The sequence below is a fragment of the Haemaphysalis longicornis genome, unplaced genomic scaffold (assembly GCF_048455015.1).
Source record: "Haemaphysalis longicornis isolate Haplotype H1 unplaced genomic scaffold, Haemaphysalis longicornis Haplotype H1 scaffold_5, whole genome shotgun sequence".
NCBI lineage: Eukaryota > Metazoa > Arthropoda > Arachnida > Ixodida > Ixodidae > Haemaphysalis > Haemaphysalis longicornis.
In genome coordinates, this window is record NW_027526385.1 from 91,001,004 (window position 1) to 91,132,917 (window position 131,914).

At 44.9% G+C, this 131,914-nt stretch overlaps 3 protein-coding genes across 3 annotated transcripts; all 3 read right to left on the reverse strand.

Annotated features, from left to right (window-relative positions):
- Positions 1–2,856: 2,856 nt before the first annotated feature.
- Positions 2,857–48,286, reverse strand: LOC144139819 (multidrug resistance protein mrp-7-like). The gene is made up of 15 exons (XM_077672072.1): positions 48,045–48,286; positions 40,104–40,262; positions 34,479–34,580; positions 32,376–32,516; positions 21,261–21,395; positions 18,245–18,312; positions 17,578–17,697; positions 15,995–16,123; positions 11,715–11,877; positions 8,139–8,396; positions 6,614–6,817; positions 5,397–5,543; positions 4,673–4,766; positions 3,889–4,136; positions 2,857–3,051 (listed from the first exon to the last, which is right to left on the reverse strand). Exons 1-15 carry the CDS (start codon positions 48,060–48,062, stop codon positions 2,857–2,859), a joined length of 2,181 nt encoding a protein of 726 aa, XP_077528198.1. The 5' UTR covers positions 48,063–48,286.
- A 5,204-nt stretch (positions 48,287–53,490) lies between these two features.
- Positions 53,491–78,636, reverse strand: LOC144139325 (ATP-binding cassette sub-family C member 5-like). Its single transcript, XM_077671707.1, has 10 exons — positions 78,566–78,636; positions 75,232–75,439; positions 69,937–70,247; positions 69,232–69,558; positions 65,383–65,484; positions 64,476–64,667; positions 59,035–59,193; positions 57,566–57,732; positions 56,055–56,249; positions 53,491–53,943 (listed from the first exon to the last, which is right to left on the reverse strand). The coding sequence occupies exons 2-10, from the start codon at positions 75,404–75,406 to the stop codon at positions 53,790–53,792; spliced, it is 1,782 nt and encodes a 593-aa protein (XP_077527833.1). The 5' UTR covers positions 75,407–75,439; positions 78,566–78,636; the 3' UTR covers positions 53,491–53,789.
- Positions 75,992–93,912, reverse strand: LOC144139820 (multidrug resistance protein mrp-7-like). Its single transcript, XM_077672073.1, has 7 exons — positions 93,715–93,912; positions 90,238–90,384; positions 89,871–89,964; positions 89,316–89,536; positions 83,963–84,139; positions 82,359–82,526; positions 75,992–76,210 (listed from the first exon to the last, which is right to left on the reverse strand). The coding sequence occupies exons 1-7, from the start codon at positions 93,907–93,909 to the stop codon at positions 75,992–75,994; spliced, it is 1,221 nt and encodes a 406-aa protein (XP_077528199.1). The 5' UTR covers positions 93,910–93,912.
- Positions 93,913–131,914: the final 38,002 nt, after the last annotated feature.

The following is a 131,914-nucleotide window of genomic DNA, read 5'->3' on the forward strand; positions in this document are numbered from 1 at the left end:
AACTGGATAAACCTAGCTCGTTAAATCTAACTTAACTAAAGTGAACCTAATGATTGGGTTAAGGCTTCTGACTTAAAAGCACCTATTGAACACATGCACTCGGGACTACACGAGAAGAATAGACCCGATACTTGCACAAGTAGATAAAAAAGGACTAGAAAACAAGTTCTCGCAATACCGTGTACTTAGCGAGAACAAGGGCACCTGGAAAAGGCCAGTGAACAGGGGCACCTGGAAAAGCTTCGAAGTCGTAATACCCACAAGAAATAAAAATGCCACAGCTAAAAAGCGTAATGATAATAATTAGGGGACGCATGCGCACCACGTAACACGTGCCACTGTAGGCACCACGTCATTGCCATGCCTGTAATGAACGTGCGCCACTGAAATGATCGGCTTCATGTATACGGCGACGGACTCTAAACCATCTACATCAGCAGCACCTGAGAAGCATTGCGGCGTGCGCAATACCGGCGTATCCGCTCTAAAAATAAACACTAATGCTTTCACGTTCACTGCGTCCTAGTGCGCCTAAGTGTCCTACAATTTTTACACTCGCTTCTAACTAAGCACCCTATCAAGAAGACCTTGCAGATGGCCCTCTTTCCGCGCAACAGTTCCGCACGGGAATTATCGCTTCGTCGATATAATCATGCTGTTGGCCCTTGGTAACTAAAGGCCTACTCTAACTGCTCAAGGAAAAAGAAACCTACTACCGTAGGTATAAACAAGATAAGACAAAAAATTATTATTGCTGACGATATAAATACTATAGAAATCTGTTTGTTGCAATGATGAGGAAATCAAAAACGCATTATCACGCGTAACTCTACCGAGAAGAAGGGCAGCTCTAACCTCCTGTTGAAAACGATAAACCACATAACAGGCCCAGGTAACGTAAAATGTATTTTCCCTGATGCTGTTTTGGTAGAAGTAGCAAATAACTTCAACAGTTGTTTCACTACTATTGGTAATTGCCTGACTACGTTCTTCCCTCCCCTACTTGTTAATTCAAATTTACCATGATGGCTAAATAAAGACTTTTATTGGTTAGTATATTATTCATTAACAAAATTAGCCATAATTACATGCACGCAAAGGTTTTATAATACAACGTTGATGCACTCTGAAACCTACCGTGTTACATTTTTAACCATGCCTTGGAATCCAACTATTACCGATATATACTAAAACTTGCAAAGGTCGTACCGGTGTTGAAATGAATGAGGGATCCAAATGACATTTTCAGTAACCGACTGATATCCATACTAAGCGTAATTACGCTCTTTATGAAAACCTTATCTCACCTCAGGCAAATCTATATGTTCATGCGATCCAAATAACCTGTCCTCAACAGCATGGTTTCGTTGCGCGTAGGTCTACAGCCACAGCTATTCTCTCCCTATCCCAGTTCCTTATCTCCACCCTGAATAAAATAAAAAGCTCAATAGGAATATTTTTAGGTATCAACAAAGCATTTCATACATTCCGCCATACAGTGTTGTTGAAGAAGTTAGAAACATATGGATCCGTGACTGGCTGAGCCAAGATCATTAAAGATATTTACTATCCATACAACAGGAAGAAGTAATAGGTAATTGTCATTTTGGGTACGAAGCAATAGTGTGCGGAGTACTTAGAGGATCGGCGCTGCGGCCAATTTTATTCTCTGTTTTCATAAATGACCTTTCGAGTCTTGCTTTTTCAAAAGTTTAATTTATCCAAATTACACTGTTTAAGTTGCAATTGGTGATGCTTTGCCAACCATTCAAATAATATCATGGCGGATTTATCAGCCTTTTCAAAGTGGTTTTTATAATAAATTGCCCATCAACCCTGATAAATCAAAACGTATTTTTCCTTCAAGATCAAAACAGCTCGATTTTGACAGATTTAGTTTCGGCATAGGAAATCTTAGGACTTCTAATATATACTAGGGAGTTATTTTTGGTCCACACCTGCACGGGAGGGAACGAGTTGATAACATACCAATGAAAGTTGCTTTTGAATGCTACACATTAATGAAGGCCCGTCAACAATTTCCGCTTAACATTCCTCGTGGTCTATAATTCTCATTATCACACTGCCACATAATTTACTTGAATGAAACGTTAGGGGTAACATCAGCGAGTTGTTCAGCTATTCAGCAACTGCAAGAACGAGCGTTAAGAATAATTTCTACTCTTTCTTTGGCCACCCAAGTGGCACATTGTTTGACGATCTTCAAGTGATCTCCTTTACATCTCTCTGTGGCTGCAAAATTACCCTGTCGGTCACTAGCATAGTAACCTCTAATTCTGTCTTGCCCTTCACGTTGATTTCTTTGTCGACTCGGGCGACGAAAAAGGCTACAAATGGACATTTCAACCTTTCGCTTTGTAGAAATGCCTTCAGTAAACGGCTGGTTGGTTGAGTTTTTTGGTGCAAAAGTATGGAATGTATTGTCAATCGAAACTGCACTTTGAAGAACTTTTCATTTGTCCTGTAACATGTATAATCAACACGCTTAGTTTTCTGTAGTTACATAATTGTGAGACTTCCTTTTTCAACGTTTTTCCTTGTTTTGCAATCCAAATACACATTTCTGTAAGTGGACCGGACACTAGCCTAAGGCTATTGTTCGAAATACTTGTGGTACTGATTCCCAGAACCATTCAATAATCCTCCCTTATGAATCTTATATATAGTGTATGTAATTGGAGACCACCAGTCTGAAACGTATGAAAATATAATAAGTAGGATAAAAATTTTGCTACCAGCCATTGCACTGCTGCGTGAGCATTATCAAAGAGATACAATTTAACAAGAACTAGTTTAAGAAAGGTTTACGTCATAACTGCTGAGGAATTAGGCTAGTCAGTAAAATATAGTTGCCTTTTCTCCAACTTCCGTGAGGTCGCCGGCCGGAAGCTTGGCGAGGTCGCTCGTCAGCTCGCAGGCCTCGAGAACTTGGGTGTAGCGCAGAGGTTCCATTGCTTTCCCAAAGAGCACATTGTCTCGTATGGACATGCTGAAAATGCACGCAGCCTGGGGAACATACGCCACTCGTCCCTGGAACGTACAATTCCAAAGTTACGAAAGCATGCGAAGTCCGAATAATCACAACTACTACTTCTGAAATGTCCAGGGACATGGCCAACATGCTGAATGTTTAATTCGTACTTTAAATCAAGACATCTAGGGGTGTATATGTTCTGTTTGTTTTGCATTATTTCCTTTTATGCTTAATGAAACATGGTAAAACGTTTCCGTAAAACATGTTCTATAACTTCGTTTTTTTAAGGTAGGAATGCTACTGTTTTATACTTTCCGCGTTTGTATTAACTTGCGAAGTCATAAGGAAAACTCTCATCATATGAAAAATGGTTCCGTTGGAACCGTTTGTACAATTCTCTCAAGGAGTCAGCATTTCTGTGGCTTTCTTTTTTAAACACACAGTATGGAAACACGAGAATGTGGTGCCTGGCTCTCGGTGAGAAATTGTGGGAACCAGGCAAGTTGGTATGAACTAGTACTCAGTAAACGATGCAAGTGCACGACTGAGCACAAGAACGACCGAGCACCGAGTCGGACATAACATTAATTGTGAAAAATATTGCCTGATTTGTAAACGAGTAGAGTTTAAAAATTGGCATTATATTAGCGTATTTTCGAGAGAACTCAAGCATATTTTTCAACTGCCCGTAAATTTTACGAAATACTTTGTAACGCGCCAAAAAAAGCAGGAACTACGGCTTCAAATAAGCAAAAAGTGCTTGCCTTGCGTGCAATCTTCAAAGACGTCTAAGCCACCCACGCCAACTTTTCTAACATTTTACACTAAGAAAGTGGTGACCGGCCGCTGAGCCACAAAAGTATCGTTTTTTTTTAGCTCCTTAGAGTACTTACGCAAACATGCATAGTTCCTCGGTGGCGCGGAAGTTCACCCAGTATTGCCTCGAGTAAAGCTGATTTTCCACTTCCAACCAGACCGACCACGCCAACCAATGAACCCGGAGTGAGGCCCAGGTTGACATCATTGATCGCGATCTCCCCTTCAGCAGGATTTTCATGTCTTAGTCCGCTCCACGAAAATTTACATTTGATCAGAAGCACAGTCCCTTTGTTGAGAAAATATTCGTTCCTGTTGTCTTGATCTGGCGAAAGCATGTTGCAATGATTACGCTGGTTGTATATTCAGTGCCACATTTTCTTGTTTATCAGATGTACGTAAACAAGAAAGATCTATGCTTATATATTTCTTTTTTACAGAACAATTGTATCTTATAAACGAACGAAAATTCCAACGTCCGGGAAGTATCCACAAGAACAAAAAAAAATATTCCCGTAATCCATGAAACGGTAGTAATAGCAATATCTTAGCGTTCCATGTAGAGCTCCAACGAAGCTAAATATTCATATGTCTGCCTCAGCGTTTATACCGCACGGAAATGCATTACTACGCGCTCAGTCACACATGGGGTGGGGTAAATATTTTGAGAACCACACAAGAAAAATATATTATTATCCCAAAATCGTATGTTTTCTGTTAAAACCTATACAGCTATAGGAAGCATACTGGCAGGTTTTGTTGGCATGAGGGCAGAGTGTACGGCTGAATGTAGGTGGGTTGAAAGTATTAAAAACAAGCAGGCAGATTTTTTTTTATTTTAAACTGTTCTGCTGTACTTACCGGCTTTAAAATTTGAGTCATCTTTGGTGCTCCCGTCCTGATTTCTTTCTTCAGCAGTAAGAGTTTTTGCGATCTTCTTCAACCCCTGCCATGCCTAAAGAAATTAGGAAAAGCATTTGCGAACGCAAAAACTTCTCAATACTGTCTTCATGAAAGCAACCTTCACATTACAATTAGCACGAGCTGCAATGTTTCATCATAACTGCATGTAAGCCAATTCGATTCGATTCCTTAAAAAGCACACGGTGCGAAAACCTTGGTGGCAAGGCCCCAAGAGTGAACAGGGACTGTCCTCTTAAGGGCGAGTTCTAGCCAACACAGAAGTGAGCCATTAAGTAGCAGCGTGAGATTTAACGGCAGCAAAGATCAATAATCAGAAGTGATAGAATAAATATTGCAAATAATAAGCAAAATATTACAGAACTGTGACATGATAACTTTGTAAAGTTTGGGTTCGAATAAAATAGGCATATTCAATACAGTTATGTAGCCACATTGGATTTCGGCAGCCTCCATGCGCAATGAGGGTGGCCGTGTGCATTTCGAAGGCATTCCCCCCTATCTTATACGTACAACAATTGGACTCCGGGTACTTTCCTGCGAGTACTGCTACGCAAGACGAATCGGAGATCAACAAACAAAATTCTCCATAGGTTTCAACCTTTCCGGCAAAACGTTAGCATTAACGTTTTCCAGTTATTGCAATCACGTCATGTGCACGTACCATGCTTCTGCAGTGTAGATTAGCAGCCATGTTTATAAGGGGGATCTCCACAATAGATAGCACGTAGAGGAAAGAAAATGTATGTTCTGGGGTAAGCTTCGCTGATTCACCCATAGCCACAAGCGTTCCGAAAACTATGACAGTCATCTGCAAAAAAGGAGTTTACAGAAATGTTCGGTCTGAACTAGTTTATTTATACCTAGCCATAGGAAAATCACAGGGGGATGCAACTATATCCTGAGGCAGCATGAAGTCGGCACGTATTCAGGACTTCTTTAGGACCCGTCTTGTTCATGCTCTATTTTTACGGAAATACGACAAGGTACTCTGAATGTTCTTTTAATCGTCACCGAAAGCAGACCGAGATCAGAATTCGCACTCCAGCGAAAGTTTGAAAGCTAAAAAAGTTTCTTATTCTTTACGTTTTCTCACAACTGTATTGAGTGTTTTGCGTCAGTAAAACTTCGACACTAGTTGAAGTCAGAGTACGGAAGTAACTTTCTGTGAATTATGCGTGCGAGCTCCTCACACCACAGTGACCGGAGCAGTCACCATTTTCTGCTGTTTTGGTGTGGTCAAGACGTATAGAGATGGAACGGCGTGTTGCTCTACATTCAAGAGTTTATTTTGTATTAGCAAAGCCTCAAAGTAAAAACTTTATTGCTTTATTACAGTCATTGTAGTTAACTATTTGAGAATGCACGCGTTCAAAGCAGATACGTTAACGACGCATCCGCAATATACCGGGGATGTCCACGTATCCGTCGCAGTTATAATCCACCCACACGGCTGTCAGCACGGTTGTGTTTCAAAATGGTTCTTGCGAAAAAGAAAAAAAAACAATTGATTCGAGGCTTCTTTACCATACGCAAGGACTTATCCACATACGCTAAACAACGCCCAAATTTTGCTGACTTGTCCATAATTTACGTGTCCTACCTTTGGCGTCGAGCCGTTGTTCAGGATAAATTAGAGCCATTCACTAGCTATCGCAAATCATGTGCTTGGCGGTAACGATACAAAAAATGGTTTGTTTTGGAACGGCGTTTGGTAAAGCACCAGGCTAGTATTCGTGTCGCCTGCTTTATTCTGAACTTGTTATGGCTAAGGCTGGGGAAATGGAGGGGTTTCTGTACTCTGACTATGAGTGAATAAACCAGGCCGCATGAAACAGAGCGAACACAATTGAGCGGACGTGAAAGCAATTTTATGCTTACCATAGAGCAGGATGAGTTCTGTACCGAGTCGAGAAAGCCTCCGAACATGTTGGTACCAAACAAGAAAGAACCCTCTTTCTGGCGATATCTCCTCATGACATCGGCCACGTCGTCTTCCCACGCGTAGAATTTGACTAGCCGCACACAGGACAGAGTGTCGGCCATTTTTCTCAGGCGCTCATCACGCCACTTCTTCACAATTTTCTGTAGATCGCACCGTAAGGAAAAAAATGCCAAAGATTCTTTTTGTGGTGGACATGAAATGCGAGCCCTATAATTATTCAACCACTCCAGACAAATTCCGCATGTGGTCATTGCTATGGTATTCTCATTAGAGTCTGTATGATACAGGTCGGTTACCTGTACGTTCGCGATCTCTAACATTTGTACAGACATGCTTAATCTAAACGAATGAGGAGGGTTGTCCATATAGGTAAACAGAATACTCACAAAATTGGACGCAACATACTGTTAACCTTGATGTCATATTCACCACTCGCGGTCGTGTATGTCGTCAGTATGATTGGTATCATTTAAAAGAGCGGAATGCCACTTCCACAATCAAGCTCCATCTCCAAGATGGAATATACAAATACACTGTATCAGGCTGGCATCGTTAACACACAACTTCGGAAATAATATACACACCATCCTAAATCTTACACATGAAGAGCGGTATTGCAGGTGGTAAGCTGCAATACACCAAAACTCGCAAAGCCTTTGACTAGAGTTTTCTGATTGCTGGGTGATGAATGTAGTAAATGTACTAAAAACCTCCTAGACAAATATAACCACTCAGTATTCTACCTACGAGACGAACGTCACAGTGTACCGTTATTATCAACATGTTGCGCATTTTTTTCCTCTCTCTCCGAGCTACTGCCCATATTATTGTGTGTTACTCTAGTCTAAAAGCATCAGGAAATGTTTTACATGAGTTTCGAATGGGGCTGCAGCCTACACAGAGAAAGTAAAAGAAACTAAAGAAAAGTAATCTCACCGAGGTAGAATATAAACATTTGTTTGTACCAAGCGCTGATATTGAAAAAAAAATAAGCAAGAATAAAATTCTAACATTTTAGGTAAGCAACACTGTACGCCCAACGTATTAAATCGGTATATTCGGATTCTTAAAGCCTGCAAATCAGACCAAGAGGAAGTGTAGGGGGCGTGGAAATGACCCGCTTGCTCAACTACCGCAAAAGCACGGACCTGCTATACACTTCCGTATATAAAATTTTTTTTATTTTTTTAGTACAAAATTGATGCTGCTCTTCGGTGCTGCTCGTATTGTTGGATGCGCTGGCTAAATGGCGCTGATCAAATAATAATTGATTCTTTCGGATGGGTGTACAACTCGTTAAATTATTCCATTTTTGCTACGCAGACAAATCTGATAATTCGCAGTTGCAATATCACCCTTCCTCATTTCAGCTGTAATAAACACCTTGATTGCGCAAGCCACCACCACAGTCTCTGCTTTATGATGATACCGATGAATGCAGCCCACCCAAGGCCAACTCACAAAGAGAGATGACTGATGTTTCGATGCCACAAGATACAAGACCATGGTGAACAGCATCCAACCAACGCAGCCAGCGACCGGAAGAACTCCAACTCTGGTGGCCAGCATCCACATAAGAACAGGAAGGCATAGGACGCCAGTGATGTCTCGCGAGAAGAGGATGACGGCGATGTTCAACTTTTCAGCATCTGCAGCTACCATGGAGACAAGGTGTCCCGCTGGAGCCTCGGACAGTGCGCTGGCACTCATTCGTGTCATCTTCAGAAAAAAAATAAAAGTTAAAACATCCGCCAGTAACATTCATGTTACAGCTATAGTTGCGGCTACTTTGAAAGTTTCTGAGATGTTAGACGTAAGAGAAACAGCAACATTTCCGTCAACTTCAAACTTAGGGGACCCACATGCTTGCATATAACGTGAGTTAGAGCGAGAGGTTCGTAATTAGAGTTAAAATGGGCCACGCTATGCATTTTGCGTTTTCGTAAGCACGTCTGGTCTTCGTTTATCCAGAGATATTAGTATAGCGCTGCCCATATGATAGTGCACGATTACTGAAATTTCGTTTCTTGTGATGCACTGCTTTTATTGAGCCCAGAAAATGGCTAAATAGGTCATTCTCGAATGTAACATCCCGCACAAAAGCGAACTTTTCACGGGGAAGAGTGATAACAATGCACCATTGCACATAGTCCCGGTATGCCTTTACCGATGAAGCCGCTAGGTTACAGCCACCACCGACATTTACATCACCCTGTAGGACCCAAAAGTTAGGTTCTTTGACACTCGGTGTATAGGCGTGTAAGCACAAAGAGCACTTAAACCGACGAGAGGGTCAGCAAAACATGGTTACGGTAGCCACAATGAGTACTGTATGAGGTGAGTATTGCTGTAAACATTCTAGGCATTTTAGCTTTTCGGGAGCTCGAATTTACGAAGTTAATAGACCTAAAAAAAGAAGCGCCAGGTTTAAAATACCATGTTAAAAAGGCTGCTGAATAAGGCGCCTCAGTTGCTGGCACTTTTCTTTCAGACACGTTACTTCTTAACACATAAGCAATGCTAAACCCGGACTAGTTATCTTAAGTGAGTTTCTCACGTAGAATACAATAGAGTGTAATAATTAAAAGCTCAGTAAAATGCAACATCGTTTTATTACATAATGATGTTAAAATGCACCCAGAGTAATGAAACCCGCTATAGTACCCATTCCCGTCTGTAATTCATTTTGCCTGTAGCGCGGGCGCACCTCAAAATGTACTCCCCTAAGTTTAGATCAACTACAAAACCAGGCTGCGCAATTGGTTAATAATTTTTTTTTGCCTTTGCTCTGCCAGCTTGTAAAATAAGGCTACCTTAAGATGGGAACCACTCAACTGCAGACGTAAAATAGTACAGTCAAAATTTCCCAGAACGTTTCCTCAATAATGCTGGGATCGACCGAAAATACCGCATTTTTGAGCCAAGTGGCTTATAGCTGTAATAAATTAGGATGAACTACACAGCAATGTGCCCTGATAATTCCTAAAAGCGACAGAAAGACTGCTCCAGAATGAAGTTTACTAAATATTTGTTTCGAATTTCAACATTGAAACTCATTGCCAGAGGAATAGTCTATTCAGCTTAACAATAACGTTTTTTTTTCTCATTCATCGCCAAGGCAGTCCCTGCTTTTCAACCTACCGTGGATGAGTACTCTAGAAAACAGCACAACTGTTTGTATTACAGTATTTATTCAGCCGTTCTGGTAATGTTGCATTTACCCTATACAAAAAGGGCAAATGCATTCTGCGTAAACACTGTTCCACCAAAGGCGAAATCTGCGTAACAGCGGAGCTCTGGTTTGTCTTTACGAAGATTCAGCTTAGCTTATGCTTCTCGTGCCCAATGTTGGAGTTATCTAATTGTCATATAATTGTCATATAATTTGCTTCATGATACGCTCGATAACGCGATAGTAAATCCACCTTCTATAATAATATTCCCTTAGTAGACGGCCATGATTCACTGCTGAACTAGCAATGTAGGAAAGCCGGCTGAAAATGACAAAGCATGCAGCGATTTGTTTAAAGTCGGCTTCACTTCTATACAGTAATGCATTGTTGAGAAGATATTTTGTCAGGGGCAATATATGCTGTCATATCAAAATATGAAGTGACTAGTCCTTTCTTTATTTCCCTATGTTTTCTTTAATACCGGAAGCCGGTAAGTTAGGGCCCGTAGAAAACACTCCCGGGGGGAGCCTGACAGCATGCCAGCAGAGAAACGCGTGAAGACGAGAGCCAGAACAGATCAGTTGTAAATATACAAACCCACACTGCTACTTCTTCCAACGTTATTAGTATGATTGTGGGCGGCAGTCAGGAAAGGGTGCATGCTGCGATAAGCGAATCTTATATGTCTGGTGTTTCATGTATTTCTGTCGTCTAACTACAACTCCAGAATGGCCACGTGTATTCAAGACTGAGGAGTTCTATAGCGGGAGGCGTTGGAAAGCAAACTATCAGTGTAGTGCCTTCTCATGTTTCAAACAACCTATTGAAGCCCAAGGCATCCTATGCGTAAAGTGCTGGAAAACGCACATCCCAGTGTTTCGAAACAACCTATGATATTATTGGTGACCGCGCACTGATACATCGCACGGGGGTTTTCAGTTTCCTCACGAAAGAAGCTCAGAACCTCGTCTAGGGCACGGCACACGCCCCAACCACATCAAGAAATTATTTTTTTCACGGACCCGGTTCAACTTACAGGAATATTGGACCAAGCGTGGGCTGTTGTTCCTTGCATTTTGCTGTGCGTGTGCACAGACGTATTGCGGCTAAACCGGCTTTAAGGTAAATGCTCTGGAGACTACAAATGGAACTGTTTGTGCCTTTCGTAGCGAAAGCTACACTATGCCATCTCCGGCAGTCTTCGCGGGGTGACCATTTTTGCCCTTGAGCGGTAGAGGTTAAACCAAACCCCCTTCCGCATGCGCCCGGCACGGATGAAGGGGCCCGATATCTTGGAGAGATAGGCGGCAGGGGAGAGATAGGCGTGTGAGGGACATGGGACAGGAAGGCAGGAAGGCTGCCTCTGCAGCGATGAGCGCGCCGGGAACCGTGTGCGATAAAGGAAGGCGAACATCCAGCACGGGTCCCTCGTACAGCGACGAGGCTTAAACAACGCCGTGAGGCAAAAAAAAAAAGAAAAACGCTACTGTTACGTACAGCTTTGCTACCTTCAAGTCTCACGCACTAGTTTGAGCTCCCTTCATTTCTTTAGGGGATGGTCGCCTTCAAGGCAAAAAAAATTGATTATACCTTTAGAAGTAAGTTCTGCGTTACTTCTCGGTTGTTAGCTAAAAAGTTTCATTTTTTTACTTTAACAACGTGGCATGTCTCATAATTTATGCTTCTGCAGTACCCCACAAAAATATTTCGGTTCTCAACTGTCCTAATAATATTGATGTAATAGCTTACAAGGCCTAGACTACGCAACAAAACAAAAATTAGGCTGTGACAAACTTCCTTAATCGTCTTTTTGAATAATGGGTATGAGTTTCGCGCTTTGAGAAGAGTGAATCGAAATACTCGCCTTCGAGAACAACGCCGCCTGCGTTAGGAACTTCAGTTGTACTCCTAGTCGACGTGCTAGGTATTCTACAAAACCCGCAAGACAGACTTCTGCAGCGCAGGCCGCTATGAAGAGCATCATAACAGTACTGATCCTCTTGTTGGCGATGTCGTCAATCATAGCTCTGAATGAAAAGTACCAGTGTAAAATCTCGTCAACTACATTCCCTAGTCTTAACACTTTAAATTCTCCTCAACAACGTTAAACTTGTAGTAACATGTGCAATGCTAAAATTGTAAACGCCATGATCAAGACAAAATCAAAGTTTACCAAAAAAGATAGCGATGTCGGATTAGCAACACGCATCTTTTAAGAACAACTTCGAAAAATTTAGGGAGACAATATTAAAAATACTTGTCATACTTGTGACCCAACCGCCGCTTTCTTTCATTTTTTATAGACATCGAAGAAGCCCGTTTCGGCAATCGGAGGCCGTGAACAAATGAACAGGATAAAAATTATGATATTGCAAATGTGGCCCTGCCGCCTCCTTATTTCGATCAAGCGGTTTAGGGGCTCTCAGGAAGTCGACACACTGATTATTCTGGGTTAAAATAGTTACGTTTTAGCAATGGCGGACATTGTCCAGTGGGAAATTGAAAAATTCGTGATCTATTATATTAAAGACACCGTTTTCGGGGCCGCATCGTCTTGATGGGGCGAATTCTGAAAGCGTACTTCCTTCAAAATATTATCAGGACGCTTATTGTCCCCGTTGCATCTTCAGCGTACCGGTGAAGCTGTACCGCGGGGTAGCTGAGGTTTAAATGAAACGCAGTATTATATGCTTAATAAAGCCACACAAGAAAAGACCCAGGGGTAAAGTACGGTATACAGATTGTCATGCGCGTTTGAAAACTCCTTCAACAATAAAGATAGCCGAATCGTCATGATGCATCCCATTAACCATTATTATTGTTTATGCGGATATCCTCCTGTTTTATTCGGAAGTTTTTTTTTAAACCTCAGTGAAGAAAAATGTGTAACCCTGAGCAACGAAGAGTCGCTTCCAGTATGACATCCCACTTGCCACGGGTTGAATGCACCATAACAAACTAATAACATTATTTCACAAAAACACACACGCCTTCATGCTCGCAGAATCACATCATAAAAACAAATGTGAGTAAATAAAGAGACCTGTTTTTTTCAGACGGGCAGTATGGACACTGAAAGAAAGAAAGTGGCAGAAAATTTTAAAGTATATTTTTATAAGAATGTAAAAATTAATCACTTCTTTCGTCTAGGCGCTCATAGGGAGATCACCTCCCCTACGCCGCGCCTGCGCCTAGATACAGTGGTGACGCCTCCTGGATGCGCGGTTTCGCCGACCTTGCGAAAGGAATCTAGGGGTGAACCAAGCAATGATCTGCCAATCAGAGGGAACCACTCCGTGACCAGGTGTCGTTTACCCGAGTTACTCATCTGGAGCTCCGGAGAGAATTCCGCTCTACTCATGCGATGCATTTCTATACGTCAGGTTGACACCATACTCTTTAGTTAGCGTTCCCCAGTTAGGAATTTTGCCACGCTTACGGCGCCATTTTTTATTGTTTTATTATGATCATCATCACCATCCTCTCTACGTCCACTGCAGGGCAAAGGCCTCTCCCATTATTCTCCAATTACCCCGGTCCTGTGCCAACTATGACCAATTTATCCCCGCAAACTTCTTGATCTCATCTGCCCATCTAACTCTCTGCCGCCCTCTGCAACACTTGCCTTCTCCAGGGATCTACCCTTAATGACCAATGATTATCTTGCCTTCGCATTATATGCCCTGCCCAAGTCCATTTCTTCTTCTTAATTTCTACTAATATGTCCTGAACACGCGTTTGTTACCTGACCCACTTTGCTCTCTTCTTGTCCCTTAATGTTACACATATCATCTTCCGCTCTATTGCCTGCTGAGTCGTTCTCAATTTAAGTTGAACCCTCTTAGTGAGCCTTAAAGTTTCCTCCCGTAGGTGAGTCCCGGTAACCAAAAACCAAGGCGCAATGCTACTTTCTGTGCCAGCTTGAAGTAGCGGTTTTTACTTGCCTGTTCATGAAGATCTCTAAGTATGAATGACATCCCGAATCTTTTTTTCTCAACCGAAACTCTAGTTGTGTGACGTGCGCAGTCGGTGCTGTTGCCGTACGCCAATACCCTCCGCCTCCTCAGATATCTGTGGTCTTTCCTCGCCCGCAGCTACAGGCCCGTCCCACAAGTGGCGCGTCAGATCACGCCATACACCCAGCCAATTACGGGCGCTTCCTTCCTCCGGATAAAGAAAGGGAGGTTCCCTCTCTCCGGGTGCGTTTATCGGCAGCCAGTTCCAAGACGGTTGCGCCATGGGTAGGCAGTGCTTGGTCGGCTCAGTTTGTGGAACTGAATCTTATTTTGGGTGATGCATTAGTCTGACATTCTCAAATCACTCGTGGGGGTTTACTATGGCGAAACCTCTCAGAGTGGAACCTAGTGACCACCGATTAAAGTATTATCATTATTTGATAAATTTACTGCCACCAATCACAAACACTTCCCATTTCTTACAGTATACTCTTCCAGAAGAATCATAGTCTCCTCAACCAAACCATTTGTCTTTATCATCATCATAAACAACAGACTACTCTGCTCGACGGCAGCACGACGGCCTCTCCCATTGATCCCCGCCCGCTCCTTTTCTGCGGTGCTCAAATTCATTCCTTGACACCGAATTTTCCCATTTCAACCTTCCAGTAGGTTATTAGGCTTCCTTTTCTCTTCACCAGTCTCTTGGTACCCATTCTGTGATTCTGGAGGTCCATAGGTTGTCGTTTTTTCTGACCCCGTGATGAGGACAAGTCTATTTCTTTTTCTACATTTGAAGTTAAACATCATCTACTAGAGTAAGTTCCCTGATTTAGGAAGCTCGTTTCCAGTCCCTAGGTGTCACTTTTATTATTCTTCGTTAAATGGCCCGTTAGGCCAGCCTATGGTTGCTTTCCAATTATTTAGGAAGGCGCAACATTTCCGCTCCGTATGTCATCACCGACCTTCGGAATTGGTTGCATAATCTTCATTTCAGTGATAGAGGTAGCTTACTTTTCATTATTTAGGACGTCTTGCATATTGTATCCCAGTCCATACTTACTCCGTGCAGAATTTCTCTGACGTGTTCGGGGTCAGGACTGATAGCCTGTCCGAGGTAGTTATATTTTTTAACATGTTTTGGTGCTTCGTTAGATGTTCTAAAGAGGGCGGTTTCGGAAAGTTTTCCATCATTACTTTAGGTTTATTCGTATTCATTTTCAGCCCTGTAGCCGTGCTTTCTCATTGTAGTTCCTCAAGCATTTGTGCAAGGTTTCTGCAGCATCAGTTAAGAAGACTATACCGCCTGCATACCTCAAAGATCCTGTTTTTCTCACAGTCACGTTTTCTCAATAGCAACTCAAGAAGATCTGTGAACAGTTGTGGCATGATGGTATGTTCCTGCCTTACTCTTTTTTGGGTCGGCAATTACTCACTTTGCTTCTAAAGGATTATCCTTCCCGTACATCCATTATATAAGTCGTCTTGAAGTCTTGTGAAGTTCGCTTCTATTCGCTGATCTTGTAATGCATTGAGCACTTTTGCGATGTGTACGGAATGAAACACTTTTTTCAATGTCTCTAAAGGCCATGTAAAATAAAAATAATACTCTGCGGATTTTTCTGTAATTTAATTAAAGACATCGATGTGATCTACTGTTGAGTATCCTCTCCTCTACTTATCCCGCACTTTTGGGTTTCAGGAATCAGGACTGTCACTTTTACATTTACCTATAACTTTGCTGAACTGCTTCTATACTACTGAGAGTACACTGATGGGCCTGACATTCTGCAGCTTTTTGGTATCTCCCTTGCAATGGATCAGAATTATGTATACCTCCTTTCCCGATTCAGAAGGGGCCGATTAATAAACAACACGTTTGTCAAAAACAACCATGTCTTTTTTGTGCCATAACACTACAAGTGTCGTATGCACCCCTGTTGCAACAGAAGAGGAGTTGGCAAATTTTTGTAGTTAGGTAACGTAACTTATGCCAGCAGGTACTAGCGCTGGTGTCAGTTCCGGTGAAACAAATGACGTGTTGTCTGGGCATCCCATTTACTTCCGTATTTTGCCGACGCATATAAGGGCGCGCTATTTAGTCAACCTTGCAATAAAGCGCCTTCTCTTCACAATAACGTTAACTAGAAGGATCATGCATAAAAACTGTAGTTTCTGACTGACTCACTCGAATAGCGGGACACGGATTATTAGAGAGGCGAAGTAAGCGAATCCTGTGAGCATCATCCAGAGGGCTTCGCACCACAGCACACGCAAGAAGGCTATCGTAATACGTGTTCCTGCATTTGCACCACTCCTGAAATAAAATTAATTGTCACTGTCAGGCTCTTTTCTACTAATTTCGCTACTCCTTTGCGAATAATCTGTAGCCAAAACTTTTCCACGGTGAATAGGCAAAAACCGAAAATACGACAACAGAAAAAACAATCAAAGGCAGCTGGCGAAGCACTCAAGAACATTGCCAGCTTACCATAACTATTGCAACACCCGCAGTCACGCAATCTTTTGGGGCTTTTGGGAGAAACAATCATACTATCCATCCACATACATAGTCAATCAATTATTATACGATGAAAGAAACCTTAAATTATTCCCAGGAATGTATCTCAATGGGAACTTGCGCCTAAATGTTTTAGCGGATACCTTGATAGCGCGGGTATTACCTCTGATGGGCCCAAATGACTATGACCTACGGGTGAAGATAGCAGTGTACCTAAAATGAGGACAAGCACACGAGCGCAAATTTTAATTCACATATGAGGTTACATTCGCCTCCCCATTTTTTGTCAGGCCCAATGCTCTACTTGCGCGTCATCGTCCTTTCGATACGAACTATTTCTAAGGTGTGTCGTGATTGTGTTGCCGGTTCCAGTCTACCGATCCGTAGACATTTGCAAGAAATGTCCTAAAGAGAGTTAACAAATGCCGGTTAAACCATCCACTAAACGTTTCTTCTTCCAACTGCACAGAGGGACACTGCCGCTGAAACTATGGCTGCAAGAAAAGGGAATTTTTGTGCCCTGGGTCGTCAACTGTGCCTTTTGTCATAAGCCGGAAACAGTCGAACACATTTTCTTGAATCACTCCGATGGTTTGTTCTATTGGGACATTCTCCACCGAACACTTAAGAAGGCATTAGCGGTCACACAGTATGCTATACGTTCCTTGCCTACTGACAGTGAAGAGGGCTTTCCTTTGGACATGTTCATGCTCCTCAGCCCGCATAGCCTGTGAAAACCCCGTTTAGATGTCAGGCATGCATCAAAATGGACGGCCTTCTAAGGAATATTTCACTGAGAGTGTTGCCTACTTCAGAAGATGTATTCAATCTAGAGGAAGAGCAACCCAGCTATGTGCACGTACTAGACACCCTGGTAACCATGAGACGCTTTTAAGATAGCCGCACCGGCCAAAGTGTATTTGTTGATGTTGGGTTTTTACCTTGAAGTGTTTTATGCATGTCTCTGTTTTGTGTTGTATCAAGCTGGTAATAAAGGAAAAAATAATAAAAATAAAGCCCTTTTCGCTGCTATCGTATTGGTCCCTGTCCTAAAAATCAATAATCTCTACCTCAACCTTTTTTGTATTTATTTCTCGACAGCACAATAATAAGTTTGCAGCGACACAAATTTTCCTGTCTCGCTAAAAAAAGCATGCAAACCACACGTGTATTTTTATATTGAATTGAAAATCTTTGAAACATTCACACACGATATTCCCTATAAGAAAAAACAGAAATGTAGGTCTTACCAATCGGGTTTCAGAGAGGAATACAGACGATTCACAAGGAGTCGGCACTTCAACCTTGTTACGTTTGGACGGATATCCTCTTGAACAATTTCTGCTCGACGCACAAAGTTTACGATGTGCCTTGACAAAAGTAATATAAATGGCTCATTACGACAAAATTAAGCCTCTACATATACAAAGCTACATTATAGGTTAGAGTCGGCTACAATAGCGTCACTCAAAGGAAACATTCAAGCTACTAGAATGGCCGAAATGCGACTGTATTGAGGGTACATGCGTATCTTCCGCTTTTAATAAAACTGCTTTAGATTTGTTATGTAGACGTTTTCTGCATCCTTGTATAAATGTTGTCTTTAAAACACCCCAAAGCCCTTCATATTCGTGTTGCCTAACCACTAGAGATATAATGCACAGAACTAGCCCTCTTCGAAATTGCGCAAAATGAACAAAATAATTATTCTTCAATTCATTTTTGCCCTCAAAGTACAAATTTGGCAACATGCTGTTTGGTCATTTTCCTTTTCTTGATACTTATTTCTCCCACATTTTAATTAGATGCTCTCTGTGAAGGGAAAACGTTCGAAAAAGTCATCAGTAAAAAAAATATTTTGATATGTCCCCACTGCAAAAGAAATAAAATCGAAAAGTGATGTACAAGCGCACTTACGTTATTGCAGCCAATCCCACCAGTCTTGCCAACGGACTCAAAGTTTCCTCATCCGCAGCCTTGTTTACCTTCACAAAGAAAAGAACAGCTCACAAGTCACCTTTACAGCTGTACTTCAAAGCCGCTGCACAGAAAGAAATATTTCCTTAGAGAGCTGCTAATGGTATACCTAACCACTATCTGTTACAGCAGTGCATTTCAAAATACCAGAGGGGGACATGGGGCCAACAGGGTATTTCAGTGCATCCAGACCATTGTGTACAGAAGTTCCATATAAATTGAATTATACGGAGGAGGTATTTTGCTAAGCAAACTTTAAAAAATGTTTTCAAACTCCTCGACGCTTCAATAAAACCACCAGCGAGAAAACTAATTCACTCTCACTGCATTCTTCAAGAAGGGTCATCTGATGGACGTTAAATAGTACAAACCCATCACAATACGGTCTGCTGTGGGATGCCTACTAACAATAGCTCGGACATAATGTGTGATACTAGATTTCGAGAAATGTAGAAGACACCATGAATGTAATAAACGTTATTGACGAACGAATGCGGAAAACGCTAGGCGAGAATCTGCTGACTTCGCTGCAAATGTAGACGAAAGATGATAGTCACCTGCAAATCCCACCACCCCACCACGTAAACGCCTCTCTTCGCTCCCAGCTCACCTGTAAAGCTCCTCCGCCTCCCTTTAGAGTCCCCCACTATAAACAGGGAAGATGTTTGGTAAAGCCCATTCTATTTTCCCGAGTTCCGCGGTTCGCGCCCCATCTCTTGGAGCATTTCGTTACTGTTGAACTTGGAACGCCGCACGTGATCTGGGGTCGCCACCTGCTGTCTGTAATCTTCGGATTAAATATATTTCTTGAGGCATATTGCTTTTATTGGCTATCGCAAAAATTAGGAATTCATGCATATTTATTAAACCAACACTGCAGATACCACATATGTATGAATGGCTTGCCTCAAATATGCCTAACGTTTTCTTTTTCCAGAACAATGTTTGCAAGCATGAAATGTGTTTTGAGAGTCAGGTGTTGAGAAAAGCTTTACCTATATAAACCTTTCTTTCAAACATTCTAGCTTTTGACCGACAAGCTGAATCTACGGATAGACAGCCAGACATACATACATACATACATACATACATACATACATACATACATACATACATACATACATACATACATACATACATACATACATACATACATACATACATACATACATACATACATACATACATACATACATACATACATACGGACAGACTCACCAATAATTTTGGGTACAAGTAGCACAAGAATGACTATCGTGTTTAAAATATGGAAGACCGCCTGAATATAAAAGACGTTACTGATGAATTTATTAACATTCCCGCCACGAAAACAGCTCATTGCTCATATGTGTAGTACTGATCAATTAATAACACTCCGGCCACGAAAGCAAGCTTAGTGCCCTCATGGGTAGTGTAACGCCCTGCAAGGGCGCATACATGCATACATACATGATAAAGTTGAGTGTACTTGGACATGAGGGCACTAAGCACAGGATGCGTTCACGGAACGAAGTTGGCGGTGGGAGCGCGCAGCCTTCAGCGGTGAATTTGGAACCGAAAGCCTGGCGACTACAAACAAGCCCACAGAACCTCACCACTTATTATTTATTTTAGGTAATGTGTTGGTGTTACACTTTGGTATTTTTTATTATTTAGCTATTTTACTGACTTTTGACTATTAAAAATGACCCAATTTTGCTTGGCAATATTTATAATGACTGCATGCTTAAACCACTCCAGGACACTTTGTAAAATCCCGCCGTCATCCCCCTTACTATAGAATATGTGGCCACAGCATCACAAACATATATGCCAAAGGTCTGCAGTAGTTACTCTCTTCTTATCTACAAGCCTGGTCTTTGTAAGCTCTCATGAGAGCCAAAACCGATGTAGTCCTATGATTTTTAGGTGTGATGCATTATTCCAAGCCGACATTCTGCTTCAAAAAGCCCCTTTTGCATTTTAAAGCTTTACTGATATCGTCCTCCTTTCAACTTCCAGTTGGGTTGACTGAGTTTTTTCTTCAACTCGGTTAACGCAGCGCCACAGCTTTCCCATAAGTTATGACAGGAAGTAGGCATTGCTTCTATAGCATTGTTTCCTTGTAAGTACTTAACGGCTTTTCATTACTTCATAGCGCTTACCGAATTCCCCTCAGCTCACACTGATTTTACGTCCAATTTTACTCTCGTGGTTGGGATGAGCACAGAAAACTTGAACAATATAGTAACATGTATCCACCCTTTTAAAAAAGTCCCTACTTAGAACGTGTTGGACTGCTCGGAAGCGTATTCACGCGCCTTAACCTTGTTGAACCTATAGCGTCTTATATGACAGACTCCGGTGATGCAACAGATGTCGTAGAGAATTAGCTTTATAATACCGCGCAAAGTGGATTTGCTGCACACTTACTAACCTTGCTTCTGCTTACTTCTCACTTTTTCCACGTTCTTACTAAACTTGCTTGATCGTTGCACTGAGTCACTCTTCCTTAACCTTAGCACTTTTTTGGTAAGGCGACTACCATGTGACCAGTACCGTCAGCAGCAGCACCACCACCAAATTATGAGCTAGTAGCATGATAACGGTTCACGTTAACAAATGCAGTGAATTTTACAAACGTTTTGCGGATCTGAAAGTCTTGTCACAGGTTTGGTGCTGTACTCTGCAACCTTCCCTGGCTTTCGTCACAATGAGGTAACTAGTTTTTGAACTTCAGAATCGTTTAAACACCCGCCGTATTGGGAGTCGGACACTCCTTCTAGCAGGTACGCTGCTAAGAAACACCATTCGGTAAGCTCAAGCGGGTACGCTCGTCAAACCGGGAACGCATTGCATTACAATTGTCGCAATAACAACTCTCGAACACCCCATAAACAGCTTTCTTAATTACTTGGAAGAGATGTGCATCTCCACCGGCATGATTTCAATTATTCTGGAGCCCAAAAATACTCACCTGGGCGGTAGATTTGTCGAGCACGGGGCTAGTACGAAAGCAGGCGCATAGAAAGCTTCCGAGAGCTGTAAAAGCTATCATTGAGCACAGCGCAGTCTCCAAGTACACTTCATCGTGGGGTTCGCGAGGAATTATCTGAGGGAAAATGCGAGGAACATGCATCGGCAAGAGTTTCAGATGCAGTTAAAGTGTGTCAGGTTACGTGTACCCTAAGTACGTTCGGTGCGCGTATTAAAATCGAACGACAAATGTGGACACATTCCATGCTCTTTAAAACTTCAACAATACTGCAGAATTCTGCAAGTTATGGTGTGAGAGCACTGGCATATTTCCTTTTATCTAGCCGAAGTCTAACTGAAAATTTTCAAACGCATCCCTGGATGAGGGGCGAATATTTTAATCTCCTTCTTCAACCAGAGTAACTGTAGTCACAATGTTTGTTCGTTCACGAAAATCATGCCTGCTGACAAGCAATACGCATTTCTTTAGTGGCCTTATTAGTGAACAAGAAGTGCGACTAGGGTACTTTGGAAATAGAGATTGAGAAGGTAAAATTTTGTGAATAGAGATGTTGTGGAACAAATACACCAAAATGGGGAATTAGGTTTTGAAAAACTTCTATAAAAGGTATCTACGGAACCTTCTTCCCGCACTCACGAGACTATATTGTAATCATAGATGGCGTTCCTGCATACGCGTATTCTGTCCTGCTAACAACAGGTAGCAGCGCTCAAGGTCGCATATTATTCTAGAGTTAGGAAGTCAGAGTTATTGTAGCGACATTTTTTTGCGCGAACATCTCATGGATGCTTTCTACATTCAAACGATTAGCGGGTGCCACTCGTTAACTCCTTTTTAAACCTTCGTGTAAGCGAGTTGGTACATTAACCTGCCTCTAAAGAAGAAACCCAATCAACGTTGTTTATTCTTGGCCGTAATTTAGTTTTCCACGAAATTATTCTTGATATGAAACCACCTCAGGACCTGTTGCTGTGACAGCTGTTTATTCAGAATTTTCGAAACGGCGCGCACCGGAGCATTCACTTCGAAGTGTCCTACGGAATTTATGAATTGAGAAAAGCTTATTCGACATAACCCATGGTAGAAAATTTCAATTTAGGTGTGTATGTATGTAAGTATGTATGTATGTGTATGTATGTATGTATGTATGTACGTACGTACGTACGTATGTATGTATGTATGTGTGTATGTATGTAGGTATGTATGTATGTATGTATGTATGTATGTATGTATGTATGTATGTATGTGTGTATGTATGTATGTATGTATGTATGTATGTATGTATGTATGTATGTATGTATGTATTATATTACGCCTGTTCTATGGCGGTCACACTTTGGTGGAACACGGGAGCGCGTGGCCTGAGCTACTTCTAGAACATGCTAACGGCGCCTCGCGAAAACAGCCCGCATGCGCGTTGCAGAGACATGGAGAGTACAGACATCGTCGCCCCCATCAGGACATCAGGCAGCAGAGCGTCGTCTGCTGCCTGCGACCGGCCGGCGCTCAAGAAGCAATCGACGTTGCCAGTGGCCCTCCGGGGCAAAAATAATTATTGCGATGCATAAAAAATCCGACATATATTTTACGGGCATAAGAAACGTTTGACGCAGGGAAGCAAGAGCGAAGTGCGGTCTTTTCCTATGATGCGAATAGTCATTTTGCGGCTGTGACGATCGCTAACATGAGCTGTCCCGCTAACTGTGGAACGGTTTCAATGCTCGACCGGCCAGACGAAGCTCGACCACCTCGTGCATTTTCTGCAGGGGGCGCCGCAATCTACAGAACATTCATCGCTGTGGGTGTAAATAAGCACGAATCTCTGCTGATCCTGAATCCGTTTCAAAACAAAAAAGCGAGCCTCGGCCTCGGGATGTTTCGGTTCCTTATGATTTTTATTTTTCTTTATATTCGTGCCTTTTGTGCGATGTCAATAACAGTAGCTCCTAGTTTCCTTCTTTATTTGTGTATTTTCTGTCATGTGCTAGCTATGTATGGCTGGATAACAAGCTTTAGTGCAGGTCGATGAGGGGCTTTGTGAAACAGGAGAAGCTAGCTAAGTTTCAATAATAACTTGTGTAGTGAAGCTCACCAGTCCAGGCACATTGCAGGGAAGGTGGCTTCTCAATTTCAAAGAAAATGTATTTCATGTCCTAGGGCAGTTTTAACAGGAACCAACCCCGCTTATGTCATGCGACAGCCCCGAGGGTATGGCAGTGTACCATTTTTGTTCTGAAAAAGCATACTCACCTTCCTCGTCTAGCGTCGAAGTATACAGGGCGGCTGTGAAAGCATTATAAGTTGCGGAGTGAAATCAACCAGAACGCTTTCCGCTGTCATCAGCGAAATTTGTTGGGAAGGGTAGCATGGCAGCTAAGAATAAATCTAACGTTTTTCACATGGCTTCAAGTATAAATATTTTTACACTCCTTGTGTGCTCCCGGAGTCAGCAGCGCTTTATAATCACACCACAGAACTATGGTAGCACGCCGTAGCCCTCAAGGGATGTTGTACCAAGATCCAGCCCACGCGCAGAGCGTCTCCTTTAACGGGGAGAATACTACGAATCTTGTTGAGCAATTTCAGATCTGCGGTTAGGAGAACTGCACCAGTCTAAGCTAGCAGCAATTCGCGGGTCCGGTCGTCTTTGTGTACGGGAGTTTACAGAAATTCTTACGACAAATCATAATGCGCCTGAGCCAGCGAGGACTGTTTTAGTGATGCTTTTTTATCTAAAATGAACCTATGTAAACTGCGCTGTAGTAAGCCGATGTAACTCCAAACAACGTTGGTTGAAGTTATTTCTAGGGCTGCCACATGTCTCGCGGCTCACAGTGACGGTTCCTGCTAGCGATCTTCACGGCTACAAAATGACGGTGCGCCTCGTAGGAAAACACCGCCATATGTTCTTGATTTCCTGCATCAATCGTTTTGTCTGCGCCAGAAAAAAACTGAATTTTTTTTCGGCGCCTCAGTATTTAATAATACCGTTCATGGCAACTGCAACGTCGGCTGCTTCTTGAGCGCCCGCAACTTGCAAGTACCCGACGACATGCTTCCGCCTGATGACACGTTGTGCGCGACATCTGTACTCTCCTGGCCCCCACAACGCGCAAGCGAGCTGTTTACGCGAGGAGCTGTTAGGGTGCTTTAGTAGTAGCTCGCACCGTGTGCTCCCGTGTTCTCCTTTAGCGTGGCCATTGTACTACAATCATGGACAAAAGAAAGGCATTCACTAAATTATGAACCGGAACACACAAATGGCACGATTTTTTTTTTCATAAAACTGAAATTGGCCTCGGGCCTAATTACAGCAACAAAGTTGAGAAATATGGCGATTCAATTATACCAATAGCGGCAACTATTTTATTTCAACGAATAGCGTCAGCTATTTGTTCTGCTTTTTTGCGAGTTTTCGCGCATGTTTTTGCGTTCGTATTTCATTTTTCTATGACTGTATGTTTGCCTATATGTACACTGCACGTAGGTGATGCCAATCGGGCTATACCACGGCTATTAACCGCCTTCCTTTTAGTTCCAGAAATAACCGCACTCAATAGCCACTTTAAGTTGATGCTAAAATCCTTTATTAGCAGCGCTTCAGATTATGTAACTAGTACCACCTTTGCCAATAGGGTGAGAGCACAGTCACCCTTCCACGCAGAGCGTGTGTGCCTCACTGGTATCGCCGCAAAAATTCTGTTACAAGTGCTGAGTGAGCACGCGTTCAATGCCTCCTCCGAAAAGGTTAAGAGTTGTTACGAATCGGCCAACGCCGCCGTATTTTCCCGCATCACCCCTCGGCTGGGCGGCGAAGCCATCACGTGCGCCTTTCTGCCGTCAGGCGCCAGCGTGTCGGTGAATCATACTTTCATGTCTCGACACGCCGGGCCAGACGCCTCGCTTTACAACGCGCCTCCGGCGGTTGCCAGTGGCACGTCGAAACATGTTTCAAGGACGTGCGCCCCACAGCCGTCAGGCGCCAGCATGTCGTGAGTCATACATTCACGCCTCGACACGCCCGGCTCAGACGTTTCGCTATCGGTACGATCATCAGCGCGCCGACTTAATGCGCCCAGGCATGTTTCAATGACACAGAGGCCCCGTCGATCGCAGCGGAATCCTCCTTTCTCCCCTCTCTCGGACTCAATGTGCGCCGAGGCTACCCACGACACACGAACTGTGGAAAGAGCGTTGTGTGCGTATGTGACGTTCGTGGCGTGTTGCTACTTGTTGGCGTTTTGACCGTTGCGGCTTTTGGGTATACAAAAAAAGCCGCCCAAGCGCTGTATTTCTTTCCTGTTTGAGCAGCGAATCCATGCTGTTACTCTGTAGCCCCGTTTACATTGACCCGACGAGGGCGCGTTGAGTCGAAATAAACAGGTTTTTTGGACTCGACCCCCCCATGTATAAGCGGACGGGGTGGGTCAGAGAGCCGTCGCGGCGAGTCCAGTCAACTCGGAGGCAGGGGGTGGGTTAGCTCGCTCGTCAGGCTGAGTCGGCGGGCCGCGGGGAGCAGAATACCGTATTTGCGCGGTTCTAACGCGCCGCCAATCGTAACGCGCGGGTAACTTCAAGCAGGAAAATTCGAAAAAAAAGTCTGACACTGACGGTACTGCGCAGATGGAAAAGACATGTCACCACGTACCTGGAAAAGGGAGATTTTATTTGGCGTATGCACCTCTGGAAGCCAAAAACGAATTGTGCTTCACAAGGTTGCTTATCCAGCTGCTGCTGGAAATACAGTTATTACGGGGAACACTGAAGCTGCTTGCGATTTCAAGTGCCTTGATCTTCATAATTATAAGTGTTTGGGGCTAAGCAGAAGCACAAAAAAATGTGCAACAGCTCACCAGGGTATGCGGCACGCCATTGAGGGATCAGTGCGCCGAAATTCAGTCACGTTGTGTTGACGGATTGTTTTTATTGGATTGAGTTGGATTTTGCAGGTGCTTCGTGTCCGTTGCGCATGGCAATGCTGTTGGTCGCTTTAAAGCCTATTTCGGTTTTCAGCCCGATTGTAACGTGCACACAAATATTAAGCTACCTTTTAGCAAAAGAGGGTGCGCGTTAGAATCGTGAAAATACGGTAGCCCCTTTTCCGTGACCCCCGCCGCTCCCCTCACCTCGATTCTTTGGACGGGGTTCATATAAACTCGGACGCGTCGAGGTAAGCTGAACCCGCCACTCAACTCACCCCGCCCCTGTCGCGTCCATGTACACGGGGCTTGTTTGAGTCCTGTATCGTAACCTCGCCCGTCGGGGCATTGTTCTTTGGCTTCGGCTCCCCTCTCGCTATGAAGTAAAGAGTTACGTTAGCCTACGGCTTTCGGACTTCTTCACGGCTGCAACAGCGGCTGGCCGCTCGCATCATACACGCTACCACTCGTATGTCGGAGGCCACGGAGCTGCGATCGGGTGGCCCCGCCCGGTCGCAACAACTGGTGTCAGCGCTGGGATGACACGGTTGAAACAACTGGTTGGCGGAGGACTACCAGAAGTTCCGTGAAGCCGAGAAAGCTAGGGGCGAGTCGTACTTAGAGTTCGCCTACAAGCTGAGGGCTAATATAGAAGAGTGGCTCAAAGAGGCAAAGGCTTTCGGAGAGCGCGACAAGGTAGTTGAGTGCTTCGATCTTGAGCCGTTTTACCGCCGACTACCGGAGAACCTGAGACTCTGGATGCAAGATAGGCCAGCGGTAAATACTGTGGATCAGGCAGCTCAGCTAGCCGACGAGTTCGTCGCACGTCGAGATGCGCAGGGGCCGAAAGACGGCCAAAAGCAGTTCAGGCCGAGGCCTGATAAGTCAGGGCCGAAAGGCAGAGCTCCACAGGAAGACGGTGGAGCAAGGGAAGTCGTTGTCGTGGATAGAGAAACTGGCCACGATAACGAAAAGAGAGCAGCAGACGCTAAGGAGCAGCGCAGAAAGAAAGCTTTTGAAGCGCGCGGACAGGCTGCGTGTTACAACTACGGCGAGACGGGACATTTCGCTGCCAGTTGTAAGAAAGGAAAACTCGTCTTTCACGTGCTATATCAGAGTGAGGACAGCAGGCAGTTTCTGGAGCCGTACGTACGTGAGCTTGTCGTCAACGGTAAACCGTGCCGAGTTCTTCGCGACTCCGCGGTGACGGTAGACATGGTCCACCCTTCGTACGCTGAACCGGATCAGCTAACAGGGCAGAGTCTTTGGGTAAAGCCAGCCGTAGGATCACGAAATGTGCGCTTGCCAATTGCTAAGGTAAGCATCGGAGGCCCGTTTGGTGAACTTGTGATGCAGGCAGCAGTATCCCCACAACTTCTTCCGGAGTACAGGTACCTATTCTCGAACAGGTCGGATCAGCTGTTAAGCGAAAAGGGGTACAATTTTGAGAAACCGCCGAGGAAAGAACCAGCTGGGCTCGCTGCAAAGAGCTCGAGTAACGATAGGGTCGCCACCTCTGTGAGGAATGGCGAAACTCAGACAGAAAGCGACGATTGGGAATTTGCGGAGGCTCACGACAGAGGGCAGCGTAAGTACACTTTGTATAGTTCCTCTATACGCCTCGAGCTTCGCGATCGCTGCGCCGCCTGCCGCCGCTTCTCCGCGGCGTTGACGGGATTTGCGCTGCGTGACTGATAGGGGCTCGTGCAGTGTTTTGGTTCTATTTCGCTTCTTTTCGCCTTTCCGCGCCGTAAAAAAACTTGTTATGGTGAAGACTATAGGCAAAGAGTACGTTTAGGTCACTTAAAAAGCAGCTGCGTCTACGTAGCGTACGCGATCGCCTGCAAGAGCTACCCGGGGACGCGGTTCTGCGCGCTTCGTCGCCGCTCTTCCGGGCGTCGGCGACGGCAGCAACATATCACCCATGTCACCTCTAAAACATCAGGCACAAATGAATTCTACTGACGCCTCGTTTAGAACTGATACTGGCACAATGAGAGGTTGGCTTCATTGTGCAGCGTGGACAACAAATGCGGCTTTGTTTCGCATATATACGCCGCAGAAAAATATGTTTCGGGGATGTGATTACCCAATCCCGGACAATAACTTATGCCTTTTATAAGAATATAAACCATGCGAAAATGTAAAGTATATTCCAAGCCTGTGCGTCGTTAAATATGTGCCCACACACGCCATATAGCAAGAACGAAGGAAATGAAACCACAGGAAAATAAATGCTGTGCCAATGCGGAATTTAGAAACATAATTGCTCTAACGGAAATGAAAAAAAAAAAAACAGTGCAGCTTCTGGCATGCTAAAGACGTTCGTCTAAACTTAAGCCAGGTAGGTTTTACTAGACCAACTATACGCGAAATGCACTGCTATTTCGCGAGAAATCGGGGGGGGGGCGGGGAGGGGGACGCCGTGTACAAATGGGGAGCGGAATCAAGCAATGACCGTTTTAGTAATCCCACACATAAATCTCGCGTTCACTTTCCTTTTGTTTTTCTACTTCAGCGAAGAGCTGATCGTACGGCGGACACATTTTTGGAAGTATACAGGGTAGGCTGTTCAACAAGCGATGAAATGTGTCGTTGGAAGAGTGTGGTATGTGATAACGCCCTCTAATTTCAGTTTCTGGTTTACTCTGCTGGCTCCCTGTGCCATATGACGATATTTCGAAGAAGCATTTAGTCTCGGACGCGGATTATATTGTAAGCCCGTCTCCGCGCTGCTCGCAGAGGATATATGTAGCAAAGGAAGGTCTGCGGGCTGCGGGCGCGCACCTCACGACAAGACGACTCTATCGTGTGCTGATCCCCGAGTATAATTATGCATTGTCCATCGTACTTTTGTTGAATATTACCCAAATTAACACAGACTGGCTTGTAAATGGTGGTGATCAATATCTGAGGTATAATATTGGCAAACATAACTGGTGTGCTGTCACGTATGAGTGCTCCGCTGATTATGTAAGCGCACAAAACCGACTTAAATCGTAGTGTATAGCCGTAGCATGAACATCTGAGGAACCGGTGGTTACGGAGACACGGCTAGTAAATTCAGGTCACTATAGCTACAATCGGCTCCGTCATACGCCGGTTCCGCGACGCTGGCCTGTGACACACACCTGGCGCTTATACAGACCGAAAATACCACACTAAGATCGCGTCGGAAACATTTACACTCTCGTAAACACACCCCATTTGCAAACAGAGTGACTGCTCCACACAAACATGAATTTCAAACGCCCACAAACGGTAAATCTCAGTCGTGAACGTGCCGCAAAAGCAGCGGCGGCACTGGGGAGCGGGGCGCGGACTCCCGCGCCTGCTTTCAAAACGGGCCGCTAGGGGGATTTCAGTGGCGCCCCTACAGGCCGCGCTCGAGGCGTATATAGCTCCGGCAGGAAGCTAGCTCCCCGCGGGAGCTATATAAATGACATCTAACTGTGTGTAAGGCCCCTACGGTGAGCGAAGATGTTTCGTCGCCATGTTCGAAGTGCGCTAGATCACGGGAGGCCTTGAAAACGGCTGTCGACCCGAACGCGCGCAGTTCGCGCGCTAACAGCATTCCGCGGGACTGCGGAAACCATGAGGCTACCGAAAGGCAACACGAGTCCACTGAAACGGAGGTTGTTCCTTCGGACGGTAGTGCAGAAACAAGCGACGTGGTTGGAAAGCCTGCAGTCGAGGCAGCAAACGGTTTGCAGGTTTCAGCTGCGAGTCATGACGATCTCGCCACTGGGCAAGCCGATTCCGTCCTGCCACCAGCTCAGGTAGCTGACCTCGAGCAACGGCCACCCGAGCTCGTAGAGATTCAGGTGTCTGGGTCGGCTGAGCCATCTTTTGAGACAGGGCAGCCTGGTGGTAGTGTAGTTCTAGCAGTGAGGAAGGAGAACGGGAACACGCTTCGGGCTTCGCGTGCGGAGGCTGTCGCCGAAAGCGCGAGGGACGACGAGGTAGTGACTGTTGGGAACTGCAAGGTGTCTAATGAGCTCGTCGTGCCCTTGTCACTCCCAGCTGATGCTCCCGACGATAGCCCAACATCGGCTGAGCTAGTTGAGGTTACAGTGTCGCCTGTGGCTGAGCCGAAGTCGGGAACCGACCAGCCTAGAGAAGTGAACGTAAACGCGTTCCGATGTTCGCTCGTCGAACGCGTTCGTGAAAAGGGGAGTGACGAGGAGAGCGGGAAAACTCCGCGTACTTGCGGCCCGTGTTTCAATGCGGGCACACCGAGAGGCAAAGCCGTGAGCTCGCTTCGCGCCAAGGGAACGCCGCCTCCAAGAAGGAGTGCGCGCCTCTCGTTTGAACGATCCAAAATCCCTCTCGCTCCTTCGCGCGCTCGAACTGCGTCGAACAAGACGACCGGTGTCATTTCACGCGGTCGCAGCAGCTTTCAGAGAGCAGCCACACCTGAAGTGCGGTACAAAAAGGGAAAAGCTCGGGGCAATGACTAGAGCTCAAATCGCAGCTCTCTGAGCGAGAAGTGGCCTGAAGACGCCTGACTTTCTCTCTTGCATTGTTTTTCCTGCAGCAGGTTTCGCCCTTTACGTTACGTTTTTTTGTGTGGGACATTTCCAATCACGCGAAATGTCACCTTTCAAGTTTGTTCACATGTCTAAAGTACTGCTGGGCTAACATATAACTAGAACAGTTAGTTTTTTGCGTATTTTATCGCAACTAAAACCCTGGTAGATCTTCAGTGTGAATTTGTCTTCGCACTTGCCGGGGATGCGGTTGTGTCTTCCTGTGTTGTTCTGTTGCTTGCCTGACCAAGCCAGAGAAGTTCTTGGGGAGCCACTACTCGTCCAGTGATCGGCCCTGTGAAGCTCCAGCACGGTGCCGTACAGCCCAGGCCTGGAGTCGAGCGTCTGCCGAGCACTTCACTTCGAAAGCATCCCTCCGGACAATGGTTGAAGACCCTTATCCATCGGGATCTCGGACCCCCGTGGAGAAGCTGTTACCAATCGGCCAACGCCGCCGTATTTTCCAACATCACTCCTTGGCTGGGCGGCGAAGCCACCACGTGCGCCTTTCTGCCGTCAGGCGCCAGCGTGTCGGTGAATCATACATTCATGTCTCGACATGCCGGGCCAGACGCCTCGCTTTGCAACGCGCCTCCGGCGGTTGCCAGCGGCACGTCGAGACTTGTTTCAAGGACGTGCGCCCCACAGCCCTCAGGCGCCAGCATGTCTCGTGAGTCATACATTCACGCCTCGACATGCCCGGCTCAGACGTTTCGCTATCGGCGCGATCATCAGCGCGCCGACTTAATACGCCCAGGCATGTTTCAAGGACACAGAGGCCCCGTCGATCGCAGCGGAATCCTCCTCTCTCCCCTCTCTCGGACTCAACGTGCGCCGAGACTACCGACGACTCACGAACTGTGGAAAGAGCGTTGTGTGTGTCTGTCACGTTCGTGGCGTGTTGCTACTTGTTGGCGTTTTGACCGTTGCGGCTTTTGGGTATAAAATAGAAGCCGCCCAAGCGCTGTATTTCATTCCTGTTTGAGAAGCGAATCCATGCTGCTACTCTGTTTGAGTCTTGTATTGTAACCTCGCCCGTCGGGGCATTGTTCTTTGGCTTCGGCTCCCCTCTCGCTATGAAGTAAAGAGCTACGTTAGCCTACGGCTTTTGGACTTCTTCACGGCTGCAACAGCGGCTGGCCGCTCGCATCATACACGCTACCACTCGTATGTCGGAGGCCACGGAGCTCGGATTGAGTGCCCCCGCCCGGTCGCAGCAACTGGTCTCAGCGCTGGGATGACACGGTTGCAACAGAGTGTAAAAGAGTGCGAAGGGACGTTCTCCAAGGAAGCGCGATGGCAGCTCCACTTTTCGCAGCAAACCTATCATATCGCACACCATAAGGACCATGAACGTAAATTTAGATGTAGCACGTAGAAAATTACCACTATTTTTCCGCACTGTATAGTTGCATTGCTTATGGCTGCTTATAAGGAAGCTCCACTACTACTCAGAGGTTTTTAAGTCAGGAAGATGGGACTGAAAATTTTCAACTATAAGCAGCCAGCTTGTGATGAAAGAGGACCAAAAGATGTATACCAGAACTCAAGTTAACGTTTTAAATTTCAAAGAGCTGCTAAGGGTAGAGTTACATACGGGGAATTGATCAAGGTTGGATTGGACTTGGCAAAACTTGTGTTCTCACCCGGTACGCTGCAAGTCCTTCATGTCGCAGCAGGAGGTCAGTGAAAACTGCAACGAAGAAGCAGGCGTGTAGTAGTGGATGCAAATTTGAGGCGCAGAATCCTCTCCAACGCTGACAGACCGCACTGATGATGATCCAGACCTGGATAAATATGAGTTGCTTGAAGCGGTGCTCGCTACAAACTCTCTGCTAAATCGCAACGCCCAAATGTGCACTAGTCATCAAATGACAATTTTTCTCGAAAAACCTTTTCTCGAATCAACTGCAAATGTTACGCTGTGAGAAATACTAAGAAAGATAGAACTATCGGAGCTTAACCCCTGCAGCACGTGTAACTTTCGTAGTTATCTTCTAGAACTCCGGGTAACGAAGCATGACTTCGCTAAGATTTCTTCTTTCACAAAAATTCGACGAACGAAAGCGAAACAGCTGGCGCGAAATAGAGCCAACAATCTGTTACCTTAATAGGAATAATCGGTATTTTATATAAGACACACATTATAGATGCGATGAGACACGTGACGACCACGAGCAGAAATCTTTATCGTATCGCGGTCCAGAAAGAATAAATAACCTTCTACCGATTGGTTGCGTGAGTACGCTACCCAAGAGATTTTATATTTCCTTTTCCGAATTGCGCTTTTGAAATAAGAGCCAATAAGGTTAAAGTACTGTACAGATATCTAATTTACTGTACAGATCTCTATAGAACTCCTCCGCTACTATATGTATTTAAACATATTTGTAATGAGATTGCCTTGCTTGTCATCAAGTGCATTCATCTGATTTTTTGTCATATCATGCCTAGACGCCTCTTCACGGCTTTCAGGCTGCCGTCATTCTTTGCAGCATGCCCGATCCCCTCTATATTATGCTGCCGTATATCAGCTGTCTTACGCTTAGTGAATAACTTCGAAAGCTCCGCTAATTGTATTCTGTCAGCTGGGGTTGATATTGTCTTGCTCTGCCGTTTCCTAATTAGATCTTTTGTCTTCTGGGAACGTTTACCGGTATCCTGTACAGCGATCGTACCTCCAACTTCTACTGCACCCTCCGTCATAATCTCTGTAAGATTTTCGCTGGTTTCCTGTGTCGTAAACTTTACTTCCTCGGTTAAAGCTGAATGTCGATTCTGCAGCGCGATCGTGAATTCTTCCATTTTCTGTCTTACTGTTTTCTTATTGATCGTATTCTTTCGTACGAGCTTGTTACGGTTACTCAGCAAATCTAGCATAATTCGAGATCTTACCATACGGTGGTCACAACAGCTCACCCGTCCAAGTACTTTAACATCCTCCACGACGTCAAAGTTATCGCATAGTATGAAGTCGATTTCATTTTTATGCTCCCCATTCGGGCTCCTCCACGTCCGATTCCAGCTCTTTAGTTTGCAGAAAAATGTATTCATGATACGTAGATTATTCCTTTCGGTGAACTCGACAAGTAATTCCCTTCTGTTATTTTTAGAACACAGAGAATAGCTCCCAACTGCCTTATCTCCAGAGCGGTTCTTGCATACTTTAGCATTGAAGTGTCCTATAACTTGGGTGTACTGTGTTATTACTTTCGCCATTGCTGATTCCCCATCTTCATAGAAGGGTTCTACTATCTGGTCGTCGTGACTGGATGTAGGTGCGTATGTATACGTATGTAGTAGTATGTAAGCGTTTTTGTACACATAAACACTTCTACAAATCATCCTTGTAACACGTAGGTGTTAGCTTCCCCCCTTGTTGAGAATTTACCTACGATGTGCAGCCTATTTTGTGGGCATTGTTAAATGTTGCCACGGAGCACCCAAGAAGTTCGGACACAATAATGATTTTCAGGCATTTTCAGCTTTTTTATAAAGCGCAAGAACGAACGCTTGATGTTTGAAAGCGCAATGGCCAAGATTTTTTTTCTCTTCCGCCTAGCTCACCTGCGTTGGTTCATTGTTTGTTTTGGCCTAAATAAAAAACGCGCAGATGCACTCTTCCGGTATCCTTTCAAGGTGAAAAACGATGCCACGTCACGGGAGGGCAAAAAACAACACGCCTGTGGGCGGGCACCTTGACGGCACGTGCTGACGAAGCCGTGGGTTGCAGAGGATATTATACTCACAATGGATACACCAACAGCAAAATCTGTGTTCAGAATGGCGCCAGGTACAAGCAGCAAAGCGTTGTAGGATATGTACAACGCCGCCGTAAAGAGGCTGAAAAGCTGGAAAAAAGGCAAACAAACAGAACAGTGTGCGTGAACTACATACTCTGAAACTGGAAAAGGCAAAAGCACCATGCCCCTCCCCCTGCTAGTTTGATTTAAGAAAATAAATTTCGGCGGTAGCTGTTCGGCGCAGCAGCACGAAAACAGGTCAAGGTCACAGCTGAGGTGTTAAGGACGACACACGCACACACACTCAGTCTTTTGCTCTCATATACATACGTATGCTGGTATTCGCATGCATGCTTATTAAGGTGCGTTAATATATATATATATATATATATATATATATATATATATATATATATATATATATATATATATATATATACATATCTATTTATATAGATACGGGGCGAGGGACTCGGTAAGGACACATATCAAGGTTACAGTCGTCATTGCCAGTGCTATTCGGCGGTTTTCCGAAATATTTAATAGTGCCGAATGACCTGTGTATGTCATGTTTCTTTGATACAGTGATAAATAGGCGAAAATATAAGTCGAGCAGATATCTCCGCATAACGCGTGTGATGCACTGACCAATTCTGCTATCCCGCAGCGGCTTCTCTCTCGACTTTACAGCGGGGGTTTATATTTACAAGTGCTCTGAGGACGGTCCACTAACGCCGCCCCTGCCCCTTGACCACCGCGGGAGACCTAGAACGTCTTTTTTCCCAGCGGCTGCCACGTAAGACGTGGTCGGATGTCGGGGTTAGGTATTGGCATATCCGAACTGCTGGAGCCAGAGTCCTCGTAATGCATGTAGCAGAACAGAAAGATACGGGACGAGGAACTTGGTAAGGACACATATAAAGTTTTCAGCCGTCATTGCCAGTTGTATTCGGCTGTTTTCTGAAATATTTTATAGTGCCGAATAACTTGTGTTTGTCATGTTTCTTTGATACAGAGATAAATGAGCGAAAGTTTAAGTCGAGAAAAAATCCGCCGTTTTTTCCGGGAGCGGGAATCGAACCCACATCTCCGCATAACGCGTGTGGTGCACAGACCAATTATGCTATCCCGCAGCGCATTCTGTCTTGACTTTAGAGCAGGGTTTATATTTACAAGTGCTCTGAGGACGGTCAACTAGCCTCCCTTGACCACTGCGGGAGACGTAGAACGTCTTTTTTCCCAGCGGCCGCCACGTAAGACGTGGTCGAACGTCGGGGTTAGCAATTGGCATATCCGAACTGCTGGAGCCAGAGCCCTAGTAATGCATGCAGCAGAACAGAAAGATACGGGACAAGGGACTTGATAACGACACATATCAAGGTTGCATCCGTCATTGCCAGTGCTATTCGGCTGTTTTCCGAAACATTTAATATGGCCGAATGACGTGTGTTTGTCATGTTTCTTTGATACAGTGATAAATAGGCGAAAATATAAGTTGAGAGAGAGAGAGAGAGAAACCATCTTCATTTGTCCTGCAAACGTGACGCGGCCTCACGTCGTGTCAGCCGGTCACCCACTCAAAAATCCACCGTTTTTTTTTCCTGGAGCGTGAGTCGAACCCACAGCTCCGCATAACGCGTGCGGTGCAGTGACAAAATATGCTATCCCGCCGCGGCTTCTCTCTGGACTTTACAGCGAGGGTTTATATTTACAAGTGCTCTGAGGACGGTCAACTAGCGCCGCTCCTTGACCACCGCGGGAGACGTAGAACGTCTTTTTTCCCAGCGGTCGCCACGTAAGACGTGGTCGGAGGTCGGGGTTAGCAATTGGCATCTCCGAACTGCTGTAGCGAGAGCCCTCGTAATGCATGTATCAGAACAGAAAAATACGGGACGAGGGACTTGATAACAACACATATCAAGGTTGCAGTCGTCATTACCAGTGCTATTCGGCTGTTTTCCGAAATATTTAATAGTGCCGAATGATTTGTGTTTGTCATGTTTCTTTGATACAGTGATAAATTAGCGAAAATTTAAGTCGAGAAAAAATCCGCCATTTTTTCCTGGAGCGGGAGACGAACCCACATCTCCGCATAACGGGTGTGGTGCACAGACCAATTATGCTATCCCGCAGCCGGTTCTGTCTCGACTTTAGAGCGGGGTTGATATTTACAAGTGCTCTGGGGACGGTCAACTAGCCGCCCTTGACCACCGCGGGAGACGTAGAACGTCTTTTTTCCCAGCGGCCGCAACGTAAGACATGGTGGAAGGTCGGGGTTAGCAATTGGCATATCCGAACGGCTAGAGCCAGAGCCCTCGTAATGCATGTAGCAGAACAGGAAGATACGGGACAAGGGACTCGGTAAGGACACATATCAAGGTTGCAGTCGTCGGATGTAGTTGAGGTTGTTAAATTCGACAGATTGAATTGAATGTCTAACGATCTGGCCGGCACAATTACAGCTCCCGCAGAACTGGAGTTCGTTACCGAACTCACACCTATTCGCGAGGCTCTCCTGTACCTAAAGCAAGAATTACCACAAAAATGGGCTCTGCTTTGCGACTCCAGGCCAGCTCTCCAGAGTGTGCACTCTGCTCTTCGCTGCGGCCCGTACGAACAGCTTGTGGCCGAGATTCGTCAAGCGTATGACTTCTTAACAAGGCATGGGCACAATATTATATTTCAATGGTTCCCTAGCCACTGCGGCATTTATAGGAATGAATGGGCAGATAAAGCGGCTCATCATGCCCATGAAAGTGCCCAATTGGCCGACATCCCATTGTCGCGCCATGATGCAGCAAGGTCACTGCGCTCCAGCGCCCGCGAAATCACGCTGACCGTTTGGAATACGCTGCAGTTTTTAAACCCCCGCCTGTACTTGCTCGACCCTCACCTGCAGCGCCACTTACCCACTAACATGCCCCGTTCAGATGCAACCCTACTGTGCCGACTGTGGATTGGAGTTGCTTTCACTAAAGCTTACTCATTCACTATCGGCATGACTGACCGCGCTGCATGTGACGTGTGTGCCACGGACGAGAAAATAGAATACCTCTTGTGTCACTGTGTCCCGTTTGCAACGCAGAGACTGCACCTGTCAACCGCTTGCCCGAAACTCAAACACCAGCCAATAACTGCGCAAACTGTTCTGTGTCACAGACGTAGCCCATCACAGTCCGAAAAGGCCACAAAAGCGCTACTTCGGTTCTGAAAGGACACAGGCCTCTCTGAACGATTGTAGAGACACTGTGCACCATTGTTCACTTGTTATTTGGTTATTTTACCGTTTCAGTTTGGGCTATATTAGCGCCTATTGTTTTCTTTTTGTAGTTATCTTTAATGTTTCTTTTCTTGCTTCTCAAGCTCTATTCCTGTCTTTTCAATACTCTTTCTTTCTCTTTAAATCCCTCCTTCCCCACGTCCCATGTTTAGGGTAGCCAACCGGACTTTAACCTGGTTAACCTCCCTGTCTTTTATGCACTGTATTATCCTTCCTTCCTTGCAGTCGTCATTGCCAGTGCTTTTCGGCTGTTTTCCGAAATATTTAATAGGGCCGAATGACGCGTGTTTGTCATGTTTCTTTGATACAGTGATAAATAGGCGAAAATATAGGTGGAGAGAGAGAGAGAGAGAAAACATCTTTTTTTGTCCTGCAAACGCGACGCCGCCTCACGTCGTGTCAGCCGGCCACTCGGCTTCCGTCACCTACTAAAAAATCCGCCGTTTTTTCCTAGAGCGTGAGCCGAACCCACATCTCCGCATAACGCGTGCGGTGCAGTGACCAAATATGCTATCCCGCCGCGGCTTCTCTCTCGAATTTACATTTGGGATTTGGGGGTGCTTTTTAACATAGAATTCGAGGTATCCAAACCAAGCGCTAAGCAGAAAAGAGACTTTTCGTACAGATGCCGGGATTTATTTTTGAGTCGGCAACGCAAGTACAGCTTAGGCTTCCTCATAAGATTCAGCTTTGGAATTTTATTTTCGCCTGTATACAAACTGAGTCAAACAAAACCGCCGCTTCAAGATGTAACTTTCGTCAAACTGTTCAAGGGAGATATAGGTCTTCTGGACACCCAATATTTGCAGCTGTGCTTCCTTGCCTCGAAAAAATGGACTAAATATGACATCGCTTCTTTTTAGGTGAAAGTCTCCCATTTCACAGATGCGAGCAGTAAAAGCTGCTTAAAGATATTAGCAGAGTTCGCACTGTCGTTGTTGCCTATGCCCCTGAGCAACTGCGATATTGAGCGCGTATTCTGACACATGAACTTTGTGAAATCGCGCCCCCGAAATAGGAGGAGAAATGATATGCACAGCGCCATCCTGCACAGAGGTCAAAACTGTTAACAACAACGCGCGAACGCGTGGCCTTCGATACGTGCAGCGCAGCCCGTTGATAGCCACCGGCGTAACCAGCGAGATTAGGCGACGGCGCTGCGGCGGCTTGGCATGTGAAACTATGGCCGATGGTTCCGTGTTTAGGGGAGCAAGGTTCGATGCCGAAGATCCCTCACTATGACCGCCCCTAAAGTCTATATTAAACGCTATCTTACGCTGATAACCAGTGCAGCCTTGTTTTCGCCTTTGGTATGGTTCCGATAAAAAAAAGTGGAATGTGGGGTCGGGCACAGCCATTCTAAGGTAGGTTGTGTAGACTGCACTGGCTATGAGCGTCAGATAATGTTTGATATAGGCGTTGGTGGTGGTTGTGGGGAGGGCCTTTCGGAGTCGAACCCCTCCCCTCATTACAAGGAAGCATCGACTATAGCTTTCGCTTGCCTAGCTGCCGCACCGCCGTCCCCTATTCTCGCTGATCCCGCCGGTGGCTATCAGCAGACTCAAAAGCCACGCGTATCAAAAGCCACGCGTTCACGCGTTGTTGTTAACAGTTTTGACCTCAGTACGTTCGCTATGGCCTTAGGGTTGAGGAGTTTGCTGATGAGACTTCCAACCGATACCGAAGAAAATGCACCTCTTAAAAACAATGAATGTGTACGGCTCCGCTGAACTGGATGGTAACACGAATCTTCCCGATCTCTCGGGGACCAGTGACGATGACTGTGTGTAGTGCGAGAACACATACCGTTCAATCATTCACGCCTCAATTTTTATTATGCAAAATTCCATTTTCATTTCTTCCATTTGTATTCGTAGTATTTTTTGATACTAGAAAGCAATTTTAAAAAAAGAAAATATTTCTTGAACTTCCGCTTATTTTGGGCTTATTCGCAAGAGCGCCGCCTCCTTTGTGAGCTTCTTTAATGTGGGTATTTGCTTGTTGGCTCAGCGGCATCTGGCAGCTTTGATGTCGGGAACAGCTAATGACATATCCGGGCTGCTCTATAAAGAACCCTCGCAATGCGTTGTGCTGAACAGAAATGTACGGTACGAATGATCCCCCCAAAAAATTCCTATCAAAGTTACAGTCCTTATTGCCAGTGTTGTTTGGTGGTTTTGAAAGTGTATTTTGAGAGTATCAAAGGAGGTAAGATTGTTGTTTTTGGGATACAAGGATAAAGGTTCGATTCCCGCTTCCAAAACACTGCCGATTTTTTCTGGACTTCTTCGTTTTCTTTCGTATCCCACTGCCTTTACCTTTATTGCTCCTTTACCATGAGGGCTACTTACGACGTAGAAGATGTCGCAGATGGTTATGCAGACAGGCCACCGTCGCACAGAGCTCTGCTTTTGGACTGTTTGAGTGAGTTCGATTGCCGGCAGCAATGACATCCCGATGAGAGTCCATTTCAGCAGGCAAGAAACTGTGTCTTCGAGTCCAGAAGACAACTGCATGCATTGACATGCGGCGTTAAAAAAAGTTAGGTCATATTTTTTTGTCAATATTCTTGCCTTTTGCGTGATATAAACCATCTCGTAAAGTATGTTTTTAATCGGCGTATCAAAGTTGCTATTAGTTAAAAATAGATGTTTTGTGATCACCTAGGGAGATTGTTCGGGCTAGGCGACTTCCATTTACTCAATAGCAGTAGACGCTGTCATTGAGTGGTTTCTTGATTTGTTTCGTAAAGCCTATGTATGTGGCCTGTGCAACATGGCAGAACTCATTACTCCTGGTAGAAATGCAGAAGACGCCTGGTTGTTCGTACCGTCAATATGACCTTCAAACTCAGCAAAAATCATGCGCGAGCCTCACCGGTGCCGCTGTGAAAGCGTCTATTCGCTCGTTTGTTCCATAGACTTTTATAGAATATTAACTAGAACGTAAACTGGCGCTAGTATAAACGCGAACCCCGAGAGGGCGCTTAAGCTTCGATGGGAATGACGGGTAGTTCTGGAACCGGATTGCAGAGGAATAAAACCGTCCTAAGGCTGCGCAAATTGTTTTTGTTATAAACAAAACTATTATTTCATGGTTTGTTGTATACAAATTACACGGCAATCAAAAACGTTTGTGACCAATTCTGGTTTTGTGCGAAATAAAACGGCGCGTTTAAATAAAAAGCAGACGCGGAGTCAGGAGGTTTGTGGAGTAGGTTTGCCATTTGCCGCCAACTGCAGCGGGACGCGGACTTCTCCAAACACCCTTTGTAAAAGTTTGGACGCTTCCAGTTTTTGATTTTAGGAAAAGTTTTGTGTTCTTAAAAAAAGAAGCCAAATACGCTTTGGAAAAGTTATTCTACCCTGAATTAGTAAAATTGATCAAGTGGAGTTCCTATCAGACGCCGGTACTGCTTGTCTACGCCGTAGGTGCCCGCGTTCGCACGAGAAGTTCGGCTGTTCCAAGCGATTCGCCACCGTCATCAGCTTCGAAAATACCATGGCTCTGCCGAATGAGCCGTGCCTCAACTCTTAATCGGCAGACAACTTCGCTGCACACAGCGCCGTCATTTGAGTTTTCGTGTTCACTGTGCCGGCAACAAATTGATAACCCACCCAATTCGCAAATCTAGTTTTAGAACATTCCACTCAAAGCGGCGTCACTGCGTGCGCGCATTACAATTCGAAGAAAAACGTATTTTGCACGAAAGTGTTTTATTCACGGAGGCACGACGATTTCGCTGACGTCGTATTCGTCACGGAAGTGACGCCTGTACAACGACGCAAGCGGTCTGTAAAGGGTGCACCCCTGCAGATCGGGTCTTCTCGCGGAGAAGTAACCTTTAGTACTAAAGAGTAGAGCAGAGAGAAGGGGATTGAACAGCAAAAAAAAGTATTTTTTGCCTAATAAGTTTTTTTTTGCCTGCCCTAAGCAGCGCTAGTATTCAACCAAGAGTAGAAAACACAGGTATATTAGTCCTTTTTGGTAAGATGACATCTCATATCTCCTCTACAAAAGGGAAACCAATAGAAATCATCATCATCATTAGTTTTACTTAGGTTGTTCGTTTTCGGTTTTATATTTTAACACGAAAGTGTTTTATGTCGCAATACCCCAAGATTTAAATGACGTCATATCTGTCGCGGAAATGACACCAGTACACCTTTGCCAAAGCGACCCGCCAGCAGGACGTCGCTCCCCAAGCGCACCCACAAAACAGCCGCCGACCAGCAAATCATGCTCAGCTGCATATTTCGCGGCGTATCACTTTCGTGTTTGACTGATTCCTATCACAGAGGAACCAACCACAGTTTTCGAAAGCTTCTTCCAACACCCGCGTACGAAAGGGAATGCGTTCACATAAGTCCAAAACGAAAACGAAATTGCCTGCACAATTCAATCCATAGTCACTTCATTAGGAACTGCTCGAAAGCCAACCCTCAGCGGGCGAACTTTTTTCGTGATCCCCAGACGTTAGGGGTGCCCCATGGTACATCGGACATTATTTTTCCTAGGAATCACTGGAGTGTGCGAAGAGAGGTTTCTCATCTCCTACGCGGATTATTGCAGTCCTCAGGAGTAAGTGAGGTGTGGTGACAATACGGGTCTGTTATTTAAGGACTATGTGAGGTGTGATGACTTTGAGAGTTTCTGATATTGTATTGGGGATGATTAGGCGGAGCAATTGCCGGCAGCTATGCAATGTTAAGCCCGGCTCCTTCAGCAATACTTACTACTACTACTACTATCTATAGTAACTTCGAAAGCCATCGAGCATCAACCCGAATCCAGGAATACCCATCACGCCCATTGCGGCAGACTATGACTGCGCCAGATTTCTTTCTACTTGTTATTAGATGCGACGCATCTCTTTCACCCGCCTTGTCCCTCCGGCGTAGTCGGGCGGCGTCCGCATCCCTCCCCCATTCTCCTCGCCGCTCCAGCTGCGTGCTAGCGCGCTCTCACCGCAGCGCCATTTGCGTGTTAGCGCTCGGCTGCGCTCGCTCCGCCGCCGTGCCAGCTCTGCGTGAGTGCCGGTTAACACATGCGCATGCGCTGCTCTCCGCTGCTCTCTCTCATTCCCCTCACCGTAAATATAAACGCGGTAACTGCGCCGCTCCGCTCAGTCGTTCCGCCGGCGCTGCTCCGATGACATCCTCCGGTGACCGCCGATGATTTGAAATGGAGACTAACAGGCCTGATATCGCGATGGTCGGCGCAACCGTAACAAGCACCGACCACACCGATAAAAAAACTTTACACCATCTCCCCATGAGGGGAACCATGGGGTAGATGCGACGCATCGGGGGTGAACATGCTGCGTATATAGGACACACAACAACCGCAATCCACACTCTAACATAACGGAAACACAACGGCAACCTCCGATGCGTCTCATCTACCCCATGGTTCCCCTCGCGTTAAGATGGTGTAAATTTTTGTATGAAACTCTATGGTTTGTTTCAAGGAAATGGTGCTGCAAGGGGAACACAGGAAAAAACTAAGTACCGTAATTACCCGATTCTAACGCGCACCCTTTTTCCGGAAAAATAGGCCGAAAATTCGCATGCGCGTTAGAATCGGATACGAAACCGAAACTGCCGAAACAGCGGAAATTTCGTCCCACCCATCGCCATCTCATGATGGCGCCAAAGCCTATAGCAACAATTTTTCGAAGGCAGAAAGCATAGGCGCCTAGGCTTTTCTATCAGCGTCCACACAAATCGTCAAATCGTTCCACTTGCGCACTTGATAACAGCAATGGCAGCAGCGGATCTCACGTCTTCAAAACAAGCGGTCGGCTTAAGCGTGCGCCTCTGGAGAAGCTCGTGGGATGGGCGTGCGAGGCGTGGGCCACGATCGTTCAGAAGTTTGTTCTTTCAGAAGTGTCGCATCGCGAACGCTCTTGACGGCACGGAGGACGAGATGTTGTGGTCAGCGGAAAGCGACGAGGAGTGAGATGAGTGAGATTACTTCGGGAAATAAATCGCCCATTTTCTCGCCTTCGTTGTGTGGGTCACAAAGTTCCGTGCGCGTTACAATCGGGGGTGCAAGTTTTTTCGGTTTTTTTTTTTGCCAGGAAAATCGGGTGCGCGTTAGAATCGGGGGCGCGTTAGAATCAGGGTAAGTACGGTACTCAAAAAATGAAACCAGAACGCAGTGTCTGCCTCCAAGTTCCCTTGCCCTTTGTGTCTACCGCACTAACTGCGCCGAACAGCGCCTGCAATTTGCCTTTCCATGTAATTATCTGGCGTTCCCTGCACACTACCGGGACAAAACCCACACAATTGCGTGACAACTAGGGTGTAAATGGTTCAACCGCGGCATATTTTGTTGCTACGCTTCGAGCGATGTCTCGTGTCCACAACACAAAACCCTTTTTTAAGAAAGACAACCATAAACGCTCTACAGAAATAAACCTCTGCGAGACGACGTGTACAATTGTGCAGGCAACTTTTACGGGCATTTGTGTGAGTTACAACCGTCGTCATACTCGCTTTAACCGCTATTCCAGCATTTCTATTTTCCGCTCTACGGAACGGTGCTGCCATCTCGTGAATGCCGCGCATTCACCGTCTACAAATGCTGTTCCAAAACATGCGAGCAAGATGGACGCTTCTGAATTCTACGGTGCATCAAGTAGGTGTTACCTTTTCTGTTCAGTTAAACGTTTATTAATGCAAAACGGAAGCTGTTACCTTAATGTATAAGGGCTGCAGATCGCAATAATGTGTATACGTTTTCTATTGTAGCAATTATTAGGAAACAGCGGTCCTGTTTACGATGGCGTGTTTACGATTAGGACACGACCTAAAATATTACCTTTTTATGAGATCGAGTTGTTTGTGGTTTTGAAGTTAAATTTAGGTTATCAAAAGCTTCCACAGGCAGTTACAATTTTTTCTCACAGCTACATCCTGATGCGCGTCGCAAAAAGATGAAGTTGCGTCATACCTTACTCTAAAGCACGTGTCGCCTCTGTGCCGTGTGCAGAAAGGCTTCACTGGTTGTCTACGGTCCCAGAGTAGAACGGCTTATGATTTTTTTGATGCGAAGCATCTTATGCTTGGGGCTGTGTCCCTCCCTCCCTTGTTGTCGTTGTCGTTGTCCGCTGTCCGCACTCTACTGCGCATGAGCGTTTCTTAAGCCCCTCCAGCGTTTGGGCTGACGTCACCGCAGTCAACCATAAAAAGAAATAGGCGGTGCACGGCTTCGATCCCACGATAATCTGGCCGCAAGGGGAGGTACGTGGCACTCTTCCCACTGCGCTACAAACCCAGACGGGAGCCAGTGCTACGAACGCGCCTTATGTCCTTCACTCATTCAAATTACGTCAACAAGCTACTTATACAACGAAGGCACGCGAAGGCACAGAAACGGCGAACTTAAAACTAATTGGAACTTCAGTCGACCCCATGGCTGTTTCGCATACAACTCAGGGTTCCCCTAGGGGAAGATGGCGTAATTTTTTGACGAGCCTCCAGTTGCATCAAAGCATTTTATATACACGATGAAGATGCTGACATATTGACCGACTTTAAGGAAACCACGTTTTCGACGCGGACGACTGGAGAGGATATTGTAGTCGCTGTAGAGCGCCCCTCGTGACTTTCGATCCAATAGCGTGGTTCACACAGACCGAACGGGGCACTTCCATCGCTTTTTGAGCGAAACTTGTGTTGGCTGACTTGCGCAGGCAGTGGTCTCTGGGCAGTGGTGACGTACGCCCGAAAGCCTTCCCCGAAGGCAACCTGATACCTGTGCCAAATGGCAACAATGATGATGGGTCCCTTGAAGTGACTGGCACGTACCCAATCTGGGGATTGGCCAGCCATCAAATGTTGCCTGTGCCCGTGCCCTTTTGGAGCTTATACATACATTGTTGGATCTCGCCTTTCTGAGCCAGCAAGGGCGCGCGAACAAGTGTAGCGCCGTTACACGCCACAATTGGTGGCAATTAGCATCGTTACCTGCATCGCGTCGCACCGCAGTGGGCTGTGGTGGTGGTAATAAGCATTTTTATTTCCAAAGGGTACAAATACTCCTTGTTACGCTTTGGCAAATTTTGGTGGCTTGGGGAAGTGGGTAAGGTCGCTTTCTCTCATAGTGAAGTTAACGTCCTAGCGCGGCATGGGTAGGTCACGAGTGGTTTCTCTGCGGAAGACTGGGAAAAAATTTGAAAACGTAAACGTAGCCAATAATCACCGAAGAATGACCTACAATATTGTATACCGGACGTTTGGGTTTGGGTAATTTGCGGCGAAATTAAAGGGTTTCGTATTGGTCGACAGATGGTTTTGAGTCTGCATTTGTCACATTGCGGATTAATTTAGGCAGAAGTGTTTTCGTTTTCAATTTGCGGTCGTTGCGTTTAGATTTTGGTCGTGTTTGTTTTCCCTAAGGTGAAGATTCTCGTGCTCTTCGGTTTCTGGAGAGAAGTGATGCATTAAATATTTTAATGTTCATCCTTTCGAACAAGCAACTTGACAAAATCAACAGGTTCTAGGCAACCAAATCCGCCAAACGCAGTGACGGGGAGTGACGCAATGCACATTGATACCAGGTAGCTGGCGTCAAGGGTTCGGTACAGCGTCTTGTAGGTGACCGCATCTTTTTCATGATTATCTTGCGTAACTCGTACGCCCTTTTCAGGGCTGTAGCTGACAAAAGTTTTAACGAGGTGCCTTTTCTTATGGTGCGTCTGTCACACTGTGCCGGTAGAGACGCTCAAGCTCTGCCAAACACAGGTTTCAATCGCAACAGTCTTTTGAAGGTACAGAAGTTTCGGTAATCTAGCTCAGTACATTCTGCTACGCAGGAAGAAATCTAAGCACGACTTTTGGCTGATACAAATTTGTGCTTCTGGCTTTGCAGTTGAACGGTTGGATTGACTGCTTATGAGACAGAAAAAATCGCCAGAGTTGAGATAGGTAGGCTAAACTGAACGTGGTAACGCAAGAAATATATCTACTTAATCCCCATGCTCTTGACCGCGCACACTGATAGATGGGGCATCTGCAGCATGGTATTGACCACTAAGGCCAATGTCCGTACAACCGCTGCATCCAAAAATCCCCGTGTGCTGCTCAAATACGCGTATAGGCAGAAATACAGCGTGTGCAAGGTCGTTTGTTTTTTTGTTTTCGAGGCAAAGCTTTGGGGCACGGTCAGTGGACATCTCTGAGGATAAAACTAATCACTGGAACCACTGGCATTTTCTTAGAGAGTATTGCTTCGGCACTTTTTAATCTTTTCGTAGTCTATGAAACGTGCGTCTATTCGGCGCAAAGTATTGCCGGCTGCCCTGATGTAGATGCTCAAGTTATACCTTCACGTGGATTACAGGGAACACAAAAACTCTTGGTCTTAATACCAAAATAACACATACTTCGGCATTATGGGCAACAGCCAGCTATGGTATGAACCGGTTTTTGTAGTGCGTGCTATCGCAGTTGCGAAAGAGATTATTTTTACGTTTCACAATTAATTCAAAGCGGAGTTTAAAACGTTTGAATAGTGTTGCGGACATACAATTCGTCGCCCCGCTTGATTCAGAAGTTAACTGGTGCCTGCAGCATTGGTGCCTGCAGGCACCAGTTGCCTGCAGGCACCAATAAACTGGTGTCAATAAACTGGCACCAATAAACTGGTGCCTGCAGCATTGCTTCTGCGTTTCACGTTTGCAAGCAATACAAAGCGGAGTTTAATACATTGCAATAGTATTGCGGTCAAGCAATAAATTCGTGTCGCAGAGTTTTTAAGCAGTGAAATTAGCGTAAAACCGATGCTTCCAGACTTGGTTACTCTTTTCCTCTTTTTTTTTCAAACCTTTTCAAAAGTGTGAAAATTCAAATCTGAGTTTAAGAGATTTCAATGGTTTTGCAGCAAAACAAAGAATTATTATCGCCGAGCATATCAGCACTAAAAGCGACAATAAAGTTTTTGCCGCCTCGGCACGGCGCTAATGTTTTCACTGTTTTTAACCTGTTTATTGATTTTAACGCTCGAACCTTAATTCAAATGGGAGGTAATGCCTTTTAAATGCTGTTACGGCCAAGTAAAGCATGAATGTGCGTGAGTGTTTGAGCAGTGAAAGCGATATAAATCCGGTGTTTGCAGATTTAATGACACTGCTAACGTCTGCATACCTTCCGCACCGTCACTACCAGGACAAGTTAGCTTGCCTCAATTTCATGCACCTGTCTAAACAAATATTGTATCCAGAAAAAATAATTTGTACCGCACAATAAGTTGGCCTCATAGCATTTTGTGCCACAAACATGTCTTACCTCTAGTGCGTCATGCATGACTTCTCTGTATCAGAGCGTCCTTTTTTTCACCGTTGGTATGAAGCACAGGACCAACGAAGGCACGACACAACGGGTGCCTCAGCGTGACATAAACCAATTAAAAAAGAAGAACCCTCATAACATAAGAAAAAGGCTAGGCAGTGCTGCCGCATTTCAGCATGCTGTACACAATACTAAAGCAGCAGCGAACCACTTCACAAAACTACGATGTCTGGATTGGGAAAACCAGAAGAATCTGCCCTGCGCTAAGCCTGCATGTGGTGTTGATAGCGTTTTTTTATTGTACCATCAGTTCTGTTACGTGCCCAAGAGAAGGCCAGGCCGGAAATGCGTGCCAATGCAAAGCAGAGCGTGTCGCTGTAAAGCACTGTGCAGCAACAGCTGTCGCTTGAATTCTTCGTAAACAGAAAAACCGCTCCGTCATAAAGTACAGCTATGGCCCTCAAACACCAACGTATATAAACCGATAAGAAGTGCGCACACATTCACATTAAATGCAATTCTGGGATGGAAAAAGTCAGCCGCAAAAACAGCGAGGCTCAGAAGGCCAGCTGTCATGGCTTCATGTTTGTTCCCCTTACATCAGCATCAGCATGTATAAAAAAATGTGAACATATTCGCATTGAAGGCATTCTTTGAAAGGAAAAATAACTTACAAAAGCACTAACAGCCAAGTTAGGCCACCTCGTCAGTAATTGAGACCAGTGGATATGCGCATATAAAGTCGTTGTGAAAATTTTGTAGGGTACGGCGACCACGGCCGCGCGAGGACAGCGGCCTGGCCGGGGCGCTGCGTTACCGCTTTCGGCTGGTTGCGTGGCTAAAGGGAGTGAAAGGGAACCATCGCTCTTGCTCTTGTGGGCTGGCTGGAGCGATAATTGCGGCCCGAAGTACCCACCCGTGGAAACCGGCGGCGCGTTGCCCATATCGCGTCTGCCGCAATATGAACGCAAAAGCGAAATTTCACCTCGCTCTCTTGGGTTGCGCAACCAGCCGAAAGCGCAAGCCAGCGACACCGGCCAGTGACCCTGCTAGGACGCGCTCCTGCTCCGGCCACGGTCACTGCGAAAGTTTTGACAAAGACTATAAAATGCCTTTCATGTTCCATATTACTGGCATAAGGTCCAGCTGTTAAATAAAATAGGACTACTAAACAAAAGTAAATACGGGCCAGATGTACATACAGGGAAAAAAATGCTTTCAAAGTTGGTACATGTTGGAACTGCGTCTTCATGAATCAAAAGTGCCATAACAGGGAGGTGTACTAAACCGACGATTGATTATGAGGTCTAACGCGCCGACGCTACACAGGCGATGAGGTGCGCTGTATTCACCGGGTTGTCTCGTGAATAAATTTGGCCCCCTTGGGATGTTTAACCTGCACAGATATCTCGAACATATGGGCGTTTTCTCCTTTTAGCCTTCATCAGTAAAGCGGCTGCCGCGGTCGGGAATCGAACCCGTGTCCTTAGGCTCAGCAGCAAAATACGGCCGAAATGTCTGTTTCGCTTGCTTCTACAAGAACTATGCACACAGGGAAAGTAATGCCACAGCTGCCACACTTGCGCTGCGTTCGTGGCGTGCCAGATATCTGTCCAAGACTTAGCGACCCAACGCCAGCGAAGCTGCTTTTATCTTCGGCTACTCGCGTAATACGACAACACCGAGGCTCCAAGCGAGCGCAAGTGCTCGGTTTGTCCGCACCGGTTCACGTGACGGGACGTCACCCCTGCTACACTCATGCTTCGGCTGCTCACGTCCATTACGAATTCATAATTAACCCTCCCGTACGTGGCGTAGTAGAGCTGCCGCTCTCAAATACCGACGGGTTTCTACGAACTCGGCTGCTAATTCCTTTTGTTACGCCCTGAAAGAGTTAAGTCCTTGGGGAGCAGTCAAGCTACATTGGATTGCACGCCACTTCTGTAAGGGCAGCATCAAAAAGACAACGAAATTTTGCCTCCGTACACGCTCTTTATGCTCGTTGCTCCTGCCGTTTACATAACCGGTATCCCTTCTTCATACGCGCAAAGCGCTTGCGGTGTTCTAGGGGCGAAGATCCTCTTGCTCGGGGCCTGTCCCGTCCCTCGTTGCTGCTGTACACGGCACGGCACAACGATGATGATTGCGGCAGGATCCCTCTAGGGATTGGCCAGCCAAAGATTGGCCGAAGAGGTCCACATGTTCAACGCGTTCGTTGCTACCCAACAAGGAGGAGAGGAAGAAGAAGAGGTTGTCGTTCATCGCCTGCGAGCTCAAGACACGTATCGGGGGTGTGCAATACGCTCTGCCGAAGGCGGCGGCCAAGGTGGCTGAAATGCCACACACCGAATTCTCCAACTTACCCGTGGAGATTCTCATCGTCCCAAACAAGCCCTACATAATCACCACAAACATCGACGTCGTTGACGGGCTTGTCAAGGGAGCGGTGGGAAGTATCAAGCTTTGCGAGCGCGGAGTGGTGGTCTTGACGCGATGGCGCCCGGTTGCGATCCCACGACTCTCTGGCCGCGACGGGAGGTACGTGGCGCAATTCCCACTGCGCTACAAACCGAGACACGAACATGGCTACGAACGTGCCTTATGTCCTTCACTCATTCAGATGGTGCTCGCCGTCAAGAAGACCTATGACAATGTTTTACTGTTTCACCGATAAGCATTTTAGATTCACCCCTCTCATCATCATTCACCTCGTGGAGATGGCGGGATGTTTTTTTTTGTTTTGGTATCATTGAAAGGCACTGCGACAGTTATTCCACAGAAGATGTAAAAAAAATTGAGTTATGATCTAACGATATTCACAAGTTAACGGCGTTGTTTCCTGTGCACGCTTCATTCCCGTATAAGAAAGGCCGCTTAATTCGCAGAAAAGGCATCTTTGGCACTGGTGGAACTTCCTATGCCATACTTTTGCCCGACTGGCGGGACCTGCCTAATGTACTAGAGCAGGCGTTGTGTACTGGTCACCCCTTGAAACTTGTTGTGTGTGTAGACGAACCTAAGGAGCGTAATCATTGGAGAGTTCCTTGACAAAAGTACAGTTGAATGTGTGGGAACCTAAAAACATTCATGGCTGAGAGCAATCACGCATTCAATTCGTTCAGAATGTCTGTGCAGTCACCAAGAATAGAAGAGGCCTCGACTATTCGAAAGCCGCGTATGTTGTCTGCAACTAGGTTCCGCATGCCCACAGCAGCGCCTCCATTCTCTTCGAAAGCAAGCGCACAGACATTCAGTTGATTGATAGTAGGCAGTACCCAGTGGCCCAACTGCTTGCATATTATGCCCTTGGTTGCCAAGAAATGTTCTTTGAGCACACCTGCACTGAAATAAAACGAAAGCACTCTTCTCCCTGTTTCTGCGCTGTGTACCACATTCTATATCAAATATATTTACGGCAAGATCTGCCCTCTTATGTTGGAACAGATAGCGATGTCAATCTCCGGAAGCGGCGTTCAGGCGGGGTTAGACTTTACTTTGAGCCTTCTACTATATTTTGTTAAACTATGTCTTACTGTACACCATCCATAAATTGCCTGAAGCGTCTATCGTTGGCCAGATATCTTCTTTGAAATGAGTGTTACTGACACATTGGTTGAAAAAAAGAACAAGTGGTGCAGAAATTATATCGAGGTATTAGCCAAAAGAACCGCTGTTATAATAAGGGGCAAGAGTAATGTAAGCATAACAGCTTCATTGGACAACTCAAGGAGGAACAAAGGCAGATGTTGAGAAGATCTGTGTGGCTGGGTAGAGTTTTGTTACAGAACCGAGAAACCATAAATACAAGTTGTTTTTTCTCTAAGATGCTGTTAGGGAAGTTGATTGATTGACTGACTGATTGTAGGGTTCAATACAACGACGCAACGCAGGCGATAAGGCGCACCGTAGTGGAGGGCTCCGGGTTAATTTTGACCACCTGTAGATCTTTATATGCGCCGATAGCTCGTACACAACGGCGTTTTTGCTTTTGTCCTCCATCAGAAAAGCGGCCGGCGCGGCCGGGAATCCAAACCGCGCCCTCGTGCTCAGCAGCACAACGCCTTAGCCACTAAGCCACGGCGGAGGGTTGCTAAGGGAAGTTGAGTGGGCGAAAAATGAAGCATAGCGCTCATGTGACGCAGAAGTAGGTCGCGCCGCACCAGCATAACAGCTGCACCAACACCTGCGCCAGCAACCGGAAGTGAGATCGGCACGTGAGAGTCTCTGCTTTCTGCTGATGTAAAAAGGTATTCTCGGTGGTGGATGGCTTTCGCAGGATTCACATGTCAAGTTCGTTTAAGGAATCTGAGTGAAATCAAGACCGCCAAGCATAGCAAGAGCAGGCACGTTGTTTAACCCGGCCGTGAGCCGTCTAACGCGAACAGAAAACCGCCAGTTTGAAAGGAAAAACGGCTTCACCGTGGTAGGTACTGAACCTGGGCCCCTAGCGTTATAAAACCGCCGTCTATCCGATTGAGCTATCACACATTCCGGGTGCGCCGCATTAGTTCATTTCAATTATTCGCAGCGTTCGCTTTGAACATCCGGGTCTCCGACGAAAAGAGATCGGCCGCCAGCTCTGCTGTTTTTCAAGCCTTTCACGACGAGTGCAAGCTGTGCCTTTTTTTTTTTTTTTGCAAGGTGGGAGCAGTGTGGAGTCTCATTCCAACAACTGCGCACCCAATACGCAAATGGGAAAGGACAGCTGCACGCTCATAGATAGGAGTTCCGCAACCACCTGTTCTACTGGAAACTGCTAAGCACTCGTAAGCGGTTTAAATAGTAGTACATTGAGAAAATTTGCGAACCCTCAAGTGCCAGCAGCGAGGAGCTGCAACATGGTCCCGATGGGAAACTGGAAAGATTTGCAGACGCCCGATCCAACTCGACGGACCGTGACGGAAGGGTAGTCCCTTGAAATTAACACGCCACTAGGTAACGACGCGCGGTGCATACAGGCTTGCTACCAAAGATATAACGCTGAGCCAGAAAATTTCATTCCTGTTTGTATTGGGGTTTATAATGCTAGTAAATTAAAAGGTTCTGAACTGTTTTACACAATTGTGTGTCGCTTTGCGCCCCCGTTAATCGCAAGTAATGAAGACAATGACACATTAGGCCTGGGTTTAACACAATGTTTATTCGAATGCCATCCAGGCGGCTTCCCAACACCACCACCATTAACTGACGGGCTGGAGGATCGGCTCAACCTTTACGCTGGTGCCCGGCATCACGGGCTCGAATTTCGTCAGTCTTGGCAGCAAGGTGGTGGCGGGGCGACTCGGGGTCCTGTTCGCGGGGCCGTACTTCGTATGCGACATTCCCTTTCCCCTTTCTCCCTCAGGATTAGCGTGTGTGCACTCCACACCGAAGCTACTAAAGGGTAGGTAATTACAGTGACTGACGCCAAGATGGAACAATTAGGCGTTAAAGCAGTGTTAAAGGAAATGACTAAAAAGGATGGCAAGCAGACCTAGTTTTCGCATGCAGGCAAGCAAACGCAGGTAGCGAGAAACACGCACTGGAGCGGCGGGAGGGCAGGAAGGCCTGTATAAACGCCGCTGTGTTGTTGAGTTATCTTTTGCATACTTACAAGTGCTGGCGCCCAGTCATTATCGTAATAATGTAAGCCAGGTATTTATCCTCGCGGCGTTTTAGATTTACCTTGAGCCAAATTACGTATAGATAAAGTACACAAAATCACTTTTGTGCAATGTTTCCTACAAAATTCACATCACACTGTCACAAACGCGGTGAAAGTTGATGGTCTGTTGTGATTGTAGCGAGGTCGATCCCTGCTGCTCGTGCCATCGCTCGAAAAGCAGAGTTTGGGTTGACGGCGAGGTCCGCGACGGATCCATGCTCTACGACAGAGCCTTCACTCATAACCAGGATCCTGGGAAGGACATGAAACAATCACCATAGCATAACATCACTTATAGGGCTGTGTAGTTCTCCCTCGGCTTGTAATTACAATGTATATTTTACTCGTCTTCTAGACACCACAGAAGATTACTGGATTGTCTACAGAAAATATTTAAAGCAAAGCTTTATGTGCCCTATTCAAGGCATTTTATGCCGCTTCATGACGCATGGCGGCAATGCCAAATTTTGACAACGGGTTTCACAAAATGGTGATGATCATAAGCGGAGCCACATGAAGGGCCTAAAGAAAAGAAAACGCTTCCCGTAGACGCAATCGAACCGGGGCCCTTCACGTGATGAAGCCGGCGTCTTTCCGATGGCGCCCTTCCGGCACAGTCGAATCAGTTTCGCGTTTTTACCATATTTTTCTGAAGAAAGGGAATCGGAATAATGGAAAGGGGATTTGAACATTCGAGAACTGCAACAAAACCTGATGAGTTGGCTGTAAAAACGTTTCTTGTTATCCTTGTGTTGTGAACAAGCGCACTTTGAGATTGCACTTCAGTAGTAAAATGATCAAATCTCACTGTCAGAATGTACGCTCACCTTGTGTTGAACCACTGCCTCTGACATTTTTGTGTAGCCGGAGATAATAAATAAATGTATAGCGTCATTGTAAGCTCACAAATTGTACCCCCAGTGGCACATTTGTGCGCTCCAATAAATATGCTCTCTGTTTTTTTGCGAGTGCACGGGCGAAATTTCTCGAAGGGTATCCTCATGTTAGTTTGGAGCCTTTCAGAGAAACAAGGTGTATATGGCACTCCGCCTCTATTTCTTGAATGACAAAGTGGCGCCATCGTTGTAATCTGCATTGTTTTTGTCCCTAACGAACAGAGAAAAATACCCCTTTGTAGCAGTGAACTTGCAATCAGAAGGCCACGACGAAACATTTTGTTCAGGTTTACCTTTTGCCTACAGCAAATTGCGACTACAAACGTACTGCTCCCGTATACGCAAGTTTCGGCGACTGTGGTCAGCTTCCGCAAACCATCAAAATGTATCCTACAAGCCGGCTTCATTTTAGGCAACAAATTGTGTTCACGGAAATTACACGTTCTACTTATTGTTAGTGACGAACAAAATGTGATTCCAATTTGCAACAAAAGCAAAACTAGAAGCATCCACCTGCTGTAATCGGGAGCTCCAATTCAATTGCAACGTTGCCAAACGCTAGCTTGTAATAAAGCAGCATAATTTGCATCTGATTATGAAATTCAAAGCAGTCTCGAGAGCCCACGGATGAGAATTTTCGGCAGGGCTATGCTTTTACACAATGCTTACTTTCTGCCATAAAATGTACATCGGAATCATGGCAAGGAATGTACCTGTGGACATGATCAATATATTACTATTACACAGTGTAGTGTGTTTATTATTACAAAAACGTAAAACCTCCTACGTCTAACAATGCCCCTGGTTTATACGCGAAGCTTCCTTTCTTGCGAAAATCAAATGACGAAGTGTCAAAGTCAAATCCACTGCCACCAAAGTTAGAGCGCTCACGAACAAAGTGCAAACCGCTTGAGAGTCGAAGTTGAAACTCAGACGACAGCGAACGAATTCCTCACGTGAAAGCGTAGCACCCTCCTCCAACCCATCTTCGACGTCAGGCCATGGGCACCTACATCCTCTTGTTCCCTTCAGCTCAGCCAAGTCCAAAGTCAGCGCCCATTCAACGGATCTAAAGTTAATGCTAAGCATCTTCAATAACCATTGTTCCCTTCAACTCAGCTGAAGTCGAAAGCCGACGCCAACGCGACAATCCAAAGGAAATGCTGGGCGACCGAAATGCGATGATAGCTCAATCGGGGAGACGTCGAATTTGTAACGTGAGGCCCCGATGTTTAATTCCGATCACGAGAACCTTTTTTCGTGCTTCCTTATCCTCATCGTCATTACCGTGTGCACTCCCATTACGTAAAGCTGGCTTTTCTGCTGTGTGTTTTGGTTACAACACCGACATCAAGGCGACTAAGAAAGGTTCGCTTTAAAAACAAGGTGACCGCTGGTGTTTACCCAAAGTGCGGAAGTCAAACGCGTCTCTTTGATGTTCCACGAACGTGTCGTACTCGCACCCACCTATCGCAGTGTAGAATCGTGTGGAGGCGATGGGCGATTGTGACAACAGTGCACGCGGAGAAGCCGTCTCTGAGGGTCTGCTGAATCATCCGGTCTGTGTCACCGTCCATGCGGGATGTCGCCTCATCTAGCAAGAGCACGCGTGGAGACCGGAGAAGGGCTCGGGCCAAGCACAGTAGTTGACGCTGTCCCGCACTGAGAGAGGCCGGATAAGAAACAATACAGTGAACCTCTCTATTCATAGTTGGTCTACGAAAAAAACGAAAACGATTTCGAAAGATTAGCCGCTCACTAGAATATACATTATTTAGCGCAGTCATAACACGCACTGTTAACTGTGAGAATTTGGACACAAATGCTGCCAGTTTTTTTCACGTTTTGCTCCTCACGTAGTCAGCACCGTATTTACGGAAATGTGACTTTGAGTTCGCAAGAAAACATCCCCACTGGGAAGCCAGCGTAAGTGTACGTTGATGTTGAACAAAGAAACCAGAATGGATAGGAAAAAGAAGAGCAAAAAAATGTAATGCCCTACTCCTTTCTGAAAGAATAAGGGTTGAAACACGAAACTCGATACAAATGTAAGGCCAACAATTCAGTCGGTTGATGACTAAATCTACGGCAACGCTGAGCTGACCGAACGAGATGTTATGATTTTTTATCTATTACTTGGGTATTAGGGCATCTTATTGTGCTAATTCGGTCAGCTGAGCGTTGTCGTTTATTGGGTTCCCATTGGTGAAACCCGTAGCCGAACCAACGCGCCACCTGTGCGCTCGCTAGAGAATTCTTTCATCATCACCATCATCATCGTCGTCGTCGTCATCATCATAATCGCTGACTCTATGACTCTAAACTGCACTCGTCAACCACTATGGGACCCGTTATGCACGTGAAGGAATCCCATCGTTTACATGTTGTGTGATTCATGTGCGGTTTTTAGAAGCTCACTGTGTAAAGTTAGCTGTTCTGTATTGCGTTTTTACTGTGGAGCAGTATCCCTCTTCCGGCCAAGAAATGTTTGTGTCCGCGTACGCAGAAAACTATCCGGGTAAATAAAAGAAACTTTTGTCTAAGTGAAAGAGGGTTACAACGAGAAGTTTTCTCACATGACCCTGAGCCAAAGTCAAGCCTAAAATCCAAACTGATTCGACCGCGTCTAGATCGCGTCATCGGAGAGACATGAGCTTCATAACGCGAAAAAACCACGTTTGATTCAGACCACGTAAACCGTTCTTTCTCTCAGGCGCTAGATTTGCTTTTGTAGAAACTAAGTGAGCAAGTTGGCTCTCCCTCAGTGTGTGTTCTTGGGCGTAACGGTTTTAATTATTTACTTTGACTTTGGACTTTGACGACATTGGCTTTCTACCAAAGACAGCTTTGAGTTTCAGCCATATTTAGGTTCACCCACAATCATCATCATCATCTGATAAAGTTGGCTTTCCTGCAGCGCATTTCGGGTCAACGCCGCCTTCAGCACGGTTGGCTTGAAAAACAGTATACATCATTACCTGAGGTTTTCAGCACCTTCAGATATATCGAACAGGAGGCCTTGGGGAAGTTTTGCAACAAAGTCCTCCATGTGCGCTCTACGCAGTGCCTCCCAGACCTGTTGGTCAGAGTGGCACTTCGTGGCATCCAGGTTGTCCCGTAGAGTGCCCTTCATCAAGTATGGCTCCTGGGGTTGAACAGTTAATGGAGTTTGGTTAAATAATAGCACCGAATTTAAAAAAAACTCAATATCACTAGATAAATTACGTATTTAAGGAAACATTTTACTAGTGTCGCCCAAGCGTTTTCAGCTGACCGAGCTCCAGCGCTTGTCTTTTTCACAGTAATTGGCACGGGCAAAACTTTCGTAAAATATGCTGTTGGGCTAGTTGGTGCATGTTGCGTCCAGAAAAAGAGCGCCACAAACCTCGACATAAAAAAGGAAGAATGACGACCCAGATGCGCTACTAACGACTGTTGCTAGTAGCGTATCTGTCTCGTCGTTCTCCGTTTTTTTCTGCCGTGGTTTGTAGCGCTTTTACTTGGGGGCAAAACTAGCCTGATGAATCAGGCGTGAGAATTTTTTGTAGTTGGTGTAATCAAGCCACACTTTTTTTTTTGGTGTAGCTGCGGAAACAATGTTGGCAAAAGCTTAAAGGTCTGTCTTTGCGAATAATAGCATGTCTAATTCGTATTCACGCACAGCTTCTTTTTTGTAACGATTCTGTTCCAAGTCACTTTGAAGTGGCTTTTGCATAGGCCGTAGCAGCTTTCTAGTCGCACAGGTTCCTTACCCGTGATTTGTGCTCTACTGTTTCCAAAGGCCCTATTATGACTTCGCAAAAAGACTAGAATCTTCGGAAGCAGTTGCGTTGTAAAAAATATGAGCTGAATATGAAATTCAGCTTCCGCTTGCGTATGTAGTTGCTTTTTATCAAATCTCCCTATGCCTTCATATCAACATTTGCAGCTAAAATGCCTCAGATAAATTTGATTAGCCGAAATTAGACCTAGAATCCCGAAATAAAAATACACGCCCCCACGAACTCCTCCAAAGCAGCGCTTTAATTGAATATTTTTGAGTGAGCGAAGCATTCCAGTAAAACGCATAGCCTTGTCTGCAAGAACCAAATGTACGTCTTAGTTACCATAACTCTCGATTCTACTCTTTACGCCTTCATTGCTGTTTTTTTCCTGCCCACGCCTACGTATGTGGAGGCGTTACATCAACATATTTTAAACCCACCGTTAGATCAAAAAATCTCATCAGAACAATGCCCGACTATATCCAGTTTTTTAAAAGCCTACCGAATTTGTGCTGATTGCAAAGACAAATTTATATACTTTTGCCGCTATTACAAGTTACCCCTTCAGCCAAATTACATGTTCCCCTTATCGCCTTTGTGCGCAAATTTTTGTTCTGTTGTGTGGATTCAAAAGTGAATTGTCAATGGAAGGGTTTCGAGACCCTCGCCCTTTTTATACTTACTTGTGGAATAACAGTGACTACGGACCGGAGCTGGCGAAGTGAGACGCAAGCCACGTCGACGCCGTCGATGATGATGCGTCCTTTGGAGGGCTTCAACACCCGGAGTAGCGCAAGTATCAACGAAGACTTCCCGGCACCTGTGCGACCGACAACACCCACCTGAAAATAATATTACTTTTGATCATTGCAGCTGGGAAACTGCCAGCCTAACTGTGTGCTGTATTTTCGGGCATTTACTCGACATATGCGAATGTACCGTCATTGACAAATAAAATGAGAACACTAAAGTATTAATCAGAACCCGCAAAATGTAATAATACTGTTCGAAGAGGTGCAATAATTGCGCGCTATTGCTTTTTTGAAAGCAACATTTCCACTTCTGTTATTGGAGTTCAGTTACGCGCCAATTTCACTTGGCTAAAAAAAGCGTGTTATTTGTGTGTTCAGATTCATATTTTCGTGAAGTCGTTTAATTATTCGTAACTGTTCTTTAATGCCGCGTAAACGATATTAAATCTTCCGCTTCCTATGTTCTCAAGATTTAAAGCTAGCAAACAGCCACACCAGCATACAGGGTACAGGGCAGATATACTTTATATATCTCTCTGTGGTGCTTGTAGCATTTCCCGAAAGCATGCACGGTATGACGTTGCAGCAATTCAACCATCGCGACAGCTGCACGCGAACTTTGGCACGGTATAGCTGCTTTCTTCGTACTCTGGTGGAAACTCGTCGCATTTTGAGCCCTATCGCTTGCCTGCGTAGCCCGTGTCGTTTACCTTGCGTTGACAAAGGTATCTCACGCGTTGTCTTCGAGCGTCCCGTGTACAGAGTGCACAAAGAAGCGCACTGCACTTGTATGGGAGACCGCTTAATTGCACTGTTTGCTAAGCCACGAATTCTGAAGCCTATAGGAAAACTGGGATTCCTGAAGACGCATGACCAGCGCTCGTCGCGCTGGCAGGGAAGAGGTGCTTGAAGATTGTGTCGAAAAATTGAGAAAGGAAAAAGAGTTGGCCTTTAACAGCTGCCTGCTGATAGTGCTATCATCGTCATTGTTCAGTTCCATCCGCCAATAAAGATTCACCCTCGTCCCGCGGCCTTTGACTGGGTTCTTCTACAAAATGGTGCCGTGACCATGATCAAAGGATAACAGAGTTGAAGAACTGAGTGAGGACCCCCTCAAAACGATGACGTGAGTGGCCGCAAAGATGGGACTAGACAGTGCTCCTGACCATTGACCGAAAGCACACGCGGAGAAAACCCAAGGACTTGAGGACGCGCCAAACCCGTAGCGGGCCCCACGCTCTCAACGAGTTACCGATTCTCCGCTGACGTCTCGCGGAGATACCTGAAAGACAAGGACAACGGCTTCGACATTCCACCGAGCGTGATCCTTCTCGACGACCACGTAGACATTATTAACGTCGAGAATGGACCTGCAAGGCCTTTGCCAAAGAGAAGCTTAATCCGAAAGAACGTCGAAGCACTAATTGACGACACAAAATCACGCATGGCTGACGAGACATCATCAATTTATGTGCTAATTTTCCTGAAAAAACGTTTATTAGAAAATTATGAAATCCTGAAGAAACTGGACAGTGAAATTGAAGAGCTTGCCAAAATGGATGATTTAGAGAAAGAATGTGAAGCATCATCTTTATTCAAACTTTCGATCCTGGTGACAAACTTTAGAATGGAGCGATTGTTCACGGAGTTACAAAAATATCCTAGCAATGACACTGTAGCAATAGCCTCCGAACAACAAGAGAGCGCGATAAAGAAAAAACAGTCAGCACTAAAGAACAGTGGCCGTACTAACAGAAACAGCGATTTGGCGGCACCTTCGAAGGACGGTCGTCAGGAGCCCCATGTCACCGAACGAGCTGGTACTTTTGAAAAACAATATATAATGCCTCAATTGATAAAGTGCAGGCAGTCGCTCCTGAGGCTCACTCAAACGAACTGACAAGAGCTTTTTCCACAATCGACGCTGCAAACTACGAACCGGCGTAATTACCTCCAATGAATATAACGAGGGATAGAAGTGACGACACTGCATGGGAGGTACCAAAAAAGAAGTCTTCGGGCAAGATTACGAAGAGATTAAGAAGTGTTCAGCGCACAACTAACGACTTCATGGAACCCTGAAAGTGAACCGCAGAACACTGCAGAAGCATTGACACAATGACAAAGTTACAGGCGCAACCATTCATCGTTTAAGTATATTTTGCCATCACGGAAACACGACTTCGGAGGGGATTTTATTGACTACGGCAAAACGTGAAGATTTGATAACCCCGATGTCAATACAACGATGGCGAAAACGGCGAAGCCGGGCAGCCCTACGACAAGCATATACAAAAAGCACAAATAGGGCTCAACCGGAACGCATGATCAAGTAAAGTGTGAGAATAAAAACAAGGAATCAAAGGAAAGCTCCACGTCGGAGAACCTGTATACACCTGAAGAGACGCATCCGGTACTTGAATTTCCTTAGGAGCTGACAGTCAACCCGACACGCATGCCACATAAAGTTTGTGCGAAGTCTGCAAGGTCTTTATCCAGGGCAGACGACGATCAAATCGAGTCAATTACCCTGTTCAGATTCAGCAAGACGCAGGTATCACTAACCCACCAAGCATCGATGGAAACGAAAATTTGGACTAACACAGGGCGGCTACGATGTTCATACCAAGGATTGTGACCACATTGAACTGATCACGGGACCGTAGACGAAAGTGTCAAAGACTAGTGCTTGATGACCGTTGAAAACTGCAATCCTTCGCGTCATGCCCATTTTCCTCTGCCATTTGTCGCATGGCCGGGAGGATGCTGGAAAAATCAGAAACGAAGAAGAGTTGGCCCTTAGCAGCTGCCTGCTGATAGTGCTATCATTGTCATTGTGCAGTTACATCCGCCATTAACGATTCACCCCCGTCCCCAATTTTCGCCTCGGTTCTTCAACATTTTGGCTTGTCGACGGCAGGCTGGAAATTATATAACTTATTCCGCAGCCTACCCCTGCAGAACCTGGCCGTAGCCTGGTACCGGCATAAGCCGTAGACCATAGGCTGGGCACATAATCAGGCAGCACAGAATGCACAGAACCTGCAGCCCGCGGCCGTAGGCTGGTCAGCCCGAAAAGAATATGTTCGTTCGAATTTACTGCATACATGGGGCGCTTGATAAAAGATGCAGTAGTATCGCCACCATCTACCCTTTATGCTAGGTAAAAGGTAACCCGCCATCAGTAAAGTGTCTTTGCTAGGACAAACACGTCTTATCTGTTAGTGGTTTAAAAAAATAGTGCCCTTCCACTGCATGAAGAAGATGACCTGTGAAGCTGGACGCAGTTCACGGAGTGCAAGAAACAAAACACGTTTGTTTGTACTTTGCGATCGAGCACTTATCCTATCCAATGTGCTGAATGTTTTTGAGAAGACTATGGGTTCCTTTACACAGCTTCGTTGCCGTCTTCCTATCAGAGGTTAACATGGCGGGCAGTCCGCAAAGGCGCCAATGAAGCCATATAAAGGGAAAATTGAGAACGCGCCCTATAGCTTTACGCTAGTGCACTAACATCAGGCTGTCCGTTTTCCTCCCGCGTCGTAAACATCTTACTGTCCGTGTAAAACACTAACGTAAACCACTCGACCATGGAGGACACCGGACATGTCACGTTGGGCCATTTGACGTCCACGTTTAAACTTCCCGTCGGCACAACGGACATGTCATCGGTGAGGGCATGAAACCTTTAGCTGCGCATCCACAACCCCCCCACCCCCTCCCGCCAAGCACTTCCACTCGGAAAACGGCTGTGGGCGCGTGCTTAAACCTGAAAGACATCGGAAAACAACAGTTGCGAAGGAGTGGTCGGGAGTGGCGAATAGGAACGGCGGAGCGCGTCGAGTAATGCGCCTTCACCGGAAGGACAACTGGGAAGGATAGACATCCCTGCTTCGCAGTAATAAAGCAGACTTGCGACGTTTAGATTTTCACTGCGCCTTCAAATGCATGCAAGAGCAACCCACAGGCACAGAAGGCGTGGCTTTGCGCTGACGCTTCGGTCAGTGCTGCGTTAATTACAAGGCTTATTTCGTCGCTTCGATCGTTCGTGGGCACGAAAAATTAACGTTAGGATCTAGTTTATTGAATGCTTGCCCGCAACGTTCCTGTTTAGCTTTCAAGTTTTACCCCAAGCTATTTACCGACAAAGCGTAAAGACAGCGACGAAAATGCCGCTGTGAAAGCCATTTAAGCTAATCAAGAGATATTGGCTCACGTCGGTGTTTCAAGATGGAAAGTTACTGTTTATCCGGTAAGGATTTGCAACTGGGCGACGAGGGGGAATATGAGGCGGCAACGGCGGCGGCTACACGTTCGGCCGCAGCGGCGTTTCATTGTTTTTGTGCCCATTCATGCTCCTGTTGGTTCTCCGAACCTCCCAACAACGGCGCTACCGTCGTTATCAGCCGATCACGAAACTTCTGAAAGAGGCATCGGTGGTGGAAGGGGGAATAACAGGTGTCTAAGGGGGTCGGCGGTAGCGCAAAGGAGCTCCGGAGTAGGTAAGAGTAAGGCAGCTTCAGCGGAATAAACACTGGAGGAGGGGAGGGGTGAGGGATAGGGAAGAGGGTAACGCATATACTGCTTTGCAGTAAAAATCTAATGTAGTTACGTAAATGTATTCTGGTAATTTCAGAGAGATACGATGATTTCCCAGCCCTTTGCAACGTAGTGAAACCACAAGAGTTTATTGCAGTGACCTTTTGCGAACTTAGATACTCCCTTCAGGCCTAGCCCCAGCAGCCGACCTAGTTGTTGCACTAGTTTTCAAACAGGCACGTAGTATACCAGGCACCCTTTTAAGAGAACTGGTTTGTGTGGTTACAATTGGGTGGCGTGCTCGAGAAAGCAAAAAAAAAAACATCAGTATTTATGGTTGTCACCTTTTAAAAAGAAGCCTTGCTGCTTTCCAGTAGGAAACAATTCGGAGCCATTGTACTACATGAATGTACTACGTGGATAACCACAGAACCTATGCAAAATGCCCATGTCACTGCTCATGATTACGAAGAAACATTTTGAATAGGCGGGAGTAAAGCCGTCTTTTGCTTAACTTTAGCGATAAATTTAGCTCTGCCGCAAGGCGTTATTGGTCTCGCAGGACAAAAATGTACAGAAATCCAACCACAAAAAAAGGTTCGCTTTCGAAAGCTAAGGCAAGAGGCCTAAACAGGGCGTCGGGGGGTTTCTTTTTTATGAAGATCCCACAATGTTATCAGGGTCGCTTGTCTGTGGGCACTATTTGCAATTAGGCGACAGATTATATTACTCTTGAATTCCATCGCAACAGAAGGCACGCATACACTGGTATCTATAACGCCGTTATTTGCTAATGTGAGCTCACTAGGCCAGGCACGGCTGCATTGGTTTACCTTCTCTCGGGCTTGTATGACAAAAGAGACGTCCTTTAGGGCGGGTGATAGGCCATCTTCATTGTAGCAAGCCGTGACGCTGTCGAACACAACTTTTCCTTCAGTGGGCCAAGACTTCAAAGGCCCTTGACGACACACCCCGTTTGCACCAGTAGTGTTCTTGTACGTCTGCGAAATTCCGGTGCAGTCATCCTGCGAAGGCAGAAGCGCGCACACAGGCCTTTAAAATTTACGGGGGATGCTTAGAACTTTTTGTTGATCAGGAGGCGAAAGCATTTGGACCCTCTGTCGCTGTGCTGTTAAAATTTCTGCTTAACTTCGCTGTCGCACACGCCATCACTTAACTGGTATCCTTGGACAGCACCCACCGAAGTGCGTTCCGCTCGCGCGACACGGCCATTTACCTCCCTCGGTACCTTCCCCTCTCGATGCAGCTTGTATTGCAAGTGAGGTATCGGCCTACCTTCCTCTAGCATTAGTGTGTGCTTTACCGGAGCTTGCTCTCTCTCCATTCCTCAAAACCCTCGGCCGACCCTCCTCCGGCTTGCTATTTTCCTTTCTTGGCAACCGCTTTTATTCTCTATACGTACCTCGCTATTTTCTGTAGCTCACACATACGCTATGGAATTTTTAGATATCATATTTTGCCTCTAAAAAGCAAAATGCTAAATCAGAGTTCGCCAAGAGCATTTGTTATTGGCTAGCGACACATAACAAACAAGCGTTTTGCACTACGAAGAAGTCATGAAAGCCAGCACTTAGTTTCAGCGGTATTCTGCCATATTGAGATATTGCATTTTAGGAAGAAACATTTAGATACTGTTAAGCAATTAGTAATAAAACATTTTTAATATATGACATAGTTCAGACTGGGGAGCGTTGTCTTGAGGTACGAGCGCTGTCTCACCTCCGCAGGGAGTCTGGTGTACTCCACTGCCCTCTCGAAGCTAATTGCCGCCACGAAGGCAAAGAAGAGAGCTGCGTTGACATTGGACAGAAACATCGGAATCTATAGGAAAAAAATTGAAAGAGCGAATAAATCAGCAACAATTTCGCGCAGAGCCACTATTAAACCAATGCTTTCTATACCTCACTGATTGCGTTAGATCTCGAGCCAAAACGCCTTGCAGGGAAGCCAGCCTACACAATGGGCTTCACAATGGGCTGTATTGATTCATACAGACCACTCAAAGCAACGTCAGTGGTGTACAGATTTGTAATGCAGGCGATAAAATCAGAAATTCAAGCATGGATGGAAGAAAATGAAATACTTGGGGAACTGCAGAATGGATTTAGACAAGACAGGTGACTGGATGACAATTTGTTCGTGATAACGCGATCCATTGAAATTGCGAAAGCACAGAATAGACCACTATGGATTACGTTCTTGGACATTAAAGGGGCATATGACAACGTAAACAGAGAACGGCTGTGCAGAATGCTGAAACTCCAGGGATTCGATGACGAGTTAGTACAGTTCCTTATAGCAATCTACAAAGACAATAGACTGCACCTTACTTGGGAAGGACCGAAATGCGCCCAGCAGGTCAGCATCCATTGGGGACTGAAACAGGGATGCCCTTTGAGCCCAATACTATTCCTGCTTTACATGGCAGGGTTAGAAAAGAAACTGGAAGAAAGTCAAGCAGGGTTTAGCCTAACCCATATGCTACAACGCGAAGTGGTACAACAGCTTATTCCGGGAATGTTATACGCAGACGACATTGTTCTTTTAGCTGATAACCAAACCGATATGCAACGGCTAATATATATTAGCGGCCCGGAAGTCACCGACCTCGGGTTAAATTTCAGTGCAGAAAAATCAGGAATAATGGTTTTCAATGACGCCACCACTGACTTAGTGTCCATCCAGCAAGGCGAATTACCTATACTGAAGAAATAAATATTTGAGTGTGGATAAACGAAGGGGATAACGAATTAAGAACTAACGAGGAGCAACTTTAGGGTGAGGGAAAGCAAAATACAGCTATAATAAAGCATAGAGCTGTGTGGGGATATAACAAATATGAAGTAGTAAGAGGAATGTGGAAAAGAGTAATGGTTCCGAGTCTCACGTTTGCGAATGCTGTACTCTGCTTAAAATCAGACGTTCTATCAGGTCTTAAACTGAACCAGGGAATGGTAGCACGTTGGGCTTAGGCGCGCATGCAAAAACAACTAACGAAGCAGTTCAGGGATATATGGGCTGGGCGTCGGTTGAAGTTAGAGAAGCACACAGTAAAATATGCCTTGAGATGAGGTTGACGGCAATGGATCAACGAAGGTGGGCAGCTAAGGTTTTCAGGTACCTATACTTGAAATGCGTGGACACGCAGTGGTTAAGAAAGACTAGAAGGCTAACGATGAAATGCGGAAAGAACAGTGGAGAATCCAAAACAGCCAAGGTAACCAAAAAAGAGGCAAGGCAGACTGAAACGAATAAATTGAGGGAAAAAATGCAAAACTAAAACGTCGTTACAGATGTACAAGGCTGAGAAATTGAACATCAGAAAGGAACATTTCTACGATAATTCCCAGGGCAGTGCTTTGCTTTTTGAGGCTAGAGCAGGTTGCCTGCGAACTAAGAGTTTTGTGGGCAAGTATGCACAAAATGATAGGGTATGCATGGTCTGCGGAAAACAAACAGAAACTATGCGGCACATACTGTTACAATGTGAGGGTATCCATCAAAATCTACATGAAGGGAATATTGGGCTTCCAGAAGCCCTAGGATTTAAGGGTATCACAGAGGAAGTTAGCTTCAAGGCTGTCGAGGGGACGAAAAGAAGATTAGAATGCTGGTGGACGAAAACCAGAGAGGGGAGTATTGCCTAGGACACTTACCACCTGTAACAGGGAAAAAAAAGTATTTCGTGCTTAATAAGCTTTATTGCCTGCCATAAGCAGCGCTAGTATTAAACCAAGTGTGTAAAACCTGGTTATATTAGTCCTTTTTGGTAAGATGACATGTCATCACGCCGCTTCAAAGGGGAAACAATAGCAATCATCATAATCATCATCATTCACAAAACGAGGGCGATGCTACGCGAGGGCACATCATGCGCCTCAAGAAAAAAAAATGCTTCGCCTGGGCGGAATCGAAGCTGGATCCCTCGCGTTATGAAGCCGCCTTCTATCCCGTTGCGCCATTTTGACATGGTTCATGCGCATTGAATTCTGGGCTTTGACTTTTACTCAGGTTTCGAGGGAGAAAGCTTCTCGTTTCAACCACTCCTTCCTTTTAAGGAAGAGGCTTTGCGTTTTTCTCAGACAGTGCTCAAAGTGCTCCCTACAAAATCTGGAGAATGTTTTTTAGATACTCCTGTTTCTGATCTGTCCTTGCGGTAATCTTTCAGCGTATCGGTCGCCCTCATGCTTTAACCCCGCCAGAAAAACTCAGTCTCACTATAGTTCTTTTTTACCGTAAGCCACCTTGGTTACACAGTGAATTCATAAAGCGGCACATTATTAAGCTCTTTTGAACAGGTGGGGCGTTTTATCTAACCATGACAAGTGTTTGTCGTTATGGCATTCGCAGTTCCCTTTATGGCGCGACGGCGTTGCCGTCGCGCGACGTTACAAGTCTAAGAAAAAAAGACGAGGTGGCGTGTTCAAACAAAACACAATTTTTTCTACTCAGAAAATATTATTGGGTTTGGGTTCACTCGCATAGAACATTAAAAGTATAGTTCAAAATAAACGAAACGCACGTACGTTATAATTTCAGGATTTTCCATGAGTTTTTTTGGTAGCTGGGGCTCTCTTTAAAACAAACAGGCTGAAATGGTACTTTTCGGTGAGATTGCCGTATAACCATCATTACTGAATACTGAAATTTTATGCCCGAAAAAGCACAAAATTAGCACACCAAGGCAATCTACGCTAGCATGTATATACAAAGAAGAACGTTAATGTGAGTCAAGTGGTCTAACTCGCGTGTATCACTCCGAAACGTGGTATTCTAAACATAAAATATAAAAGAAACCCGCAACAGCGTGAAATCTTTTCTGCCCCCTAATGTCACCCTATGCATTTTCACATGCTTCTTGGATTGACCGCCGAGCATCCCAAAATTATCTATAGTAAAGCATGCATTTCAAACAATTTCCAAGAAGATTTTCCGTTTGGAGTCGAAGTCGCAATAAGAGCATTTGCATGCGCATAAACAAACCACAACATCTGAACAATTGCGCTAAGGAGGTGAAATTTCCCACCCCCTTGGTTAAGTGACGAAGTCATCCGTCATCGTCAGCAGTTGCGTCACCACTATTAAAGAGAAGGTTTCTTTTCCTCACCTACGGCGACCTTCCACATCAATACGCACTGAAGGAAAGCCAACTTTCTGACGAGGATGATGATAGTGGGCGAATAGGAAGGTGGTTGAAACGCAAAGTTTTTTCTTGTCGAAAGCCAGTGTCTTCAAATCTCAAAATCAAATTCCAAAATCTAAATCGCTACGCCAAAAACGCACTGCAGTAAAGCCTACTTAAACAATGTATCTTCACAAAGACACATCAAATGCCTCTTGAAAAAAAAAACGCTTACGTGACTGGAATCGAGCCTTGGTCCCTCTCGTTATGAACCCAATGTCTATCTGATTACGCCATTGGGTCACGGTTGAAGCCGTTGGAATTTTCTACTTTGACTTTGGCTCAGTTTCGATGGGACAAAGCTTCGCGTTTTAACCGTCTTTACCCAAGAACAGGGCTTTGATTTTTTTTATCACCCCCGTCATCAGCCTTTCGGTGTTACTTGCCGATATGGCGGCACTCAGTGCAAGGCCAACCCCGCTCTGGGACGGTGGCGAAGCCGAGAGTCCGACTGTAAGCACCAGAGCAAGGACAGCGAAGAGTCCAGCAGCGCCCCCGGAAACCCGCGCGAAGCGCACGCAGGCCGTCGTTGCCCAGAAGGGGCGCGTTGCACCGTCCACAAGTCGGTAGAAGTGGCGACAGACCAGCTTCACGGCGCCGTAGCAACGGACACTGCTCATTGAGTCTCGTGTCTCCGTCAAGTGCTGTAGCACGCGTGACGTCCAGGCGTTCTCGAGGAAGCGAAGGTCGTTGGATGCGCGCACGGTGATAGCCTGCATGGTGCAATCACGGGGTTACGGGGAACACCCAGATTTCCGACATTTACATTCAAACTTAGTCGAAAACGCGAGTTTCAAAAGCCAGCAGTTCGTCTCTGCTCAATAAATTCAGCGCGAAATTCACATGAATGTTTCGCGCACGCGCACTGCAGCAGCCTCTTCGCGCACTTCGGGTAAAGATTACCAGCAGAAGACGACACACGGAGAATGAATAGGGAAGGTGGGGAGTATTAACGCCAGCCGCAGAGTCAATAAAAACTCAAAACAAAAATAGCGGCTGTAGCTTCACATCTTCCTACTGCGGAGGAAAAGGGTAAACTTTGATGTTTCAGCCACGAATTCAAAAAACGTAAACGGGCCAAAGTCACTTACCACGACGACGATGTAGACACAGGTGGCGACAACGCCGAAGCCGCAAGCTAGGGCTGCCTGCGTTCCTATGACGGCAAGCCTAGCCATCGTAACGCTGATGGTCTGAAACACTTCTTTGGAAGTCATGAACAACTGGCAGTCGACCGAGTCTATGTCAGCCGAGAATCTGTTGAGCACTCTTCCTCGAGGCGTGGTATCGAAGAAAGAAATGGGGCATCGAAGCAGGCTCCGAAGCATGGCATAATGCAGGCGCGACGACAGCCGGCGGAAGGAGAGAGCCAGCAGGCACCCACCCAGAGATCCGAACACCACTTTTATATGCACCAGTGGAGATAAAAAATAACACATTTTCAAAAGCAAATGTTACCAAGTATTCATCATATCCTAATAAAGAAAATTTGCACTTTTTCGACGGAAACATTTAGGAACAAAAGGGAAGGTGCGTATAATTAATGATAAGGAGAAATGTTTTTACGCAAAGCCTTGAGAAAGAGCCGAACTATTCAATATCGTACATTTGTTGTAATTACAGTCAAGCGATCCCCATAAATTAGACGCGGTGGCTTTTACGCCATCTATCATGCAAGTAAGACTGCGTGAAACATCGCACGGCCTCTTCATGAGGACAAGGTTAAAGAAAACATCACCTTAAACTATATTTTGCTATTCTAAGCACCCGCCCATACTTTCGGGGGGAAAAATTGGAAAATAATTTACATGTGAATCTAAGCACCCCATTCTATAAGCAACCATCGCAAGGTGATTTCAAATTGTGGAATATGGCCTAAGTTGACGTTTTGGCAAAGTCATTTATGAAGTTTTTCCTTACAAACCACTGTAACGGAACAGAAGACGACCTCCTGGGGGATACTGAAATCGGCAACCCAAGCAGCGCAAAGGTCTCAAATGACAGTGAGGGTGATTAAATATCAGGCGTAAGCAGTTGGTTCTCTGTCGGTACCTATCTTTAGATTGAATGTTGCCGAATAGAACATTCTTTTCTGAGTCTGTCTCGTCGAGGCACGGCCACGAAAGAAAATGGAGGGGACGGGTAAATATTTTTTTTCGAATTTAAGCTCTAAACACCCTCCTCAATTTGGGTATCGTGATCGTGCAAAAAAGACGGTGCTAATAATCAAGTAAATACGGAAGTAATATTCGGTATTTCCCCGGTTGGAAGGATGTCACGCACTAGTGGGTAGAGGAACTAAGTTACAATGCGGAGTATTTTCTGAGTGACTGCGTCAAGCTACGGCGAAATCTACAAGTCGTCATAGAGTTTTCTTCCACCCTGTGCACTTAAAATCAGCAATAAAATGTGAATTCAAGATCCAACGTTACGCCTCGTTATGTTCCAAGACTCATGTCCAGGTCGATGCACTTGGCGCTCCAGAAGCGAACCGGGTTTCCACTGTTAGATCAGGGAACTATGTCAAATAAAATAAAGTATCCTATGTTTAATACTTATGTGATCGGCGGCGCAGGTACTGTGCTAGCAGCGTGAACAATCATGATCAAATGGCGATTAACGTAACCTGCCGTTTCGGCACCCGAATAACTTCTCCTCCGCATTTATATTTGATAACAACGAAGCAGTGGCTATAAACTTTCAGCCACCGAACAAAGGGGAAAAAATGGCCGCGTGTCTGCTCCCTTTGTTGCAAATGTCGACGAAAGACGACAGTCGACTGCCGCCCCTGCCATGTACACGCCTCCCTTCTCTTTACCACTCACCTCTTATGCCGTTCCTCTCCCGTCTCGTTACTCCCAAAATAAAACGTTAGAGGTTTGCTCAAGTCAGTTTTAATTTACCTTGTTCTACTGCTGCACGCCGCGTGCCTTGATGCCGGCGCTGCCGTACGGCTGAGACGTGCGGTATTAGAGGCACCCTACTACTATGTTTATAGAACCACGTTGCCCTGCTCCACGTGCATTTCATGTGGAACGTGGAACCTCTCTAGTAGAACCTTTCGTTACTGTAGCCACTTGATTTTTTAAGATTCCGCCAGGAGCTATAGGGGCACGGGCAACAGTAGGCGACGATTTTCTGCAGTACATGTAGTGCTTGATTTGATATCGCAAAATACAAGCACCCACGAATTTTTAAATAAAGTAACACTGCAAATATCACTTATAAAATAATTTTTTGCCCCTTATTGCGTAATGTTTTGACCATCTTCTATAATGTTAACGAGTGTGAAGATTTCCAACGGACTTGGGCGTTTAAGTTTGGGTGTGGGTATATAAGACCATCCCGCAGATTCAGTTTCAATTTCGCCGGGTGGCTAAATCAAGTCACAGGCAGCCAGACAGGCAGACCGAGAGACATACAGACAGACCGAAAATTTCTGCGTTTAAGTAGCCCGAGAAAGCCTATCCTCTTTAAAAACCGAACAACAGAAGACAAGCCCCGTAAAATGGTGAATACCTTGAAGCTCTGATTTGCACCGGCCGTGGCGCGCCGAACGTGTCCCGAATTGTCGCCTAGTGAGAGCGCACGGAATTTGAAACCTTCAGCGCAAAAAAGAACAACTTGGGCTCAATTAGCTGTGTATTAGCTGTGGGCAGTACCTATAGGCCCCAGTGTATGGGCAGCACTAGGCATTACCACTCGCCCTCAACCGCTTTGTTTTTCTTCTCTAGTTTGTGAAAGAGTTCATAGAGAAAAAGAACACGAATGGTACGTGGACGTGGTATAGAAATGCGGTCAAGCATACATATGAACCTATGTTCACACCGGATACATAACTTCCCGCAAAGAAAAAACCAAAGCATTTAAAAGAGTATAGGAAACACACAGCGTACACTATGCATACTACGTGTATACAAGCCACTGCTCCCATAATTCGATATAAGGGAATGTAACTCTGAGTTTTCTAAAGAAGTTTTGCGGTCCGTTTCTGAACAGTTGTAAAAAACCGTTCCAGGTAAGATAGGTAGAGTAATATGCTGTGTAAAAAAACTGCCCCTACCGCCATATTTACACGTGTTCTACCCAAGCGGAGGATGGTTTGCGTGAGCAAATCTCCTCGTAAGATTGCTGGACCATCTGGTGTCAATAAAAGTGGCCGAGGCCCCCCTACCAGCGTACTGGCAGGGCGTGTAACCCCGCAGACTATCCGCCGAGAAAACTGAACGCGTCTAACAAAACGCAAATATCAATGTGAAAGCCTTAGATCTTTTCCCGCTATGCGCGTTGTGAGGTGCAGAAAATTGGGACGTACATAAAATACCAGAGGGAGACGGGTAGCCCGTATGGGGAAGGAAAATAGCAGTAACGGAGGAGGGTCGAAAAAAAAGATTTTGAGAAAGGGCGATGAAGCGCGAACCAGAAAAAAAAAACCGCAGAGCTTCAGGCGAGTTGGCCAGTGGGTATTGGCAATACGCTCCGCCTTTAGAGGTGGAGACACCGACAATGGCGAGCAGTACACTCCTAGCGATGGTGACCGAGAGGAACGAGCTTCGAAGGGGGCTAGTCAAGTGGTGACGAGGGTGTCCGCAAAGTTTAAAATAAATTTCTCCAGCAGATGAACAAATGGTTCGACACGGTTTTCGCCTTCATACCCTTACAGAGTTAGAAGCAACCCTACATTTTTTTTCTCGACTACGCTCTACTTCCTTTTCGATAAATTCGGTGAGTGAAACTTGGTTTTATGGTAGTTTTGACAGGGCACACAAATATGGGGTCATTCACCCACTTTCATGGCCGTTTCGCGGTACGTGGCGACGTTCTCAACGGCTTCGGAAGCGGCAGATTGACCCCATATATGTTGAAGCCGCGACAACTCGTCGTGTGAGATAGCCATTGAGATAAAGCTCCCTGTGATTATGGAAATGCCTGTGCAGCCAAACGTCATGTATATGCTTGCTAGGAAGTAGTTGCTCTGGGGCACAAGTTACGTGTTTCAGCTGTTTTCTGCGACGATACTCCACCGTAGACGCTCATCTTAGAAAGCGAAAGCATTTCCACTTTTTTAACAACTAAGTCGAACTAGGTCTCACTTATTACGCAAAGCGCAGCACAGCTGCACAGCCGTCTTAGAGGTGAAACATGAAAAAGTTTTCACAAAATTCAAATTATAACGCAAATAGAAAAGCTTGATCTGAATGTTAGGCTACATGGCAATGCATTTTTGGTCTTAGGCAGGACATTAAGCACCACGTACGACAATTTGCTGTTCATCGTACGCATAACACTATTCGCCTACCAGATGGAGCCGTAATTTTTTTGACGGCCTACATATCATCACGCGCACATCTTGGTTTTGAAGTATCAGTTCCAATTCGTAACACACACTGTAGATTTTTCTTCGTTGGTTAAAATTAAAGTGATTGCGAAAAATTACATCGCTGCTTCCATTCCCTTCCTCTGTGAAGCCACTAGCGTCTGTAATTAGTCGAGCTAAATTTTGCGATAACCGGCACTCTACTGCATCCTAACAGTCCTCCTATTTCCCTGCATGGCCACAGTAAATTTGTACTTTGCGCAAGAAAGCAAAAATATGCATTTACGATGGCAGTGGGCCCTAGACGCTGAACGCAAGCTGGAAAGGAATGTTGCCTTCTTCTACACTGGATAGAATTCCAACCTGTATCCGCAATAATTCAGCTGTGTCTTTTACTACTCCAGTAAGCAAGCGCTATGGATACGATACATTTGACTCATGTAAAAAATGACCGTTTTTGCAGGTTAAGATGCTGCCTTCAAAAGCGTCTTCATTCAGATGTGGTTGTACAAAAAAATTGCCATGCAACTGCACCTAACACTATCACCATTATTTTTATTTCCCTACTAACGTCGTAGGTGGCGTTGCATTTTAGTGCCATGTTTAGTGTGTTACGCCCTCGTAAATTATGTATCACACATTCTTCGCCCTTGTCAGGTGAAGGCAGGTGCATAGAATTACCCTAACAGTATAAAAATGACTACCTACATATGCAAACACTGAGTAGGCTATTTCTGTTTGTACAACAAAGCATAAACATATTTCCTCTAGCATTCTGCTTTGGTCAGTGATATTTAAAGATAAAAAAAGAGTATCCGTGTTCCACGTTCTGTGGTAATCAATAGGTTCTCCTCTGAAGTTTTGTTTCTACGATAAACGGACCCTCCAGCTCGTTACATATACACGGTTCGCCAAGTAACTTGGCCAATCTTTCCGGCTTTGTTGTGACATTTGGCATAATCTAATGTCGCCAAAAGTATTTTTGAACCTACTAAGCAAGTTCCGTGTTCCCATGTGTGCCGTCAATGTTCCGGCTGTGATTTTGATCGAAACACAGAAGTGCACTTACGGTCACACAAGCAAAGTATGGCTAGTACTGTCACCCAGGTAGAGTTAGAGCGGCCTCCGTTGTCCATAGTCGAGCTCGCATCAATCCACATTTTAATCCAGCAAAGAAAGACAGCGACAGCCACAGCCCTGGCGACCGAGCACAGAAGTGCCAAAGGGAGACATGCACCGGACATCGTGGCGAAAGACCGCAGGAGGTCAAGCGTACCCTGCAGGACGAACCGCATAAAAAATTTATGGAGACTGGAAGTAGGCTTGAAATAACAGTGCGGTTTGAAATAACAGAGAGCTCATTACAGTCAAACCCGGTTATAACCAACAGCCTGATTCAACGTGATTTGTTCGCTATGCGAAGTAATTCGATATAACTAAACTCGTTTATAACGAGCTTCCCTATCAAATTTGTGTTACAAAATATGAACAGTTGATTGAAAACGCGATAACGAAGGAAAGACCATGCAACCCACTATGACTACGGATCTACTCCAAAAGAAATTGATTGCAGGGAAGGGCGCCATTATTTGCAGCGAGCAGTGATTTTCGCATAGGCATTTCATTTAGGACCATGAATGAGAATCGCATTGTCGACACGTGACTTCATTTCGACAAACGCCAGTCCACTTTTATTTCAGCGCAGCGTCTCCGCAGCACATCCGTAGCGGGAAGAGATTTTAGCCACCTTGGGCGAAGGCGATCGGCACCCGGCGACGGTTCTTCAGTGGGACGGGACCAGAGGCCCGTCTCTCAGCAACAATTTCAGATTACTGCGGGGTCGGTGGCTGAGCAACGTCGTCGTCGACGGTCAACAAGTCCTCAAAGGCAACGTATTCTGGGAGGGCGCCCGGGGTATCGCCGAGTTCTTCATTATGCGTGGCAATATCGCTGTCGTCTTCCTCTGCACTCGCAGTTTGACTGGGCACGGCGAAGCCGCTGGGAGCGTGCCGACAACCAAGAAATACTTCTTCACTGCCCCGGCTTTCCTGCTAGCCATCGCAACAAGCACGTGTCAAGCGTTTCCTGTGGATGATGCAAGATACGACAGCGTATTTGCCAGAACGGGTCGCTAACGATTCTATATCTGGATGAACCACGTAACCTATTGTCGGTCGGCACAACACCACTGAAGGCTACAAGGAACCACCCACAGCACTTCTTCTCCAGTGGGCATGGCGAATGGGCAGGAAGCAGATAACCAACAAATTATTGTTCACTGCCAGGGTTAGTTCAAGCTATTCTACCGTTCGCAGTGATGATCGGTCACTCCTTGTTCTGCCGTGACCACGGACATGTGTTTTGATTGCATGCGATTATTTTTGTGCATGTAAGCTTATCGGCCGCGGTGACGTAAAATCCTGCCGAACAGTCGAAGAAATGTTCCAAGAAATAGTGAAGGGTGAGTCATCAATTTTAACCGAGCTCGTTAATATCCAAAGTAGGTTGACCGCCACCAAAAATACTGTTACTTTGTTAAATAGCCGTCGGGTTCTACTGCATAGGGTATTACTTGATTTGCGCGAAAAATTACCGCAAAACCAGCATTAGCGTAACAAAATATGTGACCTTAAAAAGCGCGGTCGACGGTGGAAGCTTGTTGTCTATGGTTTTGAGGACCAGGCTGAGAAAAGTGACGAAGTGCTGCCAGAGCAAGTAATTGGTAGAGTGTTAATAAAACTAATCAACAAACTTGGGGATTCTGTTGCAACAATTCTCCGACTCGGGAAACGTGTTGGTAATAGGTCAGTCGTCGTTTATTTCCAGGATTTTCGAGAGAAAGGCGCTATCCTGCGTAGCATCGGCAAACTCAAATGCACTAATATATTCATCCAAAACGACTTCAGTTATTCCACACTAGCAAGCGCAAACTGTTGAGGTAATCTGCGAAGGTAGGCAAGGAAAATGGGAAATGCGCTTCGCTTATCTATGATAAACTGAAGGTCGACGGTGAAAATTACACCTGGGATGATACTAGGCAATAACGCATTGCTATGAGTACTCGTGTAACTCGTGCTGAACCCTTCCGGGTTCTGCGCAGGTAGCATTCGCTAACCCATTCGCGAATGCCAAGCAATGGCGAGAAGCTTCCGGTGCACCAAAACAACTGAGGTTCCTAAATTTGGATACCCGAAGCATAGCCAATGAAACTGCTGAGTTAGAAAGACTTCTCCGGAAAAATGATCCCCATATAACTCTCATAAGTGAAACATGGTTGCGCGATGGTATCAGCGACGATTCTATTGTACCTGGCTTGCACCAAATAGGTCGTCGCGGCCACTCTTCTCGTAGAGGAGGAGTTGCTGTCATGTAAAAAGGTCGTTTTCAGTCACCCTGCTTCAGCAGATTGACGATCACGAAAGTCTCTTTTTGAAAGTAACTTGCTGGGGCCATGTGTTTACACTTTGCGGAATATACATGCCACCGTTTCCCGCACCCGAGTTTTTAACGCTTCTTTTTGATTATATTACAGCAACAACACTCGGCAAGATTATTATGGCAGGCGATTTTAACATGCTATCAATATACTGAGATTGATTGTAGGTTTTAACGCGCCGACGCAACGCAGGCGATGAGGCGCGGCGTAGTGGAGGGCTCCCGATTGATTTTGACCACCTGGGGATCTTTAACGTGCGCTGAAATCATGTACACACAGGCGTTTTCGCTTCTTGCCTCCATCAGAAAAGCGGCCACCTCGCCCGGGTATCGAACCCGCGACCTCGTGCTCAGCAGCGTAACGAGCCACTGAGACACCGCGCCGGGTTGTCAATACACTGATTGATTGATTGATTGTAAGGTTTAACGCGGCGATGTGTTTTGCAACGCAGGTGTTGAGGTGCGCTGTAGTGGAAGGCTCCGGATTAATTTTGACCACCTGGGGACTTTTAACGTGCGCTGAAATCTTGTACACAGGGGCGTTTGTGCTTTTCGCCTCCATAACTAAAGCGGCCGGGAATCGAACCCACGACCTCGTGCTCAGGAGCACAGTGCCTTAGCCACTGAGCCACCACAGCGGATAATATTAAAATAATGCAGTGTTGAACAAAAATCAAATTCCCTTTCTTAAAAGAAAGATTGTTAAAACGCGAAGCTTCGTCAACTGTTTTCGAATAACGTGATTGTATAAACTTCGGCGTCGTAGTGCAAGGGACGTAGGTTCGATTCCGGCCACGAAAGGGTTTTCTTCTTGCGGCGTTTGATGCGCCTTCGCTTACCATCATAATCGTTTTTTGAAACCTATAGTGTAAAGTTTCCTCCTGTGCGTTCAGCCACGACAACGAATGCCGCCTGGGAGGCATATAGCAAGCTTCTTTTCAGCAGAAAACCACGTCATGTGGGCTTACTAAATTCGGGTCCCGCTGTTCCTCTGTGGTAAGTTTTCCAACGACCTTATCTTCATCGGGAAGGATACTTTCCGATCTGCAAGACAGGACAGCACGTTTTATGTGAAATACTCTCTAAAAACGCTATGGCCCCGTTGTGCATGTCATGCTGGCTGGTGCCTATGAATTTGGTGATACCGAAAACAAGCATTTTATGAGCATGCCATTTTAGGTCCTGGTACACTGGTATAGTTTGTCTTTTTCGCTTGGATTAGGTAGTAAGTTACTACCTAAATAAGATGTTCCGAAATCCTTACTTAAAACGCGACTTGCTTTGCAATTTTATAGTGTTAAAAAAAGTTTTATCAAATAGCCTTTTTTATTTTTAAACTTTACTTGTTGGTCACTCGGCGAAACTTTTCTTTTTTTATCTAAAGTTCTATTCGTTAGGTTGTACTTTTCTAGAAAAGGCTACGCTCTTACATGTAGCCAGATCAAACGCGGCACAAATCAATTCACCCGCGTTCGATTGCACGTCACCAGCAACAAAAATGAGTAGAGATACAGCACAAATAGAAGCACTCATTGAGTGCAAGTAGACCTGAGAACAGATTTATTAGTACTAAGGGTGCACACAGCGATTTGGATTTCAAGTGAGTATGGAGGATGTCAGTGCTAGTGATTTGAAATTAGTATCATAAACGCGAGGGAAGAAAGGTTGATTAGGAATAAGCACACCCTGAGTAACGATAAGTACCGATCATTAGCAGCGCTCGTGAGCAAATACGAGTTTGATTAACTGAATTTCAGTAACTGAGTTTCAGTAACTGCCATGACACAGTGCGAGGGGTTTATGTAAATAAAGGATTTGACTAACGTTTAAGGGCGTAGAGAGAAAATGATAAAAAATCACCGAGCTTTCTTTCCAGAAGGGTGGTTGAAGCTCGAACCTTTCTCCTTTGCAACCTGAGTCAAAGCCAAAATCCAAAATCGAAAGTACTTTGACTGTGCCGTATTGCCGCCATCGGCTTGACATCGGCTTCATAACGCGAGGGATCAAGGTTTAATCCCGAGAAGTTTTTTTTTTTCTCTACGCGCTTTATGTGCCTTTGTGGAAACCCATTGTGTGAGTTGGCTTTCCTGCAGTACGTTTTGTGCGCAATGACTTCAGCTTTGTACTTTGACTTTGGACTTCCAATACATTGGCTTTCGGCAAGAGAAAGCTTCGCGTTCCAACCATCTTTCACTTCCTCACGACCCTCACCATAGTAAAAGGACGTTGGCTTTTATGCAGTGCGTTTTAGTGATACGAACCCATCAGTGAGACATAGAAAGCATCTGATTAAAAATAATGATAGACTTTTAGCCAGTACTTTCTTATTTCTCGCCGACCAGTCGTACGCAACAACACCGTGTATAAAATGACAAAGAAGTAAAAAAAATACCCAACTTCAGTACATTACTGCAATACATCTGCCACTATTGGATTCCTGCTCTAAATGAGAGCAGTCTCTACACAGACGATCAAAACTGACTTTTTTATGCGGTTCGCAAAGTACGGAAGGTTTTATTACCCGATTTCATCGTGCTTCGTGGACGATGACTGTCGCTTGCTACCGAAAAGGAGAGTCTTCGGCACCCTTGGATCTGCGACCAGTTCGGAAAGAGATCCGAAGGGCACCACATGTTTCTTCCACACGAGGAGTAGCTGGTCGGCGTGTTCCAAGAACGCAGCTTGGTTGCAAGTCACAATGCGGGTCTGTATTTGCATAAAAATGTAAACTATGTATTGCCTCGACCAAACAACGTGGCAAAAATAATAAGCATGAAGAATGGCCAAGTTTGTGTTGGTTTACCAACTTCAAGGGCGATGTAGTGGACAAATACACGAAAAAAACACTACAAATTGATGCTAAGGACAAGGCTGGGAAGGACGACAGGACGACGCCGCATCATCCTGTCGTCCTAATTTTCGCCGTGTATTAATCAACTACGCTGCCCTTCAAGACGTTGTTTCGGATGCCTGCTTGCAGTGTTGCCAACTCGACGTTTTGCAAATCCGTGATGAAACGGCTGCAGTGGTAACAAGCGCTCAAATACTAAGGTCTAAGTAATATAACCGAAATTGAACCCAAGAAATTTTGATACTCCACTGCACTTGTTGTACAGTGACTCTACTGTAGGGTTTAAATACAAGGTATAAAAATTTGCTGCTACCTTTCTTCTGCGGAATTCCTTCCGGCAATCTTAGGTCACTTAAAATATTCTGTATCAAGCTTCCGTTTTGAAGCGATTACAGCGTTGTAGTTAAAGCATGACCTTCAGGGCAAATATTCCGGGTAAAATATCTGAGTCTATGTTATATTTCCCGAAACCTAGTGCTGAAAACTGAGAGCCGAGCGTAACTGGTTTTTAAAAAATCTTTAGCTCCCACAAAACACAGACTTCCGAATGTTTGTACATAGCTGGCATTTTGGCAGCAGGGTTTCGAAGCTGGGTGACTTGGTACACCTCCTGCCACGAAAATTCTTCTGAAGTTTGAAAGAGCAATTATACTATTGCATGGACCTTTCGTACGAATTTTAGTAGCGAGGCCAATTAGCCGGTCGGGAGGTCGGCGTCTCCTGTCCTCATCCTGGTTTCATGTAGTGAAGATACTAAAACATCGGGGTATTCGTTTTCCAACGCTTCGCGCTAGAATGTTTTACCTCTGTGCGTAAAAGCCCGTACTAAGACAACACACCGGGTCACTCGTTTTCGAATCCCTCCCGCTAGAACGCTTCGTGCGTGCTTCAAAGACACTAGGCGTATAGCTTTGCTATACAGCAAAGCTATACAGCTTTTCTGTATAGCCTCTCCGCTAATGGTTTCATCTCCGTAAGCAATAACGTCAAGGAGCCACGAATGCACTTATACACTCCATGCTTCGCCCCTCCCCAGCGGGCCATCTCCAAGTGGAGATAGCCCGCTATTTGTTCTTATTGTTTATCCCAAACAGTGAACGAGTTGAGCGTACTGTATACGGAAGCGTTGAGAGTGTAGCACGAACCACAATCCATCAGCTCGGAATGCTTATGCAACATCTAAACATCGCGTGACATCGATACTTTTCAAATGCCATGTGCTCATTAGGAATTAATTTGTAGCAATGAAATCTCCAAAAAAGCAAAAATTACAATTTATTTTTGCTATCCACACACAAAAGCACGTACCGCCACCTATTTATTTATTTTTATTTGTTTGGTTATTTATTTATTTATTTGTTTATTTATTTATTTATTTATTTTTTATTTATTTGCAAGGGATATTGGCAACACCGCGTTTTTAAATAATAATTGGGCCGTTTATTTATGTGAAGGGTCCTTGTACCCACCCAAAGAATTTCTTTTCTGAACACGTGAACGGTAATCTCGTTGCTTACATGTTGTTGCCCCCATATTTCCGCTCACAGGACCCGCTGGTCAACACAAATAGAGGTGTTTACTATCCCAGTCACACTCATAAGGTGAGACGTGCCAAGAGAAGGCTTAAATTTTGCTCCGCGTCAGTGGGTATTGAAACTCATCCCGATTCTCCCCACTGTATGGTTTAAATAGCGACAACTGGCACCCCTCAGTAATGGAGAAGCAGCCACAGTCCATAAATAATCGATAAGGAGCCCCAAACTACAACCGGAGACAGACGTCGCTTTTTCAGCGAGCTGCCAAGAAGTTGGCCTACTTTCAGTTCGTTTCTCAATATAAATTGTCCTTATCTCCCTTCAGTCTAACCTCTGATCTTCATAGACCAGCTCGCGGGAAAACGTCCAGCGTACCTTATTCCCAAGGATTCCAAGTGGGCCGATGACTTGAGCGTATACCTTAGAACCCACATGAACGTCCAACCCGCTCAGCGGGTCGTCCATAAGGTAGACATCGCTGTCGCTGTACACTGCCCGTGCCAGAGCCAGCCTCTGCTTCTGGCCACCGCTCAGTGTTTCACCCTGCACGTCAGGTAAAGCTGCGGTAACTGCTTTTTGCATTCAGGCCGCCAACATTCATTGCCTTGTTAATAGTCATCGTGTAAAAACCAGAATGTCTGAAAAACTGATCATTCAAACTTGCACCTGTATCTGCGTACTTCGCTGCAAATATCGTTGAAAGACCATAGTTTTCCTCCGCCCATGCCACTTATATACCTCCCTTCTCTTCCCGCCCATCTCTCATGCTTTTCGTTCCCATCTCGCTCCTTCCAAGATACACATGGTGTTTTGCCAAAAGTCAATTCAAATTTACCGCGTTCCTCTGCTCGCGTGGCATCAACTGGAACATATCATTACTCTTTGGCTCCTGGAAATACCGCCAAAACGTCTAGGGTAGGGAGCGAGAGCTTTTTGTTTTTGAATGGAACCATCGTTTTAGACATTTATATTTATATTTTCTATCGCAATCATCCACCAGCCATGCATTTTTAAATAAACGAACACTTATACTATCACTTTCGTGCTGATATTTGGCCTCAAACATGCCTTATGTTTTCTTTTGCTGTGTAGAGTTGACAAGAATCAAGTGTGTTTCCAGATTAAGTGGTTTTGAAAAGCTTTACCCATATAAACTTCCCGTTCAAGATTGCATTTGAGCTTTAGGTCGGGCGGCGTAATCAAGGGACAGGCTGTGATTGTTACATATAAGCAGCCAAAAACAGACTCGGCCCAGTTTCTTTTATAAGACATTACCAAGAGCGTAACACATTATTGGAGGTAAATACCCCAATACCTCTCATTACGCTTACCAACACACACACGCACATACACACACACACGCACACACCCAGAGACACACTCTTTCAGAGTACGCACCGTAGTTTTGGAAGAAGCCAATGGTGCGAAATTCCGAGCAGGGCTGAGAAGGACCATAGCCCTATGGCTTATTCCGTGGAATGACACAACAATTTTCCTCGTGCACGGCATGACAATACAACAGCTTGGAAGAAATCGGGACTAGATATTCCACTCTGGATTATGCACGCTTTTAAACAACACTCTTTCGTCGCCGTCCCGCAACCCAATGCGCTCCAAAGCAAAGCAAGGAGAGCTACTATTTATTAGTCGCATTTTGGGTTTGTCTTTGTCCTCCACTCCATGTCTTTCCTCGACTCAGCAAAATATACTGTACCGCAATGCATGTACGAGCGAAAATCACTTTCAAGGAGATCCTCTACTGGTAGCTCGAGTGGAGGAGGCATTCAGAATACGATAGAATGGGGTGCCAGGACGGCACTTCACTCATCATTCCTACCATCAGTGAGGTGTTCACGACCTGCCGAATCTTATCAGGAGGTAAATACCATGACCGCGCATTTTGATTTAGGCACAGACATACAAATTTATCGTATCTTCAGGTATAGTTTTGAACCGGTAAAAAATTGTTACATCATTACCTTTTCTCCCACTTCTGTGAGGTCACCCGCAGGAAACATCTCAAGGTCTCTTGGCAGTTCGCAGGCCTCGAGCACAGATGCGTACCGTAGCGGCTCCAACTGCCTGCCGAACAGGATGTTGTCTCGGATTGTCATGTTAAAGATGCACGGTGTTTGTGGCAGGTACGCCACCCTGCCCTGCATGAAGCGGTGTCAGGGGTGCAACTCATTTTATTCCCGTGCAAGGGTATCACAAAACGTTTCCAAAAATTGTGAACAACATGCTATACACACTAGGCGTATGTTAAAGAATTCATAAATTAGCAATAAGATGCTTATCCGCCGTGAGCACAGAAAACTTCGGTGGCCGATTAAGCGACCTAAGTAAATTCTTGTCCTATAGCTTCCTATCTAGCTTCTGGTACGTCATGCCATGCTTGACGCAGAACTTGCAAGGACAAAGCAAGTGTACCTCTTACTGCGATAAAATGCAATTTGAAAGCTCCTGTCATGACCCGCAGAAATTTGTACCCGGTAGTACAGGTACAAGGGTGAAAATGAGAATCCACCTAAAATTCCAAGCACTGAATTGAACGTGGGGTTTTGAAAACAAGTAACTTCCAAACCTTTTATGTTGAATAACTGCAGTCAATTAATGCATAGCATTGCAGCTTGGCTTGTTGCGAGACAAAGGGTGAAATAAATGTAGAGGTGATACAAAAAATCTGCACAGTGATACAAACAGGTTATTTGTACGACTCTGGTGTTAGTTTAGTTTAACGATTGGTTAGTTTACAAATCTCCACTTTATGTCTCTAATGCGACATTACCAAAAGTATTTTATTCAATACAGTTTTTTTCGGATCTTCAATTACTCGTTGTGTTATTACAAAGAAAATAGCGGACGTACTTTGGTATCAGGTCAACGTAATTAGGACATACCCAGCTAGACGCTGGAAAACAACAGAGGTGAGTGTAATATGCGAGTTGTTTTATGTGGATGGAAAGTGAAAGAACGAACCTTGTGATATCAATTCCCAAAATTCAAAAAATGGAAAGAAAAGAAGCAGCAGGATATCGCGCCACAAAGTGTCATGGCGCGTTTTGAACACTGACTGAATGGTAAAGCCGATGGCGCGAACTAAAATTTGTGTTAGGTGCTCACTTTCAAGCACCTCAACAAGAGAGAAACAAATTAGGCGGGAAAACAAGTCAGCTTCTCTTTGTGGCTCGCCTACGTCCATCACAATTTTGTTAAAGGCATTTCTCTTTTCAACGCATCTCTCCATAAACGCTGAGCTTGAATGCTGGACTCAATATTTTGCGCTTATACCAACGCTGCATACTCAGGCCGCACTGAATCATGCAGAAAACACTATACTCATTGTTTAATTCTGTTTTTTTGTAAAACAAGAAGTATAAGCCGGCAGACAGTCTAGTTGCCTACAAGGTTGTCGGTTTCAAGGACCTGGTGCCAAATACAGGTATTATGCCGACTACAGTTATTAGCCGATTTTATCCCCAGCAACAATTTCTTAATTGAACTGCTAGTGTTGTAACAGGTCCATATGTTGGGATAAGTGAACGCGTACCTTCAAAAGGGATAAATTGGCTCCACTGGCTATTTTATTGCATTACATTTTGGAGCTGAGAGAAGCTTTCTGCAATTAGTAAAGTCCATTGAAGTGAGCCATGTTTAAAAAATGGCTGGCGATTACGATGCTCCCTAATACGATTTTCCCGCAGCAGCAGTGCGCTGAGACAGCCCTCACTCGTGGGTTCTCTCGACGGCAGCAATGATGAGCCTCTGCGTCCGCGGCGCGAAGTGCGTCTCAGGAAGAGATTGCGAACTGCGTCTTAAGCGAACGCCCATCAGACACGCGCACGACCCCTCACCTTTCGCCAAGTGTCGCGCCATCGAACGCCTCGTTCGGGCGCAGCCTACTGCCCCCTCCCTTCCTCCACCGCAAACCTTCGGAGAGCGGTGGCTGACTCGCGCCACCACGGCGAACCGCCTTCCCCGAAAATTTCGTGACACCCTCCTCCTTAGCTAATGCCCTTTATAAGCGACCCCAAACCATCCACCGCCGGCGGCGTCGGCGTCCGCAGTGCTCCTCTATATTTAAAGAAGAAACAGCATCCGGCGCCAGGTTTCGATCCGAGGACTTTGCGGGCCGCAGCCCGACGCTCTACCGAATAAGCCACGGACGCGACGCTGATATTGTCAGTAACGCGCCTTATATCTTTAACGCTTTCAAACTACGTCGTCAGCGGCGTGCGTTGGCGACTCAGCGGCGTTATAGCGGCTTGATAACTGCGTGGTGTACACGTGATACTACAAACCCGATGGAAGAGATGGAAGAGAAGGCGGCGAGGCGGTGGGCTGCGGGGGCCGAGCGCAAGCGCCGGAAGCGGGCCGACAACCGTGCATTCGCACTTTCACATTCTCCCCCTCGGGGAAATGCGGGGGAATTTTCTTTTCATTACTCATGTACCCAATTATCCTACTATAAATAGCTGTATATAAACTTTCGTTTCACTTAATCAACTTCAACGCTTCGAGTTCGTCAATTCGACCGCCATCTCCAAGAACTTCAACACCATCGCCCTGCCAGCCTCCTGCCAAATCAACCGGAGCCCGGGTGATTGGGTTCCTGATCGACACCGGACTTCGGGGAAACGAACCACAACCATCTTCACTGTCAGCTTAGGCGTGAAATGTCTGTTCAGAAGCGCCGACCAACGTGAGAAGCAGCAGGTGCTACAAATGGCGCATGGGACAGGATTATCTAATCGCGCAAGCAAAACAGTTCACTCACGGCTTGCTAGAAGCCCATCAAGATTTAGCGAATTCTAAAGTCTGTGCAGGTAACCAGTTGAGGGTAATATAAAGTTCTGATTGATTGATTGATTGATTGATTGATTGATTGACTGACTGACTGACTGACTGACTGATTGATTGATTGATTGATTGATTGATTGATTGATTGATTGATTGATTGATTGATTGATTGATTGTAGGGTTTAACGCGCCGACGCAACGCAGACGATGAGGCGCGCCGTAGTGAAGGGCTGCGGATTAATTCTGACCACCTGGGGATCTTTAACGTGCGCCGAAATCTCGAATACACGGTCGTTTTTGCTTTTCGCCTGAATTGAAAGTTCTGGCTAAATTACTCCCGCATTCTGAGCATTTTTTCCTTATGGGTGGTTATGAATCGCTGGCTTGTACAGGAGGTGCTACAAATGGCATAATCGACAGAACTGTGCAGTAACGCATACAACACAGTTCACTGCATGCTACGAGTTCTTCAAGGTTAGCTAAACTCTGAAGTGTGTGTGCCGGAATCTTTCACGGGCGATTACATTTTGGCATGATCTAGAAACTTTAAACAAAGACAAAATTCGGTAACAAGTTAAGAACGGCAATAGGTCATTTACAGTATCACTCCGCCTAAGCGACGGACCCGGATGTCAGCGGGCGCGCGCGATTTGAAAGGAGATTGCAATTAATGGTTGGTATCGTCTGCCTTTTCTCACGTAGTTTTTTTGTCGTCGCTGCGGTAGTTTAAAAGCATATTAAGTCCAATAAATCACGGAAACGGCTCGTGCCATGTTCAAAATATTCCCAGTGGCGCACTACTTGCGCCGCGCGGAGTAACATCCGGTTGCGGTGGTGAGGCACGGCGGCAACTTATGTTGTCGTTCGTATACCTTGTACCGGAGGAGTATATCCTGTTTTTTTTTTGTTTTTTTTTCCGGCTTATGGCGACAGAAGGTCAGCTTACGTGTTTGGTTTCGTTATCTCTGTCTCGTTACCTCCCTCTTGCATAGACATCGACAATCTCCCTCGATTTTTGCCTTTTGTGTCTCGCCAGAGACGTGAGGCTTCGAGACAGAGAGAGATCCACCTCCATAAGCGGGCCAGTTGTGACGTCCCGCGCTCTTTCAAAAGCGTTATTTTCAGTAGCGCCCGGTTGTCCCCAGTGTGCCTGGAGCCACGCAATGCAGGTATGCGATATATCCTGTCTTGCGACATAACGCACGTCTGTATACAGGTGCTTTGTGCTCCGTGCGATAAAAAACGGTGTACGCATACGGTATCTGTGAGCAACTGTGCTGTCTTTTTCATCATTCGCTTTTTAAACTCCTCGGTCCAGCCATCGTTCATTCGGTTACGCCGACAACGCGGCTCAGCCCAGAGACGGCCGCCAAAGGGCTGCCCCCGAAAAAAATCTGTCAAGAAGGAAGCGTGTAAAAGCATTTAAGAAAAATGACGCTCACTGGCACGAATGGGCGAATCGAACGACGCGGTGTTTCCAATGTGTGTATTTATTTTTGACCGTTACCCTGCCGTTTTCATCGTTACCCTGCTATGTGTATTCTTACAAATAGGCACATTTTTTTAAGAATACCCATGGAGCATTCCGATAAGGTTGCACTGTTTGTCTACCAAAGCAGATGGCAAATTGAAAACTGGGTGCCAGCAGGAAAACACAGGCACTTCTCGCTTCCAGGGCAGTACAAGACGACGTGTGCGTCTACGTGTTCATAATAAAAAAGCACGACAAAACCAATAACGGAGCATGGCTTGTTGAAGGTTTAAATCTCTAGTACAACCATTTCGTTGAAATAATTAACTCGTGTAAAATTGTTAAATACGCGAAATGCGGGAAACACTGCAATAGATTTAGGCGATATCCGTTCCCCAATGCTTCCGCCGGGCTGTATGACGGTGCTCATACATGGATTTGTTCAACGTTTTCTCGTGCAGTGCAGCAATGCATCAACGTTGTTTCAATAGATTGAAGGGACAAACAGAATTAGGGCAGTTATTTTACCTGCGCTGCGATTCCCAGCAGAAACGAATGAGTCACGAATTTTAAAGACGGTAGTGAAAACTTTGGTGTCTCCGTTTCTCGGTTTGCCTACCACACAACTCAGTCGCCAGGCCAAATTCAACGAATATTTGGCCACGCCTTAAGTAGGCAGAATAGTTCCAAACTATTAAAATGCAGGCATGTGTCACATCTGGCGAGAGTATTTAGCGCAAAGAAAACCGCAGATACGTTTGGGAGACAGCTGCGGTTTTGTCAATTTACTTTCGGTCTATAACTGCGGGATAATGCTGCTTCATCAGAGGATGAGTCGGGGCATGCATTCACGAACTATAAATTGTTCCCCGTTTACAGTCATTACTGCCGACAGGCTTGTTCGCGTCGCTGGTATTTTCACAGCAGTATTACGTTCTCTCAAAGAATGACGAAAAACATTTTTGTGTTATCATAGATTCAAGAGCACTCCTATATAACCGTTTCACAAAAACGAAGCATGCTTGGCTTAGTGTGCGATTTCACATTTTAGTTTATCTTACACCAACGTGCAGTGCTCCTCCACGGCATTGCAGCTCTCCAAGCATCCCGGTAAGAAGAGCTGATTTGCCACTTCCAACCGTTCCGACAACCCCCACAAAGGCCCCTGGGGGGATATCGACGTCGACGTTCAAAAGGGCGAGCTTCTCATCTTTGTTGACAGCATCTTGTTCGGTGTCTTGTTCACTCCAATGAAGTGAGCAGTTTTTGACAATGACGTGACCTTCAAAAAAAATTGATGACGTAGACAAAAAATCAGGAGATAGAGGACGTGTCAGTGCTATGGCTTGGGAAGTGGCTTGTTTGAAGCCCGTATATGGAGTGCATATAATCAGTTGAGTTGAACAAACCGGTCAGACACTTGATATTACTACTATCGTAGGAATTTACGTTTAAAAAATTTACCTTGATGATATTAATCTTATCTCGCATTAAAGATTTAAAGTTTCGTATGTCACGCTACAAACGACCAGTAGAATGGCTGGTCATTCAGTACACCTTTTCTAATATTGAAATAAATTGCAGGCGACCGTATGAAGAACTGCATGCCCACATACCTTTTTTCAGTCGAATGTCCTTCCGTCCATGGTGTTTTGCCATCTCTTCCTCAGCAGTAAGAGTAGCTGTCATTCTTCTCAAGCCTTCCAACGCCTACAAAAAACAGTCACGCCTAACTTATGCGCCTGTATCATACATTAACTGGCACCCACTCACATTATTATTGATGATGCTGTTGCTTTTATGCTGGACTTGTGGCATCGATAAATCGACATGTATTACCAAACAATTCCTTTCAAGATACGATATCCGGAGTAAAACTGTAGTGCAGTGATTTGCAACCTATTTTTTTCTCCGGAATGGTTATGCCTAATAATGCTGATCGAGAAGATCAACGATTGACCGGAAGACTTCACATATACGTACCATGCTGTTGTAACGAAGGACTGCGGCTAGATTCATGATGACAACATCTATGATGGATAGCATATAAAGAGCAGAGAATGTGGCCGCAGCTGTCAAGGTCAGGGAGTTATTCAGAGAAGCGAACGTTCCGAAAATTATTATGGTCATCTGCAAAACAAAACCGTAAACGGCCATTAGTCGTATTTTGTATCAAGTCAAATATGTGGACTTCCGAAGCCCGCAAATGGAGTAACGACGATGTCTTCAGTTTTAGTTTATGGGGTTGTGTGCGCATAAGCCCTGGACAGACTTTCCGTTGTTTTAAATACAGCGAGGGCCATGTATCTTCTGAACATAAAAATACATGCCGTACTAAGGGTGGCGCCCACGTTTTGGGGCTCATTTCGTTGCCTGCAAGCGCGGTATTTTCTGTGCTGCTCATTGTGCCTGCCATCAAGGAATAATTGCCTAAAAAATCGAAACAAAAAGTCAGTAAAAAATTATGTATCTTCCACGTGCACTGGAGCTCATCGTATGTATCTTCCAGGCGCACTGGAACTCATCGGCGTGCAATTCGAGTGAACTTCTTTTTACAAAACTGCTCTGTTTAGTTTTGTGAGGTTATATATTTTTTTTGTTTTTGCCTTTCGCATAATTTTTTCTACTGGACGGAGTTCGAGATTTTTGCGATTGTATAATGTATTGTAGTTCACTTTTTGCTAAAAGTAAATACATAAATGCTTCACACTTTCCGCCGACGAAGAGGCCAGTTCAGATTCTTTTGCTTGTTCTAGAATACTATCCCATGTTTATTTCTCTTTAGGCGCACTTTCTCTGAATTGTTTTACAGAAAGCGCTCAAGTACAAAATAAAAAAGAACAATGCTCATTTGTGGAGTACATAAGCAGATGACAGGCCACTCGAGACATATACACATTCTCTTGATATTCCGGGCCGGTCTTGCGAGAACATGCCACATGCATGGGAAATAAGCGCATAAAACTCGCCCTCATCAGCCCGTAAATAGGCAACGGTACAATCATCTGACAATACTGAACAGTAAAGAATTTATTTGGGGGCCTTTTGACCCTGTGGACAAAGTATGCCTCAGGCGAACGTGATGCAGTAGCCTTAGTAACCATACGGCTAATTGCTAACGCAGCGTCTACAGAATATCTGAATTATATCTATTTAACAACGTGATCAAACGCGGCCGCTCAAGCAGAGAGTGAGCGCTTTCTACTCGAACTGATTTGTTACCATCTTGATAACAGCGATACGCCCTCACGTGCTGATGCTCTTATCAACACCATTGTTAGATATTTGGAAAAAATATTCGCACCGTTTCGTCCATCTCCAGGTTCTAAGCGGAGGACCCAATGGCAGGAGATATTTTGATTCAACTAAAGAAATTTCTGTGCCCTTCCAATCATTGTAGAAGTACGACCAGGGGAGCTGGGCACAGTCCAAGAATTGCACGACCCAAGCACGTTGTTTATAATTTGTGACCGGGCATACTTCTAAGTCAGTTCACTGAGTGAAACTTAGACAGAATATAGTTGTTCTACAGGATAAACATGGAGCTGCCCATTTCCCTCCCGGAGAGGGGCATGTATTGACAGCAGACTGAAATTCCACCATATCTATAAATTTAATGGGAAATACGTAACAAACGAAAGTAGCTGAAACGGCGTAATTTTGGAGTCGTCGTTTCTTCTAATTGTCTCTTAGTTTGTTGCGGCCATTACTTGTAACCGTACTTCCTCCGTAGGCGGCCATGTCTTCACACCAGACGGATATTCTTCAACATTTAACAGCTTCACTGGGAACTGTTTGTGACAGGTAAACGAAATTTGGCGTCGTCTTACAGTCATCGAACCAACCAATTTCTTTATGACATTTTCGGATACTTACACAAGATTGAGAGCTACAGAGCATTCACCAGAAAGTTGCGTTTGCCAAAAGATTAAACAATCTACGCGATTTTTTCTACACGCCCTGCAGACGCACACCCTTTTCGTCAGAACCTAGCGTGTATCAGTTGCACTGCACGAGGCTAAAAACTGACCCGCCGCGGTGGCTCAGTGGCTAAGGCGTTGCGGTGCTGAGCACGAGGTCGCGGGTTCGATTCCCAGCCGCGGCGGCCGCTTTTCTGATGGAGGCGAAACGCAAAAACGCCCGTGTGTTCGAGATTTCGGCGCTCGTTAAAGATCCCCAGGTGGTCGAAATTAATCCGGAGCCCTCCACTACGGCGCGCCTCATCGCCTGCGTTGCGTCGGCGCGTTAAACCCTACAATCAATCAATCAGGCCAAAAACTGCGTAATAGTCTCGGGATAACGTGCAAGAACAAAAATTCTGCAAGGAATTCAGCGAATTGTCAACTAATGCGTATAATTCTGATGACGCTTGTCTTGAGTGTGAATTCTTTATAGCCACGTTTTTGGTTTTTCTAAATCCTGTACGACCAATTATCTCACTGTACATATTATAACGATTACAGGTGGAACTTTTGCAAAATCTGCCTTATTGTGGAAAGGCGGGGGCGTTACACGGTTGGTGTTTTCCGTAATTGTTTTATATTTATTTTTATTTTTTAGTGTTTCAAGATTTAGTTCGACCATTATTCTCCAATTTCGCTAATATAACAATAACATGTGGAGCTTCCGCAAAATCTATATAATTGTGGAAATGCAATGGGTCGTAAAGTTTGGGGTTATAGGTTTTGTTTTCTATTTTTGTAATTTTTACTTTTTCAAAATTTTGTTAGACCAATTAATTTTATTTACACTATTATAACGATTACATGTATTAGAAAAAAGAAAAAAAAAACGCCACACTCGCGAGTACAATCCAGCACGGCGTCCGGCCAGTCGGGAAAAAACTATATAGGCCTCGCAATCAACATCGGGTGAACCCTACGTTCCTAGCCCGAAAAAAGAACCCTCGCAAACTTCTACCCAACTGTCGTAGAAAAAACGCTCTCACAATATTTCCTCAGAGAGGTTGCGTTATGCAGACACGCGTTCCACAATCACTCCAGCAATAGATGCAGCCTCCGCGTTCTCAGTTCTGGATCGCTGACGATGTCTCGCACAAAAACAGGCCATCACGATTTCCTGATGTGCAGATCACGACTCGTAAAGACACACACTAAACAAACGCAGTTAATGCGCCTACTTAGTGCACTGCAGCACAATCGTAACACAAATCCGATACAGCGCTTAAGTTCTCGGCAAGCTTGTTGACACTGAACGACGCGACGGCGACCGGCTAGCGGGCACGGCCATATTGGAAGTAGTTCTTCCAAACGTACGTCGCTGACGTCATGCAAATGGCGAGACGTCATTGGAAGCGGACGAACACAAAATGTCTTTCATGTCGGAAATGGTACAGACTTAAGCTGTTTGCGACTACAGCACGTATACTGATGCGCCCCATGCATCAAAACCCCGTCAGGCAGCGCTGAGTAAGCCCGGTCTCACAGTGCAAGTGCTTACCAACGAGCTTGATGAATTTTGCAGCGAGTCGACGAAGCCGTCGAACCCGTTTACAAGGAATATGAAGAAGCCCTCCCTGTCTCGAAAAACTGTCACCGCTTGTGCCACAGCGTCTTCCCAGGCGTAGAACTTCACCAGTCGAACACAAGACACGGTGTCCGCCAACTTCCTCACTCGTTCGTCTCGGTATTTCATGATGCGCTTCTGCTTGTGCGAAGAAAAAAAGAAGCGCACAGGTACTCAAAGCCGACAATCAAATTTCCAAAAGGATTCAGCCTCCAGTATCAGTGGCATAACCAGCTAGACTTGTTGCTAGCTGCCTGAAACATTGGATGCACCGACCTCCTCTCACTCCGTTTCGGATGGAGCCCACGTAATATAGACGTTTGTGTTTTGAATACGACATATAAGTTGTAAATGTAAAACCACAACTCATTTTGCTATCTTGTTTTGTGGTTCATGATTTGCTTGTTCCTTTCTTTATTGTTACTGAACCACACGAACCTTGTTTTTTGTATTCAAGTATCGCTTGAATGTGAGAAGGTTTGAGTTCGGCAGTTATTGTACGTTACCCTTTTTTATTCCACTGAAGAAGAAACACGTTTCTTCGATTATCATTTATTGAACTCTGCTCGATGTATTTACTGAATTATATTGCTAATGAAATATACTGTGCGCTCTTTTAAGCTTTACTATTCTTTTGAGGATTTCTCTAGGTTTTATAAAATTTTGTTCTGTCTCTTTTCCTCATCCCTTTTTCTCTTCTTTGCGTGCTATCAACGCCGTTTACCAAATTGCTGCCTGCGAAAAAGTTTTTGCGTGCTACATAGCGCAAAAATAGCTTGATTGATGAATCGATCGATTGATTGATTGATTGATTGATTGATTGATTGATTGATTGATTGATTCATTGATTGATTGATTGATTGATTGATTGATTGATTGATTGATTGATTGATTGATTGATTGATTGATTGATTGATTGATTGATTGATTGGCAAGCGTCATGCGTGCCGTTACTGCGAGGAACGGGATTGAAGTGCACTAAGCTACTGAGCTGCAATGCACCTGTGTTAAGCACTCACTTTTATAAATGATTTTTTTCGTCGCATCTGATGTATTGATTTCATCTCCATATACCTCTGTTTGTACATATCTGTCATTTTCTTTTCTGCGAAATTACTATAAAGTGTAAAGCCCACAAAGGTTTAGAACATACACTAAATAAAAGCCCGAAAAAAAAAAGGTGGTAATCGCGTCCACTTTTCCAAATGAAGTTTCGTTATCTGACTCCGGTTAAGGGCGGGCGAATAGAACTCGCCAAACCTTCTTACTACATCGACAATTAGATCATCCTCGTCTTTGGGGCCGTTTATTGCAGACAAAAAAGAAATCCTGGAGTAATACCACTGCAACATTTTTTTGTAAATGTTTACTTGTGGTGACATTTTCAAACACATATTTTTAACCGCTTCTCTCAGGATGCGCACTGCACCATTACTTAAACCTCTCTTTGCACCGACGTGTTTGCAACGCGGCATGAGTTTGCCTATTACACTTCCTATTACTCTCCCTGTATACGTATATTGTTGGCTAATTTCTCCTATTTCGCTAGTGTGTTCACATTCATGGAAATGGGACACGACTGTTTCCCGTCTTACGGTATGGAGCGTTTGTAGATGGCTTTCAAGATTATCTGTATGCTTAGACTTCCTCCTTTGTTCCGCGCGAAGCCAAAACGATGAATTTATGACGGGCCTAAAGTGAAACAGAAAACTTCCGTTTCCATCACATCAGTAAATCTTCAAAGGCAATTTTTTTTCTTTTTATGAGAACGCTGCGGCTATTTACTCCTTAAAACCCACCGGTTATATGTACATCTCGGGAATGCATGATTTTGCGCCAGGTCACTTAACTCCACTATCTCGAAAACTCCAAGCGAGAACCTCGATAACAGAGCCCTCCTCTATATCTAAAGTCGCTTTCACCTAGTCTGAAATTTTGGGTGATGCCTGGCGCTACTGGTTCAACCGAGAAGCACGTTTTGACAAAGTTCATCGCACTTCCAGTGTTGCAGTGGCTACCAGATTGAAATCACATACCCAAAGACTTGTCTGCAACTTGATGGCAGGGACGAACAGCGCCATTGCAACAGCCTGCCATGCAATGCAGCCAGCTACCGGTAGAGCACCAACTCGGACGGACAGCATCCACAGTACGATAGGGAGGCACATAAGACCACTCAGACTTCGCGAAAGCAAAACCATGGCGACGTTGAGCTTTTCGCAGTCGATCCCGACCAGAGATACAAGGTAGCCAGCAGGAGTTTCCGAAAGGCTTCGGGTGCTCATTTGCGTCACCTGTAAGAGATAATGAGCGAGAGATGATTAGCATCAGGAGGGTCTTTAAGAATTAAGAGGAGTTGGAGCATAAAGGTGACCTTAACCTCATGCATCATAGAGCCTGTGTAGAACAAAAATAACCAGTAGGCTGAGGACTGAGAGGACTGCTGAGAATAAAAAACCCTCATGCTTCAAATTCAACGATGTTGAAATATGGTGACCTGCGGCAGCACAGCTCACAGAATAGGGACGGGAACGCGTAAGTCCACACAAAGTTATGGCAATTGTTTCGCTGTAACAAATGAAGTGAAAACGACTTCTTGGGCGAATTAAGCGAATGTTAGGCTACAAGCAAACACACACAGCCGCAGTTAAGTGGACTTCTTTCTATGGTCACCGTAGGTATGCAAACCATGCAAGCTAACTCAATAGCTGGCATGCAAAGGATGACTTAGCTCTTCGTTTAATTGATTGCACAGAACTAAAATACCTTTTCCTATTCATATTTAGCCCGAGAACTATCTAACGTTCAGTGGCAACATAAAAATCCTCAGATAGTTTGGCACCATACTTACATCTTGAGCAGGTCTGAAAAATAATAATAAAAAAAGGCTTATGACAAGGTTCTACCCGCTAAACTGTGGCTGCTGTTGAAATCCTGGCTTGGTGTAAAGTTTTCAAAAATTCTACCTACATCCTTGGAAAAGCTTATGCCTTCGCCGTGGAATTTCCAAGAACAACAATGCACCCAGCGCCTAGCACACCAGTATCTGCGGAGCATGTCCCTCTGCAGGCCTTGCAGGTGGCAAAAAATCGCTTAATTTATTCTAGTGCAGATAATATAGGGTTTTTTTACACACCATGCGCATTCACACTCCGATACCGAACCACAGGTAGACACGTCTGCGCCCGGAGAGAACATGCGGCAATCTGTTGCATGCACCATGAAGTTTCATACAATAATTATTATAGAAAGATATTTGGTAAAATCCTGAACGCGAACTCCGAGACAGCGTTCTCAGTTTGAGAGGAATCATGAGTAGAAATCAGTCGGGATTTGTTTGCCTCTAAACGTGGCTTTGAATGGACGATTGCGTTTATTTTCCGCCAGCAAAATAATACTTATGCGCGTTTCGCTGTACAAATTACATTTTGTGCTAAAACGTTAGGCGAACTTATAGAGCCCGTTTTAATAAGCAGACGTGGGGATTGCGTCTGCCATTTTCTACCAAAGTCCTGGGCATGGGGACTTATAAAAACTACAAGAAAAATGCTCGGCGCTGGTAGCTGTTATAATTAACAAAAGGTTTGCTGCTGCTAAGAAATGAAACGTCGTTATTTTGGAAGACTTCTTTCTGCCTGAAAAATTGACATTCATCTTGCTGTGCTCCTATCAAGCCACTTGGTATTCAGCCAAATTGGCTACCAGACAATTTGACCGAGCGCTAATTGGGATCCATTTCTTCCCATGCCGCCAATCGAGGCTGTCGATCACCGCTCCATATTCCTGTCTAGGTATTATTGTATATATCTCTTGCAGGAACTGAGGTTCTCTTCCGTTATACTGAGCAGACGGCGCACTTGTTAGAGGTAAATCAAGCCCTTCAAGCTATCTCACGTGCATACTGCATCTACTACAAAACTGTCTCTCTGCGGTCCACAGCTTTTGCACTGTTACTTAACAGACCGAACGTCACGGCAGCTGGGCTTCACCAAGTGGTGACTGACTGCATTCACTGTGCCCATGGAAACCTTGACCAAAAACCCAGACCTCAACGATGGATTTCGTACGCCTGGAGTTACAACGCTTAGAAGTCATTCCCGCTTTAAACTAACTCGGAGTGGGATTTATAGTCTTTGAATTGGAAACGAAGCAGCGTGCAATGTCCTAAATTTGTTTCACAAAATTCTACCCAATCATCAATAGCACCTGGCAATGCCAGGTGGCGTTTGCGTATCATCAGTTCTCAAACGTTTTGAGAAGTAGGCATAAGCCCGTAATTTCCCCCCCAATGGCGTTCACCCAATATTAGCTGTTGTTTCACAAATACCCTGAAATTTATTTTCAGACATTTGTAGGAAGACGAAGGCCAGTAATCGATTCACTGGATGGAATCAGCAAATTTGGGGGGTAAACTGTGGACACGAGCTGCGCAGGGCAGGAGCAGTTGCAGGTGAATCGAGAGGCCTTTGTCCTGCGGTGGACATGAGCAGGCTGCTGCTGATGATGATAATGACGATTATGTAGTTGATGATTATTATGATGATCATGAAAATCATCATAACAATAATGATAAATATGATGATGACTATGACGACGACAGCGACGACGACGATGATGCCTATGATGATGATGACGATTGCGACAACGACTACGACGAGGACGACGACGACGATGACGACGACGACGACGATGATGACGATGATGGGGGTGGGGGTGGTGAGGGGGGTGGTGGTGGTGAAGCGTTGCACAAATAATCTACAACTACTTGCACGGACATTTCACGCGCATTGAACATTGGCAGATTAGGTATATTTAGTGATCGTGTGTGAGTTGATGTAAAACAGTAAGGGATATCTTATTTAAAACAAAAATAGCATGAATAAATAGGCTACGTCATCGGAACTTCCTATCTCGGGATATCGTTTTGTACAAACAATGGGCTTCGTAAATATTTTGAATGAGGAAGTGTATCTTCAATCAAACACCATCAGCGCTGCCACATGGGTAAATACGGCTCCAGAATGGAAATTCTGGTGAAATTTTAGGATTGCTGGTGTTTAGATTCTATTACGGTTACACCAGGCAATATCTGGTGAAAAGCGGTAAACGAATTATTGGACTGCTTTAAGCAATGGTTTGCTTTCCCTGTCTTGAAGCTTTTTTCACACCTAAACACCAAAAACCGCTCACATCGTTGATCTGCATGAGTATTCTAGTATGCTTGATACGTATTCTGAGTTTTCACCGCTACTTGAAAATAATAAAAGCTCTAATGTGACGTTCTTGTATTTCGAGCAAACCAATGCGAATGACATCTATAGTAATATTTATGCTTGACGTGACTCTAGCATTACCTCTGATACAAATTCCTCACTAATTTGAGACAGCTACGAAAGCTTTGCTTGTCATCTTGATTGTACAATATATGGTCAAGTGATAAACGCTCACAGATCAAACAAGAGTGCGAAGCTGGGCGGGCCACTTATTAGCTTGACGTATTAACTGATGTTTTGTTTTTTGACATACTCTTTTGACAATATTTAATTGTAATGTTCAATTGTAATTTCCATTGGAAATATGTAATTGACATATAAACAAATTAACTCACATAGTTACTTGAGAGAAATATGCGTTGCTTCAAGACTTGTTTGAATATAAAAACGGCGAAAAGCCGAGCAAGCCCCGCAACTTTCTGTGCCAGCATGTCCATAGAAAATAAGTACTTACTCTATAAGCCTTGCCTCATTGCGATGAATATGAATAACAACTGTTATTTAACCTCTCTCGAACTGATTTTTCTAATTTAATGACAGAGGTAATGAAGTCACAACCTGTTTTTTTTTTAATTATAAACGTAATCGATTCACCCCCTCTGTAATAGAAGAATTTCGAATGAGCAACAAAACGCCATCGTTAAGGCGATCTTTTGGCGAACTGCTTGTGCAGAAATGATACAGGATCAGGAAACACGTAACAGTGCGCATTTTTAGTCCAGACGAAACCTGGTGAAATTTATACGAGGGTGTAGTGTTGAAGCCTCTTTCCAGTACCACAACGCTGACCCGGCGTGTATTTTAAATGTGAGCCCATTGTTCCCTTCGAACATCCTACATTAAGTAATTATTAGGGTTATTATTTTTCTGGTTCCGGATGACCAACCTCACCTTCTGCCTGAGAATCGAACTGCACTTGCAAATGCCTTCACGTGTGATACAATGGACATCGCGAATAAATTTATGGGAAGGAAATCATTTAGTCTCCTTACAGCGACAGTAAAAATTTTCTGCTCGTAATGTGTTAGCCACAAGTTGCAAGAAAAAAGTCACAGGGCAAATTTAAAGTTATATAAACGTTAGCCTTGCCAAGCTGGTCCTATATTCTGACAAAATGGCTGTCACATTAATCCTCCATCTTTGCACCAGTTCAGCCAGTACAGTTTATTTTATTTAATTTAGATTCGTGACCTTTGTGATCGTGACAAAAATAGGTCTGGGAGCTGAGCCCATTCTGTTTACAAAACTGGGATGGTCTCGATCCCTCCTAACACCCCCTCTTCCGGAGCCTCTGCTAGAATTAAAGAACTAGAAGCACTCCGAAATAAAACGTTTCTTCTATTAAACCAAAGATCCCCGCTTTGATGCTGGCAATGCGCCATATCCACGTAACAGCACTGACCTTTGTAAAGAGGGCAGCTTCCATTAGAAGTTTGAGTTGAATACTGAGACGTCTTGCTGTGTATTCCAGAAACCCGGAAAGACAGAATTCTGCTATGCAGGTTGATATGAAAAGTACGGTCAACGCCTTTCCCTCATTACGGACAATGTTTTCAATCATCCCCCTGAAACAGTAAAACAAAATTCGGCGTTGCCCTACCGCCTTCTTCCTCGAATATGCAAAGAAGGGTGATAAAAGTTCTCTAAAAATCAAAGCCACTTCTTAAGAGAGAGAGAGATGGCTAAAACGCGACGGTTTCTCTCATGCAACTTGAATGACAGCCGAAGTCCCAAAAAGAAACTGCTCCGACCGTATCAGAAGGACTAAAGCAGATCGACTTCGGCATCTTAGCGTGAGTGGCCCAGGTTCAATTACAACCCATTTTTTTCTTTGAGGCGCCTCATGTGCCGTTGTGGAAACCTATTATTATCACGTTCCCTTCCACTGAGAAAAAGTGGCTTTACTGCAGTGCGTTTTTGTGTGCACTCGCCATCACTAAGGAAAAAAAGCGTCGCTTTAAAATGTATTGTAACATAAACGGAGCTTTTCAGTTTGTGGGTGCGAAGAATTGTATCAAAATACGTTGCAATTATTTTGTTTTGGACACCGTTCTCAACTGCATTGAGCATAGCAATTATTGATATTTTGACTAGAGTATTTATATTGCGGGTATAGTTTCAAGTATTTGACTCCGCAGCTGGTTTTCGGGAAACCTAAAGCACCCGCAGGGTCCGCCAGTCAATAAAGCCCTGCTATCAGGGGTGAATATATAGATTTGGGCCATAATTGGATACGTACGACATAATATATATGCTAACGCTAGTAGAATATGCTCCGCCGGAAGAACAGATAGTCTCTAACTATAACACAAAGCAAGAATATTTTTGGGTGCACCAGAAAGCACCCCCCCCCCACCCCCCCCCCCCAAAAAAAATTGCCAGAAACTTACTCTAACAGTGGTACCCTGATGACTAGGGTTCCGAAGTAGGTGAATCCTGTCAGCAGAACCCACAGCGCTTCGGCCCAGAGGATCCGGCAGAAAGAACTTACAATGCGCAACCGGGCGCCCTGGCCAGTCCTGAAATCAGCCCAGACAGTGTCGCTTGAATTATTTGATATTGCAAACGAATCACAACTGGTTAGATTAACTAAATGCGCCGCCGAAAATCGTGAGGCTCTCTCCTGACATGTGAATCAACCGCTCTACAGTGTACGATGCATTTAAAATATTACACCATGAGCAACAACCTGGATCATAAATAACTATAAAACATGCATAAATGTGCGAAGCTTCATCAACGATTTTCAAGGCAGTGCTAGAGTGCCGTCCGACGGTATTATAAGCACTCCACTGTCTCCACGTCCACCAGCGTTTTGTAACAAAATGCCACGTCTGGCACTACATCACTCTAAACAAAGTAAAAAATGGCACCCTAACCTAAACATTACAAAGCATGACCTAACGCACACAAAGAAATCATTTTAAAAACCCAAATAACCGAAGCCATAAAAACTATAGTTCACCTGAGTCATGGAAAAAACAACCGAGGCAAACAGCCGCTCTCGAACCACCGCCCTTGGGATGAAGAAGCTAAGACGGATCCCCTATACTACAACGACTTTTGTTTCTTTATTGCATGGGAAACTAGCCCGAATAGTTTAAAGTCCAACCCTAACTACAATAACGGTACATTCACTAATACATTTTAAAAGTCAGGCAGGCCCACACACGCTTCAAGAAGGTGCAACCAGTCCGGCGGCTGCGATTGCGCCGCATAGACACTGCACACAAGCGCACATTGTTCGCGACCGGTGCTAGCCCAGTAATAAATATTCTAACGTCGTCGGACGGCACTCTAGCCATGCCTGCAGCGATCAGCTAGAGTGCCGTCGGAGGTCACTCTAGACATTGTGTTTCTTTCATTTTCCACAAGCGCACTCTTCATTAAAAGGACACTGAAGTGAATTTGTCAAGCTCCCGTTTTTTCTGGTACTGCGTAGACTGGCTCAAATTAGCACACTTTTCATCGTTTATCCGGTTGACAAATCGGTAATTATTTTACAAAGCGCGAAAGAAGAGAAACTACCATGCGCGGTTTGCGCCGGCCGCACCAACTAAGGCTGTGACGTTGGGAGGAGAGGGCACCGTGATTGGACGATGCCCAAGGTTAGCAATCAAACAAGTTTCGGTTTCGGTTCTGTAAAACACAACCAATGGCGTTGTGGGACAGGGCATTCTCAATATCTCAGTAATCATCGTACCGCTCTTCTGCCATGTTGTCGGCTGTGAAATGCATAAGATAAGCCTCCCAGGACGGCTTGGAATCGTAGCATTCACTAGCCGAGGCCTACGCAGTGAAAGAACGCCCTCCGCGTCCCTGTAGACGCTCAAATGCCATGCGCTTTTCCCCTTTATTTGGAGCTTGCCTCACTCATGCCTGTATCGCCAAAAGCGTGTTTCCACTAGGCCAAGGGTCTGTTGATTCTGGCCTGTGCCCACTGCCCGCAAGCAGTCGGTGCTTATGGCAACAGCACGCCAACGAGAACTCGCTAGCGCGCCAGTGCCAGCCTGCGCGCGTTCTGTGAACTAGTTCGTCGAGCAATGAACGTTGCAGCCCAAAAAAAGGTGAACTCAGGTTAGAAAACATCGTCGGAAAACGAAAAAAATAACTTATAAAAAGAAAAGCACGTACCCGCGGGGATTCGAACTTGTGACTTACAAAACACTTGCGCTCACATACCTAGCGCTCCAAACCACTGGAACACAGGCTTTTTTTCTTTCTTTATTGCCGGTCTTTGACAGTGCAACACAAAATAAAGGTACTATAGAAAACACACAATATACAAAAAGGCTGCCATGTAATGGTGGACTGGCGTCGTCATTTAAAATTCCTTAAGCATGGCGAGGGGTTCCACCCTTGGCAACCACTCAGGAACAGAAAACTTCGCTCTCTGAATTTCAATGAACTTGGAAACAGTTTCGCGGAAATATTGTCGCGTCGGCCGCGCGTTTACATCACAGTTGAGCCATGCCATGCGCGACCGCCAAATACTGTGCAGGCCCAACAACATGACGAGATCGTACGGCACCCCATCCTCTCTCTCGATACATAAAAACCGTATTCCATGGGGATTCAGTGGAAAGTCCTTTCGCAGTGTCCTTTGGAGGACATCCCATAGAAACTGCTGCCGAACAATGGAGAAAAACATGTTCCACCGTTTCCGGTTGTTTGCAAATAGAGCAGTCAGTCGAGCGCTGCCGAACTTCCAAATATAAGGTATATAATGTATAACCAGTTTACACTTTTATTTAGTTTTAGAATTCCAAGCAGCTTAGGTGACTATTTGTTGTTTTGCGCTCGTGCAGTAAGCATTCCCCAAACTTCCACAATATCTCACGTCTAGCAATTGCAATTCTTAGACGGAAAAGCGTTCGCAGATACGTAGTCGTGCTGCTGGCCGCTCTGCTTGTTCGCCCAGCGCAAAAAAGTGCTTCCCGCACCCTAGTTTTACGCTGTACAGTAAAAATATCAGTTGTTTTTATTTCCTTAGTACCTATATTGACTTCGCTGCCTCTTCTCCCGCCTTCAAGAGGCCTTATATTTTCCTACTGGCGTACCAGTCAGCGAAGCGTCGCATGTGCGCTTGTGCAGCGCTTGTGTGAAGCGACCTTGACTTGGAGCTAGATACAGTGTACAAACTAACCAAGTAAAGAAAGGCACATTCTTCCATTCACAAACGTGTAGTGGATTCGTTTCAACTGAGCGAACGAATTGCGACGACCCGTCGGCGGCTGGCGGACGAAACGCTGGGCCGACTGACTCTGTCTGAAGGACGGGGAGCCTTGCAGTAGCGCAGCCAATTGCGAGCTCGGCTCCTCCCGACGTCACACGAAAACACCACAGAAGATGGGAGAGCGTAAAGAGAGGAGGGCAGCATTTTTGAATTAATTTTTCTCATAAATAAAATCGCGTAAACGCTCCCAGAGTGGCCGGAACATGGCCTGGTGACTCGTGACTACAATTTGCGCTAGTAATCCCGCAATGTTTACATGTCACTTCAGTGTCCCTTTAACAACAGCCTGTCATGCCCAGAGCAGAACAAAGGCATCTTCCATAGATCTCTAACTATTCCGGCCCTGTGCTAACTGCGACCAATTTATCCCCGCAAAATTTTTGATCTCAACTGCACACGTAACTTTTTACCGCCCTCTGGCACGCTTGCCTTCTCTAGGAATCCATTCTGTTACCCTCAGTCACCAACGGGTATCTTGCCCTCGCATTACATGCCCTGCGCACGGCCATTTCTTGTCCTTAAAATCTTCTCATACGTCCTCAACACGAGTTTGTTCCCAGACCCACAAGCTTAATTCTGGGTCTTTAAGTTTGCCATACTTCCCAAACTGAGAAAATGTGGCTCCACATGTGCTCGCGCCGCGGCAAATATCGTCTAAAGACGATAGTCTTAGGCCGCCAATGCCACGTAACTGCCTTTCCGGTCTCATCCGCCCACATCTTACGCTGTTTTCCACCTGTCTCGCTCCACCTATTGGAGGTTTGCCCAGTTCAATTTGGCCGTTCCACTTCTCAACAAATGGCACGCCACCAATACGGACGCATTGGTGGCGTGCCATTCGTTGAGAAGTTGGGGACTGAGTGCTGGAGCCACATCCGCAACGCTCGGGCTCCAGCCTTCTTTGTACTTGGCGGTAAAAACAATCTTTTCTACGCGTCTTTTCTGCCCTTGCGAAAATAGCATGCACGAGTACTTTTAAACAACACAACGCTGCAAGCACGTTACGTATTTACGTCCTTTCTGAAATAAGCATATCTGTTTCATGAGAATGTTGACAAATATGCACCAAGTTTCCAGATTTATCAGGTTGAAAATATTTTTTTATAGAAACGTCTCGTTCACGAATATTTCCAACTTCGGCCAGATTGCTGATGAGACAGACAGACAGACAGACCAGATTTTTGGCTTTTCAGTAGCGCAAGAACGAATACCGTCTTCCGCTATTGGGCTACAATGACGTTGACAATGACAATGACAATGACATTGGGCTACAATGACGTCAGTGTGTTTTTTATGTCCGTCACACCTTCCGTTGCTTTCGTGGGTTTGTTACATTGCTTATTTCTGTTTACAACATGTGACAAGTGCTAGAATTAGGTGTTGCGTGTTTGGTATAAATGAGGACGACATTACAAACTTACCATTTGGGTGTCCTTGGGGAGTACAAGCGTTGAAAAAGGGATCCGCATTTCAATCGCCTTATCAGTGGCCGAATGTCCTTCTCCGTTGTTCTCGATCGCCGAGCAGCGTTTAGGACTGGCCTTCAGGTAGGCAAAAAAGAGCGTTCAATGAAGGGTGTCCATGTTCACTTTAAAATTGAGTGCAAAGTAGGTAAAATCCTATCGAATTGTGGCAGGATGAAAAGCACAGATATTAGGAATTTCATGTAAATTACGATTGGGCAAAAATTGTACATCTAAATGCGAGCTCTTGGGAAACACTTCACAACCAGCTGCGGACACGCCTATGGCCGTCACGTGCGCCTGCACGTTCACCTGCTCACTCATAAAAAGGCATTGCCGTCCATGTATATTTTAAGCATAAGATATCTGTTCTGAGGAAATCTACTTGTTGTCGGCTTGTAATATCGCTGACGCTCAGATTGCCCCGCCTAAAAATATGCAACAATTTAGCACCTATCTTGGGGTTGAGTGGCGTAATGACCGAGATAACTTGAGTCACATGAGAAGATAACAGGACCCAACTCAAAACACTGCAAAAAATAATCAATGAGTGTACAGCGGAAGCATGAGGAAGTACACCGCGGAGGTGAATATAATCAAACAGTTGTGAGTATAGCCGAATGCAGTGAGAGTCGTGTCGCGCATCGGTGAACCGGTATGAGACTGCACCGTGTTTGTCTGCGGCGACTCCTGTGAAACGTGCACAAGCATCCCGCATGAGCTGCCTCCCACGAGCGCCTAATGGCGATAAAAATACTGCCGCAGTCCGCCAAGTTTCCAACGTACTGAAAAACACAGTGTGGGCGCTAGCCGCACTACTCGCATCATGCTATTAGTCTCAATAGAAAGTAGCCGCAGTTTCTTCTCTCTGAACCATAAGCAACGTGATTTATGAATAATCTTCGTTTGCCGCTCCTCCTCGATGAGTAATTGCACACACATGCAAGTCCGTAAACTGTTTTGCCTCGTGATTACGCAATATGAGAACACCTAGGAAGGGCTCTCAATGATCGCATTGAGTGGTGGGGTAATTTTTGTGTGCTTTCTACTTTTGAATTAGTCAATTTATTGGCAGCTTGAACCAGTTATATCTGATAAGGTTACATATGCAAAAAAGGAGGGAATAATCACCAGCTTAGAAGACATGAAAGCACTACTCTATAGTTCCAAAACCATACTAAGTGTTGGCTGAAGCCATAAACACGCTAAGTTCTTTAAGTCGTGTCCTCTTCTGAGAGATTTGGAAGCATGAAAGGTGTTCTGCTGTAGATTGTACTTGTGTCCATTTCACAACGCCATGAGAGCTACTTATTACTTAGCAATAATGCAACCTTTTGGCCGGCTACGCCGTCGAATATTTTAGTATCCAGGCGCTTTCTCACGTGCACCTGTACTTTTCTATTGTACTGAAAGGAAATGTTCAGCTCAAATATTTATAGTTTACCTTAACCTCTCTTGATATTGTTGGCCTCTATTGCACTATTTTAGACAAACAATTAGTCGGAAACAGTGGCCCAAAGATATGCGCAGGCTGGCACAGCAACACATCAGCGACATAATGTAAATGGGCCGCTATTCTTGACACGAAGGCCTCTTTTCAAGTGTTAAACTACATTTTACTTGTACCTTTGTAAACGCTCTGTCCGTTTTGAAGGTGCAATACAGCCTGACACCGATATCAAGCAGCAAACTTAAATATCGTGCTGACTACCCTTCCTCACACGCGAAGGATGGTACGCGTCAGTAAGTTCATATAACGTTATCACAGGGTGTCAGCAGCGTGATCATCATCATCATCATCATCCTTCTGAGCCTGGAAGTGCTAACTGCCGGATGAAGGCCTCTCCTACGCGCCTACAGCGACGTCTATCGAGTGGCAGCTGGATTCACCCTTTTCCGCCAAATTTGTAGGCTTTATGTTGGGAAGTATTGCACAAAGAAGTAAAGAAAAACCCTCGAAACCTGGAAACGTTATATCACCTGAAAGCCGCTTGACCAAGAAGCTTTCCCAGCGGTGAGAATGTTTCTTCGTCAGCCACAGCCTTATTCTGAAATACGTAAACGAAAAAAAACAATGACTGTCACAAGAAAGTTTCAGGAAACAGAAAAACATGCCTCAGATACACAATTTCAACTTTTCAGGCAGCACCGGTGTCCCTTTAGTGTAGTTGTTTCCACAAAAACAACCGCAGGTATAGTTGCCAAACTAACTCTGTTCTATGAAGCACACCGTTGACCTGAAGTGCATTTAATTTAATTCAGGGACGAATATTGTGCTTGCTGCTGCGCCTTCTTGCTCGATGTCATGCGTCTACCTGTTTTACTCCAGCGCACATGCAAATGTAGGCACAAGCGTTTGGCCCCCCCTATTAGGTGGGGTGTGTCTGTGTATTGAATGCACAAATGTTTTTGTAAGAAGCGTATTGGTACTATACAGTCATGCATAAAAATTCTATATTCTTTGTGCTTTGGGCCTCCACCACAGTTTCCCAACTCCAAAAGCACTTCAGGGACAATGGCCAGCTGCCTCGTCATAGCGGGAAGGAGTCGCCGCAATTTTTGATTACCTCCACTACGCCCGAATAACTGAGTCAATGTGGGGCTAAACATCATAACACTATGTGCAACCACCTTGACTCATCACGTGAGACAAAAACAAGGTCTCCAACATCAAACGGTCTCGAACACATAGGGTCCTACTCTTTTCTTCTTTTCTTACTTTTTTCACTTCTTTATTTCTTCCTTTCTTTTCTCTTCTCCGCCTTACTTCCTGCAAAGAATTTATTCCCTCTTCATCATCCCAGCTAAGTAGCATGTAGGCGGCAACATGCTGGCAGACCGCTCTGCCTTCCTCTTTTACAGGAATATCTCTTTGCGCTATTTTTGTAAAGTATGAATGGAAGAGAAAGATTGCCAGGAGTAGTGTTCAATGACGCCCTTAGAAATACGGTGCTTCAAACAGGAGGCTATGCGCACAAAGTTTTGCGTCAAACTTTTAACGCCATGTTTGCGAAAGTTTCTTGAAAATGCCGAAAAAAAAGTTTATTTGTTTGCACAAGCCCATAGCGAAAACTTCCGAAGGTTGTTCACCCTTTGCCGGAAGTAGAGTCTGTTTTGAGTTACGTTATATTCGGACAGCATAGCGAGTGAAATGCGCTCGCGCTGCGATATCAGCCGCGGGCGTATGTACAGGTTTGACAAGCACCCAGTGTTGATAAATTGCTTCGAGGTATCTAAAAATAGCCTACAACATTATCTCTATGAGGCGGCTTTTGGTATATACAGAAAAACAAATGTCGAACGTCTCCTAACCTTAGATCTGTTCCTGTAGAACACGGCACTGCTTCGACAAGAGGCAAATGCGAAGCTTCCCAGAGCGGCAAATCCCAACGATGACACCAGAATTGCCGCCAGAGCCTGTCCATCCCTGTTGTAGACCCATACTTTCTGCAAAACAACAAAAGGTTTCAGAGGTTCATTGATTGATTGTCCGGTTTTACGCGCCGAAGCAGAGAAGGCGATGAGGCGCGCCGTAGGGGGGCTCCGGATTAATTTTGACCACCTAGGGATCTTTAACGCGCACCGGAATCTCGTTCACACGAGTGTTTTTGCTTTCCGCCTTCATCATAACAGCGGCTGCTGGAGCCGGGAATCGAACCCACGACCTCGTTCTTAGCAGCGCGACCCCTTAGCCACTGAGCCACCACGGCGGGTAAGGTTTCAGAGTTTGAGTACTTCCATGGTTTATTTGTAAAATAGTCGTTTTAATTTTTGCTCTCGGATAACTGGGTAATGGTGATTACCTCGAAGCTACCTAATTACTCCTATGGTGACGTGTCGGATCAGAAAATGGCGAAGTGTTCAATTGATTGATCGTCTGATTGATTGATTGATTGATTGATTGATTGATTGATTGATTGATTGATTGATTGATTGATTGATTGATTGATTGATTGATTGATTGATTGATTGATTGATTGATTGATTGATTGAGATGCAGCACGAGACTTGGTCAGCAGCAGAGACCCGCTAAAAGTGCTATGTCTGCGACGACAGCATTGAATCATGCCCGTGACCATCCGCGCATTTATCTCTAGGTGCCGGAGCTCTCCACTACGGCGCGCCTCATCGCCTGCGTTGCGTCGGCGCGTTAAACCCTACAATCAATCAATCAATCCCTATAAGCGACGCAGTTGCTTCATAGTCCTCTCATTTTGCATTTGTTCGTGCCATCCCCCCTACAGAAAATGTTCTCCTAATCAGAAAATTAAGTAGTGATGAGCCACTTTTTCCTCAACAATGAGTGATGATACAGGTGGAAGCGCTACGTGCACTGCTTGCGCTGAATGATTCACATTACATGCATGCAGGTCTCTCTTCGGTAAATCTTCGGCTCATTGTAGGGCAGAATAAAAATACATAAGCAGCTGCGCCCAAATTTTTAATTCGGTAATATTGTGCGTCGCTGAATTAATGTTGTCGGAATAGTTTGAAGCTTTGCACTCCATTCGCCGCGCGTTATCTTGATTGTGACCTCTTATTAGATATAATTATGAGGTGGTAACGTAAGTAGGCCTTGTTCATCGGAAGAACATCAAACACGTAGCAATTGCATGCAAGAAGATGCTCTCACCTCAGAACATGCGAGGTGTTGCTGAAACGCTAGAAGATCGGTGACTGCGGCAACAAAGTATATTGCATGCAGGGCGCACATAAAACTAGAAGCGCTCAAGCCCTTCCATCGCTGGAAAATGGCGCTGCACGTCAACCATACCTAGTTAGGGGAATGAAAAATCCTCAAACGTGGTGACAAAAGCAGTGATATTTGACGCACATTTACAAGAGCTACTGTGTTCACAGCAGTGTAATGCAATATTCATGGTGTTTAGATGTAGGGAGTTAATGCTTTTTTTTCTGAACCCTTTACCCGTCTACAATAGTACGTGTTACGCGTGATTGAATTTGTTTGAATCGCTCACTGAAACACGCTCGCGCACATGCAACCTGCAGAGAAATTTCAATCACTTCATTTTAATTGTTGAGCATTGGAGCAGTTCTGAACTTACTTCACCACACACTAAAGCCTCTGTATAGTGTGGCCTGGACCCTTGGAGCACGCTTCTATATTAAATATAGAATACGAAGGTGGTAGTCCCTTCCACGTGTGGTGATTGTGTCTCATTGCTTGAAACCGAAATCTTAGCTCTTTAAAATCATGCGACCATTTTCAGTAAACACGAAATTAACAGTATCTTCCATCAGGACATTGTATGTATACATATATTTTTTAGTGTTCCCAATACTAGAATGGTGCCTGAGGAGGGTATAGGGAAATAAACCGCCGAGGAAGTCTAATGCCCCTTTAAAATGAAGAGTGTTACTTTTTTAATTTCCCGAAAATATTTACCAAACGTTTTATCCTCTCCACAGTCACTCTCCTTATTATGAACGCCAGTTAGGTGAAACATAAAACTACTGTAAATTTATTAACGCTGAAACGCCCGGTATAAATAGTTTCAAGACTAATTCTGATTTAAGAGCAATTACCCTGGTTTCAAGTCTCTAAAGTAAATATATGTATCGAACAATAAAAGCATAGGCATAATCAGGTAGAAACGGCTTGTTGTGACGTAAGTTTCATTACTGATGTGTAAACTGGAAATTAAATAAAGAAGTAGTCCATTTGTTATGCAGCCTTCGGGACGGGCTTAACGCGTAAGCTAAAGATTACACACCTGGTGGTAAGCAAGTTGCCTTATCGTTTTGGGGTAGTCATACGCATAAGAAACACTCAGTTTCATCGCGAGCTGTTGCAGCGCTTCTTTGCCAACTGGGTGTAATAGAAGAGAGGCCCGAAATCGACAGCTAATGCCCCTTCAACTACAAGGCGTAAATCAACTTTCCTTTTTAAAGACGATTATATTCCTCTCACTACTAAAAATCAAAAATTTTCGTCTCCCTGTCTCTCTGTCTGTCTGTCTGTCCGTCTGTCTGTATGGCTATCGATTCCACACGGTAAAAGATCAAATAATTCTTGAACGAGACGTTTATATAGGTCAAGCCTTTCAAAAAAACTCAATCCGGCAGAATACCTCACACTTGTCAACATTGTTCAGCAAAAAGAAACACAATAGGAATATTTAAGGCAGGCCACCAGTGCACAGTTGCAACCCGCATTGTTCTTTTATTTGACAAAAAATCTGTGCTTGATATTTTTCGATAGCAAAAAAATGCCCCTCGGAAACAAGATTTTAACCCAAGAACACAACTGGAACTCGCGATGAGCATGTATTTAGAGGCATCGTTCTAAGTTAAACAGCTACGAAAGGTTCCCATAAGTGGCGCGCCCCCAGTGGAACTTGGGAAAGCTTAACTGACAAAGTAAACCTTCTGAGTATTTATAATTCGACCAGAGAAACGGGAGTGGAAGAGCGTGTGCTGTGGGCGGTAGAGAGAAGAAGAGGCATTTTTGTGGCAGAGGCGGCATACGACTATTGTTTTTCGAAGGCGTTTGCAGCAAAGTGAGCAGATACGGAGGCAATTTTTTTTACCGTTTCGGTACTGCTCTGACGGGTACTACATCAGCAGCTGTGTACTGCTTCTTGTGAAAATATGTGCTACGGGTTTGCACCACAACTACTGGAAGCGAGGCGTTATTAGGATGTAGGTTTGGCGTAACAGACGTGCGAGTTGCTCTGCAGATCAGCTGAACTAGTCCTGCTGCTTCCAATATACATGGGGCCTAACCAGCAATGCTTTTCAATTAACACAAGAGTGTACAGGATAGCAGTGTTGTCCAGTAAAGATTCATAGGAATACACCGCAGCTTGAAACTAAAATTTTCCCGGTTTAGTTTTTAGGCCAGCATTTCGCGGCTGTTTCTGTGGATTGTTCAAAAAACGAGCATTAGCTTGTGGAGGATTTCTTTTCGTTTTTTGTATATGAATTGGCGGCACGATTCTGCCAAAAGCCACCACAAGTAACGGATGGGATAGAAGTAGGTTCCATGTGTGACAGCATTGGACCGGAGTAAACGTACTCACAGCTGCTACGGCCACAAACCCATTTGAGAATTGGGCGCCATCTGTAGGCATGTAGGTCGCTGTTATCCAACAAAGTATTGAGGCTGTCAGGAGGTTGCAAAACTGAAAAGGAAAGAAGCTAAGAAAGGTAAGCGGTTGCTCAAACTTTGGAACAAAGTTCAAAGCATTTTAATCACTGCATATTTGAAAACACTTTCTGTTTCAAGTGCGCCAAACATTATAGCACCTATTTATGCTCATATTGCGCACACGATTCCCGCGATATATTTTCTCAAACAAGCTAAAATTTTCCTGCAAATATTTGTTCACACCAAACGTTGTTTTCATGAGGTATGTTTTCGAAACACTGGTCTTAGTTGCGTGATTTATGATAATATTAGTACATCTGTGCTAGAGCAGAACACGTAAAAGATCCAGAGCTGAAATTCTATCTTTGCAGGAACGTTCTATATATTTAAGGTAAATAATAATATTTGAGATAGATTTTTTTTTTCACCGTACTTTGTAGTGAAAGGTTAGAAAACCAGAAATCACCCTCGCCATATTTCAAACATCATTGCTGGTAGCAGCATATCGCATTTAGGTAAAAAGGTACCTATTTGAAAGGCTACCAGAATCAATCTAGTTAGGCAGGCACTTTTAAGGAACGAGTGGTGTATTTTTTGCCCAGCATGAGACTGCTCAGATAAGGGCTGTTTTGTCAATGAGTCAAAACAAACATATTCTGCTGTGCTTTGCATAAAGCATTTCCATAACTCGTTTTTTTACATAAATCGCAATTGCAGCGTGGTGAAACATTGACGCCACTTTTCAGGGTCTCACCACACTGCTGAGTGACCAGGAAGAACGTCAGGTCACTTTACTAAGCATGGCTTACTTAAACCATTGCTTCCTTGTGTCAGTGCTAATGGGCTGCTTAAAAAGTCAGTTGCTTAAGCATCACCCGTCCCAATTCTGTCGTGACGGAAAGCAGCTCGTCGCTTCAATCTACTAGATTTTCGGAGTAGATTCTATGTCTCATTAAATTCATGCACAGCTGCAGAAATAAAAGGTCTGGATTGGTACTGTTGGCCGAGAGAATGTAGTCCCAACGTGCATGTTATGCTGCCCTCAGCTGGACGCTTACTCCCCGTTTTTTCCTTTTGGAGTCGTATAATCAATCAATCAATAAATCATGTTTATTTACGTGCCCAGAAACAGCCAGAGGCCTGAGTGCTGGCGCACGGATAGTTACATAAAAACAAAATACAAGAAACATATTGCAAGAAACAAACAAGCGATAAGACGCACACAAATTGAAGTAGTGAAAATGACAGAAATAAAGCACAGGCGGAGCCTTGATACATGTAAAAAGATAAAAAAAGAAGATACCTTTATAATAATAATAATAATAATAATAATAATAATAATAACAATAATAATATAAGAAGAAGAAGAAGGAGAAGAAGAAGAAGAAGAAGAAGAAGAAGAAGAAGAATTGTCATCATCATCATGAGCCTGTTTTGTCCACTGCAGAACGAAAGCCTCTACCGAAGATTTCCAGCCACGCCTATCGAGTGTAAGCTGAGTCCATGTTTTCCCCCCAAATTTTCGTACCTCATCTCCGCCAATGAGTTCTTGAACGACCCGTAGTGCGTAGTGCGTATAATTACACCTAATGTGAGAAAATTGCGTAGCCACTGATGGAGAGGGAAAATATGCGTCCCGCCGCTTGCATTTTTCGATAATTTTCCTCTGTGGGCAGTGCTGCCCCATTGAGATTTGTTTTATGGCGCCGATACCTCTTCTTTTATTTTTGTGCTCGCGCTTGGCGGCTGGTTTCGGTTTCGTCCTGCAGGCGCTTCGCGCCTCTTGCGGCCGCGAAACAGATGTGGTTCTTGCGAATCTTCCGCTACTTGAGCCCAGGAAACGTTCTTAGAACTTTTCGTCTGTGGATCATGAATAAGCGACGCGTATGTAACAATACAAAAAAATTTGTCGTGGCTTAATATCACCAAAAAAATTACGAATATTTTTTTTCTCGATACAGCGGAACCACGCTCATGCGTTTCTCCCTGCTGTGTTTTCCTGGCTCTTTTGTCTAGTCCCGGCGCAGTTCACATAGGGTCCCATGTACAAAAATCCTCACTCTGACGTCGTGGCCCCAGGTACGTTTGCGGATTATTGGTAGCAATCTGACACTGCGAACCCGCCCACGCCACATGAGCGGACCGCCATTTTGACGTTTGGCGAGTCTTGGACTGGCTTGGCTACGGAACTAACTGTATGAAGCCGCACGAGGGTCCGATTTGCCACCACTAGGTGGTCCTATGTTACTCTTTGCTATCACCGTCATCACTGCGGTTACAACGGCAGTTTCAATTCGGAATGCCGGAAGTGCGTGTTTGCCATAAAAGCACCACCGCAAGAATAGCGCGTTCTCTCGTCCTCATAGTGCGCTTCAAGCTTTTGAGAACGCGGTTGAGCTTGCAACCGCGAACTTTGTCGTGCTTTGATGGCGTCACGAAAACGGAGGAAAAGGTAGACGTACTAAACATAGTATACCACGTAGTAGACAACGTAGTAGACGTACTAAACGCAGTAGACAAGCAACCAGCGCGGCAAAAAGTCGACATCTTTAGGGACCCCGCAGTGCCAGGCATGGTGTTTTCCAGTGATCGCAGAAAGCGGCAATCCCACATTTTCGAGTTTTTTTAAGTTTCGGAAGCAAAGTTACAGATACACATGGTTGAAAGCCAAAGCTACACTGTTTTCGTTCGTTTTCGAAGATTTCCTCACGGCTGCGTTTTCCTGTTTGTAACGTTTTGTTTTACCGTTTCGGTGAAAAATATAGGAACGGGTTTCCACTGTATAGATTCGTCCAAAGAATTTATATTACAAAATAAAAAAAATCGACTCTGGGGGGGGGGGGGGCGGTCGTATTTGGCGGAAACATTTGACCCTCACAGGGTTCGATTGTCATGTTTTGCTGCTCTGTGCTCTAAAATCGGTATTTATCGGATAAATCCCAATTGTCCAAAACTTCACCTGGGAGGGTTTTTTGGATATTTGAGGATTAATCCGAAATCCAAAGTACTAGTTGTACTGTCGGCAAAATCAACGTTTTCAGTTTGGCTTCATTTAAGGAACATCTAACTTCTTTGTTCTGAAATCATGAAAGCACGCACAGCTTTTCGAAAGGAGCGGGAGTGGGGCTGTCATGCCAAATGTGTTCGGAATGAATCTTAATTTGAAATCTTACCAGATAGCTCATGTCGCACATCGTGACGCATACAGGCCTTCTTGGGGCCAGGTTCTGTCTCTGTACGAGCTCGACGACAGAAAGCAGCGAACAACCACAGAAAACCCACTTCAGCAGGCTGGAAACCTCTTCCGTTAGACGCCATGGCTGATGATGTGAGCATGAAAAATAGAACTCAACTTTAGAAGTAAAATGTCAAATAGAAGTCAAATGAAGTCAAAATAGAAGTCAAATGTAGTCAAAAATAGAATTCTTGAATGTAAGATACCCCAAAGTGCGCGCTTCAAAAACTATGTTGGTTTTATTTCGTAGAATGTGCAAATCGTAGCATTTCTTAGAGAACGATGCCGACAGTCGATAGCACGTTTGTAACAGCATAAGCTGGTCTAGGCTAGTCTGCCTTTATTAAGCGACGTGCAAGGGGAGGGGGGCGGCTAAATGTGGTGCTTAACTGATCAAATGATCTCATGGGCCCCGTAATGCTGGTTGCTTTTGCCAGTGGTGCCGGCACAACAAATGGCACGTGCGGACGCAGGGTTTCGGTGTAGCGAACAAGGCCGTTTAAGTAAAATGGAAATTAGGGTAAACAAAAATTTGCTCTCACACTTTGTTAAAGCCACACACAATTCCACAGCAGTGTTCGAAATTCATAACGGAAGCAGCATAGAGAAACGCTTTATTTTATGCGCAGCATTTTTTTCCGAGTACCGCTACAGCCCTAGCCATGTAACGCCTTCAGTTTGCACTAAAAGGCGTTATTAGCGATCTTAAACCATTTTCGTCGTTATAATAGCGTGAATCGACGCAATCTGCGTATAACAAAATTTTAAAGAGCGAGAACACAAATTTTTAAACTGAACGTGCACTTATAAATTAAAATCTGGGTATTGTAGACCTCCCCTCGCAAATGGAAGACACAAATTACAAGCCCCGACAACAACGACTGAACGACAAGTACAAAAATCGCGAACACAGAACAACCGTCTTACCCCTACCTTTGTACAAGAATACTTACATCGCGGAGTTAGCCCCTTTAATTGTTATAATATCGTGACCGCGAATTATTCAAGGTGCCAAACTTGGAAACTTCAAATATACAAAAAGCATTACATAACTACAAAATTTAACTTGACAATAAAAACATTGCCCCCCCCCCACCCTAGAACAAACACGAAAATAAAAAAGCTTCACAAAACGACAAAAACACGAATAAAAAAAGTCAAACGGGCGAACCGCGTAGCGCCCTACGGTCGCACAAAAATCTGTAACTGGAGAGGGTGACGCGTCTAATCACTTTTAATAACTAAATAGAGACTAATATTTGTGCGAATTATTGAAAACACTCAAAACCACGACAAATACAAAAAGTGAAAAGTTATGAAAGAGAACTTCCAGAACCGAAACCATGAATCGCCTACACTCCCATCCCATGAAAGCCAAGACGAAAATTAAACTGCTTGAAAAAAAACAGCCCAAATACAACTAAAATTGTGAAAATGTACCAATCATATAACGCTGAGCAGTTTTCCAAAAATGCATAATTGGCCAAAGGTGGACATTTAATTGTTGTGGTAGTGCGAGCGCAGATGATTTCTTGAACCCAGTTTTAAGGTAAACCACGGTAAGGTAAAAATTTAAGGTAAAAATAGGTAAACCATGTAAAATTATATTTGCCAAATAGAGATGTGGATATCATAAATCTCCCCCATAAAACGATGACAAAAATTAAAAACAAATTACACCATCTTCCCGTAGGAGAACCCTGAGTATTATGCGAAGCAAACATGGGGTCGACTGAAGTTCCCATTAGTTTTCAGTTCGTAGTTTCCGTTGACGTTAAGCTTCGCGTGCCTTCGTTGTATCAGTAGCTTCATGACGTAGTTTGAATGAGTTAAGGACATAAGGCGCGTTCGTAGCCCATGCTCCCGTCTAGGTTTGTAGCGCAGTGGGAAGAGCACCATGTACCTCCCGTTGCGGCGAGAGAGTCGTGGGGTGGTAACCAGGCGCCGCCTAACTATTTTTTTAAAGTGGACTGCGGTGACTTCAGCCCTAACCCTGAGGGGGCTGAAGCGCATAAGCAGTAGAGTGCGGACTCCGGACAACGACAACGACAACGAGGGAAGGAGGGACACAGCCTTGAGCATGAGATGCTTCGCATCTAAACGATATCCGGAACAAAACAAGGAAAACGAGCGCACAAGATGGTGAAAACAGACCAAGCTTGTTATCCTTGCATTTGCCCCAAACGTCTGAATTGACGGAGTCAACACATTCAATCGTTCTCGGGACTTAATGGCAGATACTTGGCCGAACAAAAATTTAAAATAAACAAAGGCGATGCTTATAAAAATAAATGAAGAGCAAAATCAACTAAACAACTAAAAAATACGCACTTATAAATCTCCCCTACCAGCGCAGACAATAATAAAAGTGTGGAGAAGAACGACGAAAACACGTATACAAAAATGGCGATTATAGGATAATGGTAGCATATACGTTTTACCACCGGGAGTATACTTAATTCACGAAGCTAATGTACTTAATGTCGTCTGTAGTAAAAATGTATATTTTTGGCGAAAGGACTCAAATTAGCTATTCATAGCTAAATTGGTTAAGAAGTTACGATGAAGGCAATCGGGAAACGAATGCTAAGCTTCATTAGACAATTCTCTAAATGTTTGCAGAATATCTTTCATTGATTCAAGCTTTCTTTCCAGATCTGCGCGTCGCCGGGCGTCAGTGTGATATTCGTGACTCCAATTAGTTGCTTCGCGAAGGCCGGGCTGGCGTCTTCTGATCGTTTAAACTTTAAAAGACTGTCAAACACTAAACATGATCTGTGTCGTATCACGCGCGAGAACTTTGCATTTAAGCAGATATATTGGTGCGCATCATATTTTCCTTATATTGCGTGTTGCTATGTGAGTGTAGTAGAACCGTTTTATGAAAGGGATGATTCCCATTAAGAAAGCTTTAATTATTACACTATCTTTCGAGAGAATGTCAGAAAGCTCGGTGGTTCCTGCTTGTTTAATCAAAACATTTCTTTCCGTAGAGTTCGGCATTCGTATAATTCTGTTGAACATCGAACGGCCCTTAGGCGTAAAATTGAGTATAAAGAGACGTTTCGCGTTCAATCTTACGTGAGATAATCTGCCCTACACTTTGGAAGTTTACAATATTTGTTCACAGATGCCGTGAATTGATTCTAAAAGCAGGACATGACGTCATATGGGAGTTACAATGGAGGTTACGTAATGCTTGTTCTTTCTTGTGGTTAGTAGCTTATTGTATGGATGATCGCATAGATGAGCCAATCTAGAGAGCTTGTGAATTTTATCGTTGAAGTGAATAGCTGGATTAGACTGGTACAACTATAAACATGGGATACTTTTGCGAGCATCTTGATCTGTGGCATTGCTCAAAGCCACAGTGCAGCATAATAAAAATGCTACGACATTTTCCGGCATTCTGTTAATGACGTCGAAGGGCAACAGCTATTAAAATAGCTTGTTAGTTTTTATTATGAAATGGGAAACAGTAATGATGACACTGTTTACAAACAATTTTTACAGTTTCAGGTAGCATCATCCGTCTTTTAGCTATGGTGTTTTTGAAAAAAATACAATTAAATTAAAAATTTTGTTATTAAAGAAATACTTATTAAAAAAACTGTGAAAAGCCAGGGTCAAAGGGCGAAACGCCTGAGAAAAGACAACCCAGCTTTCGAAGGGTTCCGTTCGAATCATAATAAAAACAGAAATGCAAAAAAACCGTCAAGCACATTCCAAGAGTACCTAGGCGTAACAAAGAATTAATACTACTGGATGATGCTAAAAAGAAATCATTACCAAAGCAAATATCTACTTACGACACCCATACTATGAGAAAATAGTAGAAAATGTACGCAGGGACAGAGGGGGGGAAGGGTTGTGCAATATTACTTGGGGCTTACCTCCAAAACTCCTCCCATGGGTGCCTCGCGAAGATGTGCAGATCAGTAACGTAGGGCTATAGCAGGCCGAAAAAAATGACGCCGTGGATTGAAGCGCAAACTGCCGATAGCTGAAGTGCATACCACCGATCACCGAAAATCAACGTCGGGCCTATACGTCTGGCATTTGTTCTCACAATAGTAGGGCGCTGACGGGTCGACAGGTGCGGGGTCAATGGCTTGCAACAGAAAATTATATGTCAGTTTTCTGGCAGGGAACTTGATGCAGCTGCTATGCATGATGACATCATTAGATAACATCCTGCTTTAACGGTTTATATTCGGGCCTTGTTGACAGGGGCGGGGGAAGTCGACTGGAATATAAGCAGTATCGGTACACACCGTTACGACTTGTGAAACTCGCGGCTAGTTTATCAAAACAGTATTCCTAACAGCAGCCTTTAAAAGAGCAAGGACATGGCCAAATTTCTGACCGATTGGGAAAGATGTCGAGATTTAAAAAAGAGGGCTATCGTTTCAGGCTTTGTGCCTTATTTTATGCGGCGTCCGTCTGTGCAAACTTTGAAGGTCACATCTATATCCCAACGAAGTCTTATAAAAATTACGGGCGATGCTTAGAATTTTATCAAAATATGAAGGTGACCGCCTAGTTTGACCACATTTCGGTCTGCTCTCGAACGTTCTCTTGAATTTTGTGGCCGCGTCTATCACCGCCTGTCCAGCCAGCTCCATGATCAGCGCCCTCTCATGTTCGTTCCACTCGCTTGCCATCGCCAGCGGCCTCCTGTAACTGTGTTGATAGTTGCGGCCGGTCCCGTCGCCACTGGACCAACTTTCTGGACTGCACCTTTCGCAGCTCGTTCGGTTCTTTCGCCATGGCCAGGAGCCGCCTATTCTCTCCCGTCGCCTCTCAACACGGCTCGTACTGAGAATGCGGAAGTGACTTATCCTACTCCGGCGCGGCTGTCTCGCACAAGCCCGCTCTACATGGCGCGAATTTCGCCTCTGAATTCTCAGCTGGGGCGCGCTCGCGCTGCAAAACGATCCATTTTCGTTGCAGTTGCATATTCCCAAGTGTTTGGAACAGTCGAACATCTCCTGTGAATGCGGCTAAGCCATTGACAATTTCTCGCAGCAGTCAACGTAGCAAAAATAGAACGTTTTTCGGCAAGAGCAGCACCGCAGCTGCGAATTCGCAGGCAAACTTCACACCATGTAAAACGGGCTTTACTCGAAGGTGCCACGTCGCCCTTTCTGAGTACCCTTTTTCAATTCTCCCGCAGCACTGGTGTTTATGTGCGCGATTCCTTTATGTGCAGGCGATCACCGACTCGTGTCTCGCGCTTCTACTTTATGTGCTACTGCGTGAACCTCAGAATGATTTTGTACAGCGATACTGTACTGCGCGAATTTAAAGCCAAAATTCCGTGCGTCTATCGAGCGTTGGCTAGAAAGAATCGCACGTCCTCCCTCCAAAGACAGTGTAAAACGCTGTGTACCTCCCAGTCTAATACCGGTATCATGGGAAAAAACTAAACAGAATGTGGTCGCACTGATGACTTCAGTTTTGCTGCAGGTTTTTTTTACTTGTCCTACATTGTTCAAAGTCAAGTTATAAGTGTTACAGAATACCCGCCAACTGTGAATACATGGCCGTACTGAAAAAATATGGTTGCCAGGGGAACGTGTAACACGTTGCATGATAAGTATTCTGAAACAAAATATATTTGAATCCGCTGCTAAGAGGGCTTTATCATTACAGCTAGTTTCACATTCCGCTCTATTAGTGCATCCCCTGCACACCGGACATTATATTCCCACGGTCACATAAAGTTAATGTAACTTCACATTCCGTATAAATTCGCGTCCTTTGTAAATTGCAGTACAGGTATGGTGGCTATTTTGTCTTGACTCACAGCACCTTCCGGTGGATTCTACTGCAGATGCAGACGTACTAATAGGTTATACAGGCTTCGATGCATCCAATAGCATAGACTAAAGCAAAAGGACAAAATATCGGACACGTGCACGCAGCGACACAATATTGGTGCAAAATATTCTCATACGTTTTCTGTCTTTTGTGTCGTTTGTGTCACCAAGGGTGGGCCCGGAAAAATATTTTCCCTTCATATTTCTAGTTTGGCGTGCAAAATACTCCGCTTCTAAAGGGAATGTTGCTTACACGAAATCGTTTTGTAATATTCCTGAGCTTGCTCGCAGCGTGAAATTCAAAGTGCGTTCACAACGTAGCGGTTACCAACCAGCGCTCGTAATTGCGTGCACATTGCCCTCAAGATAGTATTTTCTTCAGTGCGGGCAATTGACAGAAAAGGATCAAATAGGCTAAGCAGGCCATGTCAGCTGCAATTAAACATTAGAACGACAGATTCAAACTATTTTACTCCTAATGCTTTACGAATTTCTGTTTTGTAGCCATAATTCATCGTTTGTTTGGAAAGTCTCTCAATCAGTGCGAGCAGCACCTGCAATTATTTGTATTTATGAAAAATTTACACGCTCTTTGTTTAGCTGGCGAATTTTTTAATTTTAAAACTGAACGCCACGCATTCTCCCAGTAAACAAAATTTGTTGTAATATAAAGCAAACATATGGTTGTCACAAGCCTAACTTCAATGTGTTCAAAATATGCCGACAGCTTGCCAAACTAAGGGTACCAACAACTTTACCGGTTCACATTTTCCCCTCAAATATGGCTGAGACATAAAAATTATTCACTTCGGTTTGTTACTGCTTTGATAACATCGGTCTAAGTTCAAACATTTAAACTTGTTTGTCTTCATAAATTCAAACATAACAAAATGGCTAACCTGCGGATGATGGGCTAAAAAGCCGATCCCTCATGGGGACGCACAGGGCGAATATTTCGCTGCTGCCTAACATTTCTTCCTCTTTGCATCAGCAAAATACGTTAAATCCCCTTTCTTAAAAAATAATTTAAAGCGAAGCTTTCTACCATGCAACCTCAGTGAAATTCAAAGTCCAAAAGCCTAACTCCTTCGGCCGTGTCGTAGTGGGGCAATCGGATAGACGTCGACTGCATAACGGGCACGGGTTCGATTGCGACCAAAGGAAGCGTTGTTTTTCTATGAAGTGGTTGATCTGCGTTGGCATATCGCCACCATGGTTTGGGAAACCCATCGTCAACATTTGGTTCATTGGCAGAGCGTCGCTACATCAAAAGCCATTAGTAATGCATGGCAAGCTTCGCTTTAAAAGAAACACGATTCACAGGCTCGTACATTTTATGTCAGGAGCTCAGGAAGGAGTTCGTTGGTTACACTAAACTATAGGAATTAAACTTAACTTTCCCTATTTACTTCAATAGATGCCAATCAACGTTTAACAAAACCGGGAGCGCAGTGCGGAGGCGGTTGCAAAAGTAGACAAGTTAGTTTAAAAGAATATCCGACTGCACGTTTTAGAAGTGATCACCTCTTGAAAGTCATATTTACAACCATTATCACAGCATTACTGTAAGTACGTCATAAAAAAGCACCAATCATGCTTCGTCGCTACTCATTCGCCCACTTCTTGTTGGTGTTGTCCGGTCTAGCAGCACAGGCCATGGGTGCGCGGGCCTAAACCCCGCCTACTGAGGAGCTAGGTTCAAAAAAATATCTTCAACACGTCACTCGTTCCAACAGTGCGCAGTAAAATCGCCTTTGTTGTGACAGTAGCAGAAATACGGCGTGACCAGGCAAATGGAAGTCGTGCGAGTCGTGGTGCTGAAACACCCGTTCAACTGAACTGCAACATTAAAAGACTTCGCGTAGCGAAACGACGTCGTTTGCTGAAGAACACAGAGGAGCAACAAAACCGCTAATTAGTGCCAACGTTCATAATGTGATAGATTTGTATTAACATCGGTGGTCTATAGCTTTTGCTCTTACTTCCAGCTCAATGAGTGACATAAGAAGCAGTACGTTTTTTTTTTTCAGTTAAGCTCTATATGGAGCGGAAGCGGTCCGAATTTTCATGCCTGCGAACCAAAAACCGACACCTGCAATATACCCACTCATTCAAAGTAGGTTTTTTGGGAGACGGGCTAGACAATAAAAGATAAAGCGAATTACTCTTCTGGAGGATTGGCCACTCCTATACTATAACACGCGAATACCGTTGTGCCTTGAGCATTCTGTTTGTGTCTTCGTTACGGCATGGGGAGGAAACGTGTATTTGACAAAAAAAGAGCAGTTTGGAAGCAACTGGCTCCCCTGAACAGAAGCGTGTACGGAGAATCTCATTTGTGTTCCAGTGACGCTTTGGAAAAGCAACGAATACCTAATACTCCTAAGGAGCAGCGAGCTTATGAACAACGACGAAAGGAACAGAGAAAGCCGTGGGATCCACAGGATAATTTGGGAAAAACGCCCGGGGAATGTAGCCCCAGACGACTATCGCACTCTCCGGTGATAGTCGTCGGTGATTTCAATGTGAATGTTGCAAGCCAGACGAGAAGCTGGTCATCCAAGTAATGGTGAAGAAGTTTAGACAAGCGTAGCATTATGATTCTTATGAACCGACAATGGCAGATACATCGCGCACTCAGTTAGCTACCTATCGCAAAACGTCATTCTGAAGTTGTAACGCAACCATTAAATTTACACCACGGTGAATAGGAGCCCGTGATGATACTCAACTCTAAAGTAATGAATCATTCTGCTCATTGCATGCCTCTGTTAATTGTTCGCTTTTGTCCAGCCACATTTACGGAGATAAATGGCTTGACATTTTCCCCCGAGCACTAGCCATTTCTCATTCTTTTACACTCGCTTAAGCTGATTATGTACCAGTTTCACCAATAGCTCATGTGGTAAGAACTGCATTTGGAATGAAAAAATGCATATTCAAAAGAATGTTTCCTGCACCTTCGATGTTATACTGTGGTGAAAATAATAAAGTCTTGTGTATGCGTACGAAGGAAGAAGAGGGGAAGTGTGTCGTAAATACAACTCAGAAGTTACAACTGCTCCTTACCATTTAGACAAAATTTTTGTAGTTTTCGTTAGTGTATATAAAAATTGCAAAGGATACTCAAACATATCTGCAGTATATTGAAATAAGAGGACGACGGTTGCAGGCCTATTCTTACTTCTTTAAAAAACGATGCGGAAAACTTGTACAAAGAAGTAGGGCAACCACAAATATGTAGTTGCGGCTGATCTTGTGATTGTGGTTGGCGCTTGTAATTTAGCGCTCTGCCAATGCAGCGCTTGCAGTTGCCGTAATCGTTCGTCCATTTGTTTTCCGCGCTGTTTTTCAAGAAATGTACACCAAACTAGGATAACTTCAAGGTAAAGCGATAAAGGAACCCTGCAACACTTTCGATAAGCGCTTTCACTCTTTCTTTCCGCCTTGAACCAATGCGAAAGCTATAGTTGTCGCCAGGAAGGAGCGGCACTGCGCGATTTTCTCATCGCACCAGATACGCCTTCAATTTCTGCTTTGTTTTGTTGCTTTCTTTAGGTTGCTATCAAAAAGTGTTCAGCGTTGCAACTAAAGAAAAACCGGCCAACAGCCGCTACATGGCCTTAGTGACGTAATTCGAGCCGTCGAAGAACGTCAAGACCGCGAATGAGAGAAAACTCTTTTGCCAAGCTTACAAGTCATCGGATGGGAATGGAGAAGTAATTTTTGGCTGAGGTACAATGTGACCCCCTAATCGAAGTACTAGGTATGTTGGGTGACTACTTTCTGCAAGCATTTAGGATTTCAAAAAAAAAGTTGAAAACAGTGTTGCAGGGTCCTTTTAATGGGCTGTTCTTTCCTACGTGACGCCCACTTTCAAGGTCGCTAGTCCCTGAGTCTGAAAAGATGTAAATTTCATAAGCGCAGATATTACAGTGTTTTTATGAAAGAAAGAGGTGTTTGAAGAGTCTGATGGGGGTTGTTTTCACTATTTGAAGAAAAACCTTCGTTCTGAAGCTTTTTACACTCTCCAATACACCGGCACCACGGTGGCTCGGCGGGCCATGCCATACCGTAGCTCAGACCAAGAACGGACTGTTCCATCTCACACGTGTCCCCGTTTTCCTGTCAGAAACAAATAATGATAACGCCCGTCCGTCCAGATTTAGGCAAACGTTAAAGGGCCCATATGCAGATAAAACAAAAGTTCGGTTCATTCGAAAGATTGCCTCGTTAAAATCATGCTGACGCATCTTTTAACATACACTTCGCTCAAATAAGCTACATAATTGGGGAAAAAAAGAGAATGGCCATGTAACCAACTTTCTCATCTCCCGCAGCCATACCTATGATATCATATGCCCAGCTGTGCGATTGGCTGGTGCTGCCAAAAGCAAACACAAATTAGGCAGGGCTTGTAAGCTTGTCGCATGAGCTATTTGGCTTATATATAGGTCACGTTCTTTTTATAGCAGTAAGAATTGTGGTGAACAATAAAGTTACGAACGAACACGTAAACACCGAAGTAGTTAGTGCGGCACTTTGCCGGCTGACAGCCGTCGGACGCGTTGGACTTGTCTGAACCTGCAATGACCAACTGACATATGACCATGTTTGTCGAATCATAGCTTACGTCGAAGGAAACAAAGAGTATGAACCCTACTAAAAAAATTCCGGGCCATCTCCATTAGCTAGAAACTTGGAGAGGGGCGAAGCATGCACTGTATAAGTGTATTCTTGGCGCCTCGGCGCTTTTTCCAGTGGAGATGAAACTGCTGGGGGTAGAGTTATACAAATTTGCTGGAAGTGGCGTGCTTTCGAAGCACGAAGCGCTCGAGTGCGAGGCGTAAACGAGTGTTCCGGTGTGCTTCAGTACGCGTTAGGAAGCGTTTCACCGCGAGGCGTAAACGAGTGTCCTTGTGTTCTTTAGTACGCGTTACGATCTACCGCAACGCGTGTACGTGTGTCTCGGTGTTTTAGTACCGGGATTGCATGAGACAACTGTTACGACGACGCTGCATGAGACGCCGATAGACCGAGCCACAAAGGGGCTTCACCCCAAAGTGCGGCAGGTATAGAAGCACGGCCAGAATGAAAGTGCGAACACTGGCACCTTAGCGGTACTGCAGCGCCATCTATGAAAGTGGACGATATACAAAATAACTAAACGGTCGTCTATCAGATGGTAGCAACCCTGGTCTGCAAGACATCTATATTTTTAAGGCCCTGCTCTTTATACGTAATTGTCAACGTCACGAAAATACATTATTTAGCGCGAGAATTGAAATTTTGGCTTAAAATGTTTCTTTATCAGAGAATAAAGCATCGTTTGCTGCCGGACAAGCACTGAGTGCACTATACAACATAATACCGTTCGAATTAAACAAACTTGTATTTTTTCTGCATGGCCTTTTTAAAGTCAAAGAGAAGTTAATTTTATTTCGAACCTTTCCTGTCAGGTGCGCCTTATAGCCCCAGTGTAAACGTAGCACGTGAAGCAAAGAAAACCTGAGTTTTTGTCCTAAAATATCTCCCTTCGTTCCTGCAAATTCCTCCGCTACTACAAAAGGCTTCAAAGTGTAGTCTGGATATGCAAGATCGTTTTGAAAGTCATAGCGGTGCTTTGGTTCGTCTAAAAAAATGCTTACTTCGCGAAGTATTTGCGACATTATACTTTCCACTACCAACCGGTAGTGGGAAGTATAACGTCACAAATACTTCACGGCTTGATATATGGAATGAAATGCAAGTATCGTCAAACAGTCGTACAAGCACATTTGTTTTTGGTAAGCCACCACCAGTGATAAAATCCTTCTGTATGAACGAAGGCTCTGCGGAAAAGCTGCAGCTGCGTTTCTAAAATTCAGTCAGGATTCTTTCCGGCAGTGTGAAAATGCAGAAATAGTTGAAATCTTCTTTTAATCAATGTGCCCTTATTTTTAATAAAAATTCTTTCAATTATTGTACCCTTGTTTTTTGAAAAAAAAACGAATGTGTTCAACTATTTAGTGACTGACGACCCTTTTTCTATGAAGAAAATCTCAGCCGCACCATATTTTTTGGTTCTTCAGTTTTTCAGTATGGTTCAAGCCTCCATTTCTTTGTTGCGGGAATGTGACCTACATCTCCACCAGCGACACCGCGGTCCCTAAAGCGTTTTTCGCCCTCACAGCTGTGATCCTGTTCATGCTAGTACGCTTGTTTTATATGGCCGTGCAGCCTCAGCTTAGGGCCTGTTCTTGGTGGGGCTTTTAACGAAGAACTGTGCTGTATTTTGTATTTGGACAATTAAAAAGCCAGTCATGCCACTTTTCTGTTTGATCGTGACATACAGGCGTGAAGGCCTGGCTATGATCACCGGCGTTTCCTAAATCGATTTTTTGGTGCATACTGACGAATCTAAGGGTGCGTTCCAATTTACCGTTTAGACAGCTCCGTTGCCGTCTTCGCGGACAGTACGCCATGTTAAGCGCCGTTCCAATTCGAACGAAGCAGTCAACGAAGACTGCTTCAAGGAGGCAGCATCGAAGTCAGCAACGATGCAGGCTACCTTCCTGTCTAAACTAATAAGTGACGCCAGCGCCACGTTTTTGCGTATTAACGTTAAAACAAAAGCACTTGTTCCTTTATTTAAATATTTAGTATAAGTTACTCGTGATGAAGATGGCTTCGTTTAATTTTTTAATTACGTAACATTTGTAATAACAACGGTAATAATAGTTACGAAACCTGCGGCTTGCGCAACTCAACATGTCTGCCATGACGCTAATGAAACTAGAGGGGACACTGGCGCTGCAATCGTTCAACCCCCATGGAGCTGCTTGTGTGACGTAGACTCGTGATTTTCGAACTTGGCTTAACTTGAGGCTTGACGATTGTTTTATGTACTAGGCTTCGTACTTTTCCGCTCCGTCAGTTTCGGTTTCGGCGTCGAAAGCGTCGGTGGGTCATTCCGGGGCAGAATTGCTGTTGGCGTTCGATTCCAGCGGTTGCAGTGCTCAAATACTGCACGGCTGGAATGAATGGATACGGGAAGCACTCCGCGCCGGGTAGTGCGTTCCATCCTAGTCACGTTCATGACTACGCTTGCGATTATAACACGAGCACGGTAGCGCCGAAGACAAATAAAAATCTTTTATCAACAGTAAGTATGTGTGCACAGCCGGTTATTTTATTTTTTAATGTTGCGGGAGCGTCCACCAGCGGGTGGGTCGGCACCTTATCGTGGGAGAAAGCGGCGAAACAACTGAGGGTAGGCCGCTTGCATAGGACGATCCCGCCAGTGCAACCGTCGTCTGCTAGGCTGTTCCCGCAAGCACAACACAGCCGACACAGTCCCTTTCCGTTGCTAATCAGCTGCGTGTATTCACCGGCGTAACCAAGGCTCACGTGCAATCGCTGTGACCGCCCGTAACCATGGACGCATATGGGGTGTTTGAAGCTGAAGGTAAAAACAATGTAATGAAATGAATACTCTGTATATGCAGTGCAGTATCAGACAGGGGAAGAAAATGTACCTCTGCAACGGTAGAATGGCTTTACCTATTGCAACAGAACGTGGCTAAATGATTGCCTGGGGCCTACCAGTAGTTTTGGGCCATAAACTATGGCTTACATAGCTATGTACTGGTGAAGCCATATGCCTGTAAGATGAGGCGATCACCGGCATGCATGCTTGTCTACATTGGTCACAGTGTTTTCCCATCCAGTGGCAGGTGTTGCTGTAGCAACTGTTTGCGTTAGTGGAACCCTGGCTCAGCGCCTGGAGACAGGGATATTGAGCACAGAGAAAAAGTTGGCGACTGCACTAGGCGAGTGCTGTGTGAATTTATTGTGCCAACAGCAAAGTGCAGAATTCAGTTTCACTCATTTATAAAAAAGCCCTCACCACAGTCATACTCTGTAACACTAATAAAAAAAGCACAGCATTGCTTAATACATCAAAAGCAAGAGTGCAAGCTTACCTTGAGGAAAGTTGTTTTGAACTTTCTGTTGAACAGCAAACATGCAAACTATGCAGTGAAAAGGAGTGAAGGCATAGGCATGTGGCATCAATGTATTTATTGTCCCATCCAAGAGCCACTGTGAACATATTGGTACCAGGATTTAGTTTGTAGCTACCTACCAGCATTGCCATTTTCGCAACCAGCATACTGATGTACGCAGGCTGCTTTATGCAGGAATCAACAAAATGGTTACTGTAAGTGGCGAACAAATGCGACGTTAGGTTAGGGTAAAAAGATTGCATGAAAGGAACCCTAGAAAAGCTTATAGCTGTAGAGCAGAAGTGTTTCGATCAATATCTGCCAACGCAGTAGAAGCAGGGCAACAATATCTGATCAACGAACAAAACAAGGGTCTTAAAACAGCGTACACTCGGCATGACAATATACAGCTTCAATGAACAGCAGTGGGTGGATACAATCTGCAACTTGATAACAGCCAGAAGTAGGTGAGACAGCCTTCTACCCCACTGATCAGAACCTTTTGAGCCGTACTGACAGTGCAAGATGGGAAAGGGCAGCTTAACATTTTTCAATCCATTGTTTGGGCAGACATCACAGGTGCATGAACAAAACACTGCAGCCACAACGTATAATGCAAGTTCTAACTGACATTCACGTGGTGAAAGCTAATCCCCTACGTCACACCTTCATGAATATGTTGCTGGGGGAGGTGGCGGCGCCACAAAAAGTTTTTGTGAAAGGTGCACAATAGAACCTGGCTTCAATGGAGATTTACATGGGCAGTGAGGACGTGCCAGCTCTCTCACAGTCATTGGCACCACGCACGATCCTCCTCAGCAGGGTCCCTCAAGTGAATACCACTTTGGAACACAGTAGGCTAAAATACCACGCAGAATACTTCCACTTCATTCTTTTTTCAGTTCAATAAGCACGTACACAAGTCTTCAAATGGCTGCTCATAGTAGTTAAATGAAGTTGGTTTCATGCTGTGCCAAGCCACTGCTATAAGTCACATTTATGCATACAATGGATGGTTTCGAACAACTAATTTTCTTCACCCGAGAAAATAAGTTTGAATCTTGAGTGCCTAACAAGCAAGATTCAAAGAACATCTTCCATGCACTACAAGGCACTTTCCTCACCACTTGTTTTTCTCTTTATTGTGCAGCTGAATGTACAGGATTGTTTTTACTATTTACATATCGTAGGCTGCAATCAACCTCTCCCCAAGCCCTTTTGCTTTTTGAACGGCGGCCCTTGCTTGAATTTTTGTGTTTTTGGCAGCTTGGTGGCATGCCTGCCTTGTCTTGCGCTGCTGATGATCCATCCAATGATTCTGACTTGGAAACTGGTTGCATGCCTAGTGCAGCTTCTTGTGTTGCCTGCTGGTCTGCTCCCTGGACTGCTGACACAGCTGGGACCTGTATCAAAATGGATGGCATCATTGAAGGTTTTGCAAGGCTTTTGTACAGATATTTAGAGCACAAGTATGTACTCTTAAAATCCAGCACACTAACATGCTTATTTACAAAAAGGGTTCCAGCAACATAATACATTCAATGACTCTGGCTTTCTCATAAAAACACACAGTTACGATCAGCTGCGCGCTGCCGTGTTGACACTGAAGTCATTACTTAAACCAAAAAGAAGGCACATACAATGAACTCACAGGACGCCAACAATGTTTTCAAAGGTCGTGCTTTAACAAGACATGACTTTAGCAGTTAGATTATTCAAGACTGAACAACCACACAAAATGAGCAAATGTTTCGAACTTATTGTGGAACAGCTACGGAACAACGAATGCATGAAGGCAGCTTGTGTATTATGGAAATGGTACCCCAGAGGCACTATTTAGTTGCTATTTAGGCAAGCACCGTCTGATCAGCAACATTTACGCTGTTTGACACCTTCGCACGTAATTTCAAACTGTTCCTGCGCTTCGGCACGCTTGTATAGAGGCACTGGAAAAAATAGGGTGCCTTCAATTTCACACGCGTACCTGGTTTTATCTGGGCGTGAGGCCT

Excerpts from the sequence above, each read along its gene's own strand:
- LOC144139819 (XM_077672072.1), bottom strand. Across the intron at positions 21,396-32,375 it reads AAGGACTTGCAGCGTACCGG|ATAATTCCTCGCGAACCCCA; the intron begins GTGAGAACACAA and ends ATTTTCCCTCAG. Across the intron at positions 4,137-4,672 it reads TGACTCAAATTTTAAAGCCG|ATCAAGACAACAGGAACGAA; the intron begins GTAAGTACAGCA and ends TGCTTTCGCCAG.
- LOC144139325 (XM_077671707.1), bottom strand. The coding sequence starts at position 75,406 with ATGTCCGGTGCATGTCTCCCTTTGGCACTTCTGTGCTCGGTCGCCAGG. Across the intron at positions 65,485-69,231 it reads CACTGAGTGCCGCCATATCG|ATTCCGATGTTTCTGTCCAA; the intron begins GCAAGTAACACC and ends TTTTTCCTATAG. Across the intron at positions 64,668-65,382 it reads ACACCAGACTCCCTGCGGAG|GATGACTGCACCGGAATTTC; the intron begins GTGAGACAGCGC and ends CTGCCTTCGCAG.
- LOC144139820 (XM_077672073.1), bottom strand. The coding sequence starts at position 93,909 with ATGAAATACCGAGACGAACGAGTGAGGAAGTTGGCGGACACCGTGTCT. Across the intron at positions 89,537-89,870 it reads GGACATTCGACTGAAAAAAG|GTCACGTCATTGTCAAAAAC; the intron begins GTATGTGGGCAT and ends TTTTTTTTGAAG. Across the intron at positions 84,140-89,315 it reads GAGGAGCACTGCACGTTGGT|GGCAGGGTGGCGTACCTGCC; the intron begins GTAAGATAAACT and ends CGCTTCATGCAG.